The sequence below is a fragment of the Heptranchias perlo genome, chromosome 18 (assembly GCF_035084215.1).
Source record: "Heptranchias perlo isolate sHepPer1 chromosome 18, sHepPer1.hap1, whole genome shotgun sequence".
In the NCBI taxonomy this organism is placed as follows: domain Eukaryota; kingdom Metazoa; phylum Chordata; class Chondrichthyes; order Hexanchiformes; family Hexanchidae; genus Heptranchias; species Heptranchias perlo.
The window spans coordinates 40,529,085-40,664,713 of record NC_090342.1 but is presented as its reverse complement, the minus strand read 5'-3'; the positions used below and the strand labels follow the sequence as shown (position 1 = coordinate 40,664,713).

General features: G+C 44.0%; 1 protein-coding gene across 6 annotated transcripts; it reads left to right on the top strand.

The window, feature by feature from the left end:
* Nucleotides 1-60,780: 60,780 nt before the first annotated feature.
* LOC137334795 (rho GTPase-activating protein 8-like) lies at nucleotides 60,781-129,830 on the top strand. Of its 6 annotated transcripts, none has more exons than XM_067999778.1 (13): nucleotides 60,781-60,918; nucleotides 84,445-84,551; nucleotides 86,197-86,340; nucleotides 90,236-90,323; nucleotides 94,616-94,747; nucleotides 101,760-101,846; nucleotides 103,471-103,569; nucleotides 110,803-110,913; nucleotides 112,715-112,788; nucleotides 116,256-116,333; nucleotides 118,352-118,480; nucleotides 121,622-121,725; nucleotides 128,055-129,830. In XM_067999778.1, the coding sequence occupies exons 2-13, from the start codon at nucleotides 84,524-84,526 to the stop codon at nucleotides 128,250-128,252; spliced, it is 1,272 nt and encodes a 423-aa protein (XP_067855879.1). In that variant the 5' UTR covers nucleotides 60,781-60,918; nucleotides 84,445-84,523; the 3' UTR covers nucleotides 128,253-129,830. The 6 variants fall into 6 exon arrangements, with proteins under 6 accessions (XP_067855879.1, XP_067855878.1, XP_067855880.1 ...); XM_067999777.1 differs by lacking the exon at nucleotides 60,781-60,918 and adding an exon at nucleotides 62,293-62,383; XM_067999779.1 differs by lacking the exon at nucleotides 60,781-60,918 and adding an exon at nucleotides 62,390-62,713 and having other exon boundaries at nucleotides 86,269-86,340.
* The last annotated feature ends 5,799 nt before the right edge of the window (nucleotides 129,831-135,629 follow it).

Here is a 135,629-nt window from a genome sequence, read left to right as displayed (position 1 = left end):
GGTATAGAAGATGAACCTGAAGTTTAATTTTCCGATACTTACAGCTGACGTGTTTATCAGTTCACAAATGCTTCTTGGTGATTTTCCACTGTCACGACCCGGTTTCAGCTTTGCTGTGACAACACTGATCTTCATAATCAAAGCTTTTTACAAACTGCAAAGTTGGGCTTAAAAGCAGTTTTCAGCCAAAGGACACCCTTCGGTGGTTTCTAGGATTGCATCCCAAGTTGTCGCTTTAAGCAACTCTTTAAAATAATTCCTGGATCTGATTTTTCTGTTAGGTTCTAAACACATTTGGACGTCACCATACGTAGCCTGGGGCTCTTGAAGGTAAGTTCTGCAAACTGTACCACAGAGTCCTCTCTTCCGCCCCCCACCTCCCCCCGCATTGATTTCCTCCATGGCCCACAATCTCTCCCTCCCTCCACCCTCTCCAATCCCCAACCTTCCCTCCCGACAGCCTGTCAATCAGGCTGGCTGCCGAGCGCGAAACCAGGAAGTAAAATTTATCGCCTTCATTTAGATCACGACCGCAGATTGCGACCCGGCAACTTTACTTCCAGGTTTCGTGTCTGATTACCTTCTCCCCCGCTCTCTTCCCGGCTCCATGTAAAAATCACGCCCAAACATCCCAACGATCCATTATTCAATGTATGAACCACCTGAATCCCTCAGTAAGGCTGCTGCCTGTTATCCTCTCCCAGCTATCCATTATTCAATGAATGAACTATCTGAATCCGCTGATCAAATACCAGTGTTGTAATTACTCCCAATAATTATTATTCACTACATCAGCAGTGTCACAAGCTGTTTGTTTTTGTAGGCCACTTAGATGGGTGCATGGAGCCTTGGGGCCAAGTATAAAGTTTAAATCTGTGTTCCCATTCATTAATATCTCAAGTTGCTGATACTTAACAGATCTTGATGTTTTGATTTCAGATTTATTCACCAATGAGGCAACAGCACTAAGAATCGCCCTTTCCAAGCCTCCAGGGCACCAAACCTCAAACAGGAAAACTAGCAAGTAAGAAATAGAAGTCCAAATGAAACTGAGTTGCCCTGGGATTCATGAGCCAGATTGCCAAGATCTCACATAGTTGGTTTGTCAACCCTCCCGGATTGTCCTGGAGTCTCCCAGAATTGAGGATTGATCTCTCGGGCACCCCTGTGAGCAACCTGGGAGAAACATTTACAAGCTCACCTGGTGACCACCGCTGCTGTATCTATGGAACACTGCAGTTTGTTCATTCCCGGCTCAGTGCAGCTGCTCCCACAGCCAGCTCGGAGAGTGTCTGCCCACCCACGGCCACTCTGTTCACACAATAGAGCGGTTTCAGCTGCCCGGGGCATTGTGGGCATCCGGTGCCACCATTGCAGCCTCGCTCTTTTTGCCAGCAGCTATCATGCGATCAGATGTCACAAATCAAACCTCCAGGAATACGTCCAATGAGAGTTGGCAACCCTATCGCACAGCCATCCACAATCTGCATGTAAAACCCCTGGAAACTGCTGAAACCGGCTGCTAGGAAGATATGTTTAAGCAAACTGGTAGCACTTAATGCAGCTCTCACGCAATGGAAAAGCAGTTGCAATAGTGTTGATTTTCCCTGTAATTAAATGGAGATTATATCTTTAAACCTCAAGTGTTAATGTCACTATTACCACTCTGCCCTCAGCTTACTGCAGAAACTCACAACCATAGGTATTTATGTGAGACCAACCTGCTCCTGTAAACTTACTTCAAGCTGCCATAGTAACTGAACCTTATTTTCTGTGTGTGTTCTTCAATTTTCCCCCCTTCACTCTCAGGACATTGACTCTTACTAAAATACGTTCCACCCACACCGCTGCCCTCTGGTTCCTCTCCCGAGTGGCTTCCGTTTCTCTGTGAGCTTCCACTATGAGTATCAGCAGGTTATTTGATCGAGGAGGAACATCAGAGCCTGAGCCCCACATCACACCTGAGGCCAGTCCTGTCCTTATCAACGCACAAACAGAAAAATTAGGCTTCACCAAAACCAGAAATGTATCATCTTGCCCTATTTCTGCTAGTCTTTTGGGCTCCAAAAATAAAAGTGTTCATGTGGTCAGGTGCATGAGTGAAGTAACTGCCTCCTTCAGTCGGAGTTTCTCAACAAGCCTTACAAAGTTTAGTCTGTGAAGGCCATCTAGTGCTGGTTAAAGAAATTCCCACTATAACACGACATACGAAATGGATGGAAAGGTCTGTCACCTAGTGTTCAACATTGGTACTATCACCATCTCAGTCTGATGCAACAGATCCTTTTAAAAAAAAGTCCTTTTTCCACTAAGATTTCTCCCCTCACCTCCTTTATTTCAATGGCTTGCTGGAGTACAGTTCCGTGATTGTTGGGCACCCTCTGGTACCTCACTGAAACAGTTATTACTTATGTGTGAGCCTTGAGCGTGAGTGTTGGCAGGCAATTCAACTGTGAGGGCATCACAGTCATATCTAATCCTATCCACATCTGTTAGCCATCCAATATTCACAAGCACGCACTTTCCAGAAAGGGTCACTGGATAGTGATTAGTAGTAGGGAGTGTGGCTGCTTTATGTTTGTATATTTTCTCCACCCTAACCCAACTGTAGCGTGCTTATCGCCATCCTGACTGAGATCAGACCAGGGCTTTATGGCTGTACTACTCACTGAATAAAACTATCATTGAAATTGGAGGCAACCTATTGACATGGGTAGATAATTGGTTAGGAGGTAGGAGACAGAGAGTAGGGATAATGGGTGTGGGCCTCAGCTTTACATCATATTTACCAGTGACTTAGATGAAGGAATAGAGAGCCGTATATCCAAGTTTACTGACTACACTAAGTTAGGTGGTACAGTAAGTAGTGTAGATGGGAGGAGAAAGTTGCAACGGGACATTGACAGATTGAGTGGGCAAAACTGTGGTAGATGGAGTTCAGTGTGGGGAAGTGTGAAGTCATCCACTTTGGACTCAAGAAAGATAGACCAGAGTAGTTCCTAAATGGTAACAAGCTAGGAACTGTGGAGGAGCAGAGAGATTTAGGGGTCCATGTATAGAAAACACTAAAAGCTAGTAAAGAGGCACAAAAAATAATTTAAAAGGCAATTGGAATGTTGGTCTTTATCTCAAGGGGGCTGGATTACAAAAAGGTGGAAGTTATGCTACTGTTATATAAAGCTCTGGTTCGACTGCATCTGGAATACTGTGTTCAGTTCTGGGCACCGCACCTCAGGAAGGATATATTGGCCTTGGAGGGGGTGCAGCGCAGATTTACTAGAATGATACTGGGGCTAAAAGGGTTAAATTATGGGGCCAACTTTCACGGACTAGGCTTGTATTTCCTTGAGTATAGAAGATTAAGTGGTGATCTAATTAAGATGTTTAAGATGATTAAAGGATTTGATAGAGTAGATAGAGAGAAACTATTTCCTCTGATGGGGGAGTCCAGAACAAGAGGGCATAACCTTAAAATTAGAGCTAGGCCATTCAGGGGTGATGTCAGGAAGCACTTCGTCACACAAAGGGTAGTGGAAATCTGGAACTCTGTCCCCCAAAAAGTTGTTGAGACTGGGGGTCAATTGAAAATTTCAAGACAGAGATTGATAGATTTTTGTTAGGTAGGGGTATTAAGTGATATGGAACCAAGGCAGGTAAATGGAGTTGAGATACAGATCAGCCATGATCTAATTAAAGGTTGGATCAGCTCGAGGGGCTGAATGGCCTACTCCTGTTCCTATCTTCCTAGAAACACCTGGCAGAATGGATTCGACTCCATTCACCCACTCGCACAAACAGAGGCCAGCCTTCTCCCCGGAAGGTAGGGAAGGAAAACCAGAGAAACAGTTCTCCTAACCAGGCTGCCGTCATGCTCTGACAGAGGTCTGGAAATCTGTCTAAGCTGGTTTTGCACAGATATTCGTAATGAGCATCACCATGCGATCTGGAAGCAGGTTCTCTGCCTATTCCGTTAGCTTGGCAATGGTGCACAGCATAAGACAACCTTTAAAAATATATATATTGTTTAAGATAATGAAACGAGTGGAAACATCCAGTATTGAATTTTGTTTCCTCAAAGCTGTATATAAATATAAATATACAGCTGGGTAGTCTGCGGTGAGTGACACACCTCCTGACTCCCCAAAGCCTTTCCACCATCTACAAGGCTTAAGTCAGGACTGTGATGGAATACTCTCCACTTGCCTGGATGAGTGCAGCTCCAACAACACTCAAGAAGCTCGACACCATCAAGAACAAAGCAGCCCACTTGATTGGCACCCCATCCACCACCCTAAACATTCATTCCCTTCACCACCGGTGCACAGTGGCTGCAGTGTGTACCATCCACAGGATGCACTGCAGCAACTCGCCAAGGCTTCTTCGACAGCACCTCCCAAACCCACGACCTCTACCACCTAGAAGGACAAAGGCAGCAGGTACATGGGAACAACACTACCTGCACATTCCCCTTCAAGTCACACACCATCCCGACTTGGAAATATATCACTGTTCCTTCATCGTCGCTGGGTCAAAATCCTGGAACTCCCTACCTAACAGCACTGTGGGAGAACCTTCACCACACGGACTGCAGCAGTTCAAGGCGGCTCACCACCACCTTCTCAAGGGCAATTAAAGATGGGCAATAAATGCTAGCCTTGCCAGCGACGCCCACATCACATGAACAAATAAAAAAATAGTCAAGATAGAGAAGGTTTTTTCAAAGAAAGAATAGCGAGTGTTTGATTACAGGAAGACTGCAGAGATTTTGGAGGCTTTGTTTCAGCATGGTTGAAGATAAGGATTACGTGAGGGAAGATGGGAGGATCGTTGTAGAAGATAGCCAACAAAAAATACAATCTGTCAGAACAGGGAGCGAAACTGAGCTCCATCTTTTGTAATTGCTTTCACTGGAGATACTTTGTTTTTCATGAGATCAATGTCTGCAATTAAATTATCTCAGTCGGTTGGAATTAGATGTTTTGTATGCTGTTATTGGTTGCATTTAGTTTCCAATGTAGACCCCTACTTGTGGTTTTCATACCATGTAATTAGACAATTTAGGAAAGAATAATGACAATACCAGTTGGAGCTTTGAAACTTGAAAATGATTAAATTGGTCGATTCTATCTCTACAAAACAACGCAGTCCCATCAAGCACCAGTTACAGAAGGTTTGCAATTGTTTGTATGAGGTAAGCTGTCAACAGCATCCGTGAACCTGTGGGCATCTGGATCTCAGATTCTTGGGGCACCTGCAGTGACAACCTTTATTTATCTTGTGTGAGAGACATTCATGCTGGAGAGTGGAAATGGTTTCTACGTTTGGCACCCAGTGTCAGCATCAACCTCTCGTGTCAGGTGTGGAATGTGGTGTAGAAGCAGACTAAAGGTCAATTGCTCTGCCCCAACAATGGGTTTTAACCCCAACCGCAGAACCAGCACCATTTCTTTTTGTTTCTCTTCAGTTTTCCTGATGGACTGTTTGAATGAGACTATTAAGTTAACATTGAAGGGTGGGCAGTCTTGTGGACCTCCATCCATCACAAGCTGGGCTGTGAATAGTCAAACTCTTATCAAACTTATAAAAATGCACAGAAGTCCTAAAAATGGTGTTTACAAAAATCCTGAACTCTGGGGAAAAAAAGAACCATGAGTATTCCAAAAGAGCACTTTGAGGACAAAAGGATCTTTCACGGTCAGCAACTGCTTCCCATCAATGAGCTAAGCACACCCAGCCTTGTCAAGGTTGAATGGAGGTTTATGTTTTGTTGACCAAGCTAAGAAGTACCTAATGGTCTAACTGTCTGATACCAATATTTACAACTAGAGAAAATGAAAGGAGTCTCATAACTAAACCTTAGGAGTGACCTAATCCTTATCTGGATTGTGTTATCAACATTATTAATGGCCAGACAGTGTGAAAGAAGTTAGCAACTAATGAGTGGACCTGGCTTTTCTCAAGTAATTAAAAATTTGCTCATTATAAGTACCTGTCTATGGTAGTGTCACCAAATAAGGGAATCCTTGCCATGAGCTGTATCACTCCAATTGGCCAATATATGAATTGATGGGGAAAGGAGTTTTGCGTTGAGAATCAAACGTATAAAAGATTATGTTTTTAACATAAAAGAGAGAGAAGTGGAGTGAAAGAAGCCAGAGAGAAGATGGATAGAAAGCTTTTGAGAGATCGAGGCTACAGGAGTTCAGAGCCTTAAGAACGCTTATAGCCAGAGATGGGTAAATAAGTCTGCATATTAGAGTTAAATTCCTGACAACAAAAGCAAAGTTAGTGTTACCAAGAGAGTTGTAAACAATTTTACAACACCAAGTTATAGTCCAACAATTTTATTTTAAAATCCACAAGCTTTCGGAGGCTTCCTCCTTCCTCAGGTGAATGTGGATTTTAAAATAAAATTGTTGGACTTTAACTTGGTGTTGTAACATTGTTTACAATTGTCAACCCCAGTCCATCACCAGCATCTCCACATCATGGTTACCAAGAGAGAATAAACATTGAATGAACTATTATGACAACAGATGAAGATTCACCACACTGATTTCCCAGAGACAGACCTGAGCATCTCAGATTGAGGCGAGACCACCAACCCTACTACACCGACTCAGAAGGATAAGTTGCATCTTTGCTAAAGTTGTGAGTTTAGCAGCAATGAGCTGCACTATCTAGAATTTTAACATATCCAATAGCTGCTAACTTGTAAGCTTTATACAGAGCCTAATCTAAACTTATATTACTGACTTTATGTCACTGTTGGACATTATGTGTCATACCAAATAATAAGTAGAGCCCAGCTGAGATATACTTGAACATGGCTTTGCAACCTCAGATATTAATTACAGCAGTTAGTAATATCTACCATTATCTAGAGTACTCTTACTATTTAATATTAAGATGCTGCTAATAAATGTGTTAATAAACAACAACAACTTGCATGTATATAGTGGCTTTAAGGTAAGAAAACATCCCAAGGTGCTTCATAGGAGCGTAATAGGACAAAAATTGTACAGAGCCAAAGAAGGAAATATTAGGACAAGTGACTAAAATCTTGGTCAAAGAGGTAAATTTTAAGGAGCATCTTAAAGGAGAGAGGTGGATAGTTGGAGAGGTTTATGGAGGAAATTCCAGAGCTTAGGGCCTAGACGGCTGAAGACATGGCCGTCAATGGAAAGAAAGACGCGAGTTCAGGGCTAGGGTAGAAGGGAATCTTGGTGGGCAAGGGGGAGGGAGGAATATAGCAAAGGCAGAAATGTTGGTTCATGATTTCATGGCCTGACTTCCTCTTTGATGACTTTAGCAAGAAAAGGTTAACTCATTCACCCAGTAGCATACATGTATTCTAATAGGGAGTTGGTAGTGTAAATGTTAGTATAATTTTGATCAGTTAATGTCAGAAGGTTCAAGTCAGCCAAATGCAGCCAATTAGTACTTTCCTAGACTTGAATGATAACGTATGGTAGAAATGTAGTTCAAGTGCACCGTTGCAGTTTTTATTAATAATAGCATTGAAGTTGAAATCTTCCATTTGTGCTTTCTGGCTACCTTGCCCCTATAACTGCATCTCCTCCTAGAATGGGAAGTCCTAGGAATTCCATTGGAGGTAAATATTTAAAATCACAGAGGTATATACTGCACCCCAGAGACACACTACACCCATACTGTGAATTCAGATACTTCTGGATGCTTCAACTAATTTCAATTGATTTTGAACATAGTCTTGTGAATTCATAGAATCATAGAATCTTACAGCACAGAAGGAGGCCATTCGGCCCATCTTTGAAAGAGCTATCCAATTAGTCCCACTCCCCTGCTCTTTCCCTATAGCCGACAAATTTTTCCTTTTCAAGTAATAATCCAATTCCCTTTTGAAAGTTACTATTGAATCTGCTTCCACCACCCTCTCAGGCAATGCATTCCAGGTCATAACAACTCGCCGTTTAAAAAAATTCCTCCTCATCTCCCCTCTGGTTCTTTTGCCAATCACCTTAAATCTGTGTCCTCTGGATAGCGACACTCCTGCCACTGGAAACAGTTACTCCTTATTTACTCTATCAAAACCCTTCAAGATTTTGAACACCTCCATTAAATCTCCCCTTAACCTTCTCTGCTCTCAGGAGAACAATCCCAGCTTCTCTAGTCTCTCCACGCAACTGAAGTCCCCCATCCCTGGTACCATTCCAGTAAATCTCCTGTGCACCCTCTCCAAGGCCTAGACATCCTTCCTAAAGTGTGGTACCCAGAATTCGACACAATATTCCAGCTGAGGCCTAACCAGTATTTTATAAAGGTTTAGCATAATGTCCTTGCTTTTGTACTCTGTGGAGGGAATTTTAACCAACCCCCCCACCCCAGGACAGGCGGGGCAGTGGCAGGAGGGGTGGTTAAATTGTTAAAAATATGAAACCTGACCCCAACCCGCCACGAACGCGCCTACTTCCAGTTTAACTAGGGCGGGTGGGGGGTTTGGCTGAGTAACCCACTCTCAAGAGGCGGGTTGGTAATTATAATATTTAAATGAGGCCGCGTTCCTCAGATTTTGGCAGCCATTTGGATTAAAAGCCTCCAGCACACGGCTTAGAAAACCCGGCAGCTAAAGGAAGGTGAGAACTGCCGGATCCATCCCACTGCTAATGGGCCAGGAGGAGCAGGAGTGTGTCCCCGGCTCCCCAGGCAAACCTGCTGCGACCATCAGACACCCCCCAGGATCTTCAGACACCTCCCACGATCTTCAGACACCCCCCCACGATCTTCAGACACCCCCCACGATCTTCAGACACCCCCCACGATCTTCAGACACCCCCCAGTATCTCCAAACACCTTCCCACGATCTTCAGACACCCCCCAGTATCTTCAGACACCCCCCCACGATCTTCAGACACCTCCCCACGATCTTCAGACACCCCACCATGATCTTCAGACACCCCCCCAGGATCTTCAGACACCCCCCAGTATCTTCAGACACCCCACCACGATCTTCAGACACCCCCCATGATCTTCAGACACCCCACCATGATCTTCAGACACCCCACCACGATCTTCAGACACCCCCCCACGATCTTCAGACACCCCCCCACGATCTTCAGACACCCCCCCACGATCTTCAGACACCCCCCACGATCTTCAGACACCCCACCACGATCTTCAGACAGCAGCCCGCCCCGATTTTCAGACACCCCCCGCCGATTGGCCGACCCCTCCCCCCCTGCGATCCGATCTCTCTCCCCACGGATCCGATCTCCCCACCCCCACGATCCGATCTCTCCACCCCGCAATCCAATCTCTCCCCCCCCACGATCCAATCTCTCCCACCACGATCCGATCTCTCCCACCTCCGACGATCCGATCTCTCCCCCTGCGATCCGATCTCTCCCACCCCCACGATCCGATCTCTCCCACCGCGATCCGATCTCTCCCACCCCCATGATCCGATCTCTCCCCCTGCGATCCGATCTCTCCCACCCCCACGATCCGATCTCTCCCACCGCGATCCGATCTCTCCCCCCCACAATCCAATCTCTCCCACCGCGGTCCGATCAACCCCGGCGATCCGATCTCCCCCACGCGATCCGATCTACCCCACCCCCGCGATCCGATCTCTCCCCCCACGATCCGATCTATCCCCCCACGATCTGATCTCTCCCCCCACGATCCGATCTCCCACCCCCACAATCCGATCTCTCCCCCCACGATCCGATCTCCCACCCCCACAATCCGATCTCCCACCCCCACAATCCGATCTCCCACCCCCACAATCCGATCTCCCACCCCCACAATCCGATCTCCCACCCCCACAATCCGATCTCCCACCCCCACAATCCGATCTCCCACCCCCACAATCCGATCTCCCACCCCCACAATCCGATCTCTCCCCCCACAATCCGATCTCCCACCCCCACAATCCGATCTCCCACCCCCACAATCCGATCTCCCACCCCCACAATCCGATCTCCCACCCCCACAATCCGATCTCCCACCCCCACAATCCGATCTCTCCCCCCACAATCCGATCTCTCCCCCCACAATCCGATCTCCCACCCCCACAATCCGATCTCTCCCCCCACAATCCGATCTCCCACCCCCACAATCCGATCTCTCCCACGACGATCTAATCACCGCCGGCGATCCAATCTCCCCCCTGATGATCCGATCTCCCACCCCCACAATCCGATCTCCCACCCCCACAATCCGATCTCCCACCCCCACAATCCGATCTCTCCCCCCACAATCCGATCTCCCACCCCCACAATCCGATCTCCCACCCCCACAATCCGATCTCCCACCCCCACAATCCGATCTCTCCCCCCACAATCCGATCTCCCACCCCCACAATCCGATCTCTCCCACGACGATCTAATCACCGCCGGCGATCCAATCTCCCCCCTGATGATCCGATCTCCCACCCCCACAATCCGATCTCCCACCCCCACAATCCGATCTCCCACCCCCACAATCCGATCTCCCACCCCCACAATCCGATCTCCCACCCCCACAATCCGATCTCCCACCCCCACAATCCGATCTCCCACCCCCACAATCCGATCTCCCACCCCCACAATCCGATCTCCCACCCCCACAATCCGATCTCTCCCCCCACAATCCGATCTCCCACCCCCACAATCCGATCTCCCACCCCCACAATCCGATCTCCCACCCCCACAATCCGATCTCTCCCCCCACAATCCGATCTCTCCCCCCACAATCCGATCTCCCACCCCCACAATCCGATCTCTCCCCCCACAATCCGATCTCCCACCCCCACAATCCGATCTCTCCCACGACGATCTAATCACCGCCGGCGATCCAATCTCCCCCCTGATGATCCGATCTCTCCCCCCCACGATCCGATCTCTCCCCCCCACGATCCGATCTCTCCCCCCACAATCCGATCTCCCACCCCCACAATCCGATCTCTCCCCCCACAATCCGATCTCCCACCCCCACGATCCGATCTCTCCCCCCCACAATCCGATCTCCCACCCCCACAATCCGATCTCTCCCACGACGATCTAATCACCGCCGGTGATCCAATCTCCCCCCTGATGATCTGATCTCTCCCCCTGCGATCCGATCTCTCCCACCCCCACGATCCGATCTCTCCCCCTGCGATCCGATCTCTCCCCCTGCGATCCGATCTCCCCCCCGACGATCCGACCTCTCCCCCCCGACGATCCGACCTCTCCCCCCCGTGATCCGATCTCCCCCACAGCGATCTGATCTCTCCCACCCCCGCGATCCGATCTCTCCCCCTGCGATCCGATCTCCCCCACAACGATCCGATCTCCCACCCCCACGCTCCGATCTCTCCCACCCCCTCGATCCGACCTCTTCCCCCTTGATCCGATCTCTCCCCCTGCTATCCGATCTCTCCCACCCACGATCCGATCTCTCCCCCCGCGATCCGATCTCTCCCACCACGATCCGATCACCCCCGGCGATCCAATCTCCCCCCCGATGATCCGACCTCTCCCCCCACGATCCGATCTCCCCCACGACGATCCGATCTCTCCCCCCGCGATCCGATCTCTCCCCCCCGCGATCCAATCTCTCCCCCCCGCAATCCAATCTCTCTCCCCCACGACTGGATCTCTCCCCCCGCGAGCCGATCTCTCCCCCCGCGAGCCGATCTCTCCCCCCCACGACTGGATCTCTCCCCCCGTGATCCGATCTCTCCACCCCGATCCGATCTCTCCCCCCCACGACTGGATCTCTCCCCCCGCGATCCGATCTCTCCCCCCGCGATCCGATCTCTCCCCCCCCCGATCCGATCTCTCCCCCCCCCCGATCCGATCTCTCCCCCCCCACGACTGGATCTCTCCCCCCACGAGCCGATCTCTCCCCCCCACGATCCGATCACGCCGGCAATCTGATCTCCCCCCCAACGATCTGACCTCTCCCCCCGCGATCCGATCTCTACCCCTGCGATCCGATCTCCCACCCCCACGAACCGATCTCTCCACCCCCCACGATCCGATCTCACCCCCCGTGATCCAATCTCTGCCCCCACAACCGGATCTCTCCCCCCGTGATCCAATCTCTCCTCCCGTGATCCGATCTCTCCCCCCGTGATCCGTTCTCACCCCCCACGATCCAATCAACCCCCCTCCCCCACAACCGGATCTCTCCCCCCGTGATCCAATCTCTCCTCCCGTGATCCGATCTCTCCCCCCGTGATCCGTTCTCACCCCCCACGATCCAATCAACCCCCCTCCCCCACAACCGGATCTCTCCCCCCGCGAGCCGATCTCTCCCCCCTCAAACCGATCCCTCCCCCCAAGGATCCAATCTCTCCCCCCATGATCTGATCTCTTCCCCCATGATCTGATATCTCCCCCCCACGATCCGATCTCTCCCCCCCGCAATCCGATCTCCCCCCGCGATCTGATCTCCCATGATCCAATCTCTCCCCCCACGATCCGATCTCCCATGATCTGATCTCTTCCCCCATGATCCAATCTCTCCCCCCATGATCCGATCTCCCATGATCTGATCTCTTCCCCCATGATCCAATCTCTCCCCCCACCCCACGATCCGATCTCTCCCCCCCATGATCTGATCTCTTCCCCCATGATCCAATCTCTCCCCCCCATGATCTGATCTCTTCCCCCATGATCCAATCTCTCCCCCCCATGATCTGATCTCTTCCCCCATGATCCAATCTCTCCCCCCCATGATCTGATCTCTTCCCCCATGATCCAATCTCTCCCCCCCATGATCTGATCTCTTCCCCCATGATCCAATCTCTCCCCCCCATGATCAGATCTCTTCTCCCATGATCCGATCTCTCCCACCCGCGATCCGACCTCTTTCCCCTTGATCCGATCTCTCCCACCCGCGATCCGATCTCTCCCCCCCACGATCTGATCTCTCCCCCCATGACCTGATCTCCCCCCACGATCTGATCTCCCCCCACAGTCCGATCTCTTCCCCCGTGATCTGATCTCTCCCCCCCACGATCCAATCTCTCCCACCTGCGATCTGATCTCTCCCCCCCGCGATCTGATCTCTCCCCCCCGCGATCCGATCTCTTCCCCCATGATCTGATCTCTCCCCCCCGCGATCCGATCTCTCCCCCCACGATCCGATCTCTCCCCCCACGATCCGATCTCTCCCCCCACGATCCGATCTCTCCCCCCACGATCCGATCTCTTCCCCCATGATCTGATCTCTCCCCCCGCGATCCGATCTCTCCCCCCACGATCCGATCTCTTCCCCCACGATCCGATCTCTCCCCCCACGATCCGATCTCTCCCCCCACGATCCGATCTCTTCCCCCACGATCCGATCTCTCCCCCCACGATCCGATCTCTTCCCCCACGATCCGATCTCTCCCCCCACGATCCGATCTCTCCCCCCACGATCCGATCTCTCCCCCCACGATCCGATCTCTCCCCCCGCGATCCGATCTCTCCCCCCACGATCCGATCTCTCCCCCCCGCGATCCGATCTCTTCCCCCGCGATCCGATCTCTCCCCCCACGATCCGATCTCTCCCCCCACGATCCGATCTCTCCCCCCGCGATCCGATCTCTCCCCCCACGATCCGATCTCTCCCCCCACGATCCGATCTCTCCCCCCACGATCCGATCTCTCCCCCCACGATCCGATCTCTTCCCCCACGATCTGATCTCTTCCCCCATGATCTGATCTCTCCCCCACCGCGATCCGATCTCTCCACCCCGCCATCCGATCTCTCCCCCCACGATCCGATCTCTTCCCCCGCGATCCGATCTCACCCCCGCACTGACGCCCAGAATTGAACACAATGCTCCAGCTGAGGCCTAACCAATGTTTTATGAAGGTTTAGCGTAACTTCCTTGCTTTTGTACTCCATGCCTCTGTTAATAAAGCTCAGGATCCCATATGCATTTTTTACAGCTTTCTCAACTTGTTCTGCTACCTTCAAAGAATTGTGTACATACACCCCCAGGTCTCTTTGTTCCCCCTTTAAAATTGTACCATTTTGTTTATATTGCCTTTCCTCATTCTTCCTTCCAAAACGTATCACTTCACACTTCTCTGTATTAAATTTCATCTGCTATGTGTCTGCCCATTTCACCAATCTGTCTATGTCCTCCTGAAATCTGCTGTTATCCTCCTCACTGTTTACTACATTTCCGAGTCTCGTGTCATTTGCAAATTTTGAAATAGCGCCCTGTATACCCAAGCCCAGGTCATTAACATATATCAAAAAGAGCAGTGGTCCTAATACTGACCTCTGGGGAACACTACTGTATACTTCCCTCAAGTCTAAAAAACAACCGTTCATCACTGCTTTCTCTCCCTTAGCCAATTCCAGACCCACGCTGCCACTGTCCCTTTAATCCCTTGAGTTTAGAACCATTATTATTAGAACCAAATCACTATGACTGAAAGGGACTGGCATATGACAGAGTTATGTAGTAGGTTAGATTGTTTCAGCAGAACTCAGTTCAAAGGCCTTTGGTCTATATTCTTCGTTGTAAACAATTTTACAACACCAAGTTATAGTCCAGCAATTTTATTTTAAATTCACAAGCTTTCGGAGGCTTCCTCCTTCGTCAGGTGAACGATGTGAAAATTCTTAGTGACTGACACTTTCATTTACTAGGATGTGGTGATTGTAGTGACTTCAGCTGCAGACATGCAGTACAGTGGATGCATATCTTGATTTACCTACCCAGCTTAGATCCTACAACCAAAAACTGAAGGTTTGCAAAAGCATTACCATACATGACAACTCTCCCTCATATCATAACTTTCAAAGTTGAAAACCGGGAAAATGCAAAGCCTGATTTAGTCTCAGGAGACATATGGATTCAAGGCCTTTGAACAGTTGAGAGAATTGGATTTCTACACCAGTTGAAGGAGCTGGAAGTCTGATTAAATCAATGTGAAAGGAAATATTTTATTACAAGGCCTGATGGCAAAGTAGATTGTAATTTAGGATTTTTTTTGTGCTAGGAGAAGCATTTACAACGATGCTGTCAGACACTGGGGCCTGGACTATGACATCGAGATGGGAACACAGTGAGAATCCCTACGTGGTCAGTTTTCGGTAAAATATTAAGATGCCTACGTGGCAAAGAAGCAGAATGCAAAATGGTTAGAAAGGGTTAATTAGTTAGTAACTGAGATTGGTACAGGTGGCCTGGCCTCCTGCTGGGCCATATGTTTGCGTAGTCAGCAGGTTTGCATTGTCTCATCAATGTAGAGTCTTTGATGTGATTCAAGGACTGGTCTGAATGTCTCCATGTTTATGGCAGATCAATATAGGTAACGAGCTTAGCCAAAGTTGAAAGACATTCCAGGTTGGGAGATAAGGAACAGAAGGAACAGGGAAGAACATTCCAAGTTGGAAGGTGAGGAAGTATCCCCTTTGATGTCTAACAGCAACATGGTCAGCACATGGACGATCTATGATTGGCCGGCAATAATGTAACCTCGCATGGCAACCTGTGCCCGGCTTATGATTGGTGTTGACTCTTGTGTTAATGATGTTCCAACCTCTATCGATCTGTATAAAGGTATGAGTTTTTGTCTTTGTCTTTCTCTCCTTATTCTGTTAGAATCGTTCGGATTCTCTCAGGAATCTGAATTGAAGCGCTTCTTCTTCCGAAAGGTGCACAGAGAGAGCTCTGTGATCAGCAGCCTGAAGGAAGAGAACGGCTCGGTCACGTCCTCGCAGCCCGACATACTGAGGATCTGCAAATCCTTTTATGCCGGACTGTACGACGCGAAGCCCACAGACAGCGCGGCCTCCCACTCCTTCTTGTCGTCTATCACGGAGGTTCTAGACGACAGCAAGCGGGAGAGTCTGGATCACCCGCTAACTCTGGACGAACTGACAAAGGCCGTCCGATCCTTCGAGAAGAGTAAGACTCCCGGAAGCGACGGCTTACCGATGGAGTTGTACTCGGCTCTGTGGGACTGGATAGGCCCAGACCTGCTGGAAGTGTACGGGGGTATGCTTCTGGCAGGCAGCATGTCAGACTCCATGAGGAAAGGCATCATCACCCTCATCTACAAACGGAAGGGGGAGAGGGAAGAAATCAAAAATTGGCGACCCATCTCACTACTTAACGTGGACTACAAAATTCTGTCCAAGGTCATCGCCAATCGGGTCAAGTCAGCCCTGGAGGTGGTGATCCACCCCGATCAGACCTGCACCGTACCCGGCAGGAAGATCTCTGATAGCCTGGCGCTACTCAGGGATACGATTGCCTACGTACAGGACAGGGGGGTGAACACCTGCCTGATCAGCCTGGACCAGGAGAAGGCCTTTGACAGAATATCCCACACGTACATGATGGACGTGCTCTCCAAAATGGGGTTTGGGGAGGGAATCTGCAATTGGATCCAACTGCTCTACACAAACATCAGTAGCGCAGTTTCAATCAACGGGTGGGAATCAGAAAGCTTTCCGATCAAATCTGGAGTCAGGCAGGGCTGTGCTCTCTCCTCCGTCTTGTTCATGTGTTGCATCGAACCCTTTACCGAGTCCATCAGGAGGGATGCGGGCATAAGAGGGGTGACGATCCCAGGCAGCGGAGGCACTCAGGTCAAGGCCTCCCTGTACATGGATGACGTCGCCGTCTTTTGCTCGGATCAGCTGTCGGTCCGCAAATTGATGAGCATCTGCGACCGTTTCGAACTGGCCTCGGGGGCCAGGGTAAATCGTAGCAAGAGCGAGGCCATGTTCTTTGGGAACTGGACCGACCGATCCGTTGTCCCCTTCACCGTCAGGTCGGATTACCTGAAGGTGCTGGGGATCTGGTTCGGGGGGGCCGGGGCGTGCACCAAAAACTGGGAGGAGCGTATCTCCAAGGTTAAGCAGAAACTGGGACTGTGGGATCAACGATCCCTCTCGATCGTGGGCAAGAACCTGGTCATCAGGTGCGAGGTGCTCTCGGTGTTGCTGTACGTGGCGCAGGTCTGGCCCATACCTCGCTCCTGCGCCGCGACAGTCACCCGAGCCATCTTCCACTTTGTCTGGAGATCAAAAATGGACCGTGTCCGCAGGGTCACGATGTACAAATCTCCAGAGAAAGGGGGGAAAGGCGTGCCCAACGTGGCCCTCATCCTGATGGCCACCTTTGTGTGCGGCTGCATCAAGCTGTGCATAGACCCTCAGTACGCAAACACAAAGTGTCACTACGTGCTGAGGTTCTACCTGTCCCCGGTGTTGAGAAGGATGGGCCTGGCCACGCTGCCACGGAACGCTCCGTCCAGTTGGACCGTTCCGCCCCACCTGTCCTGCGTGGAAAGGTTTGTGCAGGAAAACACCTTTGACCACAAGGTGATCAGCGAGTGGTCCGCACGTAACGTCCTCGAGACCCTGCGGGAAAAGGAGATGGTGGATCCTGTCGGTTGGTTCCCCGAGCAGACTGTCAATGTCATTTGGCAGAACGCCTCATCGCCAGAGCTCTCAAACAAGCACCAAGACCTAGCTTGGCTGGTGGTGAGAAGGGCCCTTCCCATCAGATCCTTCATGCACTCCCGGACTCTCAGCGCCACCGCGCGCTGTCCCAGAGGAGGCTGCGGTGGAGACGAGACCGTCACCCATCTCCTTATGGAATGTGCCTTTGCAAAGAAGGTCTGGAGAGAGATGCAGTGGTATCTGTCCAGGTTCGTCCCGAGCAGTTCCGTAACACAGGTTTCTGTGCTCTACGGGCTGTTCCCGGGGACGCACACTGAGACGGACATCGGCTGCTGCTGGAAGACCATCAACTCGGTGAAAGACGCCCTTTGGTCTGCCCGAAACTTGCTGGTCTTCCAGCACAAGGAGCTGTCCTCAACCGAGTGTTGCAGACTGGCACATTCCAAGGTCCAGGACTACGTGCTGAGGGACGCACTGAGGATGGGTGCGGCCGCTGCAAAGGCTCTGTGGGGAAAGGCAACCGTTTAGAGCCTTCCCGCCATTGTAAACCGAGGGGCTGCAATCAGGGAAAAACCCCCTCGGGCAGAAAGTAAAATTCAAATTGCTGTAATGTACCTGTAATGAATCTGAAATGAATCTGTAAGCAATAATCTGTGTTGAGTCTGATGCAATGAGACACCATAGAGTGTCATGAACTGTAATTATGTCCAATGTGTTCATTGTACTGTACTTGACGTAACCTGCAAATTGTATAATCTGTATTGTGTACGTTTGGAAAGTGATATGACAACTGTATTGTATGTACTGCTGCAAATTTTATGAATAAAGTATATTTTTTGAAAAAAAACATCTGAATTGAAGCTACAGACTAAGACCTGCTATTAAAGTTGTGATGAACTTTAAAATGTACTCGACTCAGTTTTTACTGAACCAGACTGAGGGGAAAGAATCCGGATCGTCAACAGCAGGTGGGTGGATTTGCGCGTGGGAACCCGAAGCAAAGTGAGCGAGTTTAAATCTATGATCGTATCTCGATTACAGTCAATTATCTTTGCTTCAGGGTTTCGCATCTCCAAGTTGCGCAGTGGGCATACTGCACACCCGGATGACGCAATTAGGATTGCATTATGTAAAGGGCCAGTTCAACAATGGATTTTGAAGCAGAAAGAAGAAATGGAATCGAGGAAAACAAAGACAGCACCTAGATTTAGTGATGCCTTCCTAGATGTACTAGGTAGTGCAGTGAGAGCCAGGATGGAAGTTCTTTTTCCAAGGGATGGCAGAAAGAAACCTGGCTCTGTCACCAAAAAGGCGTGGTTGGAGGTAGCACAAGGGGTAACAAACAGGAGCACAGAGCCCAGGTCTTGGCTGCAGTGCAGGAAGCACTTCAATGACCTGAGCAGGACTGGAAAAGTGAGTACATTTGCATATTCTCACCACCACCTTCTCAAGAGCAATTAGGGATGGGCAATAAATGCTGGCCTCGCCAGCGAAGCCCACATCCCATGAACGAATAAAAAAATATTCACCAACATCCTGTTGTGTAAAACAACCCCCCCCCCCTCATCACTCTGTCTTGGCAGGCCTACTCCATCATAATACTCCTCACACCCATCTAAGTGTCACCAGAAACCATCATTCACTTTCTAAGCACTTGCTCACCTCCCTATTTATGAACCCAACCCTGTCACTCACCCCAATCCTTATGCAATGTGACCCATCTGTCTGACAGTTAACCTGTGATGCATCTGTCTGATAGTCATCCTCACCCAATGCACTGCGTCCATTGGGTGAATGCGGCATCTTCAGTCACTCACAGGTATGTCCTGTTGCCCCTTGTAGGAGAAGAGAGCAAGGGAGAGGGCGAGGACTGGCGGTGGTCCTCCACAGATTGTGGAATTAACTGCAACGGAGGAGGAGTCAATGGAGATATGTGGTACATCTACGGTCCTCTCATTCGGAGATGGAGAGACTGGAACCTCACATATGAGAATATAACACATATTTTACAAAGATGCTGACTTTATTTAATTGATGCCTGAAGTATGAGAAGCCTGAGTACGGAGATTGGCAAGATTGTTATTGTGCCAAGACTAAGTTGTTTTGCTTTCTTTTGTTTCTGGGGCCTTCACTCCTACAAGAAGATTCTGCTAATCTGGATGATATCAATTCCTCAGAGGACCACATTCCTTCTGAGGGTGCACCATCACAGGACATACAACCATGCACCAACGCAGATACTCGCACTTCGATGGGTCTTGTTAGCCAGATAGTTGGGTTGTCACCTGTTAAATCATGTCACAAATGAGCACGACCAGACATTGGTGGCGGGGCAGCTGTGGAAAGTCCGCGTCAGAGAGCGCATTCTCTCCAAGTTCTGCTCAGCTGAACACGAATGCTGAACCTTGGGGGCAAAGGTTGAGAAGGAGAATGATTGAGATACAGTTGCACTTTTGCGAGGTACTGGAAAATGTGCCACGCTCACTCTCTGTAATAACTGAGAGGATGGAGGAATCCAACTCCAGCATTAGTGAAGTGATGTCGCAGGTAAGTGCTAGAGTGTCTGCCATGGAGAGAGTGGCCACCTCCATTGATCCTCAAGCACGGCTCACAAATGAGTCTATGCAGGCCATGACAACGGCCTTGCAGGAAATGTCTGCCTCCTTCAACAGGATGACAGATACCTTATCAGTGGCCTTACAATGTGTCACTGATCCTCACCAAGCTGCTGTCCAACAGGGTGGTAGGAGTGATGTGGCGATGGCCTAGGAGAGGGAAGATGGCGAAAAAGGACATGGAAGTGGGAACTCCACTCAAAGCGCTCCCACATCTCACCTATTCCCACCCCCCACCCCCGCACCTCAACCAGTACAGGCAATGCTGCCTCTCTCCTGATGGCCGAGTCTGCCCCTGCACAGGTGCAAGTGGAGCAATCTTTGGCAGGGACCTTACGGGCTCCAAAACCCGGAAGTCGTAGGCCAAAGCATCTCAGCAGTCAGGGCAGGGATCTGAGCAGCCTGCTTCTACCTCTTCTGAAACCATAGGGGATGCACCATGTAGATGCGGTAGGAACCATAAGGTTATGCAATTTTAGTTAACCAAGGGTATGCACAAGGGCATTTAAAGAAATGTTATGTGGTAATTTATATTTCTTTTTATGTTGGCACACAAAATGTATTCATTATCACCACTTCTAGTTCTTGAGCATTATTGCTTCCAGACTTTCAAGTGGACCTTTCATTTGCTTCATAATCAATGCCAATACATGGTGACACCCATTGAGCGGCTGTGCAGTGGATGTATACGTGGTTGAAGGACTGTTTGTGCAAAGAGAGGAGGATGGGGTGGAGGGGGCGCATTTGGTGGTCGTGGTGATGATTTTGCCAGGTGGTAAGAGTAATGATCTTTATTTTTGGAATGTCATAATGAGAAACTCTGGGAGATGAGGGCATCCCTGGCATCCCAGGCAGCAATGTGCGCGGCTGGTCTAGCAATGGGTGCACCATTGCCATATTCCTCCTCCTCATGCTCCTCGTCATCCTCCACTTCCTCAATGTTGCCACTGACAGTGGATGATTGAGGAGCGTCTTCATCCTCGACCATCTGTAAACTTCTCTGCAGCATAATGTTGTGCAAGAAGCAGCTCACCACGATTATCCTGGAGACCCACACTGGCGACTACGGAAGGGCTCCCCCAGACCTGTCGAGGCATCTGAAGCGCATCTTTAACATGCCTATAGCTTGCTCAATGACACATCTAGTAGTGTTGTGGCTCTGGTTGTATCGTTGTGCCTTGTTGATGGGGTTCCTCACTGGTGTCGTGATCCACGTTTGCAGGGGATTTCCCTTATCTCTAAGGAGCCTGCCCTTAAGTCTGTTTCTTGCCTGGAAGAGGTCTGGAATGTTGGACTCATGCAAAATTGGTAGGAGTGACCACCGCACAGTCCTCGTGGAGATGAAGTCCCGTCTTCGCACTGAGGACACCATCCAACGTGTTGAGTGGCACTACCACCGTGCTAAATGGGATAGATTCAGAACAGATCCAGCAGCTCAAAACTGGGCATCCATGAGGCGCTGTGGGCCATCAGCAGCAGCAGAATTGTATTCCAGCACAATCTGTAACCTCATGGCCCGGCATATTCCTCACTCTACCATTACCAACAAGCCAGGGGATCAACCCTGGTTCAATGAGGAGTGTAGAAGAGCATGCCAGGAGCAGCACCAGGCGTAACTAAAAATGAGGTGCCAATCTGGTGAAGCTACAACTCAGGACTACATGCATGCTAAACAGTGGAAGCAACATGCTATAGACAGAGCGAAGTGATTCCACAACCAACGGATCAGATCAAAGCTCTACAGTCCTGCCACATCCAGTCGTGAATGATGGTGGACAATTAAACAACTAACGGGAGGAGGAGGCTCTGTAAACATCCCCATCCTCAATGATGGCGGAGTCCAGCACGTGAGTGCAAAAGACAAGGCTGAAGCATTTGCAACCATCTTCAGCCAGAAGTGCCGAGTGGATGATCCATCTCGGCCGCCTCCGATTATCCCCACCATCACAGAAGCCAGTCTTCAGCCAATTCGATTCGCTCCACGTGATATCAAGAAACGGCTGAGTGCACTGGATACAGCAAAGGCTATGGGCCCCGACAACATCCCGGCTGTAGTGTTGAAGACTTGTGCTCCAGAACTAGCTGTGCCTCTAGCCAAGCTGTTCCAGTACAGCTACAACATTGGCATCAACCCGACAATGTGGAAAATTGCCCAGGTATGTCCTGTCCACAAAAAGCAGGACAAATCCAATCCGGCCAATTACCGCCCCATCAGTCTACTCTCAATCATCAGCAGAGTGATGGAAGGTGTCGTTGACAGTGTTATCAAGCGGCACTTACTCACCAATAACCTGCTCACCGATGCTCAGTTTGGGTTCCGCCAGGACCACTCGGCTCCAGACCTCGTTACAGCCTTGGTCCAAACATGGACAAAAGAGCTGAATTCCAGAGGTGAGGTGAGAGTGACTGCCCTTGACATCAAGGCAGCCTTTGACCGAGTGTGGCACCAAGGAGCCCTAGTAAAATTGAAATCAATGGGAATCAGGGGGAAAACTCTGCAGTGGCTGGAGTTATACCTAGCACAAAGGAAGATGGTAGTGGTTGTTGGAGGCCAATCATCTCAGCCCCAGGGCATTGCTGCAGGAGTTCCTCAAGGCAGTGTCCTAGGCCCAATCATCTTCAGCTGCTTCATCAATGACCTTCCCTCCATCATAAGGTCAGAAATGGGGATGTTCGCTGATGATTGCACAGTGTTCAGTTGCATTCACAACCCTTCACATAATGAAGCAGTCCGTGCCCGCATGCAGCAAGACCTGGACAACATCCAGGCTTGGGCTCATAAGTGGCAAGTAACATTCGCGCCAGACAAGTGCCAGGCAATGACCATCTCCAACAAGAGAGAGTCTAACCACCTCCCCTTGACATTCAAAGGCATTACCATCGTCAAATCCCCCACCATCAACATCCTGGGGGTCACCATTCACCAGAAACTTAACTGGACCAGCCATATAAATACTGTGGCTACAAGAGCAGGTCAGAGGCTGGGTATTCTGTGGCGAGTGACTTACCTCCTGACTCCCCAAAGCCTTTCCACCATCTACAAGGCACAAGTCAGGAGTGTGATGGAATACACTTGCCTGGATGATTGCACCTCCAACAACACTCAAGAAGCTTGACACCATCCAGGACAAAGCAGCCCACTTGATTGGCACCCCATCCACCACCCTAAACATTCACTCCCTTCACCACCGGCGCACTGTGGCTGCAGTGTGTACCATCCACAGGATGCACTGCAGCAACTCGCCAAGGCTTCTTCGACAGCACCTCCCAAACCTGCGTTCTCTACCACCTAGAAGGACAAGAGCAGCAGGTACATGGGAACAACACCACCTGCACGTTCCCCTCCAAGTTACACACCATCCCGACTTGGAAATATATCGCCGTTCCTTCATCGTCGCTGGGTCAAAATCCTGGAACTCCCTTCCTAACAGCACTGTGGGAGAACCGTCACCACACGGACTGCAACGGTTCAAGAAGGCGGCTCACCACCACCTTCTCAAGGGCAATTTGTGATGGGCAATAAATGCTGGCCTCGCCAGTGACACCCACATCCCATGAACGAATAAAAAAAAATGAAGGCATCATGACAGCTGCCAGGGGATCTGGTGCACACCTGCAGAAATCTCTTGTTGTGGTCACACACCAGCTGTGTGTTGATGGTTAATGAATACTCCTGGTTCATGTGGTTGTCCTCGAATTGCCACGAGTGTGCAATCGATTGAGCCCTGCTCCCATGGGAAGCTAGCCAGAGAGGCAAAACCCACTGCCCACTCATTCTGACTGTTGTCATCATGGGGGAAGTTCACATAGTCGGACACTCTGGCGAACAACCCATCCACTACCTGCCTTATACACTTGTGCATAGATGACTGACACACCCTGCAGATGTCACCGGTGGAGCCCTGGAAGAACCAGAGGCAAAGAAATTCAGGGCTGTGGTTACTTTCAGCGCGACGGGCAATGCGTGGCCACCAGGTCCAGCAGGGAGTAGCTCTTCCTGAAGGAGGCTGCAGATGCCGCGACCACCTGCTGACTCAATTTGAGCCTGCATAGGCACTGCTCCTTAGAGAGGTCCAGGGAGCTTAGCCTCGGCCTGTAGACCCTCTCACATGGGTAGTGCCTCCTGCGGCCTTGGACCCTCTGTTAGTCCCCTCTCTGCTGTTCTTCGGATCCTCTGTCTTGTGCACCTGTAGATCCCAGAACTGCACAACGTCCCTGCCCTGGATAGTGATGTTCCTCCTCCTCAGATGTACTGTGGAATAGATCCATTGCGCCCCCCCCCCATTCTGATCTTGTCAGTTTGAGGGGCTCCAAAACGTTGGTAAATATGTCTGAACACAAGAATTCTCAGTCTCAACAAAGAAAACTCAGTCTAAACTCAAAGAACTCTCAGTCAAATGTTTACCTGAGAGAACTGAGTGACCTGTTGCAATATCTAACCTTTTATTGAGATGTCCCAATCACAGGTTTAAAGGTCCAAATGAGCTTCTGCTGCATCTCGCCTCCATTTCAATGGTGTCTTGCAGAAGCCACAGGAGACACGGCAGGAGAAGTTAAATCCTTTCCTGTTGCAGAATCCACAAAAAATTAAATACCTCAAGTGTTTCAATTACCTACATTGCCCCTTTAACAATCAGCCCACTGGCTTTAAGTGGGGACAGGACTTGTGGGTTTAGGTCATGTGTGTATCCTAATGCGCCTGGGTTAGACTCAAAAGTGGGTGTGTTGAAGCCGGGATGTGGTTAAAATTCTGCCCTTGACCTCTGAACTATTTCTGTTTTGTTTGTGATATAGGCTATCATTCCACATATTTAAGACCAAGGCAGACAGACCATCTGGGAAATATTCCAGGATATGGCAGAAGGATGATCATATTTACAAAAAGATTTTTCAAGAACATAAATGTGTGGTCTAGGTTTAGACTGATAACTCACAACATCAGATTCCCAGAACTTTTGAGACTTAACTGCACAAGTTAGAGAAATACTTCAACTGATGCTTGTAAGAAGTATTCAGATTAAACATCAAGGCGTAGGAATAACTTGGTATTTAAATCAGAAGTAGATGCTATTGATGAAAGGTACACTTTGAAGTTAAGCAGTGTTGTAGTAAATTCAAGTGATCTGTGACCATAATAGCCCTGCAACAAAATATTTGTATTCCTTTGAAGAATCTACTTGTAATAAAATCTGGGAAATGAAAGCTATTGATGTAATAGTTTTAGTAAAATTAGCGAGGGAAAGGAAGGCATATCAATTGAAATTCGTCTACTTTAACTACAATAGACTACCATCCTCCATTGTTGTAAAAACACTGTTCCATGAGAGGGGAGGATTCTCAGAAATTTGCACTCTGACCAAGGATGAAGTTTTGAAGGGGATCAAGAATGCCATATGACCAAATTGGAAACGGGCAGTATGAGAGATGGTGTCAGATCTTGAGCCAGAAGAGAAACAGTGAAGGACAGAACATCTCATTAAGATTATTTACACTTGTAATGGGTGTCAGCACTCATCCACATGATGCTCTCCCTATGATCATTTGTTAGATATGAATGCTCATTGGCCTGTACAGCTAGCACTGGAATCAACAGCCAAGATGAGGATTGATACCAGATATCTTAGTTTATTAGCATTTGATTAAGTTGAATCTTAAAAAAATCAGAGAAAGATCTTGAAAAGAAGGCACACATCAAGAATAATTACTACCATGTCACGTACAAAATTTGTTTCACATTAAGCAGAGCCTATCTAAGGACTGAAGAAGGGTTATAGGGAAGAACGGTACCACCTTGCTCCATCAAACATGCTAAAGCAATTCATCTGATCTTTGAAAGCTATTGCATCTTTAGCCACAACATACAGTATGATTCATTTGATAATCAGAAAATGTAAAACACCGACATTAAAAAAGTATGAGGTAGGATATTAGAAATGTTTCCCTTCATTTCCCATCCTTCCTCAGCAACTCACATTGTGTTCATGTCATTGCAAAGACTGTTAATCGTTAATGCATGACCTATCAGCGACCTGGTAATACTTTCTCTTGATCACTACAGTGCCTGCTTGTAGCTGATGCCTGCCAGCTCTTTGTTGCGGATGTGGCACTGGTCTATAAATGGCAGCAGGAAGAGATAATAAAGTTGTACCCATGCCAGTTCCATTTTCTGTGATGTATTGTTACAGCTGCTGCTTTCTGATCTTTATTTTGCATTATAGCAATCATTTAAAAATGACCCTTTTTGGCCGTTTTATAAATATATATTTCAAGATTAAAAAGATATTGCATATTTGCCTATTAATGTGAGGCACATTTGTTCATCAGTGCAGTATAAACATGATGTCAGTGATAAAAGGATTCCAGTTTTGGCCCTTTCTGACCTTATTGGGGAAAAATTCAACTCATGGCTGCCTGTTTTTCCACTGTACAATTGGCCTAAGACCTCCGAATTTCACGTTGTGATCTGCTGCGCCAAAACAGTGCTGGAAGTGCACCAGACATCATATGGACTTGGGCAACCTTTAGTTATCTAGGGCTTCTTCCTGAAACAGGGGCTCCTTAAATATGCAAATTGTGGACCTATGCCAGTTATAGGATCCTGAATGCAAAATTCAGGTACAACTGGGTGGAACTTGCTCTGGATGTACCAGGCATTGAGCACCCTAACCAGTGATCCTTAAAGGGCTGCTGGAGGTCGCTTAAAACAAGCCCAAGAAATTTTCAGTGTTCGTTTTTATCAGACAAGAGAAGCAGGAGTGCTTCTCCTGGGCCCACAAAAAGCTTCAGCCTGCTACTAGCGTGTTTGAAGCTCCCCCCACTTCCCCCCCGCATCCCGGTCGTCTCCACCCCAGACCCGACTTGCCAGTTGACTGTAAGTTCCTCTTTAACGCTGGAAAGTGAGCTCTGGCTGCAATCCAAGTTTGTGAGTCTGTGAGTCCCGAGGACAATGGAGCTCTGTTTATGCCTGTTAGGACAAATAAGCAGACTTCTGCTCACCAGCAACTGACTATTGGTTAAATATTAATGTTAGTGGAGAGTTCTGCCAGCTCTCCACTAACATTAAAAGCAATGCAGTATAACTGGTTAGGACTGAAGAAGCTGACAGCAGGTTGGAGTACTGTGCACAGTTCTGGTCTGCTTACTACATAAAGGATATTGAAGTACTGGAGAAAGTCCAAAAAAGATTTACAAGAATGTTACCAGAATTGAGAGGATGCAACTATCTCGAAAAATTGAGCAAGCTGGGGCTCTTTTCTCTAGAAAAAAAGACCAAAAGGAGACCTGATCTAAGTCTTTAAAATCATGAAAGGGTTCGATAGGGCGGATGTGAAGAAACTGTTTGCACATGGGTGAGTCTAGAACAGGGGAGCATAAGTATAAGATAGCCACTAACAGATCAAATAAAGAATTTAGAAGGGATCACTTTACACAGATTGGGGTGAGAGTGGTGAGAATGTGGAACTCACTGCTATGTGGAATGGTTGAAGCAGATAGCATTGGCACATTTAAGGGGAGGCTTGATGCATACATGAGAGAGAAGGGAATAGAGGGATATGGGGGCTGGTTGGGAACAGGTAATTAGAGTGGGAGGAGGTTTGTGTGGAGTATAAACACTGGCATAAATCATTTGGGCCGAATAGTATCATAGTAATCATAGTATCGTGCTTGGGCTGGCTCTTTGGTAGAGCTATCCAATTAGCCCACTCCCCCTGCTCTTTCCCCATAGCCCTGTAATTTTTTTCCCTTCTAGTATTTATCCAATTCCCTTTTGAATGTTATTATTGAATCTGATTCCATCACCTTTTCAGGCAGTGCATTCCAGATCATAACAACTCGCTGCGAAAAATATGTTTCCTCATATCGCTTCTGATTCTTTTGCCAATCACTTTAAATCTGTGTTTTGCCACTGGAAACAGTTTCTCCTTATTTACTCTATCAAAACCATTCGTGATTTTGAACACCTCTATTAAATCTCCTCTTAACCTTCTCCGCTCTAAGGAGTACAATCCCAGCTTCTCCAGTCTCTCCACATGACTGAAGTCCCTCATCTCTGGTACCATTCTCGCTAATCTCCTCTGCACCCTCTCTAAGACCTTGACAACCTTCCTAAAGTGTGGTGCCCAGAATTGGACACAATGGGGGTAATTTTAACCCCGAAGACCAAGTGGGTTGAGGGCGGGTGGGCAGTGAAAATGGTAGATATCTGGAGTGGGTAGATATCTGGACCGCATCCTGGCTCCAACGTGCCCACTTCCGGGTTTGACCCAGCTGCGTTAGGATCCACGCACACAACAGATGTCTGAAAGTCCACTTAAGGCCGGCGAGCTGATACGTAAAGGTAAGGAATCTTACAACACCAGGTTATAGTCCAACTGTTTTATTTGAAAATCACAAGCTTTCGGAGGCTTTCTCCTTCGTCGCTCACCTGACGAAGGAGAAAGCCTCCGAAAGCTTGTGATTTTCAAATAAAACAGTTGGACTATAACCTGGTGTAAGATTCCTTACATTTGTACACCCCGGTCCATCACCGGCATCTCCACATCATGGATACGTAAAGGGGCAGTGTACCTCATTGAAATAGCTGATTCATGTAATTTTTTGTGTATTTCAAATGTTAAATGAATTTTATCTTATCTGTTCAGTTTTCCCATCGCTTCTGATTCATGTCAGGTGAAAGCAGATGGGAAGGGTCAGATCCATGAGGTGAGTGCCTTTATTGCACTGCTTGTGGGCCCGAAGGAGCAGGACTGCTTCACCCAGGCCCAACAAGCTCACCTGCCATGATTGGACCCCCACGATCGGCCAACGCACCCCTCCTCCTGATGGTGGACCTCCCCCATGGTGGACCCCCCCAAGATGGTGCCCCCCCCACCACCCGACCTCCGATCTCCCTTCCCAATCTGCGACTGACCTCCGATCTCTGCAACCTCTTCACCCGACCTCTGATCTCTTCCCGGCATCAACCCTGTCAATCAGGCTGGCTGCCGGGCACAAAGCCCAGAAGTAAAATTTATTGACCTCATTAAGGTCGCTATCACAGATTGCGACCCGCCAACTTAACTTCTGGGTTTCGCGTCCGATTATCTTCCCCCTTGCTCTCTTCCTGCCTCCATGCTAAAATTATGCCCAATACTTCAGCTGAGGCTTAACCAGTATTTTATAAAGATTTAGCATAACTTCCTAGCTTTTGTACTCTATGCCTCTATTTATAAAGCCCAGGATCCCATATGCTTTTCTAACAGCCTTCTCAAATTGTTCTGCCACCTTCACAGATTTGTGTATGTGCCCCCACAGGACTCTCTGTTCCTGCACCCCCTTCAAAATTGTACCATTTAGTTTATATTGTCTCTCTTCATTCTTACTACCAAAATGTATCACTTCACACTTCCCTGCATTAAATTTCATCTGCCAGGTCTCTGTCCATTTCACTGGTCTGTCTATCTCCTCCTGAATTCTGTTACTATCCTCCACACTGTTTACCATATCTCCAAGTTTCGTGTCACCTGCAAACTTTGAAAATATACCCTGTACACCCAAGTCCAGGTCATTTATATATATCAAAAAGAGCAGTGGTCCTAATACCGACCCCTGGGGAACACCACTGTATACTTCCCTCCAGTCTGAAAAACAACCATTCACCACTACGCTCTGCTTTCTGCCCCTTAGCCAATTTTGTATCCACGCTGCCTCTGTCCCTTTAATCCCATGGGTTAATTTTGCTTACAAGTCTATTATGTGGCACTTTATCAAATGCCTTTTGAAATTCCATATACACATCAACCGCACTACCCTCATCAACCCTCTCCGTTACTTCATCAAAGAACTCAATCCAATTAGTCAAACATGATTTTCCTTTAACAAATCCGAGCTGACTTTCATTTATTAGCCCATACTTTTCCAAGTGCCAATTAATTTTGTCCCGGATTATTGTCTCTAAAAGTTTCCCCACCACCGACGTTAGGCTGACTAGCCTGTAATTGTCGTGTTTATCCCCCTCCTCTTTTTTGAACAGGGATGTATCATTTTCAATCCTCCAGTCCTCCAGCATCATCCCCATATCTAAGGAGGATTGGAAGATTGTGGCCAGAGTCTCTCCAATTTCCACCCCTACTTCCTTCAGTAACCTAGGATGCATCTCATCTGGACCGGGTGACTTTTCTACTTTGAGTACTGCCAATCTTTTAAGTACCTCCTCTTTATCTATTTTTATCCTATCCAATATTGCTACTACCTTCCACCTTCAGTTGCTGAAACAAAATCCATAAATTCCTTGAAAAGAGAATAAGAAATGGAGTTATTAAAGGCCCTTATCAAAGTCACAAATGACATCCTATGTGACTGTGACCATGGTAAACTACCCCTCCTCATCCTTCTCGACCTGTCTGCCGCCTTTGACTCGGCTGACCACACCATCCTCCCCCAACGCCTCTCCTCCGTCATCCAGCTGGGTGGGACTGCACTCGCCTGGTTCCATTCTTATCAATCCAGTCGTAGCCAGAGAATCACCTGCAATGGCTTCTCTTCCCGCTCCCACACCGTTACCTCTGGAGTCCTCCAAGGATCTGTCCTAGACCCCCTCCTATTTTTCATCTACATGCTGCCCCTCAGTGACATCATCCGAAAACACATCAGATTCCACATGTATACTGACGACACCCAGCTCTACCTTTCTCTACCCCTCCACTGTCTCTCGTTGGTCACACTGCTTGTCCAACTGGATGAGCAAAAATTTCCTCCATCTAAATATTGGAAAGATCGAAGCCATTGTCTTTGGTTCCCACCACAACTCCATTCCCTATCCACCAACTCTATCCCTCTCCCTGGCAATTGTCTAACGCTGAACCAGATATTTGACCCTAAGGTGAGGTCCTGATCACATATCCTCTCCATCACCAAGACCGCCTACTTCCACCTTCGTAACATCGCCGTCTCTGCCCCTGCCTCAACTCGTCTGCTGTTGAAACCCTCATCCATGCCTTTGTTACCTCCAGACTGGACTATTCCAATACTCTCCTGGCCGGCCTCCCACCTTCCACCTTCCATAAACTTGAGCTCATCCAAAACTATGCTGCCCATATCCTAACTCGCACCAGGTCCCATTCACCCATCAACCCTGTGCTCACTGACCTACATTGGCTCCCGATCTGGGAACGCCTCGATTTTAAAATTCTCATCCTTGTTTTCAAATCCCTCCATGGCCTCGCCCCTCCCTATTCCTGTAACATCCTCTAGCCCTACAACCTTCCAAGATCTCTGCACTCCTCCAATTCTTACCTCTTGCACATCCCCAATTTTAATCGCTCTACCATTGGCGGTCGTGCCTTCAGCTGCCTAGGCCCTAACTCTGGAATTCCTTCCCTAAACCTCTCCTCCTCTCTATCTCTCTCTCCTCCTTTAAGACGCTCCTTAAAACTTACCTCTTTGACCAAGCTTTTGGTCACCTGCCCTAATATCTCCTTATGTGGTTTGGTGTCAAATTTTGTTTAATAACACTCCTGTGAAGTACTTTGGGACGTTTTACTACATTAAAGATGCTATATAAATGCAAGTTGTTGTTGTTGTTATGGGGAGTGAGCTGGAGAGCAGAATTACACTAGGTGACTCGTGGCGAGCCCATGGTATGTTTCTGTGCAGTACAATTCTATGATTCTAAGTGTAGAGTGGAAGGTGAGCACTTTACATATTGAAGGATGGAAAAACCAGAGTCTAGGCTCACTTGGTTTAACCCTTTCCACTTATCAGCCAGTTGCAGAGTAATTTTGTATAGGCCTTGGGAGGAGGGAAGTAGGATGCCTCTCTCTCAACTGAGGCATAATACATGGTTTGAGGAGCCCTAAAGAAAAGCAAAGTGGAGACGATACCTTTAATAAGAAACTTACCAATTTACGGCAATAAGATGAAGTTCAGTTTTGTGAAAATAACACAAAAAACAAACCATTATTGCAATAGGCAAAGGTAACCTTTCTACTTTGAGTACTGCCAACCTTTTAAGTACCTCCTCTTCATCTATTTTGATCCTATCCAATATCACTACTACCTCCTCCTTTACTGCTACATTGGCAGCATCCTCTTCTCTAGTGAAGACCGACGCGAAGTATTTATTTAGTACCTCAGCCATGCCCTTATCCTCCAGAAGAAGATCTCCTGTTTTGTCCCTAATCGGCCCCACCCTTCCTTTGACTATTTATATGTGTATAAAATTCTTAAGGATTGATTCCCTTTTATGTCAGTCGCTAATCTATTCTCATACTCTCTCCTTGCCCCTCTTATCCCCTTTTTTAGATCACCTCGGTACTTCCTGTATTTAATTTAGTTTTCTACTGCATTATGAATCTTGCATTTGTCAAAAGCCTCCTTTTTCTGTTTCATTTTAATCTCTATATCTTTAGTCATCCCGGGAGCTCTAGGTTTGGATGCCGTTCCTTTCCCCCTCACAGGAATGAAACCTTGAAGGCCTCCCATTGTTCAATTACTGTTTTGTATACCAATTATTGATTCCAATCCACCTGGGCAAGATCTCTTTTTAACTCACTGAAATTACCCCTGCTCCAGTTAAGTATTTTCACATTTGATTGTGCCTTGTCCTTTTCCGTAACTATTCTAAACCTAATGATATTATGATCACTGTTCCCCAAATGCTCCCCCACTGAATCATGCTCCACTTGCCCCACTTCATTCTCCAGAACTAGATCCAGCACAGCTTCCTTCCTTGTTGGGCTGGAAACACACCGATCAAGAAAGTTCTTTTGTACACATTTCAGGAATTCCTTCCCCTCTTTACCCTTTACACTGTTACTATCCCAATCTATATTGGGATAATTGAAGTCCCCCATTATCACTACTCTATAGTTCTTGCGGCTTTCTGTAATTTTTCTGCAAATTTGCTCCTCTATCTCCTTCCCACTATTTGGTGGCCTATATTATACATCCAGTAGCATAATAACTCCTCTATTGTTCCTTAATTCTAACCAAATAGATTCTGTCTTTGACTCCTTCACTGCATCATCCCTTTTCAGTGCTAGAATAGTTTCTTTGATCAATACTGCCACCCCTCTCCTTTCTTTCCTTCCCTCTCTTTCCTCAATGCCTTGTGGCCAGGAATATTAAGAACCCAATGCCACTTTGTGCTGTAGATTCTATGTAAATATTTAACGTAATGTTGAAATGCATGATGGAATACAGGAACTGTGGAAGATTTCCCTTAGAATGGACTCATTGTGGTAAATTTTAACAACGAGCCGGGAAGGGAGCAGTGGGGAGGATTTCCAGGTGTGAAACCCAGAAGGTAAGTGAGCAGGTCGCGATATGAGGCCCATCAATTGCATTTCTGGGTTTCACACCCGGCAGCCAGCCTGATTGACAGGCTGGCCTGTTATAAATTGGATAGCCAAATGGTGAAGGATAGAATACTAAAGCCTGATCTTCAGTTGCTTCCAAGCTTTTATTCACAGAGATTCCCCTTACACACACATCACACCCTAGATCAGCTCTCATATAAAAAGGATACAAAAGAGTACCCAATTGATACACCACCTGAATACAATTAACACTAATTGATATAAATCACATGATACAATTAACAGGGCAGACTGTCGGGCTGGAAGGCCTGCTACAGCAGGCCGCAGCCTGGGATCTGAGGGAGGGAGGGAGGGAGGGAGGGAGGGAGGGAGGGAGGGAGGGAGGGAGGGAGGGAGGGAGGGAGGGAGGGAGGGAGGGAGGGAGGGAGGGAGGGAGGGAGGGAGGGAGGGAGGGAGGGAGCGAGCGAGCGAGCGAGCGAGCGAGCGAGCGATCGATCGATCGGGCGGGAGAACAGTTCAAAGGTTGCTGGAGGTCGACTGAAGAGTCGGGGGGGTCATGAGGGCCCCATCAGTTAGGGGAGCTTGTTGGGACTGGATGAAGCACGCCTGCTCCTCCAGGCCCACAACCAGTGCAATAAAGGCACTCACCTCATGGATCCAGCCCTTGCCACATGCTTTCACTTGACGTGAATGGAAAGCGTTGGGAAACCCGAACAGGTTAGGTTAAAGTTGCTTTATTATTCCAATACACAAAATATTAAGTTACTCAAGTCTCTCAAACATAAGAAATAGGAGTAGGAGTAGACCATACGGCCCCTCAAGCCTGCTCTGCCATTCAATAAGATCATGGCTGATCTTTGACCTCAACTCCACTTTCCAGCCCGATCCATATGTCCCTTGATTCCCTTACAGTCCAAAAATCTATCAATCTCAGTCTTGAATATACTCAATGACTGAGCATCCACAGCCCTCTGGGGTAGAGAATTCCAAAGTTTCACAACTCTCTGAGTGAAAAAATTTCTCCTCTTCTCAATCCTAAATCGCCGACCCCTTATCTTGAGGCTATGCCCCCTAGTTCTAGACTCTCCAGCCAGGGGAAACAGCTTCTCAGCAACTACCTTGTCAAGCTCTGTCAGAATCTTATATATTTCAATGAGATTGCCTCTCATTCTTCTAAACTCCAGAGAGTATAGGCCCATTCTCAATGAGGTACATTGCCCTTTTAAGTATCAGCCCTCCAGCTTTAAGTGGGGCCGGGACTTCCTGGTGTCTGCTCTCCACACGCAGACAAACCTGCCTGGGTTAAACCCAGAAGTAGATGTGATGGAGCCGGGATGCAGTCCCACTCTGAAAACAGAGTATTTTTACTCCTCACCTGTCCCCAGGGGTTAAAATTTACCCCATTTTGTTTCCTTTTATAATGTTTTATATACTGCATTTGATTAACACACATGTATAATAAATGCTGAACTATATCACAGCCATATCTATTAGTATAACTTTATTATTTTTACCTAATCTGAGTAATGAGCTCCAATTACACAGCACTTTGAACCAGATAATATTTAAGTGCATTGTGACTTGTAATTTAGCACCAGAATAAATCTCAGCATAAACAAGAATATGTTAATCAAGTTCTAGGTCATGAATGTCTGAGTCTATATATATATATATATATATCTATCTTACACACCCCATGATGTTCTGTGGTTCTTGCTCAGCATTACATTGCATCTGTATTTGAGCTAAACTAACTGTCGTTAGTATGTGAAGGAACTTCATTCCCCTGCCCCCAACTCATCTTTGGGTAACAGATGTAAAAGGCAGAGGGGGTCAGGAGGCAGGGAGAGAGGACCATTAAAATGTCACATAAAACCTTACATGTTTGAAAAAATCATATTCTTTATTTAAACATTTTCATAAACAGAAAGGAACATCGTTAATCAGAAATCTCAAGAGAGAACACGTTTTTAGTTCACAGTTGTGGTCTCTCAGGTAGTGAGGCTTTTCAGAGGCAATGAGTTGCCTCACGCATGAATGGTTCTGATTTTCAATCAGCTTGAAATTGTTCCCAGTCAAATGAATGACACTCTACTGTATTTTACATGTAGGTCACATCCTGCACCAAAGGCCCATTGTAGCTAGAGTCTAGCCTAATGAGTTAGAATCGCCTCCAACAGCTACTGTATTAAGTTGTGGAGCAGCACTGGTAGAGACCAGGCAGCAATTTGCTCACCATGTTTGTCAGGCAACAATGTTTAATACCTGGGGGGGGGGACCTAAAATGAGTGGTGAAGAGGGATATTGCTTCCAGGTTTGTTGCCTGATTTGTGCTGAGTTAGTTGATCTCAGCTGGTGTTGCAATGGGCACCAGGCTAGGGAGTGGAAAAATCAATCAGCCAGTGTTTCTATTCCTAATCACGATGCTGGAAAGTGATGTGCTGATGTCGGTGAAGCGGGCTAAGGACAGGATCAGATTCTGGTCGTAAATTGCAGCTCACTATATGGGCTCACACTTGAAGAATAGCAACTTGGCTGCTAGTGCCCATGGAAACCGTACCCCCAACTGTGATTTCCTGAGAGGAGGGGAGAAAATTGGGTAGACTAAAAAAGAATTTTCATGTTTTAAGCGCTTCCAGTTTAAAACCTGTTCTTACACAAACAATTTAATTTTTAGTCACTCGTTCCTAAGGCAAGAATCAGTGTGTATGACTTTTATGCACAAAACAAAAGTACATATTTATGGCATCTCATTACGTTGGCTGATAAATACACACTAACTGAGTCAGCATTGCAATGTAACAGACCGTGAGTTAAAATGAATGTGTAACCAGTATTGCAATTACATTCTGGGAAGCGAGCCAATATCTGACTGCTCAAATGGTTTATTCCATGAATACTTGAACAGAATGTTTCTAGACACCATTAAAATTGTCTTAATGTATCTACAAAAAAAAGACACTTGATAGGCATGTACACTGCTTGACTCTACATTTCCTGCAGTGCAACACTAGGCCATAAAAAAATATGTTTTGAATAATACCAAGAATCTCCCATACGTTTAAAATAATATAAGACTTTCACTATTGGGCCATGATACATTTAAATTGATTTGATAGCTCTCTTGGTGAATAAATAAATCTTGTGATGTGGTACTGAACTTTCTGGACCAGAAAATCCCAGGTTTAATCTTTAATCTCTGGTGTGTTAGCTGATCTTAACTAAGGCAGCGGATTGGTTTCTACAATTGGCCTCAGTTCCCGTGGGCTGGGGGAGGGAGGGGAAATCAGTCAAGGTTCCCATTCTTGATTAGCTCTCCAGCGACTAGAGCTGGAAATTGTGGGGGGTGTGAGTGTCTGGTAAGGACAGAAGGTGGCTTTGCCCTGATGCTCCATGCTCACAGTTGAAGGTGCTACTGACACTCACTCCATGGTTCATACATGTAGGATGGTCACCTGGAAGAGCTATTGGTACAAGAGTCAGCATCTTTAGGGAAGAAGGGAAGAAAACTGTGAAGGAAACAAAAAAATAAAAGCTATTTGACAGTGAGGTTGTGACTAAATGTTATGGCAGGTTCCAAAGGGATTTCCAGATTCCTCAGCTCAGTTAAAGTGTACCTTGCATTGTTGCAAAGATGTCTTGACACCTCCCACCCAGCGGAAAGGGGCCGGTAGAGACCCAAAAACGGCAGGAATGACTTACCGCTTCGTTCCTGCTGATGGCGTGCCTGACTCTATCTTCCCAAGAGCCTACCGCTGGGTGGCCGGAGATCCCGCCAGAGTTAGGCTGTAGGCCCTTTCAACAGGCAAATTGAGGTTCTACAACCTTCATGAGACCCCGATTGCCATTTTAGGACTCGACTGGGCGAAGTGTGCACTGTGCATAGCTGCCGCTCCAGCTGAAGAGGAGCCCAGAAGGTAACTTCTTATTTATTCTTGTGGAGCCGGGAGGAGCAAGAGTGTACCTCCAGCCTCCTCACAGACAACCTGGGCCATTTCCACACTGGCTTCTCCTCTCCCGAGAATGGACTACCCTCCACCCCCACGCCACACACCTACCTTTTTCCGGGCCTCCTCAAGGTGCTCATTTTCCGCCCGCAGCCCAATGGCAATATGTTAATGAGGCCCAGCCCTCAAAATGGGCCTTGCCTCCCGCCGGCACTATCAGGTGGTCGGTCAGTCGCTCCACTGGCTGGGCTAGCTACCTAAAAAACGCACAGGCGGAAAATCTACCCCACTCAGTCTAGGTCTTTTATGGCACAGATATGAAAGAAAGAATTAAATCAGTTACAAAGAATTTTAAACTTTTTTTTCACTGAATATTCCTATTAATTTTTCAAATATTTTTGATTAAACAATGAGTATGGACAATTTCATTGTAGCGGATAAAAAAACTGACTTAGCACAATTATTGAACCCGACGGTGTGAGGGAGCTGAAAACACGTACCTGAGTACCGCTGGCCTTATCTCCTAGTCGTAAGTCATCCCACCATGCTGATGCCACATTAGCAACTCAAGATAAGCTGTTTTACTTTACGTTATGACAGGGTAGATGCTGAGAGGCTGTTTCACCTGGCTGGAGAGTCTAGAAGTAGGGGTCATAGTCTCAGGATAAGGGGTCGGCCATTTAAGACTGAGATGAGGAGGCATTTCTTCACTCAGGGAGTTGTGAATCTTTGGAATTCTCTACCCCAGAGAGACGTGGATGCTCAGTCGTTGAGTATATTCAAGATTGTGATCGATTTTTGGACACTAAGGGAATCAATGGATACGGGGATCGGGCGGGAAAGTGGAGTTGAGGTCGAAGATCAGCCATTATCTGATTGAATGGCGGGGCAGGCTCGAGGAGCCATATGGCCTACTCCAGCTTCTATTTATGTTCTTATGTAACATAACTAATGCCTCAACCTTCATCTCTGTTTACAAGCTGTTTGTTCCTCCTGAGGAATGCATAGGTCCTTGATTACCACATCTCTCATTTTGGTGTAGACCACCATCTGATGTTAGCATATCTCCATAATTCTTTCTTGTGTAAGCAATCTTTCAATGTTACCCATTCTATAGAATGTTGGCCTCATCCTCCCCAATGTTCTGCTCTGTAAACTGTCCTTGTTTTCACAGGGATGCTGAACCATGCCCCCCTCAACATTGCCCTCTTGCTAAATGTCTGGGGTGCTATGAGAAATGGGATACTTAACTATTCCTAGTTTTAAACTACATTCTTACAGTAGTGTACTTTTTACATTACTTTGGAAAGGAATGCTGTAAAGATGTATCCTGGGGTAGTTATTACTGTACAGTTGAATCACTTAAAAACCTTTTTCATTTAAAATAAACATTTTTTGATCAATCATCATGGCCAGGGGAGTGGGACTAGCTGGATTGCTCTTGCAGAGAGCCAGCATGGACTCGATGGGCTGAAAGGCCTCCTTCCAAGCTGTAACACCTTTCTATCTGTAGAAATAAGGCAAGGTGTTTGAGAACTTGGGGGAATGATTTTCACTGATAACTATTTAAAGTGAAATCATACAGGCCTGCATAAGGATGCATTTACAATTGACTATAAATAGTGAAGATCAGAAACTCCCTCTCTCCCCAGCTTTGCGATCCTCTCACTATCTCATTAATTCCTCTAGGATAGTTTCCACAAAGATATCATCAGTATTCATCATTTAAAATAAAAATGCTTAAAAAATTAACAGAAATGGTTGGACAAAAACAAAGTTGAAATTAATCCTTTTTTGTAACTAAAGTTTAAATGGATATTGAAGATAAGGGGGTAGAAATTGGATCCCGTTGCCCCTGTTTTTTGGGTTTAAAATAGGGGCAAAAATGTCCAATTTTGCAGGGCTACGTCCTGTGCCTCAAGGGTGCCTGAAATAAGCCCAAAGCCATATTGGTTCAAGAGATAATCAGGCTGCCTGAAACAGGCATTATTTAGGCCCCTTGCATATGCTAATGAGAGGCCTAATGCCCGTTTACGGACCCCTCTGGGAAGTTGGTCAGCACTGAGTGGAGCAGGCTACCCAGTTCTCCTCCTGGCTCCACAACACTACTGCAGGCTGGTGCCAGCCCGTGCTCCCACACCACCCCCATAGGGCCTACCTGAGGGCTGCTGCTGTTGTGTCAGCCAGCCCAAATTGGAGCTCTGAAGACCAGCGAGCTGCCTCTGCAGGCCCGACGGGCGCCCGCAACGCGCAGAAACATTAGGATGAGGCCCGAGGCTCAATTTCGGATAAGCCTCAGGCCTTGGGCTTCTGGTGCGCACTCCATGTGCGTCACCCATTCCACCACCTAAAGTGAGCCAAACTTCATCAGTTTTGAAATAAATTTGCATAATACTGAAGCTTTGCTGCTTGGGAAAATAAGATTTTGCTCTTGTTTCAGGTTCTCATTATACTTTCTACTTAACTCTTCAGTACTAAACACCATTTGTAGTTTTCAAAATCTGCATAAGTGGGATAGATTTTCTGACCAAACGTTAGTGTACGCACTCTGCCTGGTTTGATGGAGTTAGATTCATTTACATAGCATGGATAATCTCCTGGTCCCTGTTGGGCCTGGCATTGGGAGTTCACAGGGTAGGGGGAAGAGGTGAGAAATTCAAATGGCTGTTTACAAGGGGTGATGAGCAAATTTAAAGTGATGGACACATTGGAGGTAAGTGGTTACATATAGGAATAAATGCAATAGTTTTTAAATTTATTTTTCAGCGTTCACAAAATCTGTTTGGGTTGCAAAAGATGCCTGGCCAAAGCCAAAGGTTGACACAATAAATGTGGAGGTAGGAAACTGAGAGAGTGGTCAAGTGATGGAGTGGAAGTGGTGCAGAATGAGGTAGTACCAAACAGGGTGTTCCTCCTTGCCACTCAAGGACACTCTCCCTATAGGATAGCATTCCAGCATACCAGGAAAGAGACCAAGGAAGAGGTTGTGTGGCAGTCTAGCCTGATCTGCCTGACATCCCTTCATGGCCCCTCGTCTTCTTCCTCCATAAAAGATGAATGAAGCCTGATTCCCACTGGGAACCCCCTTTTCCCAGTATCATGGATGTATCAAAAAAATAGAAGTGTCAGAACACTTGGCACAAAGTTTCCTGAACAACTAAGTGGAAACAGGAAAGAAGCAACAAAAGCAAAACCTAGCACCCAGTTTACATGGGTAGGTAGATGACTGAGTGTTATTTTGGCAGAAACACAGGGAATTTGTATGGACATCTAAATGTCATAATCAGGGCCTAATTTTTATTTCTGACATCAACATAAAATTGGACCAGAAAATTAGATAACTGGAATGAAATCTGATATAATGCATTAGTGCTCATTTTTCAGTTGGTTATGCCCACTTGATTTCCGCTAATCAGGAATAACCAATTGGAAAATTTACCCAATGTAAGCAATTGTATTTTATATGCAAGTTAACCTACAGTTCATATTAAAAAGGTTATTTCCTTTGGTTAGTTTTGACAGTCTAGCTAAACAATTATTTGCTTCCTGAATGTGATGTTTGTGATGGAGAATAACAATTTTTAGGCCTCCTTAAATGTACTTTTTTATTGATTTGGAGAATGGTCAAATAAAAGCTTCCTGTGTGTAATTGTTTATGCCTAATTTTGAAGAGCGTAAAAATCTATCCACCTAAAAATTTAAAAGCACACAAAAGTGTATCTCCTGATGCTCTGTGGGTAAATGCACTACTTGTTGTGTACTGAGTCGCAAGTGTGACATCACCATTGGCCTGAGGGTCCCCTGGCTGGAAAGGGGAGAAAGTCAGCCAGGGCTCCCGCATCTTTTAGGAATGTAGGAACAAGAGTAGGCCATTCAGGCCCTCGAGCCTGCTCCACCATTCAATTAGATCACAGCTGATCTGTACCTCAACTCCATTTACCCGACATAGCTCCATATCCCTTGATACCCTCACCTAACAAAAATCTATCTATCCCAATCTTCAAAGCTCCAATTGTCCCACCATCCAAAGCCTTTTGGGGGGGGGGGGGGGTGGGGGGAGAATTCCAGATTTTTATTATACTTTATGTGAAAAAGTGCTTCCTGATTTCCTTCCTAAATGGCCAGCCTAACTCTAATTTTAAGATTATGTCCCCTTGTTCTTGATTCCCCCATTAGAGGAAATAGTTTCTCTGTATCTACTCTATCGCATCCCTTTAAACACCTCGATCAGATCACCCCTCAACCTTCTATACTATCCATAGACCTCTGCTGTAAAGTGCAATGGTATGTGGACACCAGATTGTGCTCAACTGTCTGAGGTCACGCAGGTAGAATGGCCACTTGGGCAGGGTATCAAAAGAATGACAGTGTCCTGGAAATTGGTCCTCAGCCTTCACGATCTATAAGTCGAGGAAGAGGTAGAAAAATGGGGGGAAAAAATAAGTTAAATCTCACCCGGGTCTATTTGAGGACATTCAGTTCACAAATGCAACTGCTTCAAGAGTGCAAACCAGCTAGAGGTCATCTTACTCAGAATACACTAGTGCAGTGTTCAGAGCACCTGGCAGACAATTGTTTTTATGACTAAATGTAATATTGTTAAACTAGCACTGAATTCCTCCATTAACAATGTGCAGCAAAACATGGCACATGGCACCAGTCCCAGCTCCGGATCACAGTCTAACTGAAAACCAATTTTTCTACTTCCCAAATAACACCAACACGTACTTAAAAAACACACAGCATAATCACCTGAGCACACAGCTAGCTCAATCCAGTTCAATGCAACCTAGATCAGAAGTGATTATTTACTTGAACTGATTTACTTGAAATGATTAACTTGTTTAATTCTAGATCGCAAACTGATTTGTGCTGCTACATGGAGCCATTAGCTTTTGTCGGTATCCTCTCTGTCACTCATGCCAGCAGCTGGATATTGTTTCATCCCGACTTCATTTAAACTTTAACTATAGGATTTGAAAGTTTCACAGGAACTGAATCTTGAAAGAAGCCCACTTCAGAGCGGAAAAATGGATTGCATCTAAATAGGGCAGATTAGCTAATACTATCAAGGAGAGAATTAAGGTTTTTAAAACTAGAAATGGAAAGGGAGTCTGACTGCAACTATTGAAAAACAGAATTTGGGAGGTAGTCATGTGGAAGGAGAAGTTAAGATTAGGTAAGAAATAGATTAAGGCACAATAAATAAACTTAAAGAGGCTAAGAAACCCGAGACAAAAATAAGGTTTTTGCTGCCATTATCTTAATCAAGGAACCATTCCATGTTTTGAACACACTTATGTGAAAAAGTTCTTCCTAATAGCTGTCCTAAATTTACCCTTCACCAGTTCTAACCCATGCCCCATTGTTCCAGTATCTTGGCATACTGATTTACCTTATCTGTGTTGTTTAACATCTTATATACTTCTATAATATCCCCTTTAACTCACCTCCATTTTCTTTCCTCCTAACAGCCCTTTGATACCAGGAATCAGCTTCATGGCTCCTCTCTGTACTGACTCCCAAGTTTTGAATTTTTTTATTTGTTTGGATATGCTGGCAAGGCTGCATCTATTGCTCATCCTTAATTGTCCTGAAAAGATGGTAGTAGCCCTTTTCTTGACCGGTACAATTCCTGTGGTGAAAATGCTGCCACGTTGGTATTAGGTAGGGAATTCCAGGATTTTGACCCAGTGGCAATGAAGAAACAGTGATATATGTCTGAGTCAGAATAATGTTTGACTTGGAGGAGAACTTGAGGTGACTGTGTTCCCATGATATTGCTGCTCTTGTCTGTCTTAGTGGTAGAGGTCACAGGACTGAGGAAGTTCTGTTGAATTATGCGTGGTGAGTTGCTGCAGTGCATCCTGTAGTTAGTACATACTGCAGTCACAGTACATGGAATGGAGAGGGTGGTTACTGAGCTCAGAGTCGGGATACCGATCAAGGAAACTGCTCTGACCTGGCTGATGTTGAGCAGCTGCACCCATCCAGGTTAATGCTAAGTATTCCATCACAGTCCACACTTGAAGCTTGTAGATAATGGAGAGGTTTTTAGGGGTCAGTTGGTGGGCCACCCATTGCAGAGTATCCAGCCACTGCACTGCCCCTGTAGCCATGATGTTGATGTGGTTTGTCCAGTTCAGCTTCTGGCCAATGATACCTCTCAAGATGTTGATTGTGGGCGATTCAACAATGGTGGTGCTGTTGAGGGTGAGGGGTAGTTGGCTGGCCTTTTTCTTGTTGGAGATAGCCTCTATATGGCATTTATTTGGCACAAATATACAACTATTTGACGTGTGGGCCTAGAAATTCATTGGAGCTGTGCCCGTTTTACAGGACCAAAATGGGCGCCTAAGCGTCCAATATAACGGGTGACATGCGAGTGCGCATTCCATGCCAGAAGTGCGTTGTCCGCCATATTTGTCAAGGCTGAAAACGAGGCGCCCCAGGACCCACACCTGAAGCAGGCGTTAGGCCCTGTGCATTTGCAAATAAAGGGCCTAACGCCTACTTGAGGCATTATTTGCCTGTCCTGAACTCAACAGGTGCTGGGCTGGCTCCTTTCAAGGAAACGTTCCCTACATGTGGTCTAACCAGCTGTCCTTAAAGGGACTGCTGGAGGCCGCCGCTGGAAAGTTAAGTTTGTTATCATTACTTAAACGTTTCCCTCCTCCCGTTTGCCTCCCCCCTCCCTGGACTTATCTGATGGCCGCTCAGGTCATTTAGTGGGGAACCAAGGGTCTAATGAGAGTGAGGAACTTAAAGTAGTTAATAATAGTAAAGAAAAAGTACTGGAAAAATTAATGGGATTAAAGCTGACAAATTCCCTCAACCAGGTGGCCTACATCCTTGGATTCTAAAAGAGGTGGTTGCAGAGATAGTGGATGCATTGGTTGTGATCTTCCAAAATTCCCTAGATTCTAGAACGGTCCCAGTGGATTGGAAGGTAGCAAATGTGACCCCACTATTCATGAAAGGAGGGAGAGAGAAAACAGAGAGCCTTAGACCAGTTAGCCTGACATCAGTCATCAGGACAATGCTGGAATCTATTATTAAGGACGTGGTAACGGGGCACTTAGGAAATCATAATATGATTAGGCAGAGTTAACATGGTTTTATGAAAGGGAAATCGTGTTTGACAAATTTATTAGAGTTTTTTTGAGGGTGCAACTACCAGGGTAGATTAGGGGGAACCAGTGGATGGAGCATATTTGGATTTTCAAAAGGCATTCGATAAGGTGCCACACAAAAGGTTGTTACACAAGATAAGGGCTCATGGGGTTGGGGGTAATATATTAGCATGGATAGAGGATTGGTTAATGGACAGAAAACAGAGAGTAGGAATAAAAGGGTCATACTAGTATGAGTAATGATGGCCATGAAACTACCGGATTGTCGTAAAAACCCATCTGGTTCACTAATGTCCTTTAGGGAAGGAAGCCTGCCGCCCTTACCCGGTCTGGCCTATATGTGACTCCAGACCCACAGCAATGTGGTTGATTCTTAATTGCCCTCTGAAATGGCCTAGCAAGCCACTCAGTTGTAAAATCTCGCTACGAAAAGTCATAATAAGAATAAAACCGGACGGACCACCCGGCATCGGACCACTAGGCACCGGACACGACAACGGCAAAACACCAAGCCCAGTCGACCCTGCAAGGTCCTCCTTACTAACATCTGGGGACTTGTGCAAAAATTGGGAGAGCTGTCCCACAGACTAGTCAAGCAACAGCCTGACATAGCCATACTCACAGAATCATATCTTTCAGCCAACGTCCCAGACTCTTCCATCACCATCCCTGGGTATGTCCTGTCCCACCGGCAGGACAGACCCAACAGAGGTGGCGGTACAGTGATATACAGTCAGGAGGGAGTGGCCCTGGGAGTCCTCAACATTGACTCTGGACCCCATGAAATCTCATGGCATCAGGTCAAACATGGGCAAGGAAACCTCCTGCTGATTACCACCTACCGTCCTCCCTCAGCTGATGAATCAGTCCTCCTCCATGTTGAACACCACTTGGAGGAAGCACTGAGGGTAGCAAGGGCACAAAATGTACTCTGGGTGGGGGACTTCAATGTCCATCACCAAGAGTGGCTCGGTAGCACCACTACTGACCGAGCTGGCCGAGTCCTGAAGGACATAGCTGCTAGACTGGGCCTGCGGCAGGTGGTGAGCGAACCAACACGAGGGAAAAACTTACTTGACCTCGTCCTCACCAATCTACCTGTCGCAAATGCATCTGTCCATGACAGTATTGGTAGGAGTGACCACCGCACAGTCCTCGTGGAGATGAAATCCCGTCTTCGCACTGAGGACACCATCTAACGTGTTGTGTGGCACTACCGCCGTGCTAAATGGGATAGATTCAGAACAGATCTAGCAGCTCAAAACTGGGCATCCATGAGGCGCTGTGGGCCATCAGCAGCAGCAGAATTGTATTCCAGCACAATCTGTAACCTCATGGCCCGGCATATTCCTCACTCTACCATTACCAACAAGCCAGGGGATCAACCCTGGTTCAATGAGGAGTGTAGAAGAGCATGCCAGGAGCAGCACCAGGCGTACCTAAAAATAAGGTGCCAACCTGGTGAAGCTACAACTCAGGACTACATGCATGCTAAACAGCGGAAGCAACATGCTATAGACAGAGCTAAGCGATTCCACAACCAACGGATCAGATCAAAGCTCTGCAGTCCTGCCACATCCAGTCGTGAATGGTGGTGGACAATTAAACAACTAACGGGAGGAGGAGGCTCTGCAAACATCCCCATTCTCAATGATGGCGGAGTCCAGCACGTGAGTGCAAAAGACAAGGCTGAAGCGTTTGCAACCATCTTCAGCCAGAAGTGCCGAGTGGATAATCCATCTCAGCCTCCACCCGATATCCCCACCATCACGGAAGCCAGTCTTCGGCCAATTCGATTCACTCCACGTGATATCAAGAAACGGCTGAGTGCACTGGATACAGCAAAGGCTATGGGCCCCGACAACATCCCAGCTGTAGTGCTGAAGACTTGTGCTCCAGAACTAGCTGCGCCTCTAGCCAAGCTGTTCCAGCACAGCTACAACACTGGCATCCACCCGACAATGTGGAAAATTGCCCAGGTATGTCCTGTCCACAAAAAGCAGGACAAATCCAATCCAGCCAATTACCGCCCCATCAGTCTACTCTCAATCATCAGCAGAGTGATGGAAGGTGTCGTCAACAGTGCTATCAAGCGACACTTACTCACCAATAACCTGCTCACCGATGCTCAGTTTGGGTTCCGCCAGGACCACTCGGCTCCAGACCTCATTACAGCCTTGGCCCAAACATGGACAAAAGAGCTGACTTCCAGAGGTGAGGTGAGAGTGACTGCCCTTGACATCAAGGCAGCATTTGACCGAGTGTGGCACCAAGGAGCCCTAGTAAAATTGAAGTCAATGGGAATCAGGGGGAAAACTCTCCAGTGGCTGGAGTCATACCTAGCACAAAGGAAGATGGTAGTGGTTGTTGGAGGCCAATCATCTCAGCCCCAGGGCATTGCTGCAGGAGTTCCTCAGGGCAGTGTCCTAGGCCCAACCATCTTCAGCTGCTTCATCAATGACCTTCCCTCCATCATAAGGTCAGAAATGGGGATGTTTGCTGATGACTGCACAGTGTTCAGTTCCATTCGCAACCCCTCCAATAATGAAGCAGTCCGAGCCCGCATGCAGCAAGACCTGGACAACATCCAGGCTTGGGCTGATAAGTGGCAAGTAACATTCGCGCCAGATAAGTGCCAGGCAATGACCATCTCCAACAAGAGAGAGTCTAACCACCTCCCCTTGACATTCAACGGCATTACCATCGCCGAATCCCCCACCATCAACATCCTGGGGGTCACCATTGACCAGAAACTTAACTGGACCAGCCATATAAATACTGTGGCTACGAGAGCAGGTCAGAGGCTGGGTATTCTGCGGCGAGTGACTCACCTCCTGACTCCCCAAAGCCTTTCCACCATCTACAAGGCACAAGTCAGGAGTGTGATGGAATACTCTCCACTTGCCTGGATGAGTGCAGCTCCAACAACACTCAAGAAGCTCGACACCATCCAAGATAAAGCAGCCCGCTTGATTGGCACCCCATCCACCACCCTAAACATTCACTCCCTTCACCACCGGCGCACTGTGGCTGCAGTGTGCACCATCCACAGGATGCACTGCAGCAACTCGCCAAGGCTTCTTCGACAGCACCTCCCAAATCCGCGACCTCTACCACCTAGAAGGACAAGGGCAGCAGGCGCATGGGAACAACACCACCTGCACGTTCCCCTCCAAGTCACACACCATCCCGCCTTGGAAATATATCACCGTTCCTTCATTGTCGCTGGGTCAAAATCATGGAACTCCCTTCCTAACAGCACTGTGGGAGAACCGTCACCACACGGACTGCAGCGGTTCAAGAAGGCGGCTCACCACCACCTTCTCAAGGGCAATTAGGGATGGGCAATAAATGCCGGCCTTGCCAGCGACGCCCACATCCCGTGAACGAATAAAAAAAAAAAAAAAATTCTCAGGGGTAACTAGTGGGGTGCCGCAAGGATTGGTGCTTGGGCCTCAGCTATTTACAATCTATATTAATGACTTAGATGAAAGGACCGAGTGTAATGTATCCAAGTTTGCTGATGATACAAAGCTAGGTTGGAAAATAAGCTGTGAGGAGTTACACAAAGGGCTTGATATTAGCACCCGCTATCGGATGCGTTCCTGGCGGGGGGGGCTCTGAAAATCAGGGAATCCCGGAGCGGGTCAGGAGCCCAGCTCCAACCCGCCCACTTCCGGGTTTCCCACAGACGCGCTGACATACGCGCGCAGCCCCCACATGTGGAACTCCCGCAGGCAATTAAAGCCGGCGGGGTGCCACGTAAAGTATTTATTTAGGTATTTCAGGTCGTTTAGAGACCTGATTAAGGAGATATTTTACATGGGGTGGGATTTTGCAAACAACTGGGACTGTTTCCCGTACTGGGGAAAACACTCCCAATTCAAATGGACGTGTTGCAGCCATCAGCCTGTGGCAGCTGCAAAGGTCCATTTGACAGGTGGGGGGGGGAGACCCTCACTCATTGCAGGAGGACATTCTGTCACTTTGGACAAAGTTTGGCCTCCACCACCCTCCTCCTAACAATAAAATTCACCAACTTGCACACTTACCCCGGTGTCCAGACACATGTACCTACCTTGCGGACCCCCTCAGATGTACATCTTCTGGATGGGGGCCGCCGTAGCTGTAGTCATGACCTCCTCAGAGGGCAAACAGCATCACCAGCCTCGCTGGCCATGCCGTCCACCTCTGACACGTGGAGCTCCACAACAGAGTGCTGTGACGCATCCACCTGCACAGCAGGAGGGAGGGCAACCGCAGAGAGAGATGCGTCGCAGAGGGCACTACCCTCGCCACAGGGTCCACAGACCAAGGCTCAGCTTCCTGGACCTCTCTGAGCAGCAGTGCACACGGAGGCTCAGAGTCATGCTCCTCCGCATCCTTCCAGGGTGCCACCGGGGACATCGCCGATGTCTCTCAGTCGTCTGCACAAAAGAGCCCTGCAAATACACCTACATCCACTCTGCAGTGACACAATGGGTGGCATCAGGTGTGGGTCTTCATTGTGATCCTCAGGAAAGGGCATTATTGCACAAACCAGACAAGATTCGCAAAGACGTGGCAGTAGTGGTGCCAATATAATATGTGATGTGAGTTGCTCAGAAATTAAATATAAGTAAAAACCATGACAAATCTCAAACACCCTTGTGCATCCCCTTCATGCTCATGACACGTTTGCCTTACGCTGCCTACTACACATATGTGATGCATGCCCTGTGGCTGCAGCACAGGTAGTGGCAGGTTGAGTGCGGCTGACCGTGAAAGAGATGCACGAGAGGGTGAGTATGAGATAGAGCCTTGAGATTGTATGAGGATTGGGTTGAGTGGTAGTGGCGGGATGAGTACTGGCGAGGTGAGTAAGTGCAGGTAAGATGAGGATGAGCTTTGAGTGGGTGTGAAGGGTGATGTGACAGAGTAGTGTTGGCAGTGCAGAAGGAGATGTGGGTGGGGGTGGTGATGTGGCAGACGGAGTGTAGGGGAATGAGTAAGTGTACTCACTTTGGCTGACCTACTTAGGTCATTGCAGCACCTCCTGCACTGTATGCAGGTGCGCGATATGTTGGTGGTGCTGATGACCTCCTCTGCCACCTTGAGCCAGGCCTTCTTGGTGGCAGAGGCAGGCCGCTTCCTCCCGCCTGCCGGGGGGAAGATCTCTGTCCTCCCCCTCCTCCTCACCCCATCCAATAAGAGCTGGAGTGAGGCATCATTAAACCTGGGAGCAGCCTTCCCCGTGGGCTGCTCCATGCTGTAATTTTTCCTATTTCTTGCAGCATCAGTCAGTGGAGGACTGCCCCTTAAAATAGAGCTCCTTCAGCTGACAGACCTTACTGCGCATGCGCAGTCCACCCGACGCGCAGCTCAGCAGTGGGGAACCCGGAAGACCAGGTAAGTGGCTCCAATTAGCCTGCGATTGCGCACGGGGGCAGACTGATTTCACCGGGCGCGTTACCCACGCGCCCAATCGACCCCCCCGCCGCGAACCCGCCGCCCTGGTAATATCGAGCCCAAAGAATCTGCAAAGGGATATAGACAGGTTAAGTGAGTAGGCAAGAGGTGGCAGATGGAGTACAATGTGGGGAAATGTGAGGTTATTCACTTTGGAAGGAAGAATAGAAAAATAGAATATTTTTTAAATGGTGAAAAACTATTAAATGTTGGCGTTCAGAGGGATTTGGGGGTCCTTTGTATACAAAATACAGAAAGTTAACATGCAGGTACAACAAGCAATTAGGAAGGCAAATGGTATGTTGGCCTTTATTGCAAGGAGGTTGGAGTACAAGAGTAAGGAGGTCCTGCTGCAATTATACAGGGCTTTGGTGAGACCACACCTGGAGCACTGTGTACAGTTTTGGTCTCCTTACCTAAGGAAGTATATACTTACCTTGGAGGCGGTGCAACGAAGGTTCACGAGACTGATTCCTGGGATGAGAGGGTTGTCCTATGAGGGGAGATTGAGTAGAATGGGCCTATATTCTCTGGAGTTTAGAAGAATGAGAGGTGAGCTCATTGAAACATATAAGATTCTGAGAGGGCTTAACTGGGTAGATGCTAAGAGGATGGAGAGTCTAGAACTAGGGAGCATAGTCTCAGGATAAGGGGTTGGACATTTAGGTCTGAGATGAGGAGGAATTTCTTCACTCAGAAGGTTGTGAATCTTTGGAATTCTCTACCCCAGAGGGCTGTGGATGCTCAGTCATTGAGTATATTCATGAATGAGAGCGATAGTTTTTTGGACTCTAAGGGAATCAAGGGATATGGGGATCGGGCGGGAAAGTTGAGTTGAGGTCGAAGATCAGCCATTATCTTATTGAATAGTGGAGCAGGTTTAAGGGGACGTATGGCCTACTCCTGCTCCTATTTCTTAAGTTCTTATGTTAAAAAAACTTTTGATTATGTTTATTTTCTGGGATTTTTCTTTTTTTAAAAATAAATATTTTTGAGAGCTCGCTCATTGTTTCTGGAATTTATCAAATGTTTTTCTTAATTTCCCAAGACTAATTTCTTTTATTTAATTTCTAAGGATATTTTTCTTTCTCGAGATGGTGGAGTTGCCTGTCATTTTATGTTTTCACTTCGACAAGGTCAATACCAGTGAGAAAGGTTTAAAGGTGGAGTGTGTGGGTGGTGTGTCCTTCACTAAAATGGATCAAGAAGATCCCAGGTTCAAATCCTGCTCTGTTCTCAGTTGGATTGTTTCAGCCATGGTTGAGATTAACGTACATTTTTTTGCATTTACTGTCATCAATTTATTGATTTTTCTAGTTTTTTTGACTGTGTACTTTGCCCATTATTTTGCGAAAATTATAAATGAGAGTCCATTATTTTACACATGTTCCCCACCTATGTATCGCATTTTCATCCCTTACCAGCACATTTGATTTTTTTTTACCCCACCTGTGTCTTTTTTTCTCTCTGCGGGCCCCTCCCCCCCCCCACCAAAGCCGCCTGGACCCCCAACCAAAGCTTGCGAGGATGGGAGGCTGTCCTGTTTCCGAGTTCCCCCCTCCCCCAAAAGGTAAGAATTTTGCCCTCTGGGCTGCTTTAAAAATGGAAAATAAGATGATCCCAACCTGGACCCTTAAGCAGTCCCCACTTCCATCAGGTGTCAGAGAGGTGCACCTGGGTAAACCAGGCATAACTCTGCTGATGCAACACTGGGTCCTGACTGAGGGCCGGGTGATAGGAATTCCCTACTTAGGAAGCCCCCACACTCAGTTCCATCCCCACAAGGCCATCCAGGAAACTAGACCCTGTGGCCAGGCGGCAATGCCAGGCCCTGCAAAGCTTGCGGCATTCCCACCAGTTTTAGTTGAGAGTCCAATGGAATTTCAGCCCCAAATGTCTCTTCGTGTATCACATGCCCAGGATTCGGGGTACACCACAGAGGCTAATACCCCACTCTGTTCCCTCCATCCCCATTCTATTCCCTGTCAACCTCACTTGATTCCTGTGCTGCAGTACATGATTTATTCCTCTGGAGGACACAATCACACTTGTACAGGGCATTTGAAGCAAACTATGGCATTCACTGCAATTTGATGTTTTCTGAATGCCCAGGATTTTAAAAAACAACCTTTTCTTTTTTGATGCAGTATTTATCCTTCTGAATGTAGTGATGCCATAGTTGTGATGTAATTCTAGTGCAACAAGATGTTTGCTATACACAATGCTTTTTCTTTGTCAATAGCAGATCAAGTGTTGCATTTCCCACAATGAGTCAGAGGATGTGCTGTTTTATAACAATTTTTTACAGCAGCAGGAATAACATCAGGGTCATTGATTTACAGTGACTGAACAAGTCAAATTCCATTTTTATTAGAAAGTATCCTGGGATTTTTACTGATATTGTGAGATTGAATTCTGCCACTCTGCCCATTATTCTGTGTAAATTGTAAATGAATATCTTTATTTTATATATATGCCTTACCGGTTTCAAAACCGAGGATACACAGCAAGATGGCATGCAAGCTGTATGAGTTGGAGGCAGGTGTTTGGTATTTAGTAAGGTGGCGGGTGGGATGGGCTTTATTTGGGGACAGTCCTGGGTTTTGGGTAGCACTGTGAGTGATCCTGCATTTAATAGCACCAAGGGGGTGATCTGGAGTTTGGCAGCCCTGGGGTAAACCCATGGAGTTTGGCAGCACTGGTGTGGGAATGATGACATTTAGTAGTAATCCATTCCTACCTCGATGAATCGTTTTCAAGGTCTAGAATTAGCCTGGCTATTTTACTGTCCTGCAATGACTCATTTAACATATTTGTTACTATCCACTCACCATCAATATGTGTCCCTTCTATCTGAACTTGTAAATTCCTGTACCTTGCTCTCTAAATCTATAACCCTTTCTTTAGACTGATCAGCAGACAGTTTACACATCTCTTCACTCATCTATTATAACTGGCTTTTTCATTTATAAATTTCCTACAGCAAACAGACCTCATAGCTTCCATCTTTATACCTCTTGGCTGGTCCTCTTTTAGTCTTACTTCTCCCATTTTCCCCCTTTTAGTTTAACTTTTTAAAAAAATCTGATGTGCTTCCTTTTTGAGTTCATTTCTTTCTGGTGCTCCCTTTTAATCTTTATTTCCCTTGGGTGCTCCTTTTAAAATTTGGCTTACTTCAGGTGGGTCCCCGTAATCATCTATTTTTCACAGGCACTCCTTTTTAACTTAGCTCCTCTCCAATGTCCCCTTTTAACATTAACTTCTCTTGGGCGCTCTCCCTTTAAATCCATTTTTGCCTACGCTGCTCTTTTAAAAAAAAAGTACCCAAGGTTATTGATCCCCTTTTAATTCTTACTGCCCTTTTAATTAATCTGGGTCGCTGAGCCTTTACACCATTTCCGAAGTTTTGGAGAGTGGAGCTCTCCCACGGTGAAGTATTGTACCCTTTTACTTCAAATTTCAGCTTCCTTTTGTTCTGATACTGATAGCTCCCAATGGAGTCTTTCAGCCATCTTTGCTTATTTTGTTGGATGATCAGCACTTGCGCGCCTCGATGTTTTTGAGATTTTTATTAGGATTGTGGGGGCCTTCCTGAGATTCAGTAGCCATGGACAGTTGACCAGGAGTTGTAATCTTACAATTCAGGCTAGGACCAGCTCTTGAGCGTCTTTTTAAAGTTATGAATTATTGGTACTGGGGAGAATGGGTCCTTTACAGAGTCCTCATCCAGCGAGGCCCAGAGTCTTGCCCCGCACTGCAGAATCACTAAAACTGGTTCGTCCTCTGTTGCCCAAGTCAAGACATTGTTGACTGTAATCTACAAAAGATTTGAAAACATTTTTTTCTGATGTAGTCTGGAGGAGAACATAATCTGTTTAGACTGGGCTGCTTTCCTGGGTGTCTGGAACTACTTCCATTGCAATGGTCAGATGATCAGGAACGTCGCTAGAGTAAGATAACATTAAATCAGGTTCTCAGTGGTAGGAGAAGACAGTAACTGTGGTAGTGATTAATAATTAACTTCATCAAGTGATATGCCTGAGCACCTCTCCTACCCCCAGAAAGTCTGCAGCAGATTTCTTATAGTGGATATGTTAACAGCCATGTTGCATGTCAAATTAACTAAATTGGATCTTCCTTATTTAATACCAAGGAAAATTTCTATTCCCAATAACTCATTTGATTCCAATCTGTAATTGAAATGCTTGTTATGCCAGTGACATCATAAGGATAAGTTGGCTGCAAAAGTTACTAAACCCATTAGGGTAATCACCATTTACACTGTTTATCCAGGATTTCCATAGCTCTTCCGCAGACGAATGTCTAGACTCACATACGAAGAATAGTCACTTGGGTGAGACGGGGGAGGGTGGGGGGTGCTCCTCATCTCCATGGAGCCATGCTCCTGCCGGAATTACTACCTTCAAGAGAGCAAAAAAATAGAGAATGAAAACAACATTGTGACTTTTTGTCAAAAGTCATTTGTTTTATTAACAAATTAAAAAGTGGTTTCTATACTCCTTTCCTTATTAGTCATAGAATCACAAGACAATCATTAGCTAACGAAATGGTAGGAAACCTATTAAAAAAACATTAACATTCCATACACCACATGATGTGCTTTGTTCTTACTCATCAGAGAAAAATCTCCTGTGCACAAACGGTTTTCATCATCACCCATGGCATAAAATGTATTCCCTTTCTGCATTTGTTCTGATTGAGCAAATTAGTATGTGGCATGGTGTGTGTATATATATGTAGATCTCACACACACACACACACACACACACTGTTGTGGCCTGGATGCCTGAAGATAGGAAAAATTACAGGTGCACTTTTCGGCTCTCTTATAAAGGCAGCCAATGGTGCTCTGCAATCATCTCCCCGGGCAAGGCCCCAGCATTTCTCCACTGGACCCAGCACCATAGACAGTTTTTGGCCAGGGGTAGTAGGCAGGCAACCGAGAAGCATACTTAGTGGTGCAGGCGCCCACCCAGATTATGTTAACAGACTGACCTCCTCCTGAGCCTACTAACTTTGTCAGGGTCGGCACAAGAGGTCACCGGTGGGCACATCCCAGCACTTACGACCCACTGTTTTTTTAGGCTCAGCGAGTTCAGCTTCTTCTATCAGGTACGTAGAAAAATAACCAGTCTGTAACTTTTTTTAAAAGACGATAAAATGCTGAAATAATTTAGAGCTAGCAGTTGAATATTACAGGTCTTTTCTGGTACCAAACAGCAGTTGAGATGAAGTCTGGATATGTACTCTGTGGCTGTCTCTGTGCTGTAATGTCACTATCCAGCATATCTAGACTTGTACAAATTGGGAAGACAAGGACAGAAGCAGGTTGGCCACATGTTCATTCCTTGTAGTGATAAGTAACGCACACCATCAGAAAACAACATTTCAATTGCCTCAGCAGTCTCCAAAAGAACTAGTAAAACCGGTTTACTGTGCACACTGAATGCAGTCATTATCTGCTGTCCATTTTCTGCCTAGTTTGCAAATGGAGTCAAGCTTAACATAATGTGCTGTCTCAAACTGGTTTGCTCTCCACACAGTTATCCCACATGGAGCCAGCATATGTTAAAGAAATAAAGACTTCCATTTATATAAGCCAACATATATTCTCATAGCATCTTGTCACATCGCAAAGCACTTTACATGCAATGAGGTGCTTTGAAGTACAGTGGGCGGAGATCTGGCAGATGCAATACAATATTGGAAAATGTGAGGTTATGCACTTTGGCAGGAAAAATCGGAGAGCAAGTTATTATCTCAATGGCGAGAAACTGAAAAGTACTGCAGTACAAAGGGATCTGGGGGTCCTAGTGCAAGAAAATCAAAAGGTTAGTATGCAGGTGCAGCAGGTGATCAAGAAGGCCAACGGAATGTTGGCTTTTATTGCTAGGGGGATAGAATATAAAAACAGGGAGGTATTGCTGCAGTTATATAAGGTATTAGTGAGACCGCACCTGGAATACTGCATACAGTTTTGGTGTCCATACTTAAGAAAAGACATACTAGCTCTCGAGGCAGTACAAAGAAGGTTCACTCGGTTAATCCCGGGGATGAGGGGGCGGACATATGAGGAGAGGTTGAGTAGATTGGGACTCTACTCATCGGAGTTCAGAAGAATGAGAGGCGATCTTATTGAAACATATAAGATTGTGAAGGGGCTTGATCGGGTGGATGCGGTAAGGATGTTCCCAAGGATGGGTGAAACTAGAACGAGGGGGCATAATCTTAGAATAAGGGGCTGCTCTTTCAAAACTGAGATGAGGAGAAACTTCTTCACTCAGAGGGTGGTAGGTCTGTGGAATTTGCTGCCCCAGGAAGCTGTGGAAGCTACATCATTAAATAAATTTAAAACAGAAATAGACAGTTTCCTAGAAGTAAAGGGAATTAGGGGTTACGGAGAGCGGGCAGGAAATTGGACATGATTTTAGATTTGAGGTTAGGACCAGATCAGCCATGATCTTATTGAATGGCTCGAGGGGCCGATTGGCCTACTCCTGCTCCTATTTCTCATGTTCTTATGTTCTTATGTACATTTATTGTTTTAAGTAGGCAAATAGGACAGTCATTCTGCCCACAGTAAGATCCCACAAACAGCAGTGAGATGAATGACCAGTTAACCTGTTTTGGTAGTGTTGGTTGAGGGAGTAATGTTCATATAGACACCAGGAGAACACTAAGCTCCTCCTTGGATAGTAGCGTGGAATCTTTAACATCCACTTGTGGGACCTTGGTTTAACATCTTATCCAAAGGACAGCACCTTTTTCTCAGTACTGCACTGAGGTCATTACCCTGGATTGCATGCTCAAGGCCTGGAGTGGGGCTTGATTTTTTTGATTCCCTGCTCATTAGAGACATGACTGCTGTACATGCAGAAAAATCACAACATGCCACATATAGGGCATGATTTTATTAAGGCGGCGGGGGCGGGGGGGGTGTCAATGGGCACGCGGCAAACCTGGATAATATTTACTTAACCTTCCCCATGTGATTGCAACTTAATTGGTGGCCATTAACCTTGTTTCTGGGTTTGGCGTCCGAAAGCTGCGCAGTGGGCAGACTGTGCACCCGCATGACAGGCTGTCAGCTGGAGCGTCTAGATTTAAAGGGCCTTTGCTCCAATAGATTTTGCTAGAGCATGGAACAAGAAGACACAATGGAGCAGCACAGGGGCAAGGCTGCTCCAAGATCCAGCGATGCTTCACTTGAGGTGCTACTGGCCAGGGTGAGGAGGAGGAGGGAACTGTTCTACCAGGCCGACAGGAAGAAGCACCCTGCCTCTGCCACCAAGAAGGCTTGGCTCGAGATAGCAGAGGAGGTCACCAGCAGAAGCAACATATCCTGCACTTGAGTCCAGTGCAGGAAGCGTTTCAATGACCTAACCAGGTCAGCAAATGTGAGTACACTTACTGATTCTCCTGCATTCCGTGGTCCACATCACCCCTCCCCCCCCACATCATTCTGCACTGTCAAGACTACTCCATCACATCACTCCTCACACCCACTTAAAGCTCATCCTCAATTTACCTTCACTTCCTGATCACTTCCTCACCTCCCCATTTGTGACTGCACCACTACCACTCACCCCAGTCCTGATCCAACGTGATGTCTCTGTCTGACACTCACCCTCTGATGCACCTCTTTCATGGTCAGCCTCACTCAAAGCAATGCATTCATCGGCTGACCACATCACCATCACTCACTCACACATCTGTACTTTCTCCCCTTCTAGAAGACAGTGCAAAATGTACGCGAGAGGGCGAGGACTGGAGGGGAGCCACAACAAATAGTGGTCCTCACAGAGGTGGAGGAGGAGGACCTGCAGATCAGCTGCATCTTGTGCGCCTGTCCATCGGGGAAGCCGAGACTGGCATACCACAAACATCTGGTGACACAATTTTAACATTCATCACACTCAACATGAATTGATGTTAACAATGATTGGCATGTTGAACACCTCAGTATGCTCATCACAACATGACACATCTGTGATGATGCTTAATATTGCCTTCTGTTCTCTTACAGGGCCTTCAGTGACCGCAGTGACGGGAGAGGGTGATTCCTCAGAGGTGCTCCCGGCCTCCCAGGGCGCACCGTCACATCTTAGCGAGCCATCCACCAGCGCAGATACTTACATCTCGGTGGGTCCTAGTAGTCAGTTAGTTGGGTTGGCACCTGGTGAGTCACCACACACAAGTGAGCATGAGCAGACAATGGTGGCAGGGGCAGCTGTGGAGAGTCCAAGTCAGTGGATGCACTCCTTTCCAGGTGCTGCTCAGCTGGACGCAGATGCTGAACACCGGGGGCCATCCTTTAAAAGGAGAATGATCAAGGGCCAGCAGCACATTTGCGAGGTACTGGAACAGGTGCCACGCACACTCTCCACAATAGTGCAGAGGATGGAGGAGTCTGCATTAGTGGAATGTTGGCACAGTGACGTGAGCATCTGTCTGAGATAGTGTCACAGGTAACTGCAGAAATGTCTGAGATAGTGTCGCAGGAAAGTGTGGGAATGTCTGTGATGGAGCTTCAAGCACAGCTTGCAAATGAGTCCATTCAGGCTCTGACAACAGCCGTTTGGACTCATGGTGAACAACATTCTGCCGCCTTAAACAGGCAGACCGAAACTTTACAACTGGGCTTCCAAGGCATCACACATCTCCTCCAAACTGTTCTTCCAGCAGGGTGGTAGGAGTAATGTGGACCTGGTCCAGAAGAGGGATGATGGCAAAAGGGGACATGGAAGTGGGGACACCACTCAAAGCGCACCTACGTCTCACCCGTTGCCCGCCTCTCAACCAATACCAGCAATGCTGCCTCCTCTCCAGGTGGCCGAGTCTGCCCCTGCACAGGTGCAGCTGGAGCAATCTTTGGAGGGGCCCTCATGGGCTCCAAAACCCAGAGGGCATAGGCCGAAAGCATCTAAGCAGTCCAGCCACGGACATGATCAACCTGCCACTGCCTCTGCTGCAGCCACAGGGGATGCACCACGTAGAAGTAGTAGGAAGAGAAAGGCTAAGGATTTGTGATCACGAAGGTCTGCACAAGGGTGTCTGACAAACTGTCATGTTTTTCATTTATATTTGTTTTTTATTAAAGTCACATTAAATGTTATCATTCTCACCACTACTGCCACGTCTTGCCCTTTGTTTACTGCCTTTTGTGATAGCGCCTTTTCATGTGCTTCATCATGAACGGCGACACTTGATGCCACCCAGTGGGTGACTTTATTGTGGGTGTATGTGTAGTTGCAGGACTGTTTTTTTGCAGGGGGTGAGGCGGGGTGGGGGCTGGTGTTGGTGTTGCGAGGACTGGATTATTCTCACTTTCTGATCTTACGAGAACCGTTCACATATGAGTGACTCCCTGACCTCACGAGCAGCCAGGTGAGCCGCTGCTTTGCCCGTGGGTTCGTCCTCCTCTTCCTCCTGCTGCTGCTCCTGCTCCTCCTCAATGTTGATTGCAGACGTGGATGCTGAATGAGGGGTGGGGCCTCATCAACCAGAACCCCTCTCTGTTGCACCGTGTTGTGCAGGCACAACACACTACTATAATACGACCCACTCTCACTGGTGCGTATTGAAGTATTCCCCCAGAACGATCGAGGCACTGAAATCGCATCTTCAGCTGACTATCGCATGTTAAATTACAGACCTGGTGGCAATGTGGCTGTCATTGTATCGACATTGTTGCTTGCTGATGGGGTTCCTCAAAGGTGTCATCAGCCGTGTGTGCAGGGGGTATCCCTTGTCCCCGAGGAGCCAGCCTCTAAAGCTGTTTGGTGAATGGAAGAGGTCCAGGATGTTGAATTCCCTCAGAATTAATGAATCATGGCAGCTGCCAGGGAATCTTGCACACACATGAAGAAATCTTTTGCGGTGGTCACAAATGAGCTGAGTGTTGATGGAGTGATACCCCTTTCTGTTGATGAACAGTCCTGGCTCGTGTGGAGGTGCTCGGATTGCACCCTGCATCTGTGGGAAGCCAGCCACAGAGTGGAATCCCACTGCTCTCTCCGTCTGGCTGAAGTCGTCCATGGGGAAGTTGACGTATTGCGAGGCCCTGTGAAACAAACCATCGGTGACCTGTCTTATGCACTTATGTGCAGACAACTGAGAGACCCCGGCGATGTTACTGGTGACAACCTGGAATGATCCGGAGGCAAAGAGGTTGAGGGCAGTCGTCACTTTAACTGCAATGGGTAATGAGATGCCGCCAGACCCAGTCAGGAGCAGCTCGGCATGAAGACGGCTACAGATGTCTGCGACCACCTGGCGACTCACTCTCAGCCTCTGTATGCACTGCTCCTCAGAGAGGTCCAGGAAGCTGAGCATCGGTCTGTAGACCCTCTGACGAGGGTAGTGCCTCCTGTGACGTCGCTACCTCTGTTGTTCCCCTCTGTGCTAATGTGCAGGTGCCTGTGGCGCAGCACTGTGTTGTGGAGCTCCAAGTGGCGGAAGTGCACGCCGTGTCTGACGAGGTGATATTCCTCATCCTCGGGTGTACTGGTGAATGCAGCCATCGCGCCTCCCATCCTGATAGTGTCAGTTTGAGGTGGTCTGAAAAGTTCGTAAATATGTGTAAACAGAACAATTCTGAGTGGAAACCAAGAATTTTCAGTCTAAACACAAAGATCGCCCAGCCAAGAGCTGAGTGCCCTGCTGCAATAACTGACCTTTTATCCCCATCTGTCAAACGGGGATTTAAATGTCCAAATAGCTGCCGACTGAAACCCGACGACTTCCCAATGCCGTGTTTCGCGCAGCTGGGGAAATACATTGAGGCAGCGTTGAAATCGCTTGCCTTCATTCTAAATTACATTTATTCATTTTTTAACTACTTTAATTAGGTGAATTGCTGCTTTAAATAACATTCCACGGGCTTTAATTGCCGGCGGGACTTCCGGGTTTGGGAACGGCTTGTGCACCCAGATGGTTCTGGGTCATGTCCGCTCTTCGGTGTCTTGGAGCCGGGATTCCTGCTCCCTCCTCAAAAAGCTGATTTTCTTCACCCTTCCGCCCCCAATGCACCCGGACTTTTGTTTTAAAATCAAGCCCATGGTCTCAAATCCTGCACAGGTTGAAGGTAAAAATTAGTACCAATTAAGAACCAGCTCATAGAATCTTTCTTTTTCTACAGAGATGTCAATGTCTGAAAATTTAAATCATACTCTAAATTAATTTTCATTCTGATGCTGGATTCACACATCAATTGCCCAATGGCAAATAAACATTTATCGGAAAAAATTAAATAATTTAGAATTTTAATGATTAATTTACAATACACTTTAAATTGATGCATTATTAACATTTTCTTTAAGCTCCCTGATTGAGACAAAGACTACTCGATGTAATACATATGCTTCTTTGAATAAAATTGATATTGAATTCAATTATTATAAATTCTGAAAGATAATTTGTATGCTAGATGACATTTTAAAATTGCTACCATACTAAATTAGATTTGTATTCTGTGAAGTTCAGATAAGGCCTATTCAACACCTCAGTTTTGCATCTTCAGCCTGTATTGCAGAGAAACTCCTATGCTCCAACTAAATCCTCTTCTCCGCTTCCCAAATTGGTGTAGCTTTTGCTACTTTAACTATAGAAATAATGTAGAATTGAAGTATTAGATAAAATTAAGGACAGATTGTGTGACTTTAAAATGGGGACTCAATTACGTTTGCACATGCTGGTCCAGTTATCCCCCATCCTTTAACCCTGCTTCACCTGAAGACTATATTTGGTCTTCACTCCCCGTGTGTAATATTTCAGGACATTGAACAGTATATGTGAATAAAACTAGTTTGACAAATTGTTAGTGCTGCAATGATAATAGTACTTATTGTCAACATCAAGCTAAAGCACACGTCTCCTTTAACAGTCCTGTTCACACATACACTAGAAGGGGATACTATTAAAATGCAAAATCTTGTCAGGCGTTTGTTGAAAGAGGAAAGTCTGAACATGTGTGTGTCATTTTCACCACTAATAACGTCATAAAAACAGTAATACGATAATGCACTTCGACGCAATTTACATTAGTGGTGACAAACAAAAGAGAAAAGCTTTATCAAACATTTTTCATTAAGACTACATACTGCTTAATATTTCAATTTCAAAGAATAAATAATGCACATTAATTGCTTATTCTTGACGTAGTTTTTAACTGGTACTTTACTTAAAATAATTAGTTTCTGATATTTCTAATTTTTTGAAAGTCCGGAAATGCCCATTGTGAAATGCGCAAGGTGCTGAATGTCGTATATTTTGACGTGGAAGCCAGTAAAACAGATCCAGGTTGTCTCGAGTTGTTTTTCCCTCTCGCGCCTACATTCTCTCTTAATGGCGGAAAATGTACTGTATTTAAGGATATTTTAAGTCGGCCAAAAAAATCTCACTCCTTCCCTTTAAAAATAAGCTGGAAGAATTTGTACAACAGGTACAGGAGGCAGGAACTGCACCGAAACGTCAGAAATTCCGGCTTCAAAGGAAGCAATCTCAATCCCACTATTCAAATTCTGAAGCAGGGTGTGTAGTTTGAGGCTTGGGTAAGTTTTTGTTTTGCGCCTTAAGTTAAGAGTTGAGTTTGTTCGCGTGCTGTCTCCTTGCCAACCGCGCGAGCTCCGGGGCCGCATTCTGACCAGCTTGCAGGGGAACTGGAGTTTGGTTTTCTGAGGTTTATTTTATTCACCTCCTTGAACAGTCCTCTTCATTTAAACAGGCTTCGCATCTAATTTACTTTTTTTTTTCCCTGAATGAGCCCATTTGTGAAGTGAGGACTGAAAGAAAAGCAACGCGCATGCGTTGTCTAAAGAAATCCTTATCAGAAGTTTGTTTTGCGCTGAAAGGAAAGTCACCTGGACAGAGATGCGGTGCAGGTAATGGGGAGGGGTTAATAACATAGGGTTTTGTTTGTTTTTTTTTAAACAAATCTTTAATTACAAAGGGGAAGGCGAGTCTTCCAGGCAGTAAGAAGAGGTTTTCTCGAGCTGATTGGAGCCACGGTTGAAGTGACCTGCGCCGGGATGACTTTGCAGCCTGAGATTGTTTGTAACTCGTTCTCGCGGTGAGTGGTCTCTACAGACCAAATCGTTACTATTAATTAGTGGGATTGAGATTGCTTCCTTTGAAGCCGGAATTTCTGACGTTTCGGTGCAGTTCCTGCCTCCTGTACCTGTTGTGCAAATTCTTCCAGCTTATTTTTAAAGGGAAGGAGTGAGATTTTTTTTGGCCGACTTAAAATATCCTTAAATACAGTACATTTTCCGCCATTAAGAGAGAATGTAGGCGCGAGAGGGAAAAACAACTCGAGACAACCTGGATCTGTTTTACTGGCTTCCACGTCAAAATATACGACATTCAGCACCTTGCGCCTTTCAGAGTAAGATCCACACCGCCTGAGGAAGGGGTAAGCCCCCGAAAGCTTGTGGGATTAAAAATAAAATCGTTGGACTATAACTTGGTGTTGTAAAATTGTTTACAATTACTATTAATGGACAGTGTAAAGGAGAAAGAACTTTCATTTATATAGCGACCTCAGGATGTCCCCAAAGCACTTTACAGCCAATGGAAGTACTTTTGAAGTGTATTCACTGTTGTAATGTACTGAATCTGCTTTGCTCAGTCTATTCGTCAACTGATCTGTCGGCCCAGTGTCTTTAATCGGAATTTGTTAGCGAAATCAATTAGATTATTTTTAATATGTTTATTGGTGGAATTATATTTTAATGAAAAGCTCCGCACTGTTATTTCTGATTAAGGACGTATTTGTTTAGAACCGAAAAGTTTTTTTTAAAAGTGAAGCAGAAATTACTCAAAACACAAAAGCTCGACAGTAACTTGCAATAAAGCCCCCTACGGTGCAGTGGCTAAATACACTGCGTGGTTTTGTACTGGGTGTACAGATTGGGAAGGTCCTAGTTTCCATTAGTATCCGTGATCTCAGCTAGTGTGGCAGGAGGAGTGTTCCTGAACTAGGGAAGGGGGAAGTCGGCCTGATTCCCACTAGTGATCACTGTCCAGTACTAATTGCTGCAAAGTGCACTTGTTAAGAGGAAGATCGGGTCCAGCTGTAATGGTGGGGTTTCAACTTGAGGCTTCATGTGAAAAGTCAATTGGGTGACACACGTGTGGAATTTCTGAGATGCACGGTGTCCAGTAACCTACATTCCCAATTAACCTGTTTTGTCACTGGTAGTCTGTGTACTACTGTTGGTCTCGGCACTTTGTTTAGAGAGGTAAACTAGTTTATATTGGACAATAAGGAATGTTTATTATCCTGCAGTCATTTCCTTTGCAAAAGAATTTTGTCGCCTAATAGTTTTTTAAACATTTGCTGTTTGTTAAGATCCATTTTCAGAAACTAAGTTTTGTAAACTTTCAATTTTACAAATGATTGTACAGCAAGTAGATAACTTGAAGAGGTAGGATTTATATCCCATCAATGAATTGATTAGGCAACTCACAAGCGATAAAGTCATCAATAACACGATCAGTGCCATCGGTAGGATGTGCATTATATCTTGAAATAGTCCATGTTGTATTTTATTTAACCTATGACAAAGCCTTCCATGATTAAAGTTATTTCTTTTGTAGCATTGTATGGCAAGAATTTCCTTCCCTGCCTGCCCCCAATTTTCTCCCCACCCCTGCTGAAGGGGACACTGATGGTAGATAGCAGCAGACAATATGACCAAAAGGATATCACAGCTGCACCAGATTGTGTCCTCAACCAATGTCCACACAGGTGCATTTTCAGAAATAGTCATTGGCTAGTGTCTAGGAACAGGAATTGTCACTTTGTTTACACTATTTTATGGTGCAGGTTATGAAGACATAGTTGGCACAGTCTTTCAATGTAAATTTTCCAAAGAAAAAATGATTCCCAATAATCAGGGTATGATGTAGTGACATCATCTCCATTAAAATGTTTTAAAAATAAAAATTAGATGGAGATGACATCATTTTGTCTGATAAAATGAATCACCAGGATATTGTTGACTGGTGGAGACATTGTAAGCTCCAACAGGTTTGTGAACAAGTTTGTAATTATTGCACAGCAAAAGTAACCACAAGTTTTGTTTGTATTAACTTATGGAGAGAATCATAGGTTACAGCACAGAAGATGGCCGTTCGGCCCATCGAGTCCATGCCAACTCTATGCAAGAGCAATCCAGCTAGTTCCACTCCCCCACCCTATCCCCGTAGCCCTGTAAATTTTTTCCCTTCAAGTATTTATCCAGTTACCTTTTGAAGGCCATGATTGAATCTGCCTCAACCACCCCCCCAGACAGTGCATTCCAGATCCTAACCACTCGCTGTGTTTTTTAAAAAAAGTTTTTCCTCATGTCACCTTTGGTTCTTTTGCCAATCACCTTAAATCTATGTCCTCTGGTTCTTGACCCTTCCACCAACGGGAACAGATTCTCTCTATCTACTCTGCCTAGACCCTTCATGATTTTGAATATCTCTATCGAATCTCCTCTCAACCTTCTCTGTTCCAAAGAGAACCACCCCAGCTTCTCCAGTCTATCCATGTAACTAAAGTCCCTCATCCCTGGAATAATTCTAGTAAATCTCTTCTGCACCCTTTCTAAGGCCTTTGCATCCTTCCTAAAGTGCGGTGCCTAGAAATGGACACAATACTCCAGTTGTGGCCGAACCAGTGTTTTATAAAGGTTCATCTTGATTTTCTTGCTTTTGTACGCTATGCCTCTTTATAAAGCCCAGGATCTCATATTCTTTTTTAACTGCTTTCTCAACCTGTTTGGCCACCTTCAATTATTTGTGTACATATACGCCCAGGTCGCTCTGTTCCTCTCCCCCTTTTAGAATTGTGCCCTTTAGTTTATATTGCCTCTCCTCATTCTTCCTACTGAAATATATCACCTCACATTTTACTGCATTAAATTTCATCTGCCACGTGTCTGCCCATGCCACCAGCCTGTCTATATCCTCTTGAAGTCTATCACTATCCTCCTCACTGTTCACTACACTTTCAAGTTTTGTGTTATCCACAAATTTTGAAATTGTGCTCTGTACGCCCAAGTGCAAGTCATTAATATTTATCAAGAAAAGCAGTGGTCCCAGTACTGACCCCTGGGGAACACTACAGTACACCTCCCTCCAGTCTGTTTCCTGTTACTTAGCCAATTCTGTATCCATGCTGCTACTGCCCCTTGTGTTCCATGGGCTTCAATCTTGATGACTAGCCTATTATGTGGCACTTTATCAACTGCCTTTTGAAAGTCCATATACACCACATCTGCATTGCCCTCATCTACCCTCTCTGTTACCTCATCAAAAAACTCCATCAAGTTGGTTAAACACGATTTGCCTTTAACATATCCATGCTGGCTTTCCTTAATCAATCCACACTTGTCCAAGTGACTGCTAATTCTGTCTCAGATTATTTAGAAAATGCATTGTATGTAATATGTGCCTAGAGCTCAACATCTGATTAAAGGGAAGATGTACTATTGCCACAAAATCCTAATTGTTATAAATTGATATTGGTGTCACAGCTGCAGTGTTTCTGTGCTTCATAACTGCCTGTTTGAGGTTGCCTGGAAGCAGGCATTCTGTGTAGAACTCTCCCCAGTGTGATTGAATGACAAGTGCTGCTTAAAATCCACTGACTCCATTTGTGAGTTTTTTGTTTCATAATCTTTTTTGTTTTCTCTTGTCCTCTCATAAAAGCACTGACAGGCTAAGGTATAGAAAACTGAGCTTCTTTTGCTGTGCTTTATTCTTCAGTATTGTTAGTGACAGCCTGGCAGTAGACATTTTATGTAAAATTCCCCTGATGTAATGTTCTGAAATTGTGTTCCATTATTGCAAAATGGAGCACTCCCCTGTCTTAGTGGGTAAAGGCATCGGCCAATGTACAGTTTTGTAGGTGCCAGTTGTCTCCACATGGTCAAGTGGGCAGTCTTCATGTGATCTGGAGATGTCAATTTAAATTAGTGACCAGTAGATTTAAAACATATACTAAGAGGATTTACTTTTCTCAAAGTGATAATTATAAACTGACCAGAACGTCCAACATGTCCCTGAGCACTTTTTAAACCCAGCTGAAGGTGTGCTCAGTGTGCTATCAAGCTCAATAGTATTAGATGGCATCCACAAGAGAGTCTCCAAAGTCAGATCAGGAACTGAGTCTGAAATAGTAAAGTCACTTCTGCATTACTGTGAAGTGAAAACCACTTTGCAGTGACACAGAAGTAACAGTGTAGCTGCCTCTTGTATTTCATATTTGGTGGCAGAACTGTTTTCAGCTTAGCTTAGTTGGTAGCCTCTGGGTCAGAATGTTGAGTTTGAGTCTGCACCAAGGTTTGGGTGATTCTAGACTGACACTCCAGTGTAGTACTGAGGGAGTTCTGTGATGTCTGATGTAGTGTCCTTTGAATAAGATTATAAAGCTGAGATCCAATCTGCTAGCATTCCTCCCTCAACTAATATCTCCTTTTTAAAAAAAAAACACAGATTGATGAATCTTTCATTTCACGGCAGTCTGTGAGCGTTTTGGGTGCAGAATGGCTGCCACTGTTGCCTGCATAACAGTCAATGCACTTCCAAAAGTGCCTCCTTTTTAAAATTTTTCTCAATCAATTATTTCAACCAAGCCTTTTGTCACCCCTAATCTCTCCCTTCCTGGCTAGACCTATTTTTCTTATGTCTACCTGTAAAGCACCGTGGATGTTCTTTTTGTTAAAGGTACTATATAAGTGCAAGTTGTTGTGCTACCTTGCAATGCCTTGGCAATGTACCTCAGGTAAAACTTCAGTCAAATGTTGGCAACTCCACCAGTGTGACTATTTTCCTTACAGTCTCAATTGTGTCAGATTTGAGAATACTTTTTATGCTGTTAATTGTGCAAAAACAAGACACACTGCAATTGCCCTTACTCATTTTTGTTTAAAGAAGCTATGCTACCTTTCATCACATGGGGAAACAGGATCAAATAGCAGCTGGATCTACATGATGATCTTGCAGCTGGATTCTGATCAGCCCATTTTCATTCCAAATCCAGCACTGGCAAGGAAGCTGGGTGATAGTCTGCATTGCAGTACATTTTTAAATATAGATTACGGATGGTTAAAACCAAATTTTCAAGGGGGGGATTAAAAAACAATGCCCAACAATTGGTCGAAAAGTTTTTGGTTTTGAGTAGATTCTTTTTAAAGGAAGCAGGAAATACCGGAGCAGGTTGATGAGGATAGTGCAGTTGATATGCATATGAACTTTCAAAAGGCATTTGATACAGTACCACATAATAGACTAGTTAGCAAAATTAAAGCCCATGGGATTAAAGGGGCCATGGCTACATGGATACAAAATTGGCAAAGGGACAGAAAGCAGAATGTAGTGGTGAACGGTAGTTTTTCAGACTGGAGGGAAATGTGCAATGGTGTCTCCCAGGGGTTGGTGTTGGGACCACTGCTCTTTTTGATGTATATTAATAACCTGGGCTTGGGTATACAGGATATAATTTCAAAGCTTCCAGATGACACGAAACTCGGAAATGTAGTAAACAGTGAAGAGGATAGGAACAGACTTCAGGAGGACATAGACAGGCTGGTGAAATGGGCAGACACATGGCAGATGAAATTTAACGCAGTGAAGTGTGAAGTGATTCATTTTGGTAGGAGGAATGAGGAGAGGGAATATAAACTAAATGGTACAATTTTAAAGGGGGTACAGGAAAAGAGACCTGGGGGTGTATGTACACATGTCTTCGAAATTGGCAGGACAAGTTGAGAAGGCTGTTAAAAAGGCATACCAGATCCTTGGCTTTATAAAGCGAGGCATAGAGTACAAAAGCAAGTAAGTTATGCTAAATCTTTATAAAATAATGGTTAGGCCCCAGCTGGAGTATTGTGTTCAATTCTGGGCCCCACACTTTAGGAAGGATGTCATGGCCTTGGAGAGGATGTAGAGGAGATTTACTAGAATGGTACCAGGGATGAAAGACTTCAGTTACATGGAGAGACTGGGCTTGTTCTTCTTAGCGCAGAGAACATTAAGGGGAGATTTTATAGAGGTGTTCGAAATCATGAAAGGTTTTGATAGAGTAAATAAGGAGAGACTGTTTCCAGAGGACACAGATTTAAGGTGATTGGCAAAAGAACCAGACCAACATGAGGAAAAAAAATTCATACAGTGAGTAGTTATGATCTGAAATGCACTTCCTGAAAGGAGGGTGGAAATAAATTCAATAATGTGTTTCAAAAGGGAATTGGATAAATACTTAAAGTGGAAAAATTTACAGGGCTATGGAGAAAGAGTAGGGAAGTAGGACTAATTGGATAGCTCTTTCAAAGAGCCACCATAGGCATGATGGGCCAAATGACAGCTTTCTGTGCTGTATCATTCTATGATTCTATAATAAGAGAGGTGGAGAAGTGTAGGAAGGAAATTCGAGAAAGTTGGACCCAAGCGATTGAAGGCTCTGCCCCCGGCAAAGTCTCCATTTCTCGGACTCTGGGCTCTTGTACTACCCCCGCCCCTTCCTTTCGTCTCACTATTGACAGGAGAGCATTGCGGTCTACTCGCAAATTCCCTTTCTAAAAAAACATGTACACCCTCCTTCCATCTCACTTCCTTCCCCCTCTTCTACCTCCCTCGCCAGTTAAGGGGTTGGGAGGAGAAAATCCACACCGTAAGTCAAAAAGTGTGAGGAAAAGACCAGCAGGACATATAGGAAGATTAGGGACAGTAACCCAAATAAATGTTCTGTATGCAAATGTAGGTAACATAAGAAATAAAACAAGTTTTTGTTAGAAGCATAAATTCAGCTTAAACAGTATGATATAGTAGCCATTACAGATTCCCGGCTCCAAACTGGACATGATTGGGAGCTAAATATTCAAGGCTATAGGCTCTTTAGAAAGGACAGGGAATTTGCCATTATGGCAGCCATTTTTTTTTTGTAGGTTTCTCTTTCTCTTTCCCTTTCTGATCACCCTTTTAACATGTTTCTTCATGTTCCTACATTCATCCCAGGGAACCCTTTTTCCCTGCAGGACTTATAGAGGTCATTTTTCTTCTTTATTTTACTTCTAAGTTTATTGATCTACTTAGGATCATACTTGATTAATCTGAGTTTGTTGATTCTTGTTATGTATTTATGCTGTATGCCCAGTATTATTCCTTTAAAGGTGTTTGACTTTTCCTTTTACCCAAGTGTTGTTTCATAGAAACATAGAAAATAGGAGCAGGAGTAGGCCATTCGGTCCTTCGAGCCTGCTCCGCCATTCAATATGATCATGGCTGATCCTCTATTTCAATACCATATTCCCGCTCTCTCCCCATACCTCTTGATGCCTTTTGTGTCTAGAAATCTATCTAGCTCCTTCTTAAATATATTCAGTGACATGGCCTCCACAGCCTACTGTGGTAGAGAATTCCACAGGTTCACCACCCACTGAGTGAAGAAATTTCTCCTCCTCTCAGTCCTAAATGTCCTACCCCATATCCTGAGGCTGTGACCCCTCGTTCTGGGCACCCCAGCCAGGGGAAACATCCTCCTTGCATCCAGTCTGTCTAGCCCTGTCAGAATTTTATATGTTTCAATGAGATCCCCTCTCGTTCTTCTATACTCGAGTGAATACAGGCCGAGTCGACCCAATCTCTCCTCATACGACAGTCCTGCCATCCCAGGAATCAGTCTGATGAACCTTCGCTGCACTCCATCTATGGCAAGTATATCCTTTCTTAGGTATGGAGACCAAAACTGTGCACAATACTCCAGGTGTGGTCTCACCAAGGCCCTGTATAACTGCAGTGAGACATCCTTGCTCCTGTACTCAAATCCTCTTGCAATGAAGGCTAACATACCATTTGCCTTCCTAACTGCTTGCTGCACCTGCATGTTTGCTTTCAGTGACTGGTGTACAAGGACACCCAGGTCCCTTTGTACATCAACATTTCCCAATCTATCACCATTTAAATAATACTCTGCCTTTCTGTTTTTCCTTCCGAAGTGAATAACTTCACATTTATCCACATTATACTGCATCTGCCATGTATTTGCCCACTCACTCAACTTGTCTAAATTGCCTTTTTGCATCCTCCTCACAACTCACGATCCCACCTAGTTTTGTGTCGTCAGCAAACTTGGAAATATTACATTTGGTTCCATCATCCAAATCATTAATATATATATTGTGAATAGCTGGGGCCCAAGCACTGATCCCTGCGGTACCCCACTAGTCACTGCCTGCCACCCCGAAAAAGACCCATTTATTCCTACTCTGTTTCCCGTCTATTAACCAATTTTCAATCCATGCCAGTATATTACCACCAATCCCATGTGATTTAATTTTGCACACTAACCTCTTATGTGGGACTTTATCAAAGGCCTTCTGAAAATAAACCACATCCACTGGTTCTCCCTTATCTGTTCTACCAGTTACATCCTCAAAAAAAAACTCCAGTAGGTTTATCAAATACAATTTCCCTTTCATAAATCCATGTTGACTTTGTCTAATCCCATTGATATTTTCTAAGTGTCCTGTTATCACATCCTTTATAATAGACTCTAGCATTTTCCCTACTACTGATGTTAGGCTAACCAATCTGTAGTTCCCTGTTTTATCTCCCTTTTTTAAATAGTGGGATTACATTTGTCACCTTCCATTCTGCAGGAACTGTTCCATAATCTATACAATTTTGGAAGATGACAACTAATGAACAACCTCCACCACCCCCCCCTACCCCCAATCAATTTGCTTGAGTTGTTCTCTCATTTCTTTCCTTTTATAAATTGTATATCTAGTTCGTTATCCTTGGAATTTCTGAATCCCAGAGCCTATTGAATTTAATTACTGTGTGGTCACTGACACCCAAGGTTGCCACAACTTCCAGTTTCTGTACGATGTCTGAGTCATTTATGAATACCAATTCAAAATGAGCTCTGCCTGTTGTGGCTTCTTTTAAGCACTAGGTCATAAAACAGTCATGCATTACATTTATCAACTCTGACTCTAAACCACTAGGGTTTTTCCAGTTTATATTTGGTTGATTGAAGTCACCCGTCAAAATAATTTTTCTGTTCTTGCATATTCTTCCTATCTTTTTTTAAAAAAACAGCTGTCTTGCTTCTTACTCTTCCCTGCTGTTCTATGGCATACCCATAGTGTTAGTTTGTTTTATTTCACAGTAGACATGTCTAACCAGATTAGTTCATTGTGCAGTATTCTATTTCCCACAGATTAGGATTACTGCTGACATGAAGGATAAACACCAACATGGATTTGCCAAGCCAAACGACCTGTTTCTGTGTTGTAATTTCTATTTATCCCATATTTTTCTAATGCATGATTTTGGTTTTCCCTCACCTGTTTGAACACTGTCTTCAGACTGCTTCCATGAGAAAGGTGAAGCCAGACATGTGTATCATTGCATAATTATTGGCTTTTGCTGAAAGCTTGTATTGCACAATACATAAAAAGTCACATCTTTAAGTACATGTCTATACAGCTTGTAGAGCTGAACCACAGGGGAGCTGGCAATTTTCAGCATTGCCAACATGTAGAAAGCTATGTTTAAATTTCCCACATTAATTGTAAGCACTTTTTAAAAAAAATCAGCAAATCACAGGACTTGAATGACTCCTCGTATGTTGATGACCTAAGCATTTTTCTTGACAACGAGATAGGCAAAGCAAGACTGTTTGAATTCCATGAATGGAGAAAGCTAATTAGATCAGAATTTTTATAACTGTAGGAGTTATGAAAACACCATAAAATTGAACTGTCATATCCAGCTCCCAGAGACTTTTTGAGCTTTATTATGCACATGCTTATTGTGACCCTTACTTTCAAAGGGAAGTAAGAATTTGACAGGAAGTCACATGCCATGATTAATAGCAGAAAGCCTCTTAAAGGGCTGGTGTTGGAAAACACTTTGTCATATTTATACACTAAGCAATCATTCTACACAATGATGAGACAACATAGCACCTGTTCTAATTACATAATGTGTTATAAAGTTCAGTTTAATAAGATGTTGATAATATAAAAGTAAACAAGGGCAGATATCAAGTTATACAAAGAACTGACCAGGAGTGAAACTGGAATATTCTTCAACATCAGGCAAACTGCCTACTAATGCAATTTTAATTGTTGGTGTATTATGGACAGCAGATATGTGGTTCTTTTGCCACCAACAGTACTCTTTTCAATATAAATGATCCAATCTATAGAGATCCAGTGACATTGGGGACCCACAATTCAGCTTTTGTTGGCTCTCCATTTAATACTAAAAGCACAATGCCAGAATCCCTCCATTTTGGCAATAGAAATTGTGGACCTCTAGACTGGAGATTGCACTTTCCGTTTGAACACTACTCCCCGTTGACCACTTTCATGAGGTACAAGTGCTAATAATGTGCTGTGTTTGTATTAGAGCTACCACTGGTGGCAGTGCTGCAATATAAATGAGGCAGCTGTGTCATGCTCCCACTGGCACAGAGTACCCCTGGAAGTGTTATTCTATCATGTGCTGGCAAATTAAATGACTATCAGGGGCACCTTCTCTCTGGTCTACGTCAACCTTCATAAACCATCAGGGAAGGTTCAGGGCTAGAAGTGAAAGTTATAATTGTGATTTTTTTTTTAAAACCACTTTGCATGTGAAACCTTGTACTTGTGTTTCTGCTGATGCTCTGGAATCCATCCTGCAGTATAAATGCAGCAAATTTTAGACTAATGGTAACCAAGACAACAACTTGTATTTATGTAGCGCCTTTAACATAGTGTAACGTTCCAAGGCGCTTCACAGGTGCATTATCAGACAAAATTTGACACTGAGCCACACAAATAGGACGGGGTGACCAAAAGCTTGGTCAGAAAGATAGGTTTTAAGGAGTGACTTAAAGGAGGAGACAGACTCGATCACTCTGTTGGAAGCTGTTCTGTATAATGTCGAGATATCAAAGTTCTTCAATGTTATATTTTAGAACCTCTGCCATTAAGGATGGCCGTGTGATGTAACAACAATACACTGTGCTTCTGTCCTTAGTTAGGAAGGCAATCTGATACCAGTCCTGCGTGTACTTTTTTTTCATAAATAATAAACTATATAGTATCCTCCCATCCTTCCTTGAAAATGTTATTTTTTATATATATATTTGTAAACAGCTCTTTCACTTCTCTCAACCATAATGCTACCGTAGTGCTTCCAACCCATTATAAATCATAGTTCAACAGAATAGGCAAAGGGTGTAACCAGACCAATTCATTTAAGTGTGCAATTTACTGATCCAGGCCCCTATTCTCGTATACTGATACATTATTCCCCTGTCTCTCTGGGTGCGTCTGTTTTTTATTTTTTTTAAAAAAGACTCATTTCAAACTCCAGGAACCCAAGTCTTTTACCAGTCAGCATGACTGTCCTATATGCTAATTTTCTCCATTTCTCCTTTTTTGCTTTTTAGCATAGTTTTGTTGTGGGTTTTTGTTTCTTTTTAAGCTGTGAGTGATGATAGCGTTATCAAAAGATCAAGTTTTCATTTGTTGCTCGACCTGATGGCATGACAGAACTAACATCAGAGTTGCAGTCATTAACCTGAGGTGCTTCAGTGATTTTGTGGCTATTATGTTGTTTCAGATCTCCCACATACCTAGGCTCAGTCACTCTTTCCTCCAAGCCAATTTCATTCAAAGATACCATTAGCATTCAATGTTTCCAATAAGAATATATTTTTTAAGATCTACTTATATAAACGAGGATGCGGGGGATGTGTGGTAGAAAATTGTTTTAATAAGAAGCGCTGCTCCCTGAAAGAGCACATTGATAAGAGAACTACCCAGTTTAGATTAAGCAGTGGTGGGGCACTGCAGTTAATCTCTCAACACCTTTATGCTCTATGAAGCATCACTCGGCGCTCTTTTTATTGGTTGTCATCTAGTAAGCCCTGCTATGGATGTTGGCTGAGGATATGATCAGCCTGAGCTGTGACGCCTCTGCAGTCAAATAGCCTGAATATGAAAAGAGGTCACTGAGGATGGTTAGCACCTGTGGAACTATACTCCAGCACAAGTCAGTGATTTCAGGAAACTGCTTGAGATCCTGCTGAGACACTCGAGGCTTCCTTCACCATCCTATTACATAACTTAATAAAAAGCTATGTTTTTACATTGCAGTGTATTCTGTATGTATAAAAATGTGGAATCCAGTAATTTTCCTAGTGTACATAAAGGAATACACAAAGCTATATTATATATAATATTTTTAATTGGTTCAAACTGGCCAGGAAGGGTGGAATTGCATGGCTCTGACACATCATCTGATGACCATTTTTGAGCCAGTAAACATTGAGTGTTAAGTTTTTCTGTAGATTTTTTGATGCAAAAAGAGAAAAGATAGAGTAAGGGATTTTTCTTGACAGGTTTTAAAAACCCACACTCTGGAGTACTGCTTTTATTAAAAGGGCAATATATGTTAAAATAAATATATTGCTATAAAATTAAATATTATTTACACAATTAGTAGTAAACGCTGTAAAAAGATGAATTCAAATTCATTTACAATATGGCTATTATGCCAAACAATTGCTGAAGTGCTATTTAATGATGCCTGATTAGATATGGTCATTGAAACATTAATGTGTATTTTTTTCTCTCTCCATATATCTTTAGTGACAGGCAATTTCTTTATCTTCTATTGTGTTTCATGAAATCCATTTAGGGAATAATCAAATTGCAAGCGAACTGCCTTTTATCTCTCTGGCACCACAATTTTAAAAAGAAATCCTTCAATTTAAATATCAAAAGAGGTTCAGTGTTGTGAAAGAAGACACACTGTGCAGTACGTTTCATTTTCATTCTGTTCAGGCAAGAAAACTTAAATGAAAAGCTTATGATCTGGTACAAAAATCATAAATGAGATGTAGCATTATCACTGAGGAACAGAAAATGTAATTCTGAAAAGAAATCAATTTCCTGTGTCTGTCGGAGTGAAATGTTCTTTTAGCCCCAAATTCCTGGCTATTTTTAATATTATTTTGCATGTCAAATACTAGACAGTGTCATCTTTTGTTGTGTTAAGTCATTAGAAGTCTACAATAAATAAATATTCACTAGTATTTTAAAGAGTATTGGAACAAGCTTATTCTTTATTCTCCCCTTCTACCCCATGTGTCAGGAGTTGATTTCTGAATTCATCAGAACATTTATTATCATTGGTCTAGTTACTGCAGGGCTGTACAGACATAGGGGGCTGAATTCTCCTCCTGTTGGTTGGTTAGTGGTGGAGTAGGAATACCGCCCACCCAAGTAAATCCGCCACTAACCCTCTGCAATTTCCTCCCAGGGCCCTCATTTGCTATGCAGAGTGAGTTTTGAGCTGTAATACTGCTCCTGATAAGTTTATCATTGATGGGAGGAAGGGGAATTCAGTTCTAGTGCTGCCTTTAAAAGGCTAGAACCAGTTAAAGGGGAGCATCACTTTCTGATCGGCAGTAGGAAGGAAAATGTTGGCATCAGCATGAGAGGGGGGGGGGGGGGTGGGTGGTAAGCAGATGGAAGGACCACAGATTCTCACATGGATCTCTGAAGGTATTGCTGGCTGCAGTGAGGCTCGGAAGAGACAGACTGCTGGGCACTGAGGCCCCTTAAGACAGTAGTGCAGCCCGTCCGGAGGGAGGTGGCAGAGGCAGTCAGTGCAACCGACACTGGAGAAGTGAACACCTTTGGCTGAGGAGCCTAGGGAACCAGAACCAGTCTAAATGGGGTAGAAGAGCAATGGGATCTAGGGGTAAAGACACAAAGTACTGACACTGGTTAATAAGTGAACCAAGCATTGGGGGTTCATTTCTACAGGGATGGAATTGAAAAGCAGAGAGGTTATTTTAAACTTGTATTGAACCTTGGTTAGACCACACTTGGGAGTACTGTGCACAGTTCTGGTCTCCATATTCTAAAAAAGATATAGAAGCACTGGAGAAAATACAGATAAGATTCACAGAAATGAGAGGATATACTTATCAGGAAAGGCTGAACAGGCTGGGGCTATTTTCTTTTTTTTAAGAGAAGGCTGAGGGGTAACCTGACAGAGGCCTTTAAGATTATGGAAGGGGTTTGATAGGGTAGATGTGGAGAAGACGTTTCCACTTGTAGGGGAGACCAGAACTAGGGGTCATAAATATAAGATAGTCACCAATAAATCCAATAGGGAATTCAGGAGAAACTTCTTTATCCAAAGAGTGGTAAAAATGTGGAACTCTCTACCACAAGGAATAGTTGAGGCAAATAGCATAGATGTGTTTAAGGGGAAGCTAGATAAGCACATGAGGGAGAAAGGAATAGAAGGATATGCTGATAGGGTTAGATGAAGAGGAGTGGGAGGAGGCTCGGGTGGAGCATAAACGCCAACATAGACCAGTTGGGCCAAATGGTCTGTTTCTGTGCTGTAGACTCTGTAACCTGCCGAACGCCTTGGAAACTGTGACAGTCTGGGAGGTTTCTGCAGCATTAAGACACCAGGAACAGCTTCTGAACACATTAGTGGCTTCCAGAGTGACAGCTGACAGTGCTGCCAACATAGATGATTTGAACAGGACACTTTCACAACCCTTGCAAGGCTTGGTTGGAACAAATCATTCTGCACTGACACTGACAAATAGCTCTTCTGGGTCTGTGCCTAGCACCAGTGGGCTGCAAGAAGTGATTGCAGTTGCACTGAGTCTGCTGCCTTAAGGCTCCCTCCAAAGTCCACACATGAGGGAGCTTCAAACATAGGCCCAGCACTCTTGCCATTGCAAGAGAAAAGCTGCCAGAAGCTGGTCCCTCGAGGACAGCTGGGATAAGAGTCAACTCTGGCCTCGAAGGCTCCAATGGGGACAATCCCAGCCGCCCACTGTGCAACTTCATCTTACTAGGAGAAGTAGATGAGGAGCATGAGCAATGGATTAGCTGGCAGAAAAGGTGTTAAGAGGTAATTGTAGATGAGGTGATTGGAAATTTTGCACTTTTTAGTGAATATGTTGTGTAAAGTAAACATAGCTTGTGCATTTAGAGTTCTGAGTTCATTTCTGTGTATGCTTTCACTTTTTTGGGGGTCTGGTGATGGATGGGAAATGTAGACTTTCATCTTATAAAGGAACTTGACAGAAGTCTTTGACAGTAGTGGCCTTGTGACATTGTGATGTGTGGGAGGAAAACAGGTGGGTGTTAGGAACAGGAGTAGGCCATTCAGCCCCCTGTGCCTGCTCCGCCATTTGATAAGATCATGGCTGACCTGTGATCTAACTCCATATACCCGCCTTTGGCCCATATCCCTTTGATTGCCAAAAAGCTGTCTATCTCAGATTTAAATTTAGCAATTGAGCTAGTATCAATTGCTGTTTGCGGAAGAGAGTTCCAAACTTCTACCACCCTTTGTGTGTAGAAATGTTTTCTAATCTCACTCCTGAAAGGTCTGGCTCTAATTTTTAGACTGTGCCCCCTACTCCTAGAATCCCCAACCAGCGGAAATAGTTTATCTCTATCCACCCTATCCGTTCCCCTTAATATCTTAAACTTTGATCAGATCACCCCCTAACCTTCTAAACTCTGGAGAATACAACCCCAATTTGTGTAACCTCTCCTCGTAACTTAACCCTTGAAGTCCGGGTATCATTCTAGTAAACCTACGCTGCACTCCCTCCAAGGCCAATATGTCCTTCCGAAGGTGCGATGCCCAGAACTGCTCACAGTACTCCAGGTGCGGTCTAACCAGGGTTTTGTATAGCTGCAGCATAACTTCTGCCCCCTTGTACTCCAGGCCTCTAGATATAAAGGCCAGCATTCCATTAGCCTTATTGATTATTTTCTGTACCTGTTCATGACACTTCAATGATCTATGTACTTGAACCCCTAGGTCCCTTTGGACATCCACTGTTTTTAACTTTTTACCATTTAGAAAGTACCCTGTTCTATCCTTTTTTGATCCAAAGTGGATGACCTCTCATTTGTCGACATTGAATTCCATTTGCCACAGTTTTGCCCATTCACCTAATCTATCAATATCCCTTTGTAATTTTATGTTTTCATCTACACTGCTTACAATGCCACCAATCTTTGTGTCATTGGCAAACTTAGATATGAGACTTTCAATGCCTTCCTCTAAGTCGTTAATAAATATTGTGAATAATTGACAGATCCCTGCGGGACTCCGCTAGTCACATCCTGCCAATGTGAGTACCTATCCATTATCCCTACTCTCTGTCGCGTTTCGTTCAGCCAACTTCCTAACCAAGTCCGTACTTTTCCCTCGATTCCATGGGCTTCTATCTTAGCTAACAGTCTCTTATGTGGGACCTTATTAAATGCCTTCTGGAAATCCATATAAATAACATCCATTGACATTCCTCTGTCTACTATTTTAGTCATCTCTTCAAAAAATTTAATCAGGTTTGTCAGGCACGGCCTACCTTTCACAAATCCATGCTGACTCTCTCTGATTAACTGAAAATTCTCGAGGTGTTCAGTCACCCTATCCTTAATTATAGACTCCAGCATTTTCCCCACAACAGATGTTAGGCTAACTGGTCTATAATACCCTGGTTTCCCTCTCTCTTCTTTCTTAAAAAGTGGAGTGATATGTGCAATTTTCCAATCCAGAGGGACAGTTCCTGAATCTTGGTGATTCATTTGGTGATTCAACCTTTTATTTATTGAAAGCACTGAGTTATCAGTGGCTCCCTCCTTTCTTTGGCTGCAGGCTGCCCTGTCATAGATCCTCTCCTTCCTGTGCACTGTCTTCATGCTATAGGATTGGGGACCCACCACCCCCTCTTCATCACCACCTTCAGCAAGACTTTCTTCATTGCAACATTATACAGAAAGCAGCAAGCTGCAATAATTATAGACACTCTTGCTGGACTGCATTACAGGGCTCTACCAGATTTATCAAGTCCTGTTTTAGGTGCTTGGAGTTCCTATAGTCTGCTATATGACACTTCTAGTAGTAACATGGGCCTCATTGTCCCCCTCTGTCTATGGCAGCCTTACTGGGGGGTTTAGGCATCAACAATCGGGATACATTGCTCCAAGTCATGAGGGCTGGCATGGTGAATTATGACATGATTACAGCATTGTAGCAGCTTCTTGAGTATCATTTGATGTGCAGGATAAAGTGATCCGCATTTATTACTTGCTGGACATTTAACAGAACGAAAGCCTCCCCTATTCATAAAATTGAGGGAATTGTCAATTTAAAATAGCATACAAGTTCTTTTGATTGCTCCTTGCACCCGTGGGAGCCTTGTCACTCTCCCTCTCCCTGGATATGAATGGCACAGTCCTCCTGACCAATGCATCAATGATTTTCCTGATGCAGTGGTGAGCAGTACCTGGGTATTGAGACAAAGATCACAAGAAGCTGCCTGGAAGGATCGGATTGCAAAGAAATTCAGGGCAGCAATGACCTTGATGTTACAGACAATGCTGTTTCAGTGGAAGTGGCCTACAGATCCTCAACCAGCAGTTGACCTATCTCCCCAATAGCCTTCAGAGGGAAGTACAGTCTTTTGGTCAGAAAAGTCTAAATAAGACCTCCTTGGTCTGTCGACCCTGGTGAGTAGGTATAAGCATGTATGGAAGATGCCTCCAATCTAGCCTCTTCCATATACTCCTCCTCGTCTTCATAGCTTAATAGAGGGATTCTCATTGGGAAATCCATGTCTCTAGTGTAAAGCAGTACTTTAAACAAGGCTGTCTAAAACTAACAGCAGAAGTCTTGACTGAACCTCCAAAGTACTAAAGAGATCGATATACAGGCAAAGTAACAAAACCTTCAGTAGCAGCACACTAAATGGCCTCCTCAATGTGCTATCAACCTCAGAGATACCTTTCTGCAGCTCCTGTTGCCGTTTATGTGGTGGCCCCATTCATAAGAGGCAAATCAGGGTCCTGGTGGGCCTTAAATGGGAGTGGCACCTCTTGTTGGAAGGTAATTCAGGTACAGTTTTTTAGCGGTGGATTTAAGAACACATTTTATTCCATTGATCATAGTAAAACGGGTAATAATTCAGATGAAAATCCAGCCCACAGTTTTGAAAATCGCTGAACAGTTAACATCTTGCTTGGATTAATTAGATACAATAGGGTGAACTGAACCAGTAGCTCCAACCATGCCACTGAAAGTCAAGTTCCAATGTTACTAGTAAACTTGCAAAGCCAATTGGGCAGCATGCAATACCAAAGAAGGTGGTTTTCAGCAGGTGCTAAAGTAATTCCTTCCACCAGAGGCAGTACTGGTTAAAATCAATGGTGCAGTGAGCTGCTGAAACACTTTGGGCCAGATTTTGCTGTCAAAATAACGGTGAGGCTAATCGCGCTTGCCGTTACTTATGCATGAATGGTACAGCAATTTCAGGCAAGGAGCAGATGCGCGGTTAAATGCCAATATCCAAAATTTGCTGTCCAAGTTGCGCCGCTCCGCTGTTAGCTTTGTGAAAATGGCATTTTGCTGTCTGCTTCACCATTGACATGCCATGAAGTTGCTGTGTTTATGTGATAGATATGAACTAAACCCGCCGCAGATATTTAGGGCTAGTTATTACAAGCGTAAGTACCCTTTTAACGATGTGATAAGTGTTAATGACTGCCAATCAACCTCTCTGGCACCAAAAATTAACTATTATAAGTATGGAGTCTTATTCCTTCAGGTTGTGAATTGTTTTAGGAGATTTTAAATTTAAATTCTTTTTTCTTGCTTTCCCTTTCTGTTTTTTTCTCTCTTAATCCAATCTTTCTTTATGTCTCTGTATTTCTCTTTGAGATTCACCCTACTTCTCAGTCCTTCTGCTGTTTATTTCCCAATCCTTCAATCTGATTGGTTAAGGAGATAAATAGTTGCTTGCCCTGTTCACTCAGGTCCCAGATGCCTTGTTTCCTTCGCTGCGCTGTTGTCAGCTTGCACTTTCAGCAACTCAGTGGGCAAAATTTTTTTAAGCTGAAGGGTGCAGGGGCAAGTCTAACTAACGGCAGATGTCATCATATGCCCTGCTATGGCAAAATCTGGCCCTGTGTGAAGGATTGAAGATCTGGCCTGTTTCAAACCTTTAAAACTTTATTTTATTTCTTTATGGCAATTTGCATCTGGCCTATATTGTGATGGCTTTCGCTATAAAAACACAAAAAGTGAGAAGACCATTAAGCCCATCAACTCACACCCTAGCCATTAGACGGCGCAAAAAGTTGTTTGTCGGCTCAAAAAGCAGACAGTAGGCAACTATGCAGCTGATATTGACAAACTGTTTCAAGGACGTTTCTCCAATATTAATCTAGCATTAATTCCTGAGACTTGGTCCAGATCAATCCTCTGTTGGCATAATAACAACAGCCACAACAACTTGCATTTATATAGCACCTTTAACATAGTGAAACGTCCCAAGGCGCTTCACAGGAGCGATTTATCAAACAAAATTTGACACCGAGCCACATAAGGAAACATTAGGACGGGTGACCAAAAGCTTGGGGCCTAGGCAGCTGAAGGCACGGCCACCAAAGGAGAAGCAATTAAAATTGGGGATGTGCAAGAGGCAAGAAATGGAGGGTTGTAGGGCTGGAAGAAGATGCAGCGATAGGGAGGAGTGAGTCCATGGAGGGATTTGAAAACAAGGATGAGAATTTTAAAATAGAGTTGTTCCCGGACCGGGAGCCAATGTAGGTCAGTGAGTACAGGGGCAATGGGAGAACAGGACTTGGTGTGAGTTAGGATACGGGCAGCAGTGTTTTGAATGAGCTCAAGTTTAAGGAGGGTGGAAGTTGGGAGGCTGGCCAGGAGAACATTGTCATCTGTAGACTTGGTTATTCCAAAGGCATGGGTGAGGGTTTCAGCAGCAGATGAGCTGAGGCAGGGACAGAGACTGGCAATGTTACGGAGGTGGAAATAGGCAGCCTTGATGATGAAGCGGATATGTGGTCAGAGGATCCTTTCAGGATCACAAAGGAGGCCAAAGTTGCGAACAGTCTGGTTCAGCCTCAGACAGTGGCAATGGAGTCGGTGGTTAGGGAACGGAGTTTGTGGCGGGGACCGAAGACAATGGCTTCGGTCTTCCCAATGTTTAGTTGGAGGAAATTTTTCCTCCTCCAGTACAGACAAGCAGTGTGACAAATGAGAGACAGTGGCGGGGTCATAGGAGGTGGTGGTGAGGTAGAGCTGGGTGTCGTCAGCATACATGTGGAACCTGACGTTGTATACATCCAGCCTCTGTATTGATTGCTCTGTATTATAATATTTATAAGTTGGGTGATGGAACCTGGACACTTCTTCAAAAACGTCCGATGCTAATAGGAGCATGCTAGTTTTGAGAACCTAGTTCTTTTATTTTTGGGGTGAGAGCACCTTAATCTCATTAGAAGTACTCTAATTTACTAGCATTATAAAGTTCTAATAGTTCAATCTGAATAGGAACACAGTAATAAAATAAGCAATAATGAAACTAAATGAGATTGTGACTGTGAATGACTAACTTATTGCTGCAGGAGTTCCTCAGGGCAGTGTCCTAGGCCCAACCATCTTCAGCTGCTTCATCAATGACCTTCCTTCCAGCATAAGGTCAGAAATGGGGATGTTCGCTGATGATTGCACAATGTTCAGTTCCACTCGCAACCCCTCAGATAATGAAGTAGTCCGTGCTCGCATGCAGCAAGTCCTGGACAACAACCAGGCTTGGGCTGATAAGTGGCAAGTAACATTCGTGCCAGACAATGACCATCTCCAACAAGAGCGAGTCTAGCCACCTCCCCTTGACATTCAACGGCATTACCATCGCCGAATCCCCCACCATCCCAATCAATAGCCTGGGGTCACCATTGACGAGAAACTTAACTGGACCAGCCACATAAATACTGTGGCTACAAGAGCAGGTCGAAAGCTGGGTATTCTGCGGTGAGTGACTCACCTCCTGACTCCCCAAAGCCTTTCCATCATCTACAAGGCACAAGTCAGGAGTGTGATGGAATACTCTCCACTTGCCTGGATGAGTGCAGCTCCAACAACACTCAAGAAGCTCAACACCATCCAGGACAAAGCAGCCCATTTGATTGGCACCCCATCCACCACCCTAAACATTCACTCCCTTCTCCATCGGCGCACCTTGTACCATCTACAGGATGCACTGCAGCAATTCGCCAAGGCTTCTTCGACAGCACCTCCCAAACCTGCAACCTCTACCACCTAGAAGGACAAGGGCAGCAGGCACATGGGAACAACACCACCTGCACATTCCCCTCCAAGTCACACACCATCCCAACTTGGAAATATATCGCCGTTCTTTCATCATCGCTGGGTCAAAATCCTGGAACTCCCTACCTAACAGCACTGTGGGAGAACCTTCACCACACGGACTGCAGCCATGCAAGAAGGCGGCTCACCACCACCTTCTGAAGGGCAATTAGGGATGGGCAATAAATGCTGGCATTGCCAGCGATGCCCACATCCCATGAACGAATAATTTTTTTAAAAATAAAAATTTATTTGAGTCAGGCTTGCAATGAATTGTGACTCACAGCATGTATGTCCATTGTTGGAAGAAGGGAGAAATCATCCTGTTACTAATAGACTAACATAATCTGTGTCAATGTGTTTTTTTTTAAATTCATATATTTCTTTTCAGTTTCTAATTTAATCAAGAGCGTGTTTCTTCACTGGAGCAAGCTTTTTGTACGACATTCAGCGCAATCCAAGGAGCCGGCATGAACCTGGAGCAGTTGGCTGAGAAAGGTAAATGTAGATCCAGGAGTGATGTCTAACTTTGTGAGTGAATTCACTTCTTTGGAATTTAACAGAAACTGTTAGAAATTCCCACATGTAAGCATTGGAGATGTGAAACAATTAAGAGTGGTGGGGACTGTTAGCATTGCCAAAGCTTTTCACAGTAAGGATGTTGAAAGGTAATCCAATTGTAAACAATTTTATAGTCCAGTCATAGTCCAGCAATTTTATTTTAAATTCACAAGCTTTCGGAGGCTTCCTCCTTCCTCAGGTGAATGTTGTGCTAGAGACGTCCTGAATAACAAGACTCAGTAAGTTGTTTTTTATTTTGTAAAGATAATGCACATTCTTTTTCTTTTCAAGTGTTAATTTCTCTCCAGTCCTCAGTTGGATTACTGTTCATTGTCCACAGCAAGAGATAACTTGCCCCAGGCTTCTGTCAGTGCAATCACTAAGTTCACCTGACGAAGGGGGAAGCCTCCGAAAGCTTGTGAATTTAAAATAAAATTGCTGGACTATAACTTGGTGTTGTAAAATTGTTTACAATCACTAAGAGACAGTGGGCAAAGATGAACTTTCTTTCTCGTTCCTCCCTCCCCACCCAGAAGTGCCTAGCAGAAGCTCAGTGCATAGAATCATAGAAGTTTACAACATGGAAACAGGCCCTTCGGCCCAACATGTCCATGTCGCCCAGTTTATACCACTAAGCTAGTCCCAATTGCCTGCACTTGGCCCATATCCCTCTATACCCATCTTACCCATGTAACTGTCCAAATGCTTTTTCAAAGACAAAATTGTACCCGCCTCTACTACTGCCTCTGGCAGCTCGTTCCAGACACTCACCACCCTTTGAGTGAAAAAAGTGCCCCTCTGGACCCTTTTGTATCTCTCCCCTCTCACCTTAAATCTATGCCCCCTCGTTATAGACTCCCCTACCTTTGGGAAAAGATTTTGACTATCTACCTTATCTATGCCCCTCATTATTTTATAGACTTCTATAAGATCACCCCGAAACCTCCTACTCTCCAGGGGAAAAAGGTCTCAGTCTATCCAACCTCTCCCTATAAGTCAAACCATCAAGTCCCGGTAGCATCCTAGTAAATCTTTTCTGCGCTCTTTCTAGTTTAATAATATCCTTTCTATAATAGGGTGACCAGAACTGTACACAGTATTCCAAGTGCACTGGGAAGGTAGCTGCAAATGCCTGTTCTATTTCTCTAAGTGCCGTATGTTGGTGTTCTGCTGTATAGTGTACGTAAATACGTAACACATTCACTACTGCTGTAAATTTAGTTTCGATTCAGATAAATGAATTCCTGGGAATCTTCTGTCTTAACTTCCAAAGGGAAGCAGCTCTTTCATTGGAGCAAATATCTGTTAGTATGCAGCAACAGAAATAACGTGTTAGTAAGTTCATTTTAAAAAAAAAGGAAAATTACATCAATCTGGTGATCGATGGAATAACACTTGATGGCTTTGCCATCTAGGATTCCCTCATGGATAACCTGTTAAATGTTGCAGTGGAATCCTTTTGGGAGCAGTAGAAAGAGTGTTGGGGAAAGAAAGATCTCTCTATTTCTTCCCCATAGAAATCCAGGTGATGTAAATAAATGTGATGATACACCATAGTTCAGTTTCCTTTTTTTTTTAACAGAACTTTGCAAAGATGAGGAAGAACAGAGGATTTTGAGTGATGAAAGATCTGTCTCTGTTCTTACTCCACTAGCTGGAGGGGCTCCCCTGGATCTCAATCACCCTTTTTATGATGTGGCAAGGCATGGAATACTCCACGTAGCAGGTGGGAAAATAAAACTTAAATTGTCATTACCCCTTTATCCATATTGTGATCTAGGAACGATTAGTGCAGGATTACTTCTTAGCTTTTTGTTTATTGAGTATGCAAGTGTACAGAGCATACAAAATAACATTGACAGATAATGTAATATAAAACAGTACAACAGAATAAGGTTACAAAGATAATTACACTTTGAGAGGAAGCAACAGTGAGAGATATGCCTATCTATTGTGATTGACTTCGAATCTTTCTGTTGTAAATTGAAATCAGGGCATGTCACAACAGGCCAACGGTGATGCACCTGTAGGTGCGCTGTGAGCATCCTGTTACATAACATTATGTGATGGGGCCATCTGAAGCAAAAATAAGCAACCAACCTTTGGAATCACGTAAGAGGGGGGAAAATTGTAAGGAAAAGGTTCTTTTATATTTTAAAAAAACCAACAAAATCAGTTTTAAATATAAGGAAATGCAGAACATCTTTTACAAAATCAGCATGATGCTTGATCTTGAAAATCAATGGAAAGGATCATTAAAGATCCAGCTGTAAAGCCACTTGTGGTCGACCGCAGCTGAATGAGATATTTAGCGCTGTGATCTCCTCACCTGAGGAAACCGCCAGTTGGGCTGAAACGATTTTGGGGAAAATAAATTCTCCCTCCCCACTACGACCCAGAGATTGGATAAATCACGAGCACTCGCCTGCTAAGCAAAAAATCGTCATCGCACAAAGAAGAAGAAACCATGAACCGAAGATGCAGAAACCTACTGACTCTGTTCTTGCCCTTCCTTCTCTCTCCTCCTCCACCTTGATCCAATTATCTCCCCATCCTCTAACCCTATTTTGATCCAAAAAGTGCCATTGGTCTTGATTCCTCATGTGCAATGTGCAGGAGATTAACTCACTTGTGTCTGTGCACGCCCTGTCAACTTTATCCATTCTAAATTCCTATGTTCACATTTATAATGGTAATTGCCTTTGTAAACTTGTGCTGTTTTTATATTCTGACTCACCTCCCTCCCCCACCCCATGCTACCACAGGCAGGAAGCTGTAATTACAGTGTGATAAATTAACATAGGCAGTTTTCATTATAAATGTGAACATAGGAATTTATAACAGAAATATAAAAATAAGGATATAATGTATGAATTTTAAAATGGGGATTGAATTACTTTGGAGTGGCCCGGCCGAATTAACCCCTATCCCCTAACCCCGCTTCACCTGAAGACTGCATTTGGTCTTGAATACCACGAGAGATCAAATAGTAATTGGATTAAAATTGTAGAGTTATGTGATTGAATGAGCAGAAGCACGTCAATAAATTCCAGTATGAGTCATCACAGTATAACATGAATGCAAAATCATCTGTTTATAGAACACTCGCAAACTCCTCCCATCTGTTACTGTTCTATCTCTTGAACTGGTAGTAGGACGAATATTGAGAATGAGTTGTGCCAAAGAGTTGCGGGTGCGGGAAAAGAGGAAAAAAATTTACTCAAAGGCCAAGTCTCCCATGCCTGGAGTGTTGGGATGACAAACCAAAAGGGTCACCTCTTGACTACAGGGATGATCACACAGGGCTGCAAACACCCAGTCCATCAATCTGCATCTCATCTTCCCAGGTATAGATCAGTCAGGTTGAAGTGCTACAAGAGCTCTATTCGAGAAAATCTTCTGACAATGTTTAGGAAAGGGAGGCCAAACTTTCAGGGATGCTTGCTCTTCTAATTTATTCTAGCCCTTGTTCAAATAACTGTAGAACTGTTCATATTTGCAATAAGAAAATATTTGCACTTTTCATGACCACAGAAAAATATTTCAATTGTGAACATTGCGTTCTGTATACAGTATATGGAGGTTGGAGTGTATAGTGCCATTTTAATTTTTTACAAATATACACACCCCTGCCCCTCTGAATTTTTCCTTGATATAAGCAGTTCTACAGTAGTAGACATCAGCTCTGAAGGTGAGACCATTTTATAGCCTTTTATTTTTATGTAAAGCTAACTATCCCATATAAAGGAAAATAATTGTAAAACAATCTGATTCTTATCAAAAGTTTTTTTAAAAATTGCCAACACAAATAAAACATCAATATTAGTCTTTTATCTGCTTCCCCCCCCCCGCAAAAGGGGATTGTATTCCTACCCAAACAGCTACGCACCATCTGCATCCAAGCCTCCTGGGGGTACAGTCCCCAGAATGGCTGCCAATGCAATGCTCAATACTCCTTTCAGTTTAAGTTAAACATTTGGCATGCTGCTGTCTGCACTAACAGTATGAGGACATTTAGTGTGGCTCCAGAACACAAACTGTGTGCAGCACAATTGATTCCCTCAACTCATTTTTCAGGTGGGGTATTTGATTCCAGAAGTGTTCAGACTTTTATAGTCATTCAGACACTGGTCATGTAGTAATTCCCATTTTGGTGGGAATCCCCATATAGAATAGAACTAAATTTGTGCCTACAAATTTTTTTTGAACTGGAGCATAATTTCATTATCTCAATACTGCAGGGAACTGGTGTGATTTCATAAATTTGGAACCCATCAATCATCCATGGAGTTCTGTGTATTGGAAGTTTCCTTAGTTTCAGTATTAGTCAACATAGAAGCTCTAGAATTGATGTTTGGCTTCATCAGTAGACTTCTGAAGAGTACTGGAATTTCATTGCAATGTGGCTACACTCCTCGGCTTATTCCATTTAATACTGACAGCCCTGAAATTAGAGTTTATACTCAGTCACTTGTATTATCGAGTAATTTATTTCTTGACCCTATAAACGGAATGTTGCAATGAGCAGACCTAGAGAGACTGGATCATTTAACATTTTAATGTACTGGAGTGTTTTATTTTATAGTGGGGTTTGGAGTAGGTGTGTTCACAATAGCAATTCTTTCCCATTTACTCCCAGGTTGGACACATGGATATGCTTTTTGCACCCTCTGATAAGAACATAAGAAATAGGAGTAGGAATAGGCCATATGATCCCTCGAGCCTGCTCCGCCATTCAATAAGATCATAGCTGATCTTCTATCTCGACTCCACTTTCCCGCCCTATCGTCATATCCCTTGATTCCTTTAGTGTCCGATAATCTATCGATCTCAACCTTGAATATACTCAACGACTGAGCATCCACAGTCCTCTGGGGTAGAGAATTCCAAAGATTCACAACCCACTGAGTGAAGAAACTTTTCCTCATCTCGGCCCTAAATAGCCGACCCCTTATCTAGAGACTATGACCCCTAGTTCTAGACTTTCCAGCCAGGGGAAACAGCCTCTCAGCATCTACCCTGTCAAGCCCTCTAAGAATTTTATACGATGGCCACCACTTTATAATTGTGCTCAGTACAGCAGTGCAATTAAATCACTTGGGCAGGTGTCCCCTCTCTTTTTAAACCCCCCACCTCCCCGGGCACCACCAAAGAAGTCTTTGGATGACCACTTGCATCGAAATGCTGTTCAGTTTGATGATGAGGCCTGGACCTATTGATGATCAGTAAAGCAATTGCTTATTGCTTAGATCCACCCAGAAACCATAATTTTCACTTTTTATATAAAATTGCAATATTGGCCAGCAAATAACTTCGTAGATGCTAAGTGCAAAAATTTGCAGATGTCTTACAGCACCAAATTACTTCCCCCCCCCCCCCCCCCCCCCCCACCCCGGGTGTAAAATGTTACCATCCTGAGCACTGACTTATTTTGTGTTAATTAAAGCAAAGTCAAAATCAAAGCAAGGCTCTTTCCAGTACAGGATCTGTAATTGGCAGTATTCCGCTGACATACAATGTATATGAGCTGAAAAAAGCCTTCATGGTGTCTCCTGGTGTACATCTTGCTCTGTGTAGTGTTTTAATATAGAAAATTGAGTTTTATCTTTTTTTTCAATTAGGTGATGACAATTATGGAAGGAAACTGGTTATTTTTAGCTGTTGTCGAATGCCTCCTTCCCATCAACTTAACCATCGGAAGTTGCTAGAGTAAGTTCCAATTTAACTTTTTATAACACAATCTTTCATTAGAAATCCCAAGAGTCACATTGGCATTTCCGTACAATGGTACAGTTTAGCAACTTCCTCTGTTGTTCGGGGAATTTGTTTACTCTGAATTGAAGCAATGTCTGTTTTCCTGAAGTTTGTTGTAAACTGACCTTTTAATTTTCCAAAATTAATTTGATGGGAAGATCAAAGTAAATCTATTTTATACTTTTAAATAGTAAATATTGCCTACAAACAATTTGTAATTTAAAGGAATGGGGTTTTGTTAAATAAAATTGTGTTGGTATGTTTTTAAAAAACAATTTACACTTTTAGTTGCTCTAGAAAATTCCCAACACGTCGGCTGCACCGACAGTCATAATTATCAGTCTGTTGCACCTGTGGGTGAATTGATTTATTGGAACTTTCTAAGCTCAAGTGGAATTTCATACTGCACACTAGGGTTAAAGATTGGACTGACAGTGCCATCTTGTGGTGTATAACATATGGGATGTTACTATTCTCATAATGTGGAGATGCGCAGTGATGGACTGGGGTGGACAAATGTAAGGAATCTTACAACACCAGGTTATAGTCCAACAGTTTTATTTGAAAATCACAAGCTTTCGGAGCTTTTCTCCTTCGTCAGGTGTGTGAAGGTTTCCATAAAAGCACCGCATATATAGTCACAGAACAATGCCTGGTGATTACAGATTATCTTTCCAACTGCCCGTTATCACACCTCTGCATGGATGGTGTTCAGACAGGGGAACATTACACCCCAGACCACTGCGTACGCAAGCGGTCAGATTACAAAAAGAGAGAGAGAGACAAAGAATGGTCAGTTGTATTAAAAACAGAACTTTTTTTTCCCCTGGTGGGGTTACATGTAGCGTGACATGAACCCAAGATCCCGGTTGAGGCCGTCCTCATGGGTGCGGAACTTGGCTATCAATTTCTGCTCGACGATTTTGCGTTGTCATGTGTCTCGAAGGCTGCCTTGGAGAACGCTTACCCGAAGATCGGAGGCTGAATGTCTTTGACTGCTGAAGTGTTCCCCGACTGGGAGGGAACCCTCCTGTCTGGCGATTGTTGTGTGGTGTCCGTTCATTCGTTGTCGCAGTGTCTGCATTGTCTCGCCAATGTACCATGCTCCTAGGCATCCTTTCCTGCAACGTATGAGGTAGACAACGTTGGCCGAGTCACAGGAGTATGAACCATGTACCTGGTGGGAGGTGTCCTCTTGTGTGATGGTGGTATCTGTGTCGATGATCTGGCATGTCGTGCAGAGGTTGCCGTGGCAGGGTTGTGTGGTGTCGTGGACGCTGTTCTCCTGAGAGCTGGGTAATTTGCTGCGAACGATTGTCTGTTTGAGGTTGGGTGGCTGTTTGAAGTCGAGTAGTGGAGGCGTGGGGATGGCCTTAGCGAGGTGTTCGTCGTCATTGATGACATGTTGAAGGCTGCGAAGAACATGGCGTAGTTTCTCCGCTCCGGGGAAGTACTGGACGACGAAGGGTACTCTGTTGGTTGCGTCCCGTGTTTGTCTTCTGAGGAGGTCTATGTGGTTTTTCGCTGTGGCCCGTCGGAACTGTCGATCGACGAGTCGAGCGTCATATCCCGTTCTTACGAGGGCGTCTTTCAGCGTCTGTAGGTGTCCATCGCGTTCCTCCTCGTCTGAGCAGATCCTGTGTATTCGCAGGGCCTGTCCATAGGGGATGGCCTCTTTGACGTGGTTAGGGTGGAAGCTGGAAAAGTGGAGCATCGTGAGGTTGTCCATGGGCTTGCGGTAGAGTGAGGTGATGAGGTGCCCATCTTTGATGGAGATTCGTGTGTCCAAGAAAGAAACCAATTCTGAGGAGTAGTCCATGGTGAGTTTGATGGTGGGATGGAACTTGTTGATGTTATTGTGTAGTCTCTTCAGTGATTCTTCGCCGTGGGTCCATAGGAAGAAAATGTCGTCGATGTATCTGGTATATAGCATTGGTTGGAGGTCCGGTGCAGTGAAGAAGTCCTGCTCGAACTTGTGCATGAAAATGTTGGCGTATTGGGGTGCGAATTTGGTCCCCATGGCTGTTCCGTGTGTTTGGGTAAAGAACTGGTTATCGAAGGTGAAGACATTGTGATCCAGGATGAAGCGGATGAGTTGGAGGATGGCGTCTGGGGATTGGCTGTTGTTGGTGTTGAGTATTGATGCTGTTGCAGCGATGCCGTCATCGTGGGGGATACTGGTGTAGAGTGCCGAGACGTCCATCGTGGTGAGAAGTGTTCCTGGTTCAACTGGTCTGTGGTTTATTCTCATAAATCTATCTTAGTCCTCGGCTCGGTTGGTAGTTTCTCTCCTTTATCCCACCCTACAGCATACTTGTGCCCAGTTAAGGCTGGAGGGCAAATCTGATCTGTTGTCAGGGTCTTTCTAATATTACTGTGCATTTCCATTCCTCCACTTGTTGGGTATTCTGTGCTAAAAATAATAATTTATAAAAACACACTCTGCCTAAGGAATGATTCTTTTCTCCCTCATGAGTTAATTTTGATTTCTGTGCTCCATTATCAATAGATTGCTCTTATTTACATTCACAATTTTATTAAATGAACTTGAAGTTGGTTACCTGAACTCAGTTTTGTGGAATACATTGTTCCGGCTTTGCCACATTTAGCAATGGGGAAAGTAAGTTCCATTTGACAGAATTTGCTTTCAAATCAAAGGTCCTGGCGCCTGCAGTGTTTGAAACTGAACTCTGATATCTACAGCTGTTTTTTGTTAGAATTGGCAGATGGAGGAATGAGGGAATCGGTCAGGGTCACACGCCTGATCAATATTTGATGATCCCTAGTGGATCTGTAGGTGTTGGATCAGGACCAGGTTCAGCTCGGCAATAAACCCAACCCCCCCACCCACCCCATAATTAAATAACTGCTGGCACTCAGTAACTAGGCTGACAATTCAAGAATGTCCACTAGGGTGAGGTAATATTGGTAGCCTCATCATCAGGCACTGCTGTCAGGAGAAAAAGAGGAGAAATTTGTAGCTAAGGATCACTTACAAAAAGCAGAGAAGCAAATACAAAAGGCAATCCATTCTGTGTTTGGTTTGTGTCTCAAATTGCTTAAGTAGTCCCAATTTTCCTGTCTGTGATTAAAACCTTGCAGTTCCCTCTGACATCCTACATGGGAATTTGTTATTTTTTCTAAGTTGATCCTGAGAAAGTTGCCATATTTTTGCTGAGGATAATCTCTATGAATGCCATGTAAATGTATCTATTGAAAGATGCACCCTGTGTTCTAATATAATCAAGCATCAGTTTCTGGCAATGTATCTCTGGTCAAAGTGTGCCTTGTACAGATTTAAGAATGGCTTGAATTTCAAACTTCAGCAAGAGGATCTTGATAAATTGGGCCAGTGGGCCGATGAATGGCAGATGGAGTTTAATTTAGATAAATGTGAGGTGATGCATTTTGGTAGATCAAATCGGGCCAGGACCTACTCCGTTAATGGTAGGGCGTTGGGGAGAGTTATAGAACAAAGAGATCTAGGAGTACAGGTTCATAGCTCCTTGAAAATGGAGTCACAGGTGGATAGGGTAGTGAAGAAGGCATTCAGCATGCTTGGTTTCATTGGTCAGAACATTGAATACAGGAGTTGGGATGTCTTGTTGAAGTTGTACAAGACATTAGTAAGGCCACACTTGGAATACTGTGTACAGTTCTGGTCACCCTATTATAGAAAGGATATTATTAAACTAGAAAGAGTGCAGAAAAGATTTACTAGGATGCTACTGGGACTTGATGGTTTGACTTATAGGGAGAGGTTGGATAGACTGAGACTTTTTTCTCTGGAGAGTAGGAGGTTTAGGGGTGATCTTATAGAAGTCTATAAAATAATGAGGGGCATAGATAAGGTCGATAGTGAAATCTTTTCCCAAAGGTAGGGGAGTCTATAACGAGGGGGCATAGATTTAAGGTGAGAGGGGAGAGATACAAAAGGGTCCAGAGGGGCAATTTTTTCACTCAAAGGGTGGTGAGTGTCTGGAACGAGCTGCCAGAGGCAGTAGTAGAGGCGGGTACAATTTTGTCTTTTAAAAAGCATTTGGACAGTTACATGGGTGAGATGGGTATAGAGGGATATGGGCCGAGTGCAGGCAATTGGGACTAGCTTAGTGGTATAAACTGGGCGACATGGACATGTTGGGCCGAAGGGCCTGTTTCCATGTTGTAAACTTCTATGATTCTATAAGAGTAGCGATGACAGTTCATTGTTTTTGCAATAATTTGCTTTGCTTTCCCACCCTCTCTAGATACCTGAAGTACACACTGGACCAGTATGTTGAGAGCGATTATATTCTTGTTTACTTTCACTACGGGCTGAGGAGCAGCAACAAGCCATCTTTAAGCTGGCTACAGAATGCCTACAAGGAATTTGACAGAAAGTAAGGCAATTTCTTCCAAATTAGTCAAACTGGGGAATACTGGTACTATGCTTCTAGTAAATGACCTAGTGTCATGGGTACATTTATTAAGGTACCAATTCAATTATTTATGCATTCCAAAGCTTTTGCATGGTAAAGAGAATGTTTTGCTTCTCTTCCATTCTGGGAGAGCAAACTCTGCATTATTCTCCCACATTCATACTGTTGCCTTGATATGGTCTCCACATCAGCCCATCAGAGACCACTTCAGGAGTGGCCCTGGGAATATCGCTTCATGGCGCAATTGCGCACAGTGGATTGTCCACAGAAATTAACACTGAACTAGTGGCGTGCTCGTGTCATGATGCTATTTTGTGCCAATGTAAGTACGCTGACACATTAAACCAGTGCACTGATTTCAGCAGAGAAACACAGGTGGTCATTGTTCCAATAGCAGATCAGGAGACCAGTGAAAAATTTGAGTTTTCACTGTTCTGGGAACAAGTTAGGTCAGGCAGTACCTATTAACAAGTGCAGCCAATGGCAGGAGAACTGCACATTTGCTGTCAGCTGCACTTTTGCAAAGTAAAAGGACCTTAAGAGGCTTTGACTGTACAATACCCTTAATCAGCTTTAGTGCTGATTAAAGAAAAACCAAGACCAGTTTAAAATGTACAGATCTATCGGCATCTGAAAAGAGAAAAATGAAGTGGAATGAACTTGCATTTATATATCACCTTTCACGTCCCCAAGATGTTACAAAGCACTTCACGGCTAATGAATTGCTTATCAAGCGTAGTCACTGGTTTTATCGGAAAACACAGCAGTCAATTTGCACACAGCAAGGCCCCATAAACGGCAGTGACATAAATGACCAATAAATCAGTTTTTAGAGGTGTTGATCGAGGGATAAATGTTGTGCAGGGCACTGAGAGAACTATCCTGCTCTTCCTTGAGTAGTGCCACAGGATCTTTCATATCCACCTGGAACAGGCAGATAGGGTCTTGGTTTAATGCCTCGTCTGAAAGACTGCATCTCCAACACTGGTGCACTCCCTCAGTACTGCAATAAAGTGTCAGCCTAGGTTACGTCCTCAATTTCTGGTTTGGGACTTGAACCCATGATCTTCTGACTCAGACAAGAGGCCAAACTTTCACTACGAACATTTGTAATGAGCAGTCTCCCCCCAAAATATTAACCTCATTTCCCTTTTCAGGTGCATTAATATTTTTTCTATGTTTCTTGTATTGCTCCAGTTTAAAATATGGTGAATATCAGCATGAGTTATGACTGGGAAATGACACTTTAACATTAGTCGAGAAGAAAACTTTGCCAGTTGTCAAGTTCTACCAGGACTTTTTCCCAATGGACAATGTGTCCTTGCATGTCACGTGCTTTGAATCATTTGCTTCTGCTTATTTTGAGCAGAAATACAGCATGTACTATTGCATTTTGTTTTGTTATTGGGGACACTGCAAGAGTGTTGCTGGTTTGTGCTTTCTACCTTGCATTATAAAACTTTTTTCCAAAATAAATTGGCTTTTTTAAAAACGCTGTTTTATTTGAGTCAAAAGTCTATGAACACAGCAGCTGATGGTCTTAGAAGTTGGCAGGATATTTTGTTTGAGTAATCTATTGAGACTGACCATTTTTGAGGCACCAAGCTGTTTCAGCAGGTTTGAAATTGCAAAATACAGCTTTGAAATATAGGGTTCCATTTACTCATTAATTTTTTTAGATCAGCAGAGTGAGGTGGCAGAAAAATACTTTGGAAGTTGATGGTTTGAAGTAATGAGAAAGAAGACTGTGCAAATTTGTTTGTGATGTGAGAAAGGTCCAAACTGTTCATTTAAAAACCTTGCCAAAGTGGCTCTAATTGACATTTTTGTGGAGTTTATTTTTTATTCAATTTTTCTGTGTACCATATTCAGTCCAAAATTAGTAGCATCATCCAAGGTATTTGTATCAATGCTGGGCCTCAAAGGTAAATCCTTGGCTTTCTGTTACTGTTTTTTGTAAATCAGAAGTCCACTAAAATATGTTGGGAGTTTTTTTTTTCTTTCCCCCTGAAGTCTGTTACATCAAACAATAGCAACCTGCAAATATTATTAATACTATAAGCATTCCAGGAGCTGGACATTGTTCATCACTTTTCAGCTGACAATGAAAACCCTAATGTCCTTTTCCTATAGGAAGTTTTTGGGGGATACCATTTTACTGTAAGTAAAGTAATAAGAAAGGGAAGATCTGCAGGTTTTATAGCAGATAGTGTTTTTTTTTAGTGAACCTAGGTCCCTAGTATAGTTAACATTTTCTAATTTCAACGTAATTTAAAAGGGGTAACTAAGCTAAGGCAAGTCATGGCAGCAGACCTCGCACCCGTGATATGCTCCTCCTGCAAGATGTGGGAAGTCATGGACACTACCAGTGTCCCTGCCGACCATGTGTGCGGGAAGTGTGTCCACCTGCAGCTACTGACCGATCGTATCTCGGAGCTGGAGCTGCGGGTGGACTCACTGTGGAGCATCCGCGATGCAGAGAAACTCGTGGATAGCACGTTTAGCGAGTTGTTCACACCGCAGGTAAAGGGTATACAGGCAGGAAGTGAATGGGTGACCACCAGGAAGAGTAAGAGATGCAGGCAGGTGGTGCAGGGGTCCCCTGTGGCCATCCCCCTCAAACAGATATGCCACTTTGGATGCTGTTGGGGGGGATGACTTATCAGGGGAAGGCAGCAGCAGCCAACTTCCTGGCACCACGGGTAGCTCTGCTGCACAGGCTGGGAGGAAAAAGAGTGGCAGAGCTATAGTGATAGGGGACTCAATTGTAAGGGGAATAGACAGGCGTTTCTGCGGCCGCAACCGAGACTCCAGGATGGTGTGTTGCCTCCCTGGTGCAAGGATCAAGGATGTCTCTGAGCGGCTACAGAACATTTTGGAGGGGGAGGGCGAACAGCCAGCTGTCGTGGTGCACATAGGCACCAACGATATAGGTAAAAAAGGGGATGAGGTCCTAAAAGCAGAATATAGGGAGTTAGGAGGTAAATTAAAAAATAGGACCTCAAAGGTAGTAATCTCAGGATTGCTGCCAGTGCCACGTGCTAGTCAGAGTAGAAATAGGAGGATATTTCAAATGAATACGTGGCTAGAGGAATGGTGCAAGGGGGAGGGATTCAAATTCCTGGGACACTGGAAACGGTTCTGGGGGAGGTGGGACCAGTACAAACCGGATGGTCTGCACCTGGGCAGGGCCGGGACTGCTGTCCTAGGAGGAGTGTTTGCTAGTGCTGTTGGGGAGGGTTTAAACTAAAGTGGCAGGGGGTTGGGAACCTGAGCAGGGAGAGAGAGGAAAGCGTAACAGGAAGGGACAGAAGGTATGGAGTAATAGGTAAAGTGTTAAAAAAGGAAAAAGCAGGAACTAAGCGTCACAAAACAGATTTGAAAGTTCTTTATCTGAATGCACGTAGCATTCGTAATAAAATGGACGAGTTAACGGCACAAATAACTACGTATGGGTATAATCTTGTGGCCATTACAGAAACATGGCTGCAGGGTGACAACGACTGGGAATTAAATATGCCAGGGTATTTAACAATCAGGAAGGACAGGCAGGAAGGAAGGGGAGGTGGGGTGGCTATGTTAATAAAGGAAGGAATCACTGTAATACAGAGAAATGATATTGGGACAAAGCATCAAGATAATGAAACAGTTTGGGTGGAGATAAGGAATAATAAGGGAAAAAAAACATTAGTGGGCGTAGTATATAGGCCTCCTAATAGTTGCAACTCTGCTGGAAGAAGTATTAATCAGGAGATAGTCGGGGCATGTAATAAGGGAACAGCCATAATTATGGGGGATTTTAATTATCATATTAACTGGACAAATCAAATTGGGCAGAGCAGCCTTGAGGACGAGTTCATTGAGTGCATCAGGGATGGATTTCTTGAGCAGTATGTAACTGATCCTACAAGGGGGCAGGCAACCTTGGACCTGGTCCTGTGTAATGAGTCAGGATTAATTAATAATGTCCTAGTTAAGGATCCCCTTGGAACGAGCGACCACAACATGGTTGAATTCCATATCCAATTAGAGGGTGAGAAGGTTGATTCTCAAACAAGCGTACTGAGCTTGAATAAAGGAGACTATGATGGTATAAGAGCGGAATTGATTAAAGTGGACTGGGAAAATAGATTAAAGGGTAAGACGGTACATGAGCAGTGGTGTTCATTTAGGGAGTTATTTTACAACTTTCAAAATAAATATATTCCACTGAGGAAAAAAGGGTGTAAAAGAAATGACAGCCATCCGTGGCTAAGTAAAGAAATCAAGGATAGTATCCGACTAAAAACAAGGACATATAAGGTAGCCAAACTTAGTGGGAGGATAGAAGATTGGGAATTCTTCAAAAGACAGCAAAAAGTAACTAAAGGATTGATTAAGAAAGGGAAGTTAGATTATGAAAAGAAATTAGCAAAAAATATAAAAACAGATAGCAAGAGTTTCTATAGTTATATAAAAAGAAAAAGGGTGGCTAAGGCAAACATAGGTCCCTTAGAGGATGAGACCGGGAAATTAATGGTGGGAAACATGGAGATGGCAAAAATGCTGAACAAATATTTTGTTTCAGTCTTTACAGTAGAGGACACTAAGAATATCCCAACACTGGACAAACAGGGGACTCTCGGGGGGGAGGAGCCAAATACGATTAAAATCACTCAGGAGATGGTACTCAATAAAATAATGGGACTCAAGGCGGATAAATCCCCTGGACCTGATGGCTTCCATCCTAGGGTCTTGAGGGAAGTGGCAGTAGGGATTGTGGATGCTTTGGTGATAGTTTTCCAAAATTCCCTGGACTCAGGAGAGGTCCCGGCAGATTGGAAAACTGCTAATGTAACACCGTTATTTAAAAAGGGTAGTAGGCAGAAGGCTGGAAATTATAGGCCAGTTAGCTTAACATCTGTGGTGGGTAAAATTTTGGAGTCTATTATTAAGGAGACAGTAACGGAACATTTAGATAAGCATAATTTAATAGGACAAAGTCAGCATGGCTTTATGAAGGGGAAGTCATGTCTGACAAATTTGCTTGAGTTCTTCGAGGATATAACGTATAGGGTGGATAAAGGGGAACCAGTGGACATAGTGTATTTAGACTTCCAGAAGGCATTCGACAAGGTGCCACATAAAAGATTATTACTTAAGATAAAAAATCACTGGATTGGGGGTAATATTCTGGCATGGGTGGAGGATTGGTTATCGAACAGGAAGCAGAGAGTTGGGATAAATGGTTCATTTTCGGACTGGCAACCAGTAACCAGTGGTGTTCCACAGGGGTCGGTGCTGGGTCCCCAACTCTTTACAATCTATATTAACGATTTGGAGGAGGGGACCGAGTGCAACATATCAAAATTTGCAGATGATACAAAGATGGGAGGGAAAGTAGAGAGTGAGGAGGACATAAAAAACCTTCAAGGGGATATAGACAGGCTGGGTGAGTGGGCGGAGATTTGGCAGATGCAATATAATATTGGAAAATGTGAGGTTATGCACTTTGGCAGGAAAAATCAGAGAGCAAGTTATTTTCTTAATGGCGAGAGACTGGAAAGTACTGCAGTACAAAGGGATCTGGGGGTCCTAGTGCAAGAAAATCAAAAAGTTGGTATGCAGGTGCAGCAGGTGATCAAGAAAGCCAACGGAATGTTGGCTTTTATTGCTAGGGGGATAGAATATAAAAACAAGGAGGTATTGCTGCAGTTATATAAGGTATTGGTGAGACCGCACCTGGAATACTGCATACAGTTTTGGTCTCCATACTTAAGAAAAGACATACTTGCTCTCGAGGCAGTACAAAGAAGGTTCACTCGGTTAATCCCGGGGATGAGGGGGCGGACATATGAGGAGAGGTTGAGTAGATTGGGACTCTACTCATCGGAGTTCAGAAGAATGAGAGGCGATCTTATTGAAACATATAAGATTGTGAAGGGTCTTGATCGGGTGGATGCAGTAAGGATGTTCCCAAAGATGGGTGAAACTAGAACTAGGGGGCATAATCTTAGAATAAGGGGCTGCTCTTTCAAAACTGAGATGAGGAGAAACTTCTTCACTCAGAGGGTGGTAGGTCTGTGGAATTTGCTGCCCCAGGAAGCTGTGGATGCTACATCATTAGATAAATTTAAAACAGAAATAGACAGTTTCCTAGAAGTAAAGGGAATTAGGGGTTATGGGGAGCGGGCAGGAAATTGGACATGAAGCTGAGTTCGGATCGGTCAATGCCCTGTGGGTGGCGGAGAGGGCCCAGGGGCTATGTGGCCGGGTCCTGCTCCGACTTCTTGTGTTCTTTAGATTTGTGGTTGGGATCAGATCAGCCATGATCTTATTGAATGGCGGAGCAGGCTCGAGGGGCCGATTGGCCTACTCCTGCTCCAATTTCTTATGTTCTTATGTTCTTATGATATTACATGGGGCTTTGAGGAGGATCTTTGTGATATTGACAGTTTCAATATATGTATTTAATATATATATTCAAAGGAGTATATTTTGTTTTAGGGTGATTTGGGCAAGGACCATTCTTGACTACACTGAAATGCCATTCTGTTCCCTTGTACCCTGTGACAATAGGGACATCATGGTCAAATTACATGCTGATTACAAAGTCTACCTGTATTTGCCATTGGCTAAATTTTGCTACTTAGCTTCCCAATAGATCAGAAGGTGTATGCACTCCCTGGTATGCAACTGACCCATACAGACCAGGACGGCATCCAGTTTGATCTATGGTCTAGGCTGAGTTACCTAAAATTGGTCATGGTACCTCTGGATTAAGAAGAATTTAAAAAAAAATCAGCCAGGGTTAATGCTCCTGATTGTTATCTAGTGGCATAAAATGTAGCGTTTAATTTTCATTGAATCTGGGAATCCCTTGTCTCCAACCATACCAGGTCTAATACAATGACTGACACTTACAAAATTTGACCTAAACTGAGGATTCTCAATTCCTTTTATTCAAAAATGGTTTTTCTCTCCTTTTTTCTAGATATAAGAAAAATCTCAAAGCCCTTTATGTTGTGCACCCAACAAACTTTATCCGAATTCTTTGGAATATTTTCAAGCCACTTATAAGGTATGTTTTGTGAAATGGCCTGTAATTACACTTGCTCAAAGCTATAAGAGCAAAAATGAAAAATAAAACGGTGGAATAGTATGTGTTAGGATGGCTCGAAGACTGCTATCAGAGACACTGTATTGATGTGCAATCCGTTTTCACCCAGGGGTGTAGTTGAGGATATACATACTCACTTTAGATTTTTAAAGCCAAGTTGTTCACTTCCTGGCTGCTGTAGATGCCGTCATATGCTTTCCTCAGTCACTTTGGTGGCTAGATCAGGCAACCTTTGCTGCCAGAATCAGGAGTAGAAGAAGTAGCACCACTGATCTAGGCTTGACTTTTACAGTAAGTATGAGTTAATACGACAGTGTTATGGCAGCAGCTGAAACACTACTGCATTTACTCAAAGCTTCTAGAACAGTGGCGTCAGCTGACTATACTGGCAGAGCTGTCTCTCCCACTCCCATTTCTGTTATCTCTTCTTGAGCTTTCTCTTTTTCTCCTCAATGCTGATCCTTCTCCTTATTTCTGAATGCTCTCTTTCCCCAAGTACCCCAGTCCAGATTTTGAAAGCTCTTGTCTCCTTCCCCCACCCCTCCCAATTCTGGCAGCTCTCTCTTCCTCTCTTTCCACCTCCCCCCACCCCCCACTTTCTCTCCTGATTTGGCATGTATTTTTCACACCTCAGCCCCGCCCTCACTCCCAATTCTGGCAGTTCTCTTTCTATTTTCCCCCACCACCTTGATTTCTATTAGTCGTCTTTCTTCCATTCTGCTCTTGATTCTGCCAGGTGTCTTTCCTCTCTGATGCCCAATATTCTTGTAACCTGGGACTGGTGGCTGGCTGTAAGTCGAATGCAGACTGGCTGAGAACAGGTAAATTGGTGACTGGCTGCAGACTTACTGAAGAAAGTGGCTGGCTAGTTTCCGGTGGTGTTTGGCTGGCTGTTCGTTGTGGATGGGTGGTTCCTGAAGGTTGGCTGGTGGTGGTAAGTGACTGGCTGCAGGCTGGCATCTGGTGAATGTAGCTTCTGGCGATATTGATGACTGGCTCCTGCCAGTGCTGGCTGGCAGCTAGTGGTAGTCGGTTGGTTTCTAGAGGCTTGCTTCTGGTTATGGATGGGTGGCTGGTTGGTGTTAATTGCTGGGTGGCTTTTGGTGGTTGGCTGGCTGATGTTCATGAGTTGGCTGGTTTTCCTGCTACTTTCTGGATAAACTCTCTGAGCCATCAGGGGAGCATGTTCTGCATCTTTTAATTACTTTTTCATGCCATGAAGCCATATTCACACCATAAAGTATTTTTTTATCTGTAAAACTCAAATGCTACAAGTGCATGAAATAAATTATTTTTAAAAAAATCAAAATTCTTTCTGGGGATGGTATACCTCCAAACATCACCACGAGTGAAGAAACCTCCTGCATGGTCTACATTGTACCCATTTCAAAATTGCCGCTTCATAAGTATTTTCACTAGTGAAATGACTGATTCCTATCCACAAAAGCATTCTTTCTAGAGCTGATCATTGGAAATAAGTACAAAACACTGATTTGAAGTGTATAATTTTTGAAATAATTTGTAATCTTACACAAAGGACACTCTTTACTTTACTTTTCTAATCTATTGTTCAATTTTCTTTCAGTCATAAGTTTGGAAAGAAGGTCATATATGTAAATTACTTAAGTGAACTAAAAGAACATCTGAACCATGATCAGCTCATCATCCCATCAGAAGTAATCAGGTATATATCGAGATTACTTTCAGGTACACTTTTATATATATATATATAATGTGTGGGTGTCTTATTTTTTCTTGTTGTTTTACATCTCCCACTATTACAAGGCATGAACAGTAGTTCTTTGCCATTTTTGGCATTGTTGTTGTATGATAGTCTTAACTAGAAGCATTCTACTGGGAAGGAGGATTTAATCTCATTGACTTTCCTCTCTCTCTGCTTTTACCTGTTCCCTGAAATCAAAGTATTCTATTGCTAGATGCATTTCATCCAGTGCCCAACTGAGAATGGGAAAAACTCTCCGTTAAGGCAGCTGAGTTCAAATGGCAATTGAGACTCCCAAACCTGCTCCATCGCTGGAGTGATGGGTTTACTCGTGTACAGACTTGTATATAATGAATTTGTTGAAATTAAGTACAGAAGAAAGGGGCAATATAATTTGAATTATTTTTCATCTTTTCAGCTCTCCAATGGTAAACTAATTCCTCTACATTTTTATTTAATTACTATGATTTTTTCCTTGTGTTTTTGCATTCCCCTTCAAGCACTCTATATTGTTAACTTATTCGGGTCACCTGAGATGTTATGACACTTTTTATTTTTCCTGCTACAAATTGTGATTCACTGATGTAATCATAAGTTCTTGATTTTAAAACCAAACTACCCCGTGCAGTGCTTAGTGTGGAACTGAGTATAAATATTAGTTACCATTGCCAGCAGCAACAGTTCAGGGAGGCTTCGGCTTCTAAACCTTTTTGTCTATGCTGAGTTAGATGATCAAATGAAGCAAGTGTCAGTGGGGGAGCATTTAGGGAGCAGCAATCACAGTATCATAAGGTTTAGAATAGCTATGGAAAAGGACACAGACCACTCTGAAGTTAAAATATTCTATTGGAGGTGGGCCAATTTCAGTGGGATGAGAACAGATCTGGCCCGGGTAAATTGGAATCCAAGGTTGGCAGGCAAAACTGTAATTGAACAGTGGGCAGCCTTTAAAGAGGCGATAGTTCAGGTACAGACTGGGCACATTCCCACAAGGCAGAAAGGTAGGGCAACTAAAGCCAGAGCTCCCTGGATGACGAGAGAGTGAATAAGATGAAATGGAAAAAAGTGGTGTATGACAGATGTCAGGTTAATAACACAAGTGAGAACCAGGCAGAATATAGAAAGTTCAGAGGGGAAGTGAAAAAGGAAATAAGAGGGGCAAAGAGAGAGTATGAGAATAGACTGGTGGCAAACATAAAAGGGAATCCAAAAGTCATCCATAGGCATGTAAACGGGTAGTAAGAGAAGGGGTGGGGCCAATTAGGGACCATAAAGGAGATCTACTCATGGAAGCAGAGGGCATGGCTGAGGTACTAAATGAGTACTTTGCATCTGTCTTCACCAAGGAAGAAGATGCTGCCAGAGTCTCAGTAAAGGAAGATATAGTTGAGATACTGGATGGGCTAAAAATTGATAGAGGTACATGAAAGGCTAGCTGTACTTAAAGTAGGTAAGTCACCCGGTCTAGATGGGATGCATCCTAGGTTGCTGAGGGAAGTAAGGGTAGAAATTGCGGTGGTACTGGCCATAATCTTCCAAACATCCTTAGATACAGGGGTGGTGCCAGAGGACTGGAGAATTGCAATGTTACACCCTTGTTTAAAAAAGGGTGTAAGGATAAACCCAGCCACTATAGGCCAGTCAGTTTAACCTCAGTAGTGGGGAAACTTTTAGAAACAATAATCCGGGACAGAATTAACAGTCACTTGGACAAGTGTGGATTGATTAGGGAAAGCCAGCACTGATTTGTTAAGGGCAAATCGTGTTTAACTAACTTGATAGAGTTTTTTGATTAGGTAACAGAGGAGTAGATAAGGGCAATGCAGTTGATATGGTGTATATGGACTTTCAAAAGGCATTTGATAAAGTGCCGCATGGTAGGCTTATCATCAAGATTGCGGCCCATGGAATAAAGGGGGCGCAGTAGCAAAGTGGATACAGAGTTGGTTAAGGGACAGTGGTGAACGGTTGTTTTTTGGGCTGGAGGGAGGTGTACAGTGGTATTCCCCAGGGGTCGGTGCTGGGACCACTGCTTTTCTTGATACATATTAATGACTTGGACTTGGGTGTACAGGGCACAATTTCCAAATTTGCAGATGCCACAAAATTTGGAAGGATAGTGAACAGTGAGGAGGATAGTGATAGGCTGGTGGCATGGGCGGACACGTGGCAGATGAAATTTAATGCAGAAAAATGCGAAGTGATACATTTCGGTAGGAAGAATGAGGAGAGGCAATATAAACTAGAGGGCACAACTCTAAAAGCTGTACAGGAACAGAGAGACCTGGGGGTATATTTGCACAAATTATTGATGGTGGCAGGGCAGGTTGAGAAAGCGTTTTTTTTTTAAAAAAAGCATATGGGATCCTGGGCTTTATAAATAGAGCCATACAGTACAAAAGTATGGAGGTCATGATGAACCTTTATAAAACACTGGTTCGGCCACAACTGGAATATTGTGTCCAGTTCTAGGCACTGCACTTTAGAAAAGATGTGACGGCCTTAGAGAGGCTGCAGAAGAGATTTACGAGAATGGTTCCAGGGATGAGACTTCAGTTACATAGATAGACTGGAGAAGCTGGGGTTGTCCTACTTGGAACAGAGAAGGTTGCGAGGAGATTTGATAGAAGTATTCAAAATCATGAAGGGTCTAGACAGTAGATCAAAAGAAACTGTTCCCGTTGGCGGAAGGGGCAAGGACCAGCAGACAGAGATTTAAGGTGATTGGCAAAAGAACCAAAGGTAACATGAGGAAAAACTTTTTTACAGCGAGTGGTTGGGATCTGGAATGCATTGCCCGAGGGGGTGGTGGAGGCAGATTCAATCATGGCCTTCAAAAGGGAACTGGATAAGTACTTGAAAGGAAAAAAATTGCAGGGCTACGGAGATAGGGTGGGGGAGTGGGACTAGCTGAATTGCTTTTGCATAGAGCCAGTGTGGACTCGATGGGCTGAATGGCCTCCTTCCGTGCTGTAACCTTTCTATGATTCTATGATCTCATTTGGCCCAAGGTAGCGGCACTAGAATTGGTCTCTACTGTTCTGGATTAGAGAAGGGAAGAAAATAGCCAAATTCCTACTCTTGGTATCTAACAGTAACTCCTACTCTAAAATGCCCAGTGTACAGAGGACAGGATGAAACTCAGCTGTGGTATCCTTCAGAGTTGAAAAGTCTGATGATACTATGCTGCCTAGGCTGATACAGGAAGATCCCCTTATCTACTGGAGGGTGGCTGGCAACCCTTGGGGCCATACTCAAGTAAGTCAGCACATTTTGGGAGAGGAAAAAAGTAGAATGGAAACAAAGTACATTAAAAAAAATTCTATAGGAAGGTGTCTGATATACAGGGACTATACTGTGCATGGTCAACTGCTGTTTATCCCTAATTTATAGCAGAGGAAAAAGGTACTGGGCAGAACTTTGAACTTCAGTGGGGTCATAAAACTGGTGGCATCGGATCGGCCGCCTATTATACACCCTGCCCAATTAGCCTTTCCATTGAAATCAGGGTGTATTACGGGTGGCCAATCTGCTACTGCTAGTTTTATGTTCCTGCCGAACATTGAAACTTCAGCCCGTTATCACTGACAGTCAGGGAACCTAAGGTGAGCAAGCATGCAGAGCTCCAACCAAAGGAATAACAAACCACTGTAAAGCATTCAAAGGACTTGTGTGGAGAAAAATGTAAACAATGGGATGAGTTCACTCTTTCAATTCCCTCCCCTCCATAATTTCTAATATTTCTGACTGTGCAAAATATATGAATCTTCTGACACAGCAATTAATTTTTATTTTAAAATAAAAATGTAGTAAATGCTGCTGTTAAGAAAGCATACAGGATTTTTGGCTTTATGGCATAGAGTACAAAAGCATGAAAGTTATGGTAAATCTTTATAAATTACTTGTTAAACCTCAGCTGGAGTGTTGTGTCTAATTCTGGGCACCACACTTTAGGAAGGATGTCAAGGCCTTGGAGAAGGTGCAGAGGAGATTTACTAAAATGGTACCAGGGGTGAGGGACTTTAGTTATGTGGAGAGATTAGAGAAACTGGGATTGTTCTCTTTAGAGCAGAGTAGGTTAAGGGGAAATTTAATAGAAGAGTTCAAAATTATGAAAAGTTTTGATAGAATACATTGGAAGAAACCATTTCACTGGCAGGAGGGTCAGTAACCAGAGGACACAGATATAAGGTAATAGGCAAAAGAACCATAGGGGAGATGAGGAGACATTTTCTTAGGCAGCAAGTTTTTATGATCTGGAATGCACTGCCTGAAAGGGTGGTGGGAGCAGTTTCAATAGTAACTTTCAAAAGAGAATTGGATAAATATTTTAAAAGGAAAAATTTGCAGGGCTATTGGGAAAGAGCAGGGGAGTGGGACTAATTGGATAGCTCGTTCGAAGAGCTGGCACAAGCACGATGGGCTGAATGGCCTCCTTCGGTGTTGTATGATTCTGTGACAGACCTGCTGTCCCTCTTGTAGATGCCCAAGCTATTGTCAAACCATTAAATACAATAGTTTGATTTAACTTTGACCCTAAAGATTCCTATGCTTCCTACTTGCTCTTCCTTGAGACTATTAGAACCCTATATGAGGTAATAACTACTGAATGGAATTTGTGCAAATAACTATAAACATTTCATAGAATGGGGAAACACTTTTAATAAAGTGATAAATACTGTTGTGGGATATAACATGAGCCAATAAAAACTATCTGCTGGACTTGCACAGAATTTATTGCTACTTTTACTGGACCGTTTTAGGGAGAGAAGAAAAAGCCAATAATATGCTTTATGCACAAATAGAAAAGTTGCTTGTTCTTGATGACTACTGGATTTTGGAATGATAAAAGCTTAATCTTTAATCTGATTGCCATTGCTGTAGAGCAGCCACTTAATCGCAGCACATGAAGTGCATCTGATCACAGCTCTCATTGACACTGGTGTTGAAATATGTGTATGTATAAAATTGGAGTGTTTTAGAGATGACTATAGAAGCTACCTTGTGTATAATTGAAGAACTGCTAGTAAATATGGCTGTAGTACTGTACTTTGTTTTATGCTTTTCACAGAAGGTTAAGTGTTGCTTGGGTTTGCATTGGTTTTGGAGTCTGTCAAAGTGAATAGAATTGTGTGTTTTAACTACTTGGAAACTAGACAAGTGCTTTTTTTGGAACACATAAAAGCATACATGGTTGTTATAAATTTTGACTTCTAGGTCTAAATTTTTTGTGTTTTTACTATCTGTTTTGGGGCAATGGGGAAGCTCGCTCTCTTTCTCTTTTGCACTTTCTCCAGTGCCTTCTCAGAGTCAGGATGGCAATAAATGTGAATGAATATCTCGCAACTGTACTATTCAGTTGTATAATGTGCCCCCAACATGGTAACTGATCCTTTTTATAATTTTTTTAACCTGAGTTTTGGAATTTTGACTATCCTTAAGTAGACAAAAGTTTGTGGCCAAAATGGGGAGGGATTTATTGAATGCATCCAGGGAGGAAGTTCTATTCTTTGGTATTAGAGGAAATATGGTTGATAGTAAGATAGCTAGAAACAGAAAGCAAAGAATAGGGGTAAATGGATGTGTTTCAGTTTGGTGGGATCTGTGTAGTGTGTGCCCCCAGAGACCTGTGAAGGAACCTGTTTTTGTTCATTTTGTATGATTTGGACTTTGGCACCAGAGGGATAATATAAAATGTGCTGATTTAACAAAACTAGGGGGCATGTAGACTGTGGAACATTGCAGGAAATTAACAGGTTAGCAGAATGGGTAGATAGGTACTGTGAAATGTGAAGTAATACATTTTTGAGATGAAATAAATTACAGTATAAGAGTCATAAAAGTGCAGGAACAAAGAGGTCTGGAGATGCAGATACATAGATTTTTAAAGATGGAAGTGTAGAAAAGATAATAAAAAGGAAAATTGGACTTGGGAGTCTATACAAAGGGCCTTTAAATACAAGAACAAGAAAGTGATTTTGAATTTGTACAAGGCATTGGATAGACCAGATTTGGAGCATTGGGTGTAGTTCTGGACACCCAAAAGGAATGTTATTAGAGCTGTGGAAGGGATGCAGCAAAAATTCACTGAGATGGTAGCAGGAAGGAGAGATTATAATTACAAGGAAAGATTTGAAAAATTCAGGCTTTTTCACTGGAGCAAAGGAGGTAAGGGGAGACCTTATTGAGGTTTTCAAAATTATGAAAGGTTTTGGGAGAATAAATAGTGAACAATTTTTTTCCACTGGTTGGCCAGTCACAACAAGAAGGAATAGACTCCAGACTATCACTAGAAGAATGCAGGGGGAAGTTAGAACTTTTTTTTTCACACGGGATTATCAGAATGTGGAATACTTTACCGTAAGTTCAGGCAGAGATTATAACATCATTTAAAATGGAAATGGATAAATATTTGAAGAGGAAGAATATAAAAGGATGCAAAGAAATTGTTTTGGAGTAAATAGCTGCAGTTGAAGAGCTAACACAGGCGCAATGAGCTTGCTGTTATTTCTATGATTCTAGCAACTGGCTAACATTTTTAAACTAAATTGTGAACTCCTGTCATCAGATCATCTGGTTCGTACTGCAGAGCTGTTTCTTCTTCCACTGCATGTACCAGAGAAATAGTTTCCTATATTTAATATGACTGTCCATTATAATATTTCTAGGGTCACAGGACTGTGCTCCTAACCTATTCATGTTACATTTGTATATTCTATTGCATGGCAGTTCACTAGAATGTCAACTTCTTTAGAATAAACAAAAGGTTCATTTTTTTTGAGAATACAGTTTATTGAAAAAAAGTGCAAAATTAAATTCTATACGTGAAGTATTGTGCAGGCTTGTTTGTGACCTTGAGGCAGTGACAGTGCTCTTTGAATCCCAATGCTGACTTGACATTTGGATTTGGCAATGCTCATTGGAACAGTTTTGTCATTTTAAATCTTCAGATGTATTGTTTCATAGTAGTGGAGTTGGAACTTTCCATCTCAGTAGAAGAGGAATGACCATTAGGGCAGCCTGCTCTTTATGGAGATACAGTTCCTGTTGGCTGAATACATAGAGCAGCACTGCGTGAAATTCGCTGCCCATCCTCTTTTTAAGAAAGTATAACAATGGGAACTTGAAGGGGAGATTGGGGTGGGGTAATTATAAAAGCTCAACATGTTAATCACTTCTTTATCTTCCTGTCAGGTATGATGAAAAACTGAGAGCCTCCCAAAAGGGAGGACCACCTCGACCAGCAAGAATTCCTCCACCTCGACCTCCACTTCCTCAGCAACAGTTTGGAGTCAGTTTGCAATAGTAAGTTAGAACTTTTTCATTCCTGGTTTTATTTTGATTTATTTAGTAATCTCCTATTAGAAGCTTGTTTTAAAAAAAAAAAATTGTCAATTCCAACCAGCACCTCACTTGGAAACATTACTAAGTTGATAGCTCAACCAGGTAACTCACTAGCAATGCTCAAAGGAATATTAGAATATTATGGTAGAAACTCAAGTTAAATTAACAAATATGAGCACTCTTCTGCCCATTCTCGGAGACACTGCCCACTCACTGAGACACTGACTCTTCCAAGCTATTGTTCCAATAACACTGTAACCTTCTGGTACCACAACCAAGTGGCCATTCTTCATGTGAGCCTGGACATTGAGTGTTGCTAGACCATTTAAGTGTCTGGGGAGTCACAGTGCCTCCTAATCCTGTCCTTGGCTGAAATGCAGCAGTGGTTACTGGATAGCCATGGGGAGTGGGAAACCTGACTGATTTTTCTCCTGCCTGGTGCAAGGGTGCCTTTTAATCGGCTACTTCAGTACAGATCTGGGATTGATCCTTGGATTACTCGGGACTATTTGGTGGTCATTTTTCTTTGTCTTTGGAATGGAGCAGTAAAAAGAGTCTGTGTGCAAGATTAATGTTTATCCTTTGGGAAGGTTTTTTAAAAAGAATTCTTAGAGGTCACAGAAATGTTCATCAACTAATGCACATGAAGGCCAGAAAAAAAAATTACTTTGTCACGATCAGCCATCCTACCCCCCACCCCACCTCCTCTCAATGTTTATATAGTGAAATGGCTATGTAACCAGTGTGATGATGATCTATGTTCCCAACCCTGGAGAGTTTATGTATGGTGTGCATCTCCTATTGTATCAAGTTCAGGGCCACCTCAACAAAAGGCTTCTTTAAAGTCTTATCCTATGAAAATGTTTTATTTCTCAGCACTCTCGTGGTACATTGAATGCGGTGTAAAGGGCCTTAATGGACAAAAAGGTTTTCTGTATGTTTCAGAGTATGGATTATGTGTGAGTTTTAAAGCTCTGAGCCCTTTAGAGGTTAAGCATCTGTTATACTGGGTCTCTTATTGGAGTAGTACTCCAAATAGTGAAATACAAAACAAAGTCCTACCAGGATTGTACGTTACACTTTAAGGAAGTGCATATGCAGTCATAGCCAGAGAATCTCTAATGGCTTACCTTCCCGGTCCTGCACCATTACCTCTGAGTCTCCAAGGATTTATCCTTGACACACTCCTATTTCTCATCCACATGCCGCCCCTCGGCAACATCATCTGAAAACACGACGTCAGATTCCACATGTACGCTGAGGACACCCAGCTCTACCTCACCACCACCTCTCTTGACCTCTCCGCTACCTCTGTTGTCAGATTGTTTGTCTGATATCTAGCCCTGGATGTGCTAGAATTTCCTCCGATTACATATTGGGAAGACCAAACCATTGTCTTCGGCTCTCGCCACTAACTCCAAGCCACCGATTCCATCCCCCTCCCTGGCCATTGATTGAGGTTGAACCAGACTGTTCATCGCCCGTCTCTGTCCCTGCCCCAGCCCATCTGCTGCTGAAACCCTCATCCATGTGTTTGTTACCACTAGACTCAACAATTCTAATGCTCTCCTGGCCAGCCTCCCATCTTCCACCTTCCATAAAGATGCTATATAAATGCAAGTTGTTGTTGTTATACATGTGGTACAGTGGGCTTTTCATAAAATTAACACTTTTTTATATAAGAATATTTTAATAAAAGTGATGTGTGTGCGACTGAGCTACACAGATGCGACTAAACGCATTACTTTGTTTTATATGCTAGTCTCCAAGACAAAGGGAATGGAGAACTTATTCCTCTGGTGATGAGACAGACTGTGCTGTTCCTAAAGCAGAAAGGTATGTTTCATGTGTCCTTTCTCTGTGTTAAGGATATTAAGAATGTTGGCTCCTATTGTGATTGTCTTTAAGGAATTGTAGCCCTTCCCCCTCTGGTTATGGATTTTTATAATATCTACTTTATAATTACCTACTATCTTTCCTAAGTCTGACCAACAGCTACCACCTCTTGCCATTGGCTCCATCCTTTGACCGTCATTGATCGGCTTTCTTGCCCTTTATATCTCCTCTGGCTTTAAATGGAACTTGTATATCTCTTCATTGTTGTAGCTGCCCCCAAGAAGCTTGGATTCATCTTTCAAGCATTTCATTTCCCCTTAACATCTCTAATTCTGAATAAAACTCAAGCCTGTCCATTATTATATACTCTCACATCTGGGGAGACTTCTACCATGTCTTCAATACTCTTGGATAGGACACAGAAGAAAACTTGTTATCTGATGGGTATATTCCCCCTTGCCTCTAGCCACCAACCTTTCTTGTCTCAATTTTATTAACACTTACGGTCATTGTTCCTCTGAACTTTGTTCTCTTGTCCTTTCTAATCTTCAAATATGGCATCCTACATGCTCTTAGTCCTCTCTCCATCATCGATGTATTGAGGTCCAGACTCATGGCATAGTCCTCTGCTCTAACTCATTCTTTTCTAGCACCTCAAATCTGTGAATCTCCTTACCTCCCTCAGCCTTTCCTTCCTGCTAGAATCTTTAGATTTTAAAGCCATAGTTTGACATTACCTAATCACTATTTCATGATTTCCCTCATATTTTTCTTAACTTCAGCCTTGGTGGTAGCTTTGGTCCTTCATCATAGTTTCTCAAGTTTAAAAAATGGGGTTGATTTTTAGCTTGGCCTACCTGTCAGAAGTGGGGTGGTAGGGGTCCTAAAATGGCTGCACTTATCACCTCGTTCCTGCTCAGATCCCGCCTGCCACCATATTTCCTGGGGTGTTCTGCTTGGTGGCCCTGGAGTCCACCTGAATTAGGTGGGAGTCTCATTGTTGCATGCAAATTGGGGTCCTATGATGTAAGAAGACCTGGATATGGTTGAGGGACAACTGAGTGGAGCATGCACCGTACATGGTGAAGCAGAAAAGGCTTCACAAGAACACTGTGGGCTGCTGCCACTCTGGGCTCCCATGCCTTGCGATTGCCTTCCACCTCCTCCCCCGGACCTATCCTTCTGTCTCTAGAGGAATCAAGGGATATGGGGATCAAGCTGGACAGTGGAGTTGAGGTTGAAGATCCGCCATGGTCTTATTGAATGGCGGAGAAGCTTGATGGACCGTATGGCCTACTGCTGCTCCTATTTCTTATGTTTTTATGTCGGCCGGCTGAGCTTCCTGGCAGCCCGATATTACGTCGACCCAAAGCCAGCAAGCTGCAGTGGGACATCCATTCGTAGCATGGTAATGAGACCTGGACTTTAAAATGGCTTGGGCCTCCTGCCAGCAGGGACAGGCAGGATTTCCACCCACTGCCTGCCTGCTTGATGCCTGGAGTTAAAATCTACCCCATATAGTTTAATTTCAAGTAGATTTTAGATCTTTGAACGCTGCTGATATTGAAATCAATTTAAAAGTTCATTATTTTTGAAGTAGCGGAGCATGAGCGATAGGAGGTTGATTTCAATTTCATGGGCCCCATTCCTAGCTCTAAATGTGTTCATTTACTTATCTCGACAATTTCTTTTCATGGTGAGGTGCCAAGACCAGAAGCTTTTTCACAAGGAGTGAAAATGAGAGAATGGTCATCTCCAGGCTGTGATCACACACCTCCCAGATACTCTGGCATGATGTTGGTAGAAGCCTATGAGTTGCCCTCTTAGCAGTAGATGGTAGAGACCAAGGAAAAGTGGGGAAGAAAGAATTTTTTTTAAAGTTGTGAATCTCATTCTTGGGGAAAGAAATAGAACTTGGAAAGTAGTAACCTCCTATACTACGCTTCTCTCAGGGTTGATGCTAAGGACAGATTTCCTCTCTGCACTTGGTGTAACGAAATTCTGAACCTATTCTTTCATCATATGGTTTTATTACATGTATGCAGCTAAGATATTTCCCCTACATATTGACAGGTTCTTACGGTTAATGGATCTTGCTGTTGATCATTAACCTCTCCTTACTGATTGCTAGCTCTTTCCCATCAGCCCCTTTTCCTCCCCCCCCCCCCCCCAACCCCCACCCCATCCCATGCATCTTTCTGTGCTCTGCACCCGCAACTTGAAGAGTGTGAGTGTGCAACATGCTTTCAGGCATCATTCTTCAATAGTAATCTAAAATGGGTTGCTTTGAGATATTGAAAAGAGGACCAGGGATGACCTTTCTCTCTCCATCCCCTGGTTCACACTACTGTGGGGAAATAATTCACTTCTGCTCAGCTATTCCTGATAATGAACCAGAAATACAGCAGTGGATTGTGGACATAACGCTGTGTCTGACCACTCCTTAACAACCCCTCCCTTATATTGAATGTATTTTCTCTTGTTGCAACTTTGAAACACACTTCCCTTCAACTGCAAGGAAAAGACAATCTGATCCATAGAGTTCTTTTTGGCTGCTTTAATGCCATATAGTTTGGTGAAGCAACACATAATTCAGTTTTATTTATAACCTGAAGATACAAATTGATAAAAATGTATATTAAAAATGTTGGCAGTTGAATATAAATAATATCCATCCCAATATGTCAGTGGTGTATCATCATTGATGATGCACTTTCCTGGAAATCGCTCAAATTTACAGCGATGATGCCACTATTCATCCTTCATTGTGGATGCCCTGTTACACAGAGCTCACTGGTTGTTGATGTGTTCCTAATACCCACTGTCAGCAAAAATATACTGTGTCCACAAACCCATACAGAGAAATGCTGTTCTCTCAATGATTTCAGGACTATAACCTCACCAAAGTTTGAATTCAGATGACATTTTTAAACATTTTGAATTTGTCTGTCATGATTGATGATATTTATGCTCCATAATCCTTCTCCAGTATCCATCATTCTCTATTTGAAGGTACTTTGACTTTAACAAAAAGTATTTTGATGAGCTCTTATTCCTTGTGTTTGGCACACTGACTCCAGTGTTATTAAAATGCATCGTCCATTGGCCAACAGTCACGTGTCATTTCAGTCCTGAGGCCGTTGTGCCTTCTTCAAAGCATGAAGATCAAGGGGGGGGTAATTTTCTAAGTTTATGCTATCTATGAGGACCCTCGCCCAGCGGCTGTACATATTAGGAAATTGAGGATGTGGAGTCCATGTCTTTCTGTCCATTAAAATGAATGGATGGAAAGTTGCGGTGGCGCTATCATGATATCCTCGTATGTGAGGCTCTCGACCACTAGGACAAACTCAGAAAATACCACCATGTCTCTGTCATGAATTGCATTTAGCAGATCCAGAGAATAGCAATATTGTCCGGTAGTGAGAACAACTTGCTGAAAAATGTCAATATTCTTTTGTTTACAGCGCTTCAAACTGAAGGTTTGTTCAGACGATCAGCCAACATACAGGTCATAAAGGAAATCCAGAAACAATATAATCTGGGTAGGTGTCCACTTGGCCATCTGTGTCAATGTAATCACCCAAGTATTAGCTTAAGAAATAATACCTGGGATGTCCAGCACTCTGGATTGATCCAAGTTCCAGGAAGACATTCTCTTGTTCCGGGCACATATTTGATAACTTACTAGTGCTGGTGATAATTCAGTGCAGTAATATTTCTCTTTGTTGTGTATTTAAGTGATATGGAGTTCACACACATGGATTGTTAGTTTGATTCTCTTGCTTGTGACAATGTTGTTAAAGCATGTTTTTATACTGGTGCTTGTTTAGGTGAAATTCTGGATGACTAGGGTCAATGAACTGGCTCCTGCCTTTTACACTAAATTTGGCTCCCTTATTTCAACAGAATCATAGACACAATTTTTCTTCAGACTACAATTCTACGAGCAGGATAAGAGAGCCATACTTAGTACTGTAAACATTGGAAGACCACTCTCTGATGCCAGGCATCCAAAATCCGAGCTAAACCAATAGCAGTATAAAAGGCGCTGGACATGGGATTTCCCTCAAAAGCAGCTTTGTATTTTAGCTTAAAATATTGAAACTCAACAGTTCATGATTTATTAAATGAGACTTCATTAAAACCATCAAGGTTGCCAAGTGAATGTATGCAAGTTTGAATTTGGATTACTACCCTTACCCAAGTTCACAACTGTTCAGGGATGGTAGAAGGCAAATTAGATGGACCACCTTTTTACGTCTAGCAATTCCTATGTATTATCACAGCCACTAATTTATGTTGGCAAAATATTGTGGGAAGCATTGAGGGTTGGAGGAGACCACATGAAGGCAGGGAAAGGTGTGGGAGGCAGTAGGAGTGAGTGGCAAATGGTGGGAAGACATGGCCATAGATGTTGAGAGTAGCAGAAGGTGTTAGGAGTGTGTGGACACATGTAAAATTTGACACTTGGTTTGCGAAGTGGTAAGAGGGAGTGGTGGAATGGAATGTGCATTCAGTGTGGGAATAGCTAAAGGTTGCTGGTGTTTGGGATGCAGAGGTGTGGAAGTACTCGGAGGGCTGTGATGGGATGGACAGTGGTAGCGGTATGATCTTGGGGTGTGGGTGTGCTGGGATGGCAACAGTGGGGTTTGGGAGTAATGTGTTGGGGTGTGGCAGTGCTGGGATGGGAGTTCCAAGTTGTGCCACTGTTGGGAAAGTAGTTAGGGTCTAATGCTGGGTTATAATGTTGGGATACTGTAGTGTTGGGGAGGTTGGGGTGCAAGAGCATTTGGAGCAGTAGTAATGGGGGGGGGGTAGGGGAACTAGAAGGGGTTGTGGGATCTGGGAGAGTGGTCCTGATATTTGGCAGTACTGTGAAGAGTGTGCCCAGAGTGTGGTAGGAATGGAATGGGGAGTTGATCTATGGGATCGAGAGTAGGAGATACCTGAGAGCAGCAGAATGGTAGTGGCAGGGTGTGGGAGCATGAAGGAGGGTGGTTGTGGGTTTCTGCTGAAAAAAGCACAGTGTTGAGGGTTTTGTTGGGTATGAGTTGTCAGTGGCATGTGTAGGGAAAGGCATGGGTGCTCAGCATGGAGTAGGAGCTGGGACTGATGAGAAGACCCAAAAGGGAATGAGCAGTGGCGGGGAAGAAAAGGCAGCAAGAGGAAATGACAATGCTGGTTGCAAAATCCTCAATTATTAACACGTCCAGGATCAGGCCAGGATACTTGCTGTTGGTATGGTCTGGTGGAACCACAGTTACAGCAGGACTGGTGATACAGGAAGCCAGGAGACTCGCCTAGCTCCCTCTACTACCAGTAGGAATACAATGCCACCTATCTTTGTGGTAACAGCTGGGGGAATGCAACAACACAGCAACTGGGAGGACTCAAAACAATTAAAGATATGTATAAATGGGAAGCAAAGGTAAGTATAGACAGGCAAAAGATAGCCATTAAAAGTGGCTAAACAGTACGTGTGCACTATATGCAAGAATTTTAGTGTATCATCTATATGTTACAGAGAGAAAAGATATATCCTTAATTCTGTCTATTTCAGGAAAACCGATTAAATTTGAAGAGTATGGAGATGAGCATATTCCTGCTGTTATCTTGAAAACATTCCTCCGGGAGCTTCCGCAGCCACTTCTAACCTCTCAGATTTATGACAAGGTCCAAAGCATTGGAAGTAAGTAGAAGTTTTCTTATCCCCCACCACCACCCCCCCCCCCCCAACCTTTATGCCTTAATCCAAGTGCACAACCTGAAGTAGGAGATGATCTCCTTTATCCATTTGATTAAAGTCTGCAGATGTTAGTGCAAACAGTCTGCTAGGAATTGTACAGCTGTAGCAGCACGAATTTGGTGCACAATCTGAATTCTGTTATTTCGCCTCCACCTTCAGTTTGGCAGTGTGATGCCGAGCCAGTATCGAACCCAGAAACCAATTTTTTTTTTTATTTGTTCATGGGATGTGGTCATCGCTGGCGAGGCCGGCATTTATTGCCCATCCCTAATTGCCCTTGAGAAGGTGGTGGTGAGCTGCCTTCTTGAACCACTGCAGTCCGTTTGGTGAAGGTTCTCCCACAGTGCTGTTGGGTAGGGAGCTCCAGGATTTTGACCCAGCGATGATGAAGGAACGGCGATATATTTCTAAGTTGGAATGGTGTGTGACTTGGAGGGGAATGTGCAGGAATGCATATTGTGATGTTGTAATCTCCATTGTGATACTGCCATACTTAATAGTTTAAATCAAAACTTACCCACCCATGGCAGGGCAGTAGATATCAGCACAGCATCTTATAACATGCATTAATACCACCATTTAATGTTTATGTAATCGTGTGAGTTCAACTTGACATGCCAGCAGGTCCAACTTAGCCATGCACACTGGGCACTCAGTTTCCCCAGATATGGAGCAACACCATTAATGCATGTGCATGGTGTGACATTCAGTGTTTACAGACAAGTGCTGGTACTGGGGTTTGGAGCTGGTACAACCTAGCTAGCTAAGTTGAGGTGTATCAATGTCAAATTTTGTTTCATAACACTCCTGTAAAGTACCTTGGGATGTTTTGCTACGTTAAAGTCACTATATAAATGCAAATTATTGTTGTTGCCTCTGGAACTGTATCCCACTGTGAGGCTCTATCTTCAGGAGAGGTAGAGAAAAAAATTGTGGGTGACAATTAAAAAATTTACAGTGAGTATTTTTCCCCATGCTGTTGTCTCCTGTACACAGAATCTCTGTAGTAGATGTTCATCGTTCAACTGAGAAGCCCTGTAAGTGCTTATTGTAAGGTATTGTAACTTGACGAGGAAGGGAGAGAGAAGAGGAGCTTGTTTTTCCTTCCAGCAAAATGGGCTTACTCTGCTGAGACAATCCAAAAAGCAAGTTGTGTGTATTTCTAAATTAAAATGTTCGAAAGTTCTTGCTGTGGCATGCCAGGCCTGCCTGCTCGTTTGTATGGAGTGGTGTTCAGGTTTCCAGCAGCCCATGGAGGTTCAGCAGATGGTAAGCTGAAGTCTGGCCAAATGTAAAAAGCAATTTAATCTTTAGCTTTTTTTGTCTTTTTTGCCTGACATTTATGAAATATTGAATCATCATCTAACCGTGGAGATAGAATGACTAGAGCTGCTAACTTAAGCCAGTGAAACATTTACATTTTGCTTGTAGCATGGAACTTAATGTTGCGCTTATTATGTGCACTTGTTTAAACATTCGTATTCTGTAGAATCATGGAATGAGAACACTGACAAAATATATTTAGACAACATTAGTGCAGAAGATTTCATGCTAGCTATTGCACATAAACTGTTGTGAAGTCCTTTTGCCTTAGAAAATACACTTCAATTTTTTTGTCTGACAAATCCATCGTACTCCTAGTCAATAATATCCTGAAACACTCTGCACATTTGCAAACCATCCAGATTAAATCTGGGCAGTTCTAGATTTAAAGTTTGTTTCATTTCTGCATTCCTAATCTGCAGTAGGTTTTGCCTAGGTTTTTTTTTTGAGAATTTGCCTCAAACATGTTTAGAACTCTGTTATCCCGATCTGTCAAGGCAGTAGGGTTTGATGAGCTCAGCTAGCATAATGGCAAGATAATAATATTTGAACTCCGTGGGCCTCAGTTCAGAAGGGGAAAATTGACTTCTGTTGACCGCTGCTCAGCAGCCCCTGTTGGAAGTGCATGTGTGAATATGTTGGGTGAAGACCAAATCGGGTTAGGCTATGCTGCCCCCATGGTTCAGTAGCAGGTCAGTAATCACTGCCAAGGCTCACATATAAATGATGGGCACCTAGGTGAGACATCAAAGTGTTCCTGGCACCTACAAGGAGAGAGGAAGGGGAGGAAACCAGAAAAAATTTGCACAGGTCAAAAAAAAAGGCAATGCATCTTTTTCTATTTATGACTTTAAAAATTGGAAAATTGTGGGGCTAGATGGTATATTCGGCAGTACAATTATTGAAGAGAATGCTCCCTTTAATAAAATGTAAAACCTGCTGACTTGATTCATGGATCACATATTCCTGTCCCCTCCCCCATCCAGATTTTGTTAAACAAATGTCAGCAAGATGTCTCCAAAATTGCTCTATAATGAAATTGATGGCCCCAGGGGTATAGAATATAGTCCATGGTGCTGGCTGTGGTAGTTCCTTTTTAATTTAAACATTTAGTGCTGCAGACATTTGCCAGATCATTTTCATTTGTTTTTAAATTATGACAATAGCTTTATGTTGAACAAGATGTAATGAGACTTATTAATGACAATCAGTAAGTAGGAAATCTGTCTTAGTAGGGTGATGAGACTGTAAATATAACACTGCCAAAGTTGCTTTGCTTCATCGCTCCATATTGAATACAGAAATATTTAATCACATAATGCATGTGGTGGATGCAAGGATGTACGTGTGCTGGTGAGAATTAAGTGATGTTACATTTGCGTAACAAGTTAGTTTGCCAGAAGCATTTTTGAGGCAAATGTCTGGGAATGGGGGAGTGGAGCTTAGCTGGGCAGAGAGCAATACAAAATCAAAGATACTATATCTGAGCGGTCTGGTTGTTCTTGCTGGATGGGGATGGATGCTCCAGGTTAGTGGAATGAACTTTCTGAAGACATAACATTGAAAACTCTTTACTGAAGAGCTTTCAGACTTTTAATGTGAGCAGGAGAAACATAGGATATAAATAGTCATGTATTTCATCAGAGTGTTCTAGTAAGAGTAAAAGCAACTGCTTTCAGCTTAAATCCATTTGATTTTTTTTAAGGGCAGTTGGTTTAAGATCTAACTGACACTGACACATGCATGCAATTTTAATTCTAGCTGTTGAAAGCAGCCTGCGAGTAACACAATGCAAGCAAATAATACAGAGACTTCCAGAACACAACTACATTGTTGTGAAGTACTTGATATGCTTTCTTAATATGGTGAGTATTGAAAAAAGGATTCTTGTAATATTCTGTATGTCATTTGCAAACATCAACATATTGTCAGTCGGTTTGTGTTTTACAAAGTGCAATGGTTCCTCTTGAGAGAAGGGGAAGACTTTAAATGACCTTTTTTTTAAAAAAAAAAATGAATTTGCAGGATGCTGGTGAGCCACGACAGATGACATCTCCCTGCAGTTGATGAAATCACTCCAGAGCATAAACAGAAAGTTTCATTAACAGCACCAGGAAACTCGGTACTGAGCCACTTTGTGCTGTGGCTCTTTTTATCCTCCCCCCCCCCCCCCCCCCCCCCCCCCCACCAAATTTTCTTCTCCTTCTGTCCTGAAAGTGCTTACTTTTGCTGGATTTTAGTTTCACTGAAATGGGCGACCCGCTGAAATTGGTGATCTTCTAGTACTTTGCCAAGTTGCCAGGCCTTGCATATGAGCCTGGACGCTGGGTGTCAGTGGGTCTTTCAAACATGGAGGGAATCACAGCCAAGCCCGACCTATCCCCACTCTAAGGACCACATGTACAATTTCCAGCAGAGGTCACTAGATAGCGATTGGGAATGGGCACCCTGGCTGATTCATTCCCTCCCTAGCATAGAAACGTGAAGCCTATTCTAATATTCAAACAGCAGCCCTGGCTAGGATCAGTTAACTCAGCAGAAATTGGGGATCAAACCTGGGACCATCTGGTCAGTATTATACTGAGAGGTGCCTTTACACATCAGGCCAATGGGGGAAGCATTGCTCTTGTGCAACTCCATACCATGAATGTACTATTTAAGGAGCTGCTGATGCTGTTAGGCAAGGAAGCTGACTTAACATACATTTGTAATAAGACAATCACTGGAAAGCCTATCTCTGGAAAGGCTATCTCTGCTGATATCAATTCAGTTCCTTAACACTGTCAGGCTCATAATTCTAATTCTTTGGACTGTTCTGACTTTTAGAAGAGATCCTGGTGATAAAACTGCCACTTCAAATTGGGAATGCAGTTGAGATCATTAGAAGTACTGAACTCTTGGCAGTGTGTGGGAGCTGAATTAATGTACACAGATGAAGCTGAAGTACCTCGTTAATGATTATAATCTCCACTACTAATTCATCTCCCTCACCCCTGGAAGGTTCAGTAACTCCTCCAGGAAAAGACACCCATTGACATCAACAGGTATCCACTGTTCAAACATCAGTGGAGATAGTAATTATCAATCCAAGTTCCTGAGCTACAATGACAATGGAAGGACACTTCTCCCCATCTTTCCCACCCCACTCCTGATGGGTAAGGGAAATTGGCAGATAATTTGAGAGTCCCCAAATTTTGGTTCTACACTTATCATACAGAATAGCCTAGTTATGGGAATGACAAATAACAGGAACATTATGTAGCTTTATTCAAGAAAAGCAGATGAAACACAAATGACAAATACAAGACATTAGTGGGCTGTATGATAAAGTGACATGTGACACCAGGCTCAGTCCCACAGAAACTCTGGTGGTGAATAGGAGAGGCTGGTATGGAATGTAGATTATGGAGGTGCCACTGTAGATTAATTGTTCTCCTGATATTACTGGGCTCAGTAACCTCACTAAACTAAAATACTTCCTGGGGTAGACCATCAGCTACAACACTGGCAACTACCCGACAATGTGGAAAATTGCCCAGGTATGTCCTGTCCACAAAATGCAGGACAAATCCAATCCGGCCAATTACCGCCCCATCAGTCTACTGTCAATCATCAGCAGAGTGATGGAAGGTGTCGTCAACAGTGCTATCAAGCGACACTTACTCACCAATAACCTGCTCACCGATGCTCAGTTTGGGTTCTGCCAGGACCACTCGGCTCCAGACCTCATTACAGCCTTAGTCCAAACATGGACAAAAGAGCTGAATTGCAGAGGTGAGGTGAGAGTGACTGCCCTTGACATCAAGGCAGCATTTAACCGAGTGTGGCACCAAGGAGCCCTAGTAAAATTGAAATCAATGGGAATCAGGGGGAAAACTCTCCGGTGGCTGGAGTCATACCTAGCACAAAGGAAGATGGTAGTGGTTGTTGGAGGCCAATCATCTCAGCCCCAGGGCATTGCTGCAGGAGTTCCTCAGGGCAATGTCCTAGGCCCAACCATCTTCAGCTGCTTCATCAATGACCTTCAGAAGGTCAGAAATCGGGATGTTCGCTGATGATTGCACAGTGTTCAGTTCCATTCGCAACCCCTCAAATAATGAAGCAGTCCGAGCCCGCATGCAGGAAGATTTGGACAACATCCAGGCTTGGGCTCATAAGTGGCAAGTAACATTTGTGCCAGACAAGTCAGGCAATGACCATCTCCAACAAGAGAGAGTCTAATCACCTCCCCTTGACATTCAATGGCATTACCATCACCGAATCCCCCACCATCAACATCCTGGGGGTCACCATTGACCAGAAACTTAACTGGACCAGCCATATAAATACTGTGGCTATGAGAGCAGGTCAGAGGCTGGGTATTCTGCGGCGAGTGACTCACCTCCTGACTCCTCAAAGCCTTTCCAACATCTACAAGGCACAAGTCAGGAGTATGATGGAATACTCTCCACTTGCCTGGATGAGTGGAGCTCCAACAACACTCAAGAAGCTCAACACCATCCAGGACAAAGCTTGATTGGCACCCCATCCACCACCCTAAACGTTCACTCCCTTCACCACCGGAGCACTGTGGCTGCAGTGTGTACCATCCACAGGATGCACTGCAGCAACTCACCAAGGCTTCTTTGACACCACCTCCCAAACCCGTGACCTCTACCACCTAGAAGGACAAGGGCAGCAGGCACATGGGAACAACACCATTTGCACGTTCCCCTCCAAGTCTTTCACCATCCCGACTTGGAAATATATCGCTGTTCCTTCATCGTCGCTGGGTCAAAATCCTGGAATTCCCTTCCTAACAGCACTGTGGAAGAATCGTCACCACATGGACTGCAACGGTTCAAGAAGGCGGCTCACCACCACCTTCTGAAGGGCAATTAGGGATGGGCAATAAATGCCGGCCTCGCCAGCGACGCCCACATCCCATGAACGAATTTTTAAAAAATAATTTCTGTGCATAAACTAAAATATTGAAATGAATCAACAGAAAAGCAAAAGATATTAATAATTCTTACTGTTCACTTAGGAAAAGTTCAAGATAGTGGCAGTAGGTTTTTGTTGTTTTACATGCAGAATAGTGAGGGGGGAAAAACATGCAAAAAGAACTTTGGTTTTTCCTCCCCTCCCTGCCTCCTATTGCGCATGTACTGTGAACAGGCGACATTCTGGGCTGCAGTGTTTTCCACAATTGATGTCAGTGGTTCCCCCCACCCCCTCCCAAGATCATAGTGGTATGAAACAGCACAGAAGGTGGCCATTCGGCCCGTCATGCCTGTGCTGGCTCTTTGAAAGAGCTATCCAATTAGTCCCACTCCCCTGCTCTTTTCCCATGGACCTGTACATTTTTTCCCTCCAAGTATTTATCCAGTTCCCTTTTAAAAGATATTATTGAATTTGCTTCCTCCACCCTTTCAGGCAGTGCATTCCAGATCTTGACAACTCGCTGCGCAAATAAATGTTTCCTCACATTGCCTGTGGTTCTTTTGCCGATCACCTTAAATCTCTGTCCTCTGGTTACCCATCCTTCTGCCCCTGGATACAGTTTCTCCTTATTTACTCTATCAAAACCATTCATGATTTTGAACACCTCTATCAAATCTCCTCTTAACCTTCTCTGCTCCAAGGAGAACAACCCCAGCTGCCCCAGTCTTCCCACGTAACTGAAGTCCCTCATCCCTGGTACCACTCTCGTAAATCTCCTCTGCACCCTCTCCAAGGCCTTGACATCCTTCCCAAAGTGTGGTGCCCAGAATTGAACACAATACTCCAGCTGAGGCCTAACCACTGTTTTATAAAGGTTTAGCATAACTTCCTTGCTTTTGTACTCTGATTCTATTAATAAAGCCCAGGATCCCATATGCTTTTTTTAAACAGTCTTCTCGCACTGCCCTCATCAACCGTCTCCGTTACTTCATCAAAGAACTCAATCAAGTTAGTCAAACACAATTTCCTTTATCAAATCCGTGTTGACTTTCATTTATTAACCCATATGTTTCCATTAATTTTGTTCCGGATTATTGTCTCTAAAAGATTCCCCACCACCGACATTAGGCTGACTGGCCTGTGGTTGCTGGGTTTATCCCTCTCCCCTTTTTTGAACAGAGGTGTAACATTTGCAATTCTCCAGTCCTCTGGCACCACCCCATAATGTAAGGTGGATTGAAAGTTTGTGGCCAGAGCCTCTGCAATTTCTACCATTACTACCCTCAGTAACCTAGGATGCATCCCATCTGAACTGGGTGACTTTTCTACTTTGAGTATTGCCAACCTTTTAAGTACCTCCCCTTTATCTATTTTTATCCTATCCTGATATCGCTACTATCTCCTCCTTTACTGCTACATTGACAGCATCCTCTTCTCTAGTGAAGACCGATGCAAAGTATTCATTTAATGCCTCTGTCATACTCTCTGCCTCCACAACAACATCCCTTTTTCTGTCCCTAATTGGCTCCACCCTTCCTTTGACTTCCCTTTTATGTGTTTATATGGAATTTTTGGGTTCCCTTTTATGTTAGCTACTAATCTATACTCATATACTCTCTCTTTGCCCCTCTTATTCCCTTTTTTAGATCATCTCTGTACTTTCTATATTTAACTTGATTTCTACTGTGTTAGGAACCTTACATTTGTCATAAGCCTCTTTTTTTCTGTTTCATTTTAATCTCTATATCTTTAGTCATCCAGGGAACTCTAACTTTGGATGTCCTTCCTTTCCCCCTCATGGAAATGTATTTACTCTGTACCCGAACCATCTCTTCCTTGAAAGCCCCCCATTGTCCAATTAATGTTTTCTGAAACACAATTTGACTTTGGTGCTTTTTTTTAAGTAAATGTCCTTTGGGCAAGTGCTGAATAAGTTTTACATGTGCCTGCCTGAACTATCCATGAGTGGGACCATTGTCTGTTTGTAAGCTTTTTCAATGAATTTGCAGGGTTCAATTGTGCTATGGTGTGAGTATATACCTTGTGGTGGCACATGTTTGAACACTAGGAATATGCAGTAATGGTGAATCATTACTGTTTGTCCCTCCCACCTGCTTCTAGCCATCCTACTGCTTCAAATTCCCACATCTGGGTGCCTGGGCAGCACATGAGCTCCTACAAATGGTGAGTCCAGTCATCATAATTACATCTTCATAAAACCACCTAGCCCTATGGTGTAAAATAAATGAATGTAAATTAGGGTTGAATGGAAAAAAAAATGATTCCTTCTAAACTAGGAGAGTGTGTGGTGGTGGCATACTGCATTGGACAACCTTTTCAAATGTGTACGGTGGGTTATTATTTATTGGCATCCTTTTAGTGTAATTCGCTTGTGATACAATCAATTCCTGTTGGACTGAAAAAAAACTCCTGCAACCTTGTCCAGTGATATTCCATTTTTGCCATGAAAGATCTGGCGGGCCCCATCACTTCACGCCATTCATGTAACTTCTTATTTTTGGAAAAAAATTGCATTTTGAAAATATTTCTGCTGACACAGTGCAGTGCTGGGTGATACAGTTAGGTGCACGCTATCACTGTGTGTAGTTAGTTCCCTGGCCTAGAAGTGTCCATTATCCAGTGCTGTCATCTCTATGCCATCCTGTTTGATGGATAATTGCTCAACAATTTATGGTATTAACCAGTTTATTGGAACATTATGTTCACTTCTTATAAGTAATCACAGTGAAGTGTCAGTATGAGTGTTCAACAACCCAATTTTTCCTGTGCTTTAATTGAAAATTGCCATTTTAATTATCGACTATGGTTATTAATCAGATGACAGTGTGATTTGGGTTGTGAGCATTGGCAGGTAAAGTGTGACTAACGAATAAATATCTAGAACAGTTCAGTTTTTAAAAAATAAACAAAAATGGTCGCTGCAAAAGGACAATTTTTTTCAAAGTACTCCGATATTTTAAGCTTTTATATATCATACATACACACATTTTTTAAAAAAATGTTGAATTTCTCACCCAGCTAGTTGTGTCTTTTCACAAGGGTCAGCAGCTCCAGATTGACAGTGAAATGAATGGAGCTGTTCTGGGACACAGTCTTTGCCCGGTACCCCACGTCAGTACTATAACCAGAGTAGCTTAGAACAAAGGAGACTCTTAACATAGATTTACATATCTGGCAATTTAAGTGACATTGACTTGGACCAACATGGTTTACATATTGTTAAAATCTAATTAAGTTTATTATGTCTTAGGTGTCCCAGGAGTGCATTTTTAACAAAATGACCCCATCAAACCTGGCATGTGTCTTTGGAGTGAACCTGATCTGGCCTCCGAAAGGACCTGCAACGCTGCACGCCCTACCCCCAATAAACATGTTTACTGAGCTACTGATTGAATACTACAGCCAAGTCTTCAGTTCCAGGATTCTGCCCAATGAGGTGCTGCCATAAACACTGCTTCAAACACTGCAGCTAACCTCAGTAAGTAAACTGCACTGAATGGAAACCTATGTTACTGACAGAAAAGCCAAATCCTATAGCTGGTTCAGTATTAATTTGCTTTGGCCATGTACCCTGGGTGAGTGGATATCACTTCATGATGCTTGAACTTCATTTGGCACTTGCTGATACAAAGGTGGTGAAGGAGCAAGTGATATAAAGTGATCACAATTTTGACTAGTTAATTAAATGTCACTCAAATCCTTCTTTAGTTCACTCTATAAAACAAGAAAACTGATGTAAAAGTCAGCATTAGCTGTTGTCATTTCCTTTTACACACTTCCCACCATTACCAGTGGCATTGTTTATAAAAATCATAGACTTCTGACATGCCTGCTACTTTTCACTTAGCAAGTTCTAGTTTTGATTGTGTAGTAGGAGGTGCAAACTGGGACCCAGGCCCATTTTCCTGCTGCACCATGGGTGTGTGTGGTGCAGAGGTTAAAACACAGGAAAATAAAATTACTTTAAATTTGGGTATCAAAGTAAAATATCTACAAGGCCAATTTATTTTGAATGTGGTGCATACAGAATCTTGGTATGGATCATAATTACATTGCACTTGGTTTTTTTTCAAAAAATATACTTTAATCATAAAATTTGCAGCAATACATACAATACAGTTGTCATATCACTTTCCAAACGTACACAATACAGATTATACAATTTGCAGGTTACGTCAAGTACAGTTCAATGAACACATTGGACATAATTACAGTTCATGACACTCTAGGGTGTCTCATTGCATCATACTCAACACAGATTATTGCTTACAGATTCATTTCAGATTCATTACAGGTACATTACAGCAATTTGAATTTTACATTCTGCCCGAGGGGGTTTTTCCCTGATTGCAGCCCCTCGGTTTACAATGGCGGGAAGGCTCTTGCACTTGTGCCTTAAAATAGTACTAATCTTTTTTTGCACTTTGGTGTTAAGGGGTGTGAGAACTATCAGAGTCCAATGTTTCCCTATCCCCCGTTTCATTAATGTGAGGGAGAAATAACTGTAACGAGAGTTAGTAAGCCCAAATGTAATTAACATTACTTTTATTATTGAGAGCAACTAGTGTGCAAATTTTGTATTCCTGAGATGAGAGAATATTTGCCATTTAGTATCTGCAACAAGCACTCGCAGACTGGCCATAGAACAAATAAAGTGCAAGACAAAGCTTCAGCTCAGAACAGCTTCCTCCTCTGTACTAGTTTTCATAATTTGCGCATGGATCCTTCTGGGCTCTGTGGCCATTAATGCTGAAAATGAAGACTTTCATGCTAAGATCCTGGAACCACTAGCAACTGGGTTCAGACTACACAAGTTTCTTTCACTTTGGACTATTGCAGATGTCTGAGGGAAAAGCTTCATCTCATCAGACTTTGCTTGCTTCAGTCCTGGTTGCTAGTGGCGAAAGGAGACTAGCCCACTTGTACCACAAAGTTGCAATTTATATTTGATAGGGAAAGGAGTTTGTTTTTTCCGTCCACTATGTATTTATATTTTTGTTAATTTAATAAAATGTAGCAAAATCTACACTGTTTGGTTTTGTTAACATTAACATACAATCATTTTATACAAGGAAACAAAGATGAATCTTTCCCTTTTGATTGCTTTTCTGCTCTGAACATGCTGTGGTCATCATTGCTGCTGATACAAACAGTAGTAATAAAATTATTATAAGAATGTAACCTTTGTTTTACAGCATTATCTGTGTAAAATACAGCTTGCACCAACCAATGCAAAACTTGATAAGATAGCTGGCTAAGACAGGAAAAGTGAAAGCTTTCACAAGTCTCTTATCCCCATAGGAGATAAATCAAACTTTACAGCCCAGTGACAATGATGGACATAACCCCCCTGTGGCTGATCAATCCATTATGTATCCTGAAATCCCAATGAAAGGACTTCCCTGTTAAACTGATAAGTGAATGACTGACCTGAACATTTTAGAAAAAGAGTTTATTGCTTTGTGTGCAGCACATCAGAAGAGTCACCAGGCTTTTTGGTCAGTGAATTAGAAAAACCCATTGGACTGCCAGATTCTAAAAGTTCATGTAAAAGGGCTTTTGATTTTCTGCATTTTTAAAATTTTAAGAAATGTTTCATAATTATTCCTAGGCTCAGTGTTTTCTGTAGTTCCCTATGATTTTTTTTCCAAGTTCTGTGTTTGTGGGAAGATACTATAATCTTGGGAGCTTAACATCATTCTTTAGTATCCAAGAAAGGGCAGGTTGAAAATTCTGTAATGAAGTACAATCTGCTTGACTGGTCTTTTGCTACTGTTTAATTTTTTATTCCTGATAAACTGACTTGCAGGTTATAGCTTAAGTCACATAAACTGATCGTGATAATTCTTCTACTAACTGATGGCTAGGAAAATATAAAGGGGCTCGTGTTAGTTCCTCAGTTCCAGTGAGCAAATTATAATAACAAGGGTGTTCTGTTCTTCAAATCTGGGCAGAAGTACATTACCAAATATTGTGACTAAAACATCAGACTTCAGTATATGAGGAGCAAAGACTTACTTACAGGAGTGGTACTTGGCACTGAACCTACCTCTGATCCTTGGTCACTGCCCCTAATCCTTCTCCAATGACTGCTCATAGTGCAAGATGTTGTAATTGTTGTTCATGGCTCACCCTTGGACTCTTTCCCCATCAGCTGAGGGCCTCCTCAGTGAATGGCTGTGTTTTCTTTCCTGGATCAAAACCCTCTTCCATTCATTATCCAACCCTACCTACTCTTTTGCTGATAATTACACTTTGCAATCATCCTGCATGCTTTTTCTTCTTCTTGCATCCTCATTGTGCTGAAATCAAGACTCATCTTAGTTTCCTATTGTAACTTGTTACCTCGAGCCTTAAATCTCTTTGCTTCCCTCACTCTTTTCCTCCTCCAATCTGCAGACTTTTCAACTCCAAGCTTGATGTCACCTAATCACTACTGCTTGGTTAATTGTGTTTTTTCCCCCAATGCTTTCAACTTGGGCATGACTGCTCACATGATGTGAGCTAAGTAGGAATTTTGTTTCTAGCGTGTCCTCTGTTAATGGACTTAATCAGTAGCTGTGAAATTGTAGTTTAAAAATTAAAGTGGACATATTTTCTCCAAAAAAAATCTCAAAGGTTGTACTAACGATTTCAGTTATCTGAAGAGATTTTGAAAATGTCTTTATAACTTATGCTATTCATCCATTTCTTTTAAATTACAAATCGCATTGCTGTTCGTATGCTTGTAAAGTTTGCTGATTGTAACTTTTGCTTCGGACAGAGTCAAGCTATATGCTTTCATTAGTCTTCTAGACTGCACTTGAAAATAGTAGCAGCCAGACAGCAAAGTGCTTCTGGATATTGTATACATCACTTTACTACACCTATCCAAGAAGCCGGGAGAGTCTATGCTAGCCCAAAAACTATGGGGGGCAGAGCCTGTAGAACATTAACAGCCGAAAATCGATATGAAATCTGGTGACACAAATGTAGGTGGTACTACAAGTATCAAGAAATACTGCAGTCTGCCCCAGGCAGGTTCAGCTATTCTTACTGAGTTCGGTCAGATTGTCAGCTGTTTCATCTCCTTTGATACTGACTAGTACCAGAAGCATGACATAGCTGCCTCATGTCACCGTACTGCTACATTTCCCAAAGTACGAGAAGATTCTTGATGGTGTGTTCCTGTTCCTCTTTGTCCTCTGTTATCATCAGTTGCTCCCCATCACCTGTGCGCTGAGCTGGTGCTATCTCCTCAAACTCTGTCTAACTGCTGTGCTGATATCTGCAGACATTGGTGAGAGGGATGCAAGGTGCTGTCTTTTCTTGGCCCACTGGTAAGCTGCTGTTTCAGGCCTACAGGCCCATTGTAGCTGCTTCAAAGTCACTCAAGAAAGAACTATGCTCCTGCAGGATAGTGGATTGAACCATACTGAATTCTGGAAAACCTGAATCATTAATACTGTAATTCTAGGAAACCAAGATCCCTGGGAAACCAGGACAAATGGGTTTTGACAGCCAACTAGTAACATAACTTTCTGCTAACTTTGGGCCAGAAAGATTATGTATGTGATTAGCCAGAAAAGCTGATAACTTGGACAGAGTTGTTTGGGAATCTGGCCATTGGATAAACCAGTGTTTTTAAGGAGATATCAAAGTTGGGATAATGCCTTCAAAAATGGCTGGTAGCTACACAATGTCAAAGTGTAAACCAGACATCTGGCTTCCATAAGCTTCATAATGCCTATCAAAATTGATTGGAATGGACTCTCACGACCCAGTTAACCATTCTTAACTGGACAGTGAGATTTACTCCCAGAAAAGGGTATGTCTGAGATTTAAGATATAAATAGCCTTGCCTTTCCCTTTCCCTTTTTTCTTTTCTCTTTTTCTCATGTAATAGGGCAAAGATCAGAGGGGAGGAAGACCAGGAGGTTAAAAAGTTTGAAAATGCTTGAACAGTTCTGCCGAACCAAAAGGGGGGTAATTTGACTTCAATGGAAGGTAAAATTGGGTGGAGAGTAAAATAGCTGCTCAAAAAAAACCAGACTTCAGAAACATGGAAACACCAGCAACATTGTGTGGAGAGGGGAGCTGTGATCAGCTTGTCCAATCAGAATAATTGTTCCAGGCCAGCAGAAGAAACCAAGCCCAACAAATAACGAGCAGCTGCACCAGGGCACCTCATGCCAAAGAGCAAGCAGCATCTAATCGAGTTCGAATGGAGAGAACGGGCAGGGCTGGGGCATCTCGTGTGAGTCAACATTCTCAGAAATCGCTCTGATGAAGTCAGAGTAGCGCTGGCAACTGCTGGACAAAAACCTAGAAGCTGCACTAAGAGGTGCTGAGTCTGATAAATTCATGCTAGAATTCCACACTTTGGCAAAAGAGAAAGATTGCAAAGTTTCCCATTGAATGGTGCTGGATGTTTGTTACACGTGAAGTACATTTACCTGTATTGTGTGTAAGGTGTTTTCTACTGAAATTAGTGCATGTGGCTAAAATGGTGTTCCCATAGCCACATCTGTGGCTAGTCAGCAATTTCTATTGGACAACACTGATCTACACTATTATCTTACGCTTCTTTCTGGGTTTGCTCTCTCCTGTTAATATGCAGCCCTGTCCTCAAAACAGAGAAGAGGTGAAATTCAACTTGTTAGGAGGACATACAGTGATAGCCAAGTGCCATCTTGCAGCACATAGTTAATGTCATTACATGTATGTGCAACCTGCATTACAGATGGAAAAACTGGTTTAGAGTGAATCTCTAAGGATGAGTGAAGAGTCACAGGTGCAAGTTGATAGTCTGCAGTGTACCCACCTGCTTAATGACGATCACATTTGCTCATCAAAGTTTGAGCTGATGGGGAGTGATAACTCCAATGCAACAATGATAAAGAGGAATCAGGACTTTCTCTAGAACTCCAAAGGTAAGCTGGCAGTGATATTGGAACAGGGAGTTTGAATCTCAGAGGACTTAGGATACTTTCTGATCAAACATGAGTTCACACAGAACCTTTGCAAATTTGCTTCTGTAATCCTTGCCTGAATCTTTCAATATTGTAGTCAGGACAGCCTTTCCTTGAATGAGGCAGTTACATTGAGGCTACTTGTTAAGTTGAGCATGGGCTTCACACCATTAGATGACATGCAATGACAGAGGACAATGTCAACAGTTGTTTTGAGTATCAGGCACTGGGAAGGAGCCACACTATTCAAAACAAATTTTAAAATGGGGAGTTGGTATTGACCACAAGCTGTGAACTAAGCCCAAACATATCATTCAGCAAAAAAACTGCAGCTGTTTGAAATAAGAAACAAAAATGGTAAATGCTGGAACCACCGAACAGATCAGAGAACATCTATGGAGAAAACATGAATTAACATTTTAGGTGTGAACTCTGTCAGGATTAGAGGATATTATAGTTCAGCAGCATTTAAAAGAAAAGACACACACACGCGCGCAGGAAAATGCTGAAGTGATGTTAATATGAAACAACAGGATGAATAATGAAAGAAACTATGAGCCATAGAAAACCTGTAAATAGCTGATGTGGGGACTGAGGCAGAAGAAATAGAAGCACGATAAACTGTCAAAGTAGAGCTTCAGTGACATAGGAACCTGGCAGAAAAAGCAAAGCGGTTCCACACCAAGGATGCAGATCACCTCATCAGCAGAGTGTTCCAACCCATCCCCTCCCCCCAAACTGTAGGCACACCGATTCCACACCACTAGCACTTCCTGATAAAAAGAAAGTGGGAGCTAAAGTTAGAAGCTGAAGTTATTAAAGTCAGTACTAAGGTCAGATGGCTGCAATGTGCCTAATAGAGAGAGATGGAGATGTTGCTTGAGTGGGAGTGGAACAGGGAATTGAAGTGGCAAATAATGGAGTAGTTGCGGACAGAATGGAGGTGTTTGGCAAAGCGGTCACCTCCCCATTCCATTGTTCTGTTCCATTGAAAAAGCTGTTCATCTGTACTATATTTGAGTTCTGATGAAGGGTCAACACCTTAAACATTAATTCATCTGTGCTCTCCAGCACCACTTGTGATTCAAAATCTCATACCCATTCTGAACCAGAATTACTGAACTACATCACGTGTAGCTGCTTATGACCAACAAAATAGGACCATGCAAGTGAATGTCCACTTCCAAGTAGCAGTCTGAGGATGCACCAGTACTGTTTCCATAACACCTTGGAATAGATGAGATGCATAATATTTGAGGGCTATGGTGATATTGACCAATGTTGGCAGTGCTATCCCTGTTTCTAAGAGACAGTATAACTCTGTCACTGCTCCCCCAGTGAAACAAGGCCTGTGAAGGCAGATTTTCTCCAATGCTCCTAAGAACAGTGTAAATCACACTGCAGGTCAGATTCATCAAGCAGATGACAAATGTGTTGTTTGCCAGTACAAATAATTTCACTTTCCCATGGAGCAGAATAAGGGAGCAGTTCAATTTTATTTTTTTTGCATAGCAGGATGGGTGTCATTGATAGTACTCATGTAATCCTATAGACCCAGGGATCAAAACAGGACCATACAAATGAATGCCAACTTCCAGGCAGCAGTCATGACTCCTTCGTTTTTTAAGGTAATTCAGCCTGCTAGAATTATTTGATGGAGAATAAAAAGTGCACAGATATATTCTAGGAGAGCTAATCTACAGTCTCCAGCCTGAGCTCCTGCCAGCTCAGACAACAATGAACAGCAGCACAGATACAAAAAAAGAATGAACAAATGTAGGGTATTCCTTATTTCCTGTGATTCTTGGAACTGGACAAATAGTCAAGCAAAGAAAGTCACCCTCAGTCATACCCTACACAAGCTTGCATTTATA

What these genes read in the sequence shown, in the direction of transcription:
- LOC137334795 (XM_067999778.1), top strand. Translation starts at nt 84,524, where the DNA reads ATGAACCTGGAGCAGTTGGCTGAGAAAG. An exon ending in TGGAATACTCCACGTAGCAG is followed by an intron (nt 86,341 to 90,235) that starts GTGGGAAAATAA and finishes TTTTTCAATTAG; the next exon opens with GTGATGACAATTATGGAAGG. An exon ending in GCTGTTCCTAAAGCAGAAAG is followed by an intron (nt 112,789 to 116,255) that starts GTATGTTTCATG and finishes TTTTGTTTACAG; the next exon opens with CGCTTCAAACTGAAGGTTTG.